The sequence below is a fragment of the Hyla sarda genome, chromosome 10, assembly GCF_029499605.1.
Source record: "Hyla sarda isolate aHylSar1 chromosome 10, aHylSar1.hap1, whole genome shotgun sequence".
Taxonomy (NCBI): Eukaryota; Metazoa; Chordata; class Amphibia; order Anura; family Hylidae; genus Hyla; species Hyla sarda.
In genome coordinates, this window is record NC_079198.1 from 50,587,488 (window position 1) to 50,709,383 (window position 121,896).

General features: G+C 46.1%; 1 protein-coding gene across 6 annotated transcripts; it reads right to left on the bottom strand.

Annotated features, from left to right (window-relative positions):
- Positions 1–61,097: 61,097 nt before the first annotated feature.
- Positions 61,098–98,877, bottom strand: ZNF524 (zinc finger protein 524). Of its 6 annotated transcripts, none has more exons than XM_056543260.1 (2): positions 98,760–98,877; positions 61,098–64,844 (listed from the first exon to the last, which is right to left on the bottom strand). In XM_056543260.1, the coding sequence occupies exon 2, from the start codon at positions 64,797–64,799 to the stop codon at positions 63,423–63,425; it is 1,377 nt and encodes a 458-aa protein (XP_056399235.1). In that variant the 5' UTR covers positions 64,800–64,844; positions 98,760–98,877; the 3' UTR covers positions 61,098–63,422. The 6 variants fall into 6 exon arrangements, with proteins under 6 accessions (XP_056399235.1, XP_056399241.1, XP_056399239.1 ...); XM_056543266.1 differs by having other exon boundaries at positions 98,839–98,859; XM_056543264.1 differs by lacking the exon at positions 98,760–98,877 and adding an exon at positions 98,648–98,743.
- Between the last annotated feature and the right edge of the window lie 23,019 nt (positions 98,878–121,896).

Sequence of the window (121,896 nt, forward strand, 5' to 3'; positions counted from 1 at the left end):
GAGATTCGATGCTCATAAGAAGGGGCTCCGTGCGGAAACGTATGGTACAGTCCAATCTTTCATTATTTACACAATTGATGTAGAGGGGTCTGGCGAGACTGGTCACCGGGATGTTGAACCTGTTGACGAGAGAGGCCAAAATAAAATTTCCTGCAGATCCAGAGTCCAAGAAGGCCACTGTAGAGAAGGAGAAGGCAGAGGCAGACATCCGCACAGGCACAGTAAGACGTGGAGAAGCAGAGTAGACATCAAGGACTGTCTCACCTTTGTGCGGAGTCAGCGTACGTCTTTCCAGGCGGGGAGGACGGATAGGACAATCTCTCAGGAAGTGTTCGGTACTAGCACAGTACAGGCAGAGGTTCTCCATACGGCGTCGTGTCCTCTCTTGAGGTGTCAGGCGAGACCGGTCGACCTGCATAGCCTCCACGGCGGGAGGCACAGGAACAGATTGCAGGGGACCAGAGGAGAGAGGAGCCGAGGAGAAGAAACGCCTCGTGCGAACAGAGTCCATATCTTGGCGGAGTTCCTGACGCCTTTCGGAAAAACGCATGTCAATGCGAGTGGCTAGGTGAATAAGTTCATGTAGATTAGCAGGAATTTCTCGTGCGGCCAGAACATCTTTAATGTTGCTGGATAGGCCTTTTTTGAAGGTCGCGCAGAGGGCCTCATTATTCCAGGACAATTCTGAAGCAAGAGTACGGAATTGTACGGCATACTCGCCAACGGAAGAATTACCCTGGACCAGGTTCAACAGGGCAGTCTCAGCAGAAGAGGCTCGGGCAGGTTCCTCAAAGACACTTCGGATTTCCGAGAAGAAGGAGTGTACAGAGGCAGTGACGGGGTCATTGCGGTCCCAGAGCGGTGTGGCCCATGACAGGGCTTTTCCGGACAAAAGGCTGACTACGAAAGCCACCTTAGACCTTTCAGTGGGAAACAGGTCCGACATCATCTCCAGATGCAGGGAACATTGGGAAAGAAAGCCACGGCAAAACTTAGAGTCCCCATCAAATTTATCCGGCAAGGATAAGCGTATCCCAGGAGCGGCCACTCGCTGCGGAGGAGGTGCAGGAGCTGGCGGAGGAGATGACTGCTGAAGCTGTGGTAGTAACTGTTGTAGCATAACGGTCAGTTGAGACAGCTGTTGGCCTTGTTGCGCTATCTGTTGTGACTGCTGGGCGACCACCGTGGTGAGGTCAGCGACAACTGGCAGAGGAACTTCAGCGGGATCCATGGCCGGATCTACTGTCACGATGCCGGCTGGCAGGTAGTGGATCCTCTGTGCCAGAGAGGGATTGGCGTGGACCGTGCTAGTGGACCGGTTCTAAGCCACTACTGGTTTTCACCAGAGCCCGCCGCAAAGCGGGATGGTCTTGCTGCGGCGGTAGTGACCAGGTCGTATCCACTAGCAACGGCTCACCTCTCTGGCTGCTGAAGATAGGCGCGGTACAAGGGAGTAGGCAAAAGCAAGGTCGGACGTAGCAGAAGGTCGGGGCAGGCAGCAAGGATCGTAGTCAGGGGCAACGGCAGAAGGTCTGGAAACACAGGCAAGGAACACACAAGGAACGCTTTCACTGGCACTAAGGCAACAAGATCCGGCAAGGGAGTGCAGGGGAAGTGAGGTGATATAGGGAAGTGCACAGGTGAACACACTGATTGGAACCACTGCGCCAATCAGCGGCGCAGTGGCCCTTTAAATCGCAGAGACCCGGCGCGCGCGCGCCCTAGGGAGCGGGGCCGCGCGCGCCGGGACAGAACAGACGGAGAGCGAGTCAGGTAGGGGAGCCGGGGTGCGCATCGCGAGCGGGCGCTACCCGCATCGCGAATCGCATCCCGGCTGGCAGTGGAATCGCAGCGCCCCGGGTCAGAGGACGTGACCGGAGCGCTGCCGCGGGGAGAGTGAAGCGAGCGCTCCGGGGAGGAGCGGGGACCCGGAGCGCTCGGCGTAACAGTTGCCATGGGATAAAGGTAAGTCAGTAATAAAGTCCATACCAATCTGAGACCAGGGTCGTTCAGGAACAGGCAGAGGATGGAGGAGACCAGCAGGCTTCTGGCGAGGGGTCTTGTCCCGGGCACAGACTGTACAAGCCCGCACGAAATCAACAACATCAGTTTCCAGGGTAGGCCACCAATAAAATAGAGAGATGAGTTGGATGGATTTTTTGATGCCAGCATGGCCTGCGAGGTGAGAGGAGTGTCCCCAATTGAGAATCCTGAGGCGCTGGCGTGGAGAGACGAAGGTCTTCCCTGAAGGAGTTTGTCTGATGGAAGCTGGAGAAGAGGAGATCAGACAGTCCGGAGGAATAATGTGTTGCGGGGAAGTTTCCACTTCAGTGGCATCCGATGAACGAGAGAGGGCATCAGCCCTAATGTTCTTGTCAGCAGAGCGAAAATGAATTTCAAAGTTAAAACGGGCAAAGAACAACGACCACCTAGCCTGGCGAGGGTTCAGCCGTTGGGCAGACTGAAGATAAGAGAGGTTCTTGTGGTCAGTGTATATAATAACTGGATATTTGGACCCCTCCAGCAGGTGCCTCCATTCCTCAAGCGCCAATTTTATGGCCAGTAGTTCTCGATCACTAATGGAGTAGTTTTTCTCCGCCGGAGAGAAGGTCCTAGAAAAAAAACCACAAGTAACAGCATGCCCGGAAGAATTTTTTTTGTAGGAGAACTGCTCCATCTCTCACGAGGAGGCGTCTACCTCCAATGAGAAGGGTTTGGATGGGTCAGGTCTGGAGAGTACGGGAGCAGAAGAAAAGGCAGTCTTGAGATGTTTGAATGTGTCCTCCGCTTGAGGAGGCCAGGACTTAGGGTTGGCGTTTTTCTTGGTTAGGGCCACGATAGGAGCCACAATAGTAGAGAAGTGTGGGATAAATTGTCTGTAATAATTGGCGAACCCCAAAAAACGTTGGATAGCACGGAGTCCGGAGGGGCGTGGCCAATCCAATACGGCATATAGTTTATCTGGGTCCATTTGTAGTCCCTGGCCAGAGACTAAGTATCCTAGGAAGGGAAGAGACTGACATTCAAAGAGACATTTTTCCATTTTGGCATATAATTGATTGTCCCAAAGTCTCTGAAGAACCATGCGGACATGTTGGCGGTGTTCTTCTAGGTTAGCAGAAAAAATTAGAATATCGTCTAGGTAAACCACAACACAGGTATATAGAAGATCACGAAGTGAGGTGATATAGGGAAGTGCACAGGTGAACACACTGATTGGAACCACTGCGCCAATCAGCGGCGCAGTGGCCCTTTAAATCGCAGAGACCCGGCGCGCGCGCGCCCTAGGGAGCGGGGCCGCGCGCGCCGGGACAGAACAGACGGAGAGCGAGTCAGGTAGGGGAGCCGGGGTGCGCATCGCGAGCGGGCGCTACCCGCATCGCGAATCGCATCCCGGCTGGCAGTGGAATCGCAGCGCCCCGGGTCAGAGGACGTGACCGGAGCGCTGCCGCGGGGAGAGTGAAGCGAGCGCTCCGGGGAGGAGCGGGGACCCGGAGCGCTCGGCGTAACAGTACCCCCCCCCTTGGGTCTCCCCCTCTTCTTAGAGCCTGAGAACCTGAGGAGCAGACTTTTGTCCAGGATGTTGTCCTCAGGTTCCCAGGATCTCTCTTCAGGACCACAACCCTCCCAGTCCACTAAAAAAAAATTTTTCCCTCTGACCTTTTTGGCAGCTAAAATTTCTTTGACCGAGAAGATGTCCGAGGAGCCGGAAACAGGAGTGGGAGGAACAGATTTGGGAGAAAAACGGTTGAGGATGAGTGGTTTGAGAAGAGAGACGTGAAAGGCATTAGGGATACGAAGAGAGGGAGGAAGAAGAAGTTTATAAGAGACAGGATTAATTTGACACAAAATTTTGAAAGGACCAAGATAGCGTGGTCCCAACTTGTAGCTAGGGACACGGAAGCGGACATATTTAGCGGAGAGCCATACCTTGTCTCCAGGGGAAAAAACGGGGGGAGCTCTTCTTTTCTTATCCGCGAACTTCTTCATGCGTGATGAAGCCTGTAAGAGAGAATTTTGGGTCTCTCTCCATATGATGGAAAGGTCACGAGAAATTTCATCCACAGCGGGCAGACCAGAGGGCAAGGGAGTAGGGAGGGGGGGAAGAGGGTGACGGCCGTACACCACGAAAAATGGGGATTTGGAGGAAGACTCAGAGACCCTGAAGTTATACGAGAATTCGGCCCATGGGAGGAGATCTGCCCAGTCATCCTGGCGGGAGGAAACAAAATGTCGCAAATAATCACCCAAGATCTGGTTAATCCTTTCTACTTGTCCATTGGACTGGGGATGATATGCAGAAGAAAAATTTAATTTAATCTTGAGTTGTTTACAGAGAGCCCTCCAGAATTTAGACACGAATTGGACGCCTCTATCCGAGACAATCTGCGTAGGCAACCCGTGAAGACGAAAAATGTGTACAAAAAATTGTTTAGCCAACTGAGGCGCAGAAGGAAGACCAGGAAGAGGGATGAAATGTGCCATTTTGGAGAATCGATCAACGACCACCCAAATAACAGTGTTGCCACGGGAAGGGGGTAAATCAGTAATAAAATCCATACCAATCAGAGACCAAGGCTGTTCGGGGACAGGCAGAGGATGAAGAAAACCAGCGGGCTTCTGGCGAGGAGTCTTATCCCGGGCACAGATAGTGCAGGCTCGCACAAAGTCCACAACATCCGTCTCCAGAGTCGGCCACCAATAGAAGCGGGAGATGAGTTGCACAGATTTCTTGATACCCGCATGACCTGGGAGATGGGAGGAGTGACCCCATTTGAGGATTCCGAGGCGTTGGCGAGGAGAAACAAAGGTCTTTCCTGGAGGAGTCTGCCTGATGGAGGCAGGAGAAGTGGAGATCAGGCAGTCAGGTGGAATGATGTGTTGCGGAGAGAGTTCAACTTCTGAGGCATCCGAGGAACGAGAGAGAGCATCGGCCCTAATGTTCTTATCGGCAGGACGAAAGTGAATCTCAAAATTAAATCGGGCAAAGAACAGAGACCACCGGGCCTGGCGAGGATTCAGCCGTTGGGCAGACTGGAGGTAGGAGAGGTTCTTGTGGTCGGTGTAGATAATAACAGGAGAACTTGATCCCTCCAGCAGATGCCTCCATTCCTCAAGTGCTAATTTAATGGCTAGAAGCTCTCGATCCCCGATGGAGTAGTTCCTCTCCGCTGGAGAGAAGGTCCTAGAGAAAAAACCACAAGTGACAGCATGCCCGGAAGAATTTTTTTGTAGAAGAACAGCTCCAGCTCCCACTGAGGAGGCATCAACCTCCAATAGGAAGGGTTTGGAAGGGTCAGGTCTGGAGAGGACGGGAGCCGAAGAAAAGGCAGACTTGAGTCGTTTAAAGGCGTCTTCTGCTTGAGGAGGCCAGGACTTGGGATCAGCATTTTTTTTGGTTAAAGCCACGATAGGAGCCACAATGGTAGAAAAATGTGGAATAAATTGCCTGTAATAATTGGCGAACCCCAAAAAGCGTTGGATAGCACGGAGTCCGGAGGGGCGTGGCCAATCTAAGACGGCAGAGAGTTTGTCTGGATCCATCTGTAGTCCCTGGCCAGAGACCAAATATCCTAGAAAAGGAAGAGATTGGCATTCAAACAGACATTTCTCAATTTTGGCATAGAGTTGGTTGTCACGAAGTCTCTGAAGAACCATACGGACATGCTGGCGGTGTTCTTCTAGATTGGCAGAAAAAATTAGGATATCGTCCAGATATACAACAACACAGGAGTATAACAGATCACGAAAAATTTCATTGACAAAGTCTTGGAGGACGGCAGGGGCGTTGCACAGTCCAAAGGGCATGACCAGATACTCAAAGTGTCCATCTCTGGTGTTAAATGCCGTTTTCCACTCGTCCCCCTCTCTGATGCAGATGAGGTTATAGGCGCCTCTTAAGTCCAATTTGGTGAAGATGTGGGCACCTTGGAGGCGATCAAAGAGTTCAGAGATGAGGGGTAAGGGGTAGCGGTTCTTAACCGTGATTTTATTAAGACCGCGGTAGTCAATGCAAGGACGTAGGGAGCCATCTTTTTTGGACACAAAGAAAAATCCGGCTCCGGCAGGAGAGGAGGATTTACGGATAAAGCCCTTTTTTAGATTCTCCTGGACGTATTCGGACATGGCAAGAGTCTCTGGGGCAGAGAGAGGATAAATTCTGCCCCGGGGTGGAGTAGTACCCGGGAGGAGGTCGATAGGGCAATCATAAGGCCTGTGAGGAGGTAGAGTCTCAGCTTGTTTTTTGCAGAAAACATCCGCGAAGTCCATATAGGCCTTAGGGAGACCGGTTACTGGAGGAACCACAGAGTTACGGCAAGGGTTACTGGGAACCGGTTTTAGACAGTTCTTGGAACAAGAGGACCCCCAACTCTTGATCTCCCCAGTGGACCAATCCAGGGTAGGGGAATGAAGTTGAAGCCAGGGAAGTCCAAGGAGAATTTCCGAGGTGCAATTGGGGAGGACCAAAAGTTCAATCCTCTCATGATGAGATTCGATGCTCATAAGAAGGGGCTCCGTGCGGAAACGTATGGTACAGTCCAATCTTTCATTATTTACACAATTGATGTAGAGGGGTCTGGCGAGACTGGTCACCGGGATGTTGAACCTGTTGACGAGAGAGGCCAAAATAAAATTTCCTGCAGATCCAGAGTCCAAGAAGGCCACTGTAGAGAAGGAGAAGGCAGAGGCAGACATCCGCACAGGCACAGTAAGACGTGGAGAAGCAGAGTAGACATCAAGGACTGTCTCACCTTTGTGCGGAGTCAGCGTACGTCTTTCCAGGCGGGGAGGACGGATAGGACAATCTCTCAGGAAGTGTTCGGTACTAGCACAGTACAGGCAGAGGTTCTCCATACGGCGTCGTGTCCTCTCTTGAGGTGTCAGGCGAGACCGGTCGACCTGCATAGCCTCCACGGCGGGAGGCACAGGAACAGATTGCAGGGGACCAGAGGAGAGAGGAGCCGAGGAGAAGAAACGCCTCGTGCGAACAGAGTCCATATCTTGGCGGAGTTCCTGACGCCTTTCGGAAAAACGCATGTCAATGCGAGTGGCTAGGTGAATAAGTTCATGTAGATTAGCAGGAATTTCTCGTGCGGCCAGAACATCTTTAATGTTGCTGGATAGGCCTTTTTTGAAGGTCGCGCAGAGGGCCTCATTATTCCAGGACAATTCTGAAGCAAGAGTACGGAATTGTACGGCATACTCGCCAACGGAAGAATTACCCTGGACCAGGTTCAACAGGGCAGTCTCAGCAGAAGAGGCTCGGGCAGGTTCCTCAAAGACACTTCGGATTTCCGAGAAGAAGGAGTGTACAGAGGCAGTGACGGGGTCATTGCGGTCCCAGAGCGGTGTGGCCCATGACAGGGCTTTTCCGGACAAAAGGCTGACTACGAAAGCCACCTTAGACCTTTCAGTGGGAAACAGGTCCGACATCATCTCCAGATGCAGGGAACATTGGGAAAGAAAGCCACGGCAAAACTTAGAGTCCCCATCAAATTTATCCGGCAAGGATAAGCGTATCCCAGGAGCGGCCACTCGCTGCGGAGGAGGTGCAGGAGCTGGCGGAGGAGATGACTGCTGAAGCTGTGGTAGTAACTGTTGTAGCATAACGGTCAGTTGAGACAGCTGTTGGCCTTGTTGCGCTATCTGTTGTGACTGCTGGGCGACCACCGTGGTGAGGTCAGCGACAACTGGCAGAGGAACTTCAGCGGGATCCATGGCCGGATCTACTGTCACGATGCCGGCTGGCAGGTAGTGGATCCTCTGTGCCAGAGAGGGATTGGCGTGGACCGTGCTAGTGGACCGGTTCTAAGCCACTACTGGTTTTCACCAGAGCCCGCCGCAAAGCGGGATGGTCTTGCTGCGGCGGTAGTGACCAGGTCGTATCCACTAGCAACGGCTCACCTCTCTGGCTGCTGAAGATAGGCGCGGTACAAGGGAGTAGGCAAAAGCAAGGTCGGACGTAGCAGAAGGTCGGGGCAGGCAGCAAGGATCGTAGTCAGGGGCAACGGCAGAAGGTCTGGAAACACAGGCAAGGAACACACAAGGAACGCTTTCACTGGCACTAAGGCAACAAGATCCGGCAAGGGAGTGCAGGGGAAGTGAGGTGATATAGGGAAGTGCACAGGTGAACACACTGATTGGAACCACTGCGCCAATCAGCGGCGCAGTGGCCCTTTAAATCGCAGAGACCCGGCGCGCGCGCGCCCTAGGGAGCGGGGCCGCGCGCGCCGGGACAGAACAGACAGAGAGCGAGTCAGGTAGGGGAGCCGGGGTGCGCATCGCGAGCGGGCGCTACCCGCATCGCGAATCGCATCCCGGCTGGCAGTGGAATCGCAGCGCCCCGGGTCAGAGGACGTGACCGGAGCGCTGCCGCGGGGAGAGTGAAGCGAGCGCTCCGGGGAGGAGCGGGGACCCGGAGCGCTCGGCGTAACAGTTGCCATGGGATAAAGGTAAGTCAGTAATAAAGTCCATACCAATCTGAGACCAGGGTCGTTCAGGAACAGGCAGAGGATGGAGGAGACCAGCAGGCTTCTGGCGAGGGGTCTTGTCCCGGGCACAGACTGTACAAGCCCGCACGAAATCAACAACATCAGTTTCCAGGGTAGGCCACCAATAAAATAGAGAGATGAGTTGGATGGATTTTTTGATGCCAGCATGGCCTGCGAGGTGAGAGGAGTGTCCCCAATTGAGAATCCTGAGGCGCTGGCGTGGAGAGACGAAGGTCTTCCCTGAAGGAGTTTGTCTGATGGAAGCTGGAGAAGAGGAGATCAGACAGTCCGGAGGAATAATGTGTTGCGGGGAAGTTTCCACTTCAGTGGCATCCGATGAACGAGAGAGGGCATCAGCCCTAATGTTCTTGTCAGCAGAGCGAAAATGAATTTCAAAGTTAAAACGGGCAAAGAACAACGACCACCTAGCCTGGCGAGGGTTCAGCCGTTGGGCAGACTGAAGATAAGAGAGGTTCTTGTGGTCAGTGTATATAATAACTGGATATTTGGACCCCTCCAGCAGGTGCCTCCATTCCTCAAGCGCCAATTTTATGGCCAGTAGTTCTCGATCACTAATGGAGTAGTTTTTCTCCGCCGGAGAGAAGGTCCTAGAAAAAAAACCACAAGTAACAGCATGCCCGGAAGAATTTTTTTTGTAGGAGAACTGCTCCATCTCTCACGAGGAGGCGTCTACCTCCAATGAGAAGGGTTTGGATGGGTCAGGTCTGGAGAGTACGGGAGCAGAAGAAAAGGCAGTCTTGAGATGTTTGAATGTGTCCTCCGCTTGAGGAGGCCAGGACTTAGGGTTGGCGTTTTTCTTGGTTAGGGCCACGATAGGAGCCACAATAGTAGAGAAGTGTGGGATAAATTGTCTGTAATAATTGGCGAACCCCAAAAAACGTTGGATAGCACGGAGTCCGGAGGGGCGTGGCCAATCCAATACGGCATATAGTTTATCTGGGTCCATTTGTAGTCCCTGGCCAGAGACTAAGTATCCTAGGAAGGGAAGAGACTGACATTCAAAGAGACATTTTTCCATTTTGGCATATAATTGATTGTCCCAAAGTCTCTGAAGAACCATGCGGACATGTTGGCGGTGTTCTTCTAGGTTAGCAGAAAAAATTAGAATATCGTCTAGGTAAACCACAACACAGGTATATAGAAGATCACGAAGTGAGGTGATATAGGGAAGTGCACAGGTGAACACACTGATTGGAACCACTGCGCCAATCAGCGGCGCAGTGGCCCTTTAAATCGCAGAGACCCGGCGCGCGCGCGCCCTAGGGAGCGGGGCCGCGCGCGCCGGGACAGAACAGACGGAGAGCGAGTCAGGTAGGGGAGCCGGGGTGCGCATCGCGAGCGGGCGCTACCCGCATCGCGAATCGCATCCCGGCTGGCAGTGGAATCGCAGCGCCCCGGGTCAGAGGACGTGACCGGAGCGCTGCCGCGGGGAGAGTGAAGCGAGCGCTCCGGGGAGGAGCGGGGACCCGGAGCGCTCGGCGTAACAGTACCCCCCCCCTTGGGTCTCCCCCTCTTCTTAGAGCCTGAGAACCTGAGGAGCAGACTTTTGTCCAGGATGTTGTCCTCAGGTTCCCAGGATCTCTCTTCAGGACCACAACCCTCCCAGTCCACTAAAAAAAAATTTTTCCCTCTGACCTTTTTGGCAGCTAAAATTTCTTTGACCGAGAAGATGTCCGAGGAGCCGGAAACAGGAGTGGGAGGAACAGATTTGGGAGAAAAACGGTTGAGGATGAGTGGTTTGAGAAGAGAGACGTGAAAGGCATTAGGGATACGAAGAGAGGGAGGAAGAAGAAGTTTATAAGAGACAGGATTAATTTGACACAAAATTTTGAAAGGACCAAGATAGCGTGGTCCCAACTTGTAGCTAGGGACACGGAAGCGGACATATTTAGCGGAGAGCCATACCTTGTCTCCAGGGGAAAAAACGGGGGGAGCTCTTCTTTTCTTATCCGCGAACTTCTTCATGCGTGATGAAGCCTGTAAGAGAGAATTTTGGGTCTCTCTCCATATGATGGAAAGGTCACGAGAAATTTCATCCACAGCGGGCAGACCAGAGGGCAAGGGAGTAGGGAGGGGGGGAAGAGGGTGACGGCCGTACACCACGAAAAATGGGGATTTGGAGGAAGACTCAGAGACCCTGAAGTTATACGAGAATTCGGCCCATGGGAGGAGATCTGCCCAGTCATCCTGGCGGGAGGAAACAAAATGTCGCAAATAATCACCCAAGATCTGGTTAATCCTTTCTACTTGTCCATTGGACTGGGGATGATATGCAGAAGAAAAATTTAATTTAATCTTGAGTTGTTTACAGAGAGCCCTCCAGAATTTAGACACGAATTGGACGCCTCTATCCGAGACAATCTGCGTAGGCAACCCGTGAAGACGAAAAATGTGTACAAAAAATTGTTTAGCCAACTGAGGCGCAGAAGGAAGACCAGGAAGAGGGATGAAATGTGCCATTTTGGAGAATCGATCAACGACCACCCAAATAACAGTGTTGCCACGGGAAGGGGGTAAATCAGTAATAAAATCCATACCAATCAGAGACCAAGGCTGTTCGGGGACAGGCAGAGGATGAAGAAAACCAGCGGGCTTCTGGCGAGGAGTCTTATCCCGGGCACAGATAGTGCAGGCTCGCACAAAGTCCACAACATCCGTCTCCAGAGTCGGCCACCAATAGAAGCGGGAGATGAGTTGCACAGATTTCTTGATACCCGCATGACCTGGGAGATGGGAGGAGTGACCCCATTTGAGGATTCCGAGGCGTTGGCGAGGAGAAACAAAGGTCTTTCCTGGAGGAGTCTGCCTGATGGAGGCAGGAGAAGTGGAGATCAGGCAGTCAGGTGGAATGATGTGTTGCGGAGAGAGTTCAACTTCTGAGGCATCCGAGGAACGAGAGAGAGCATCGGCCCTAATGTTCTTATCGGCAGGACGAAAGTGAATCTCAAAATTAAATCGGGCAAAGAACAGAGACCACCGGGCCTGGCGAGGATTCAGCCGTTGGGCAGACTGGAGGTAGGAGAGGTTCTTGTGGTCGGTGTAGATAATAACAGGAGAACTTGATCCCTCCAGCAGATGCCTCCATTCCTCAAGTGCTAATTTAATGGCTAGAAGCTCTCGATCCCCGATGGAGTAGTTCCTCTCCGCTGGAGAGAAGGTCCTAGAGAAAAAACCACAAGTGACAGCATGCCCGGAAGAATTTTTTTGTAGAAGAACAGCTCCAGCTCCCACTGAGGAGGCATCAACCTCCAATAGGAAGGGTTTGGAAGGGTCAGGTCTGGAGAGGACGGGAGCCGAAGAAAAGGCAGACTTGAGTCGTTTAAAGGCGTCTTCTGCTTGAGGAGGCCAGGACTTGGGATCAGCATTTTTTTTGGTTAAAGCCACGATAGGAGCCACAATGGTAGAAAAATGTGGAATAAATTGCCTGTAATAATTGGCGAACCCCAAAAAGCGTTGGATAGCACGGAGTCCGGAGGGGCGTGGCCAATCTAAGACGGCAGAGAGTTTGTCTGGATCCATCTGTAGTCCCTGGCCAGAGACCAAATATCCTAGAAAAGGAAGAGATTGGCATTCAAACAGACATTTCTCAATTTTGGCATAGAGTTGGTTGTCACGAAGTCTCTGAAGAACCATACGGACATGCTGGCGGTGTTCTTCTAGATTGGCAGAAAAAATTAGGATATCGTCCAGATATACAACAACACAGGAGTATAACAGATCACGAAAAATTTCATTGACAAAGTCTTGGAGGACGGCAGGGGCGTTGCACAGTCCAAAGGGCATGACCAGATACTCAAAGTGTCCATCTCTGGTGTTAAATGCCGTTTTCCACTCGTCCCCCTCTCTGATGCAGATGAGGTTATAGGCGCCTCTTAAGTCCAATTTGGTGAAGATGTGGGCACCTTGGAGGCGATCAAAGAGTTCAGAGATGAGGGGTAAGGGGTAGCGGTTCTTAACCGTGATTTTATTAAGACCGCGGTAGTCAATGCAAGGACGTAGGGAGCCATCTTTTTTGGACACAAAGAAAAATCCGGCTCCGGCAGGAGAGGAGGATTTACGGATAAAGCCCTTTTTTAGATTCTCCTGGACGTATTCGGACATGGCAAGAGTCTCTGGGGCAGAGAGAGGATAAATTCTGCCCCGGGGTGGAGTAGTACCCGGGAGGAGGTCGATAGGGCAATCATAAGGCCTGTGAGGAGGTAGAGTCTCAGCTTGTTTTTTGCAGAAAACATCCGCGAAGTCCATATAGGCCTTAGGGAGACCGGTTACTGGAGGAACCACAGAGTTACGGCAAGGGTTACTGGGAACCGGTTTTAGACAGTTCTTGGAACAAGAGGACCCCCAACTCTTGATCTCCCCAGTGGACCAATCCAGGGTAGGGGAATGAAGTTGAAGCCAGGGAAGTCCAAGGAGAATTTCCGAGGTGCAATTGGGGAGGACCAAAAGTTCAATCCTCTCATGATGAGATCCGATGCTCATAAGAAGGGGCTCCGTGCGGAAACGTATGGTACAGTCCAATCTTTCATTATTTACACAATTGATGTAGAGGGGTCTGGCGAGACTGGTCACCGGGATGTTGAACCTGTTGACGAGAGAGGCCAAAATAAAATTTCCTGCAGATCCAGAGTCCAAGAAGGCCACTGTAGAGAAGGAGAAGGCAGAGGCAGACATCCGCACAGGCACAGTAAGACGTGGAGAAGCAGAGTAGACATCAAGGACTGTCTCACCTTTGTGCGGAGTCAGCGTACGTCTTTCCAGGCGGGGAGGACGGATAGGACAATCTCTCAGGAAGTGTTCGGTACTAGCACAGTACAGGCAGAGGTTCTCCATACGGCGTCGTGTCCTCTCTTGAGGTGTCAGGCGAGACCGGTCGACCTGCATAGCCTCCACGGCGGGAGGCACAGGAACAGATTGCAGGGGACCAGAGGAGAGAGGAGCCGAGGAGAAGAAACGCCTCGTGCGAACAGAGTCCATATCTTGGCGGAGTTCCTGACGCCTTTCGGAAAAACGCATGTCAATGCGAGTGGCTAGGTGAATAAGTTCATGTAGATTAGCAGGAATTTCTCGTGCGGCCAGAACATCTTTAATGTTGCTGGATAGGCCTTTTTTGAAGGTCGCGCAGAGGGCCTCATTATTCCAGGACAATTCTGAAGCAAGAGTACGGAATTGTACGGCATACTCGCCAACGGAAGAATTACCCTGGACCAGGTTCAACAGGGCAGTCTCAGCAGAAGAGGCTCGGGCAGGTTCCTCAAAGACACTTCGGATTTCCGAGAAGAAGGAGTGTACAGAGGCAGTGACGGGGTCATTGCGGTCCCAGAGCGGTGTGGCCCATGACAGGGCTTTTCCGGACAAAAGGCTGACTACGAAAGCCACCTTAGACCTTTCAGTGGGAAACAGGTCCGACATCATCTCCAGATGCAGGGAACATTGGGAAAGAAAGCCACGGCAAAACTTAGAGTCCCCATCAAATTTATCCGGCAAGGATAAGCGTATCCCAGGAGCGGCCACTCGCTGCGGAGGAGGTGCAGGAGCTGGCGGAGGAGATGACTGCTGAAGCTGTGGTAGTAACTGTTGTAGCATAACGGTCAGTTGAGACAGCTGTTGGCCTTGTTGCGCTATCTGTTGTGACTGCTGGGCGACCACCGTGGTGAGGTCAGCGACAACTGGCAGAGGAACTTCAGCGGGATCCATGGCCGGATCTACTGTCACGATGCCGGCTGGCAGGTAGTGGATCCTCTGTGCCAGAGAGGGATTGGCGTGGACCGTGCTAGTGGACCGGTTCTAAGCCACTACTGGTTTTCACCAGAGCCCGCCGCAAAGCGGGATGGTCTTGCTGCGGCGGTAGTGACCAGGTCGTATCCACTAGCAACGGCTCACCTCTCTGGCTGCTGAAGATAGGCGCGGTACAAGGGAGTAGGCAAAAGCAAGGTCGGACGTAGCAGAAGGTCGGGGCAGGCAGCAAGGATCGTAGTCAGGGGCAACGGCAGAAGGTCTGGAAACACAGGCAAGGAACACACAAGGAACGCTTTCACTGGCACTAAGGCAACAAGATCCGGCAAGGGAGTGCAGGGGAAGTGAGGTGATATAGGGAAGTGCACAGGTGAACACACTGATTGGAACCACTGCGCCAATCAGCGGCGCAGTGGCCCTTTAAATCGCAGAGACCCGGCGCGCGCGCGCCCTAGGGAGCGGGGCCGCGCGCGCCGGGACAGAACAGACGGAGAGCGAGTCAGGTAGGGGAGCCGGGGTGCGCATCGCGAGCGGGCGCTACCCGCATCGCGAATCGCATCCCGGCTGGCAGTGGAATCGCAGCGCCCCGGGTCAGAGGACGTGACCGGAGCGCTGCCGCGGGGAGAGTGAAGCGAGCGCTCCGGGGAGGAGCGGGGACCCGGAGCGCTCGGCGTAACAGTTGCCATGGGATAAAGGTAAGTCAGTAATAAAGTCCATACCAATCTGAGACCAGGGTCGTTCAGGAACAGGCAGAGGATGGAGGAGACCAGCAGGCTTCTGGCGAGGGGTCTTGTCCCGGGCACAGACTGTACAAGCCCGCACGAAATCAACAACATCAGTTTCCAGGGTAGGCCACCAATAAAATAGAGAGATGAGTTGGATGGATTTTTTGATGCCAGCATGGCCTGCGAGGTGAGAGGAGTGTCCCCAATTGAGAATCCTGAGGCGCTGGCGTGGAGAGACGAAGGTCTTCCCTGAAGGAGTTTGTCTGATGGAAGCTGGAGAAGAGGAGATCAGACAGTCCGGAGGAATAATGTGTTGCGGGGAAGTTTCCACTTCAGTGGCATCCGATGAACGAGAGAGGGCATCAGCCCTAATGTTCTTGTCAGCAGAGCGAAAATGAATTTCAAAGTTAAAACGGGCAAAGAACAACGACCACCTAGCCTGGCGAGGGTTCAGCCGTTGGGCAGACTGAAGATAAGAGAGGTTCTTGTGGTCAGTGTATATAATAACTGGATATTTGGACCCCTCCAGCAGGTGCCTCCATTCCTCAAGCGCCAATTTTATGGCCAGTAGTTCTCGATCACTAATGGAGTAGTTTTTCTCCGCCGGAGAGAAGGTCCTAGAAAAAAAACCACAAGTAACAGCATGCCCGGAAGAATTTTTTTTGTAGGAGAACTGCTCCATCTCTCACGAGGAGGCGTCTACCTCCAATGAGAAGGGTTTGGATGGGTCAGGTCTGGAGAGTACGGGAGCAGAAGAAAAGGCAGTCTTGAGATGTTTGAATGTGTCCTCCGCTTGAGGAGGCCAGGACTTAGGGTTGGCGTTTTTCTTGGTTAGGGCCACGATAGGAGCCACAATAGTAGAGAAGTGTGGGATAAATTGTCTGTAATAATTGGCGAACCCCAAAAAACGTTGGATAGCACGGAGTCCGGAGGGGCGTGGCCAATCCAATACGGCATATAGTTTATCTGGGTCCATTTGTAGTCCCTGGCCAGAGACTAAGTATCCTAGGAAGGGAAGAGACTGACATTCAAAGAGACATTTTTCCATTTTGGCATATAATTGATTGTCCCAAAGTCTCTGAAGAACCATGCGGACATGTTGGCGGTGTTCTTCTAGGTTAGCAGAAAAAATTAGAATATCGTCTAGGTAAACCACAACACAGGTATATAGAAGATCACGAAAAATTTCATTTACTAAGTCCTGGAAGACGGCAGGGGCGTTGCAAAGGCCAAAGGGCATAACCAGATATTCAAAGTGTCCATCTCTGCTGTTAAATGCAGTCTTCCACTCGTCCCCCTCCCTGATGCGGATGAGATTATAAGCACCTCTTAAGTCCAGCTTGGTAAAGATGTGGGCGCCACATAGGCGGTCAAAGAGTTCCGAGATAAGAGGTAGGGGATAGCGTTTTTTTACGGTGATTTTATTAAGTCCGCGGTAATCAATGCAAGGGCGTAGGGAGACGTCTTTTTTGGAAACGAAAAAAAATCCAGCTCCGGCAGGAGAGGAAGACTTGCGGATAAACCCCTTTTTTAAATTCTCTTGGATGTACTCCGACATGGCTTGAGTTTCCGGAGCAGACAGAGGATAGATTCTGCCCCGGGGTGGAGTAGTACCAGGGAGGACAGTCATAAGGCCTGTGAGGAGGTAAAGTCTCTGCTTGTTTTTTTCAAAAAACATCAGCATAATCCAGATAGGCCTTGGGGAGACCAGATAACGAGGGAACCACAGAGTCTTGACTGACAGTACAGGGAGCAGGCTTAAGACAGTCCTTGTGGCAAGAAGTACCCCAGTTCTTGATTTCCCCGATGGTCCAATCAAGGGTTGGGGAATGGCGTTGAAGCCACGGTAATCCAAGAAGAATTTCTGAAGTGCAGTTAGAGAGGACCAAAAATTCAAATTTTCCGTGATGGGGTCCAATGCACATTAAGAGGGGTTCCGTGCGGTAACGCACAGTACAGTCCAATCTTTCATTATTAACAGAGTTGATGTAGAGGGGTCTGGCGAGACTGGTCACCGGGATGTTGAACCTGTTGATGAAAGAGGCCAAAATAAAATTTCCTGTAGATCCGGAATCCAAGAAGGCCATAGCTGAGAAGGAGAAGGTAGAAGAAGAAATCCGCACAGGCACAGTAAGACGTGGAGAAGCAGAGTTCACATCGAGAGCTGTCTCACCTTTGTGCGGAGTCAGCGTGCGTCTTTCCTGGCGTGGAGGTCGGATAGGACAATCCTTCAAGAAATGTTCGGTACTGGCACAGTACAGGCAAAGGTTCTCCATGCGGCGTCGTGTCCTCTCTTGAGGTGTCAAGCGAGACCGGTCAACTTGCATAGCCTCCACGGCGGAAGGCACAGGAACGGATTGCAGTGGACCAGAGGAGAGAGGAGCCGGGGAGAGAAACTGCCTCGTGCGAACAAAGTCCATATCCTGGCGGAGCTCCTGACGCCTTTCGGAAAAACGCATGTCAATGCGGGTAGCAAGATGAATCAGTTCATGCAGGTTAGCAGGGGTTTCTCGTGCGGCCAGCACATCTTTAATGTTACTGGATAGGCCTTTTTTAAAGGTTGCGCAGAGGGCCTCGTTATTCCAGGACAATTCGGAGGCGAGAGTACGGAATTGGATGGCGTTCTCGCCAACGGAAGAATTACCCTGGACCAGGTTCAGCAGGGCAGTCTCGGCAGAAGAGGCTCGGGCTGGTTCCTCGAAGACACTTCGAATCTCCGCGAAGAAAGAGTGTACTGAGGCAGTGACAGGATCATTGCGGCATCCATGACAGGGCTTTCCCAGACAGAAGGCTGACTACGAAAGCCACCTTTGACCTTTCAGTTGGAAACTGGTCCGACATCATCTCCAAATGCAGGGAACATTGCGAGAGAAAACCACGGCAAAATTTACAGTCCCCATCAAATTTATCCGGCAAAGATAATCGGAGGCTGGATGCGGCCACTCGCTGCGGAGGAGGTGCAGGAGCTGGCGGAGGAGATGATTGTTGAAGCTGTGGTAGTAGCTGCTGTAGCATCACGGTCAGTTGAGACAGCTGGTGGCCTTGTTGCGCTATCTGTTGTGACTGCTGGGCGACCACCGTGGTAAGATCGGCGACAACTGGCAGCGGGACCTCAGCGGGATCCATGGCCGGATCTACTGTCACGATTCGGCTTGGCTGGAGGTGGATCCTCTGTGCCAGAGAGGGATTGGCGTGGACCGTGTCGGTGGACCGGTTCTAAGTAGCTACTGGTATTCACCAGAACCCGCCGCAAAGCGGGATGGTCTTGCAGCGGCGGTAGCAACCAGGTCGTATCCACCGGCAACGGCTCAACCTCTCTGACTGCTGAGATAAGCGTGGTACAAGGGAGTAGACAAGAGCAAGGTTGGACGTAGCAGAAGGTCAGGGCAGGCAGCAAGGATCGTAGTCAGGGGCAACGGCAGGAGGTCTGAAACACAGGCTAGGAACACACAAGGAAACGCTTTCACTGGCACAATGGCAACAAGATCCGGCGAGGGAGTGCAGGGGAAGTGAGGTATAAGTAGGGAAGTGCACAGGTGAAGGTACTGATGAAAACCTGATGCGCCAATCAGTGGCGCACCGGCCCTTTAAATCGCAAAGACCTGACGCGCGCGCGCCCTAAGGAGCGGGACTGCGCGCGCCGGGACAGCACAGACGGGGAACAGGTCTGGTAAGGGAATCGAGATGCGCATCGCGAGCGGGCTCGTCCCGCATCGCGAATCGCATCCCGGCTGGGAACATTATCGCAGCGCACCCGGTTGGCAGGTCTGACCGGGGCGCTGTGAAGAGAACGCCGTGAGCGCTGTCACGCTGGAGGGAACTGGGAGCAGGCTGCATGTCGACCTAGTGCTGCTGTAATTACCCACTGGCCCCTGGTTTTTGCTTATTACGCACAGGTAGGTTAGCGTTAGGTCCAGTGCCATCTGAGAAACCTTGGCGTTGGTGTGCGGGCTTTGGTGTGTCCTTAATATAAGGATACACTGGCGAATGTCTCAATTTTAACATCAGTGTTGAGGGATTAGCCCTTGTCATTGTATACATCTACCACAGTAGTGCACCTAAATTTCTGTATTGTATTAATCTAATTGTTACACATCCACACCGTTTATCTGGTGTAGGATTCTATTGTGGCACTTGTAGTCCACTGCAGGCATCCTCCATTGTATGCATTTTTATGCTGGGGATCGCCCCTAGCAACGGACTACAAGGGCAGGATCTGCTCCCCCAGTATATATGCACAACTGCATTTGGGGTTGAGCACCTCCAGCCTTTTGAGACCACGTTTTTTGTTGTTGTTTGTAAATTTATACGTGGAGGTGTGTAAACTCCATATGTTAATGCGCCTTGAACATTTTCCAGGCAGCATTAGGGTTGCAACTGTGAGGCCATGCACCTATATCAGCCAACTTGGGTGGGGCTTGTAGCCTCTCTCCCCCTTCCATTGTATGTGTGCTTAGTCACGCTGGAGGGAACTGGAAGCAGGCTGCATGTCGACCTAGTGCTGCTGTAGTTGCCCACTGGCCCCTGGTTTTTGCTTATTAGGCACAGATAGGTTAGCGTTAGGTCCCGTGCCATCTGAGAAACCTTGGCGTTGGTGTGCGGGCTCTGGTGTGTCCTTAATATAAGGATACACTGGCGAATGTCTCAATTTTAACATCAGTGTTGAGGGATTAGCCTTTGTCATTGTATACATCTACCACAGTAGTGCACCTAAATTTCTGTATTGTATTATTCTAATTGTTACACATCCACACCGTTTATCTGGTGTAGGATTCTATTGTGGCACTTGTAGTCCACTGCAGGCATCCTCCATTGTATGCATTTTTATGCTGGGGATCGCCCCTAGCAACAGACTACAAGGGCAGGATCTGCTCCCCCAGTATATATGCACAACTGCATTTGGGGTTGAGCACCTCCAGCCTTTTGAGACCACGTTTTTTGTTGTTGTTTGTAAATTTATACGTGGAGGTGTGTAAACTCCATATGTTAATGCGACTTGAACATTTTCCAGGCAGCATTAGGGTTGCACCTATGAGGCCATGCACCTATATCAGCCAACTTGGGTGGGGCTTGTAGCCTCTCTCCCCCCCTTCCATTGTATGTGTGCTTAGTCACGCTGGAGGGAACTGGGAGCAGGCTGCATGTTGACCTAGTTCTACTGTAATTGCCCACTGGCCCCTGGTTTTTGCTTATTACGCACAGGTAGGTTAGCGTTAGGTCCCGTGCCATCTGAGAAACCTTGGCGTTGGTGTGCGGGCTCTGGTGTGTCCTTAATATAGGGATACACTGGCGAATGTCTCAATTTTAACATCAGTGTTGAGGGATTAGCCCTTGTCATTGTATACATCTACCACAGTAGTGCACCTAAATTTCTGTATTGTATTAATGTGTACTGCTGCCAACTCTGACAGAACAAAAGAAAACCTATATGAGCTGGTAGTAGGTGGTAAAAAGATGATTGCTTTGCTAGAGCCTAGAAGTACAGGGTGGGCCATTTATATGGATACACCTTAATAAAATGGTGATATTAAATTCCTGGTTGTGGCACATTAGTATATGTGAAGGGGAAACTTTTCAAGATAGGTGGTGACTAGAGATGAGCGAACTTACAGTAAATTCTATTTGTCACGAACTTCTCGGCTCGGCAGTTGATGACTTTTCCTGCATAAATTAGTTCAGCTTTCAGGTGCACCGGTGGGCTGGAAAAGGTGGATACAGTCCTAGGAGACTCTTTCCTTGGAATGTATCCACCTTTTCCAGCCCACCGGAGCACCTGAAGGCTGAACTAATTTACGCAGGATAAGACATCAACTGCCGAGCCGAGAAGTTCGTGACGAATCGAATTTACTGTAAGTTCGCTCATCTCTAGTGGTGACCATGGCGGCCATTTTGAAGTCGGCCATTTTGAATCAAATTTTCGTTTTTTCAATATATGAGAAAAACACAACATAAAGCGCTCCATAGTGCATTAAAAGAGTAGGTAAGCTGTACTGATAATTACTGGTAACGCTTGAGTTGTGCTTAGAGACCCAGGCACAAAACTGATAGAAAGTATTCCAAAATGCAGCCAGTCCCGCCACCGCAATGGTGGAGCAATAATAGCAGAAAACCTCCAAACTTCAAAAAGGACTTCAAATGGCGCAGAATGGATAGGAGCAATGTAGATAGAAATAAATTTATTCTGGAACAACGTGTTTTGATGCCAGAACAGGCGTCTTTTTCAAGTTCTCAACATATAGTAGTCAGATAAGGATATTTATACACATTTAAAACACAGGTAATTGACTTACAACACGTAGTTCCTCCATGCACATCAGACCGGAAGTAATCGTCAGGGTCATGTCATGCCAGAAGAAGTAAAAAGACATGGACCAGAATGTAACAGTGAGTATAAAAAATCTGCATAAATAATTATAACAATATACATAAATCACAGCTATAAGGTGCATAACAAAAAAGGGGAAGAGAATATTCTTGTTATGCAACATTCTCTATCGTTTCATTTAAACCATTAGGGTGGAGACATTTTCATTTAAAGATCCAATTGGATTCCTTGTTGATCAGTTTGCGGAATCGGTCCCTCTGATCAGCAGGAATCCCATCGATAATAGTGAGTTTAAGCAATGCCGGATCATTTTTATGCTTTTGTGCAAAGTGTCGGGATACACTATGTAATGGATATCCCTTCCTAATATTAAAATCGATGTGCATTCATACGGGACCACACCGTCTGAACGGTGCGGCCCACGTATTGAAATAGGCACAAACATTCCAACAAATAGACTGCATAACTAGTGTCACAATCAAAAGTGCCTTTGATCTGAAAGGTTTCATTCGTGACATTAGATTTGAATGAAGAAGATTTGTCTTGAAGAATTTCAATTTCGCATCTGTTCTTATTGCACCTATGTACTAGATAGTTTAGATAGTTGAGTCATATTGGTAGCTGCAGTTTTTTCTCTAAACTTACTCGGAGTTAAATAATTGTGCAGGGACCTAGGTTTCCTGAAGGTAATACGGGGGCAATCCGGGACTAAATCCATCAGGATAGGGTCATTTTTTATAATTTGCCAATGTTTCACAAGAATTGTTCTTATAGATTCAGAGGCACAATTATATGTGGTCAAAAAGTTGTATTTTATTTCGTTTTTTGACATATCATTTGAACTTTTATCTTTTATTTTTGTAAGTTGTTGTTGTTTTAAATTCTTAGTTTTGTTATATGCCTGCACTAAAATTTGCTTGGGATAGTTTTTTTCTAAAAATCTTTTTTGTAAAATCTGGGATTGTATTTTTAAATCTGAGTCATCCGTGCAGTTCTTACGGATTCTAAGATATTGGCCGAATGGCACATTACGAAGCCATTCGGGGTAATGGCAACTACAGTAGTCTAAAAAACTGTTAACATCAACAGTTTTTAAAAAAAGTTTGTTTTAAAATGACCAGAATCTGATTTAAAAATTTCAAAATCAAAGAACTGCACGGATGACTCAGAAAAATGGGGTGTAAAATTAAGACCAAGTATTGTCATTAAGAGCAGATACAAAATTGAGGGCCTGTGCATGTGAACCGGTCCAAAGAATAAAAATATCGTCTATATAACGCCTATAATAATAAATATAAATAAAATAGGGAAGATCCGGCTGTGCGATGTAGTGGGACTCGAAACGCCCCATGAACAAATTTGCATAACTTGGTGCGAATCGAGTCCCCTTTGATCTGACGGAAAACTAGAATGTTAAAATCAAAAGAATTGTGCTCCAGAATAAATAAAATTGCTTCAATAATAAAATCAATTTGCTCCTTGCTAAAGAATTCCTCCTGCTTTAAAAAATGTAGAACTGCTTGAATGCCCAAAGTGCTTTTGATGTTAGTGTAAAGTGCCGAAACTTACTATTATCGATGGGATTCCTGCTGATCAGAGGGACCGATTCCGCAAACTGATCAACAAGGAATCCTATTGGATTTTTTAAATTAAAATGTCTCCACCCTGATGGTTTAAATGAAACGATAGAGAATGTTGCATAACAAGAATATTCTCTTCCCCTTTTTTCTTATGCACCTTATATCTGTGATTTATGTACCGTATATACTCGAGTATAAGCCGAGTTTTTCAGCATGATTTTTCGTGCTGAAAACACCCCCCTCGGCTTATACTCGAGTGAACTCTCCACCCGCAGTGGTCTTAAACCTGCGGACCTCCAGAGGTTTCAAAACTACAACTCCCAGCAAGCCCGGGCAGCCATCGGCTGTCCGGGCTTGCTGGGAGTTGTAGTTTTGAAACCTCCGGAGGTCCGCAGGTTGAAGACCACTGCGGCCTTCGACATCATCCAGCCCCCTCTCACCCCCTTTAGTTCTGTACAGTACTCGCCTCCGCTCGGCGCTGGTCCGGTGCTGCAGGACTGTCCGGAGAGGAGGTCGTACGGTGGGATAGCGGTTCCGGGCTGCTATCTTCACTGGGGAGGCCTCTTCTAAGCGCTTCGGGCCCGGCCCCAGAATAGTCATGTTGCCTTGACAACGACGCAGAGGTACGTTCATTGCCAACGTACTTCTGCGTCATTGTCAAGGCAACGCCTCTATTCTGGCCCGAAGCGCTTAGAAGAGGCGCCCCCAGTGAAGATAGCAGCCCGGAACCACTATCCCACCGGACGACCTCCTCACCGGACAGCCCTGCAGCACCGGACCAGCGTCGAGCGGAGGCGAGTACTGTACAGAACTAAAGGGGGGTGAGAGGGGGCTGGATGATGTCGAAGGCCGCAGTGGTCTTCAACCTGCGGACCTCCGGAGGTTTCAAAACTACAACTCCCAGCAAGCCCGGACAGCCGATGGCTGCCCGGGCTTGCTGGGAGTTGTAGTTTTGAAACCACTGAGGGCGGATGATGACAAGAGGATGATGAAGGGGGGGGGGTGGGATGATGACAAGAGGATGATGAAGGGGGGGTGTGGGATGATGAAGGAGGGTGGGGATGATGACAAGGGGATGATGAAGGGGGTGTGTGGGATGATTACAAGGGGATGATGAAGGGGGGTGGGGATGATGAAGGGGGGATGTGTGGGATGATGACAATGGGATGATGACAGGTGATGATGATGAGGGTCTGGATGATGACAGGCAGTGATGATGATGAGGATGTTAATGACGGGTCTGGATGATGACAGGGGGGGATGATGTATTTCCCACCCTAGGCTTATACTCGAGTCAATAACTTTTCCTGGGATTTTGGGGTGAAATTAGGGGTCTCGGCTTATACTCGGGTCAGCTTATACTCGAGTATATACGGTATATTGTTATAATTATTTATGCAGATTTTTTATACTCACTGTTACATTACGGCCCATGTCTTTTTACTTTCTCTGGCATGCCATGACCCGGACGATTACTTCCAGTCTGACGTGCATGGAGGAACTACGTGTTGTAAGTCAATTACCTGTGTTTTAAATGTGTATAAATATCCTTATCTGACTACTATATGTCGTGAACTTGAAAAAGACGCCTGTTCTGGCATTGAAACGCGTTGTTCCAGAATAAATGTATTTCTATCCATTCTGTGCTGTTTGAAGTCCTTTTTGGAGTTTGGAGGTTTTCTGCTAGTTTTTTCAATAGGAAGAGGGTCATGTGACACATCAAACTTATTGGGAATTTCACAAGAAAAACAATGATGTGCTTGGTTTTAACACAACTTTATTCTTTCATTAATTATTTACAAGTTTCTCTTTGTTTACAGCCATTGACATGTCGTCGAGGTTAACACGTGAGGAGCGGATAGAAATTATGTTGATGTCTGGTGAACACATTAACCGGGTCATTGCAGCAGATTTCAATGCAAGACACCGTACGAGACCACCCATCTCCCATGCTACAGTTAGCAAATTGCTTGCTAAGTTTAGTGAAACTGGTTCAGTGTTGGATTTGCCAAAATGTGGATGCATGAAATCTGTCACTAATGAAGAAACATCAGTGGCTGTCCTAGCTTCATTCAGCAAGAGCCCACAGCGTAGCACTCGCTACATGTCACTGGAGAATGGCATTAGTCGAACATCCCTTCGGCGGATATAAGCTACTCACAAACGGCACCCTTACAAACTCCAGCCACTGCAGCATCCTCAATGAGGATGACCCAGATTGGCGCAATGAATTTGCAGAATGGGCAAAACAAAAATTGGAACAGGACCCTCAGTTTATGCAGAAGATTTTGTTCAGTGATGAGGCAAACTTTTATGTGAATGGTGAAGTTAACAAATAAAACCACCGCTATTGGTCTGACACTAACCCACATTGGATAGATCCCTCCAAGACTGTTGGAACACAAAAATGTATGGTATGGTGTGGTATATGTGGTACAAAGATAGTGGGGCCATTCTTCATCAATGGAAACCTCAAGGCCACAGGATATGCAAAATTGCTACATGATGATGTGTTTCCCTCAGGTCAGGTCCGAACATTCCTAGATGAACAGTTTCCTGGAAAGTGGATTGGTTGTCGTGGGCCAGTTGAATGGCCCCAAAGGTCTCCCGATCTGACCCCCTTAGACTTTTATCTTTGGGGTCATTTGAAGGCAATTGTCTATGCTGTGAAGATACGAGATGTGCAGCACCTGAAACTATGGATACTTGAAGTCTGTGCTAGTATTTCTCCTGCGGTGTTGCTATCAGTGTGTGAAGAGTGGGAGAAGAGGGTTGTATTGACAATCCAACACAATGGGCAGCACATTGAACACATTTTATAAGTGGTCAGAAACTTGTAAATAACTCATGAAAGAATAAAGTTATGTTAGAACCAAGCACAGCGTTGTTTTTCTTGTGAAATTCCCAATAAGTTTCCTATTGAAAAAACAAAAGTTGGATTAAAAATGGCCACCATGGTCACCACCCATCTTGAAAAGGTTCCCCCCTCACATATACTAATGTGCCACAAACAGGAAGTTAATATTACCAACCATTGACATTTTATTAAGGTGTATCCATATAAATGGCCTACCCTGTATAATATGTCTGGTGAAGCCGAACCCTGTCATGGTGTCTATACAGGCAGTTATTTGGGGTTATAAAACTGTTAATGTCTGTATTTCTTCTCCCTATGGTACCGTGAGTCACAAGGTTGCAATAGAGCCCTCCTTGGAGTATGATGTAGTATTGGAGATGGATTTTCAATTTTTTCAGCAGTTATGGGAAGACTGTCAGGTGACTAGAGCAGGTACACCTGATAGGCCCACAACACTTGACTTGCACCACACACTAGTTGAGAGTTACTCAACAGAGGCTGAGGATAGGGAGTGTCAGCAGTCAATAGATCAGGGGTATTCAACTACTTTAAGTAATAGTCCGCTTATCCAGCTCTTCCATTAGGTGAATGTCCACGCTGAATGCTGGATTTACACAAAGTCACTATACTGCCATGCAAAAAAGGAGTGCCCTCTCTTGTAGAAATTGATTATCCTAATAAGGCATGTGTAATAATAATGAGTGCTTTGGCATTTTCTAGTCTGGTCTGGCCAATGCTAATTGAGCATTCTGCATCCGTCTGCGTCATAGGAGATGGATTTTCATAGGGAAGTGCTGGGAGCAGAGTGTTCCCTCTTAATGCTCAGATATTTAGTTGTATTGTGTCTTAACCCCTTAACGACGCAGGGCGTATATTTACGTCCTGCGCCGGCTCCCGCGATATGAAGCGGGATCGCGCCTCGATCCTGCATCATATCGCGTCGGTCCCGGCGCTCATCAACGGCCGGGACCCGCGGCTAATACCACACATCGCCGATAGCGGCGATGTGCGGTATTAACCCTTTAGAAGCGGCGGTCAAAGCGGTGGTGAAAGTGACCCGGCTGCTCAGTTGGGCTGTTCGGGACCACCGCGGTGAAATTTCACCGCGGCGTCCCGAACAGCTGACCGGACACCAGGAGGGCCCTTATCTGCCTCCTCGGTGTCTGATCGACGAATGACTTCTCCGTGTCTGAGATCCAGGCAGGAGCAGTCAAGTGCCGATAACACTGATCACAGGCGTGTTAATACATGCCTGTGATCAGGATGAGAGATCAGTGTGTGCAGTGTTATAGGTCCCTATGGGACCTATAACACTGCAAAAAAATGTTAAAAAAAAGTGTTAATAAAGGTAATTTAACCCCTTCCCTAATAAAAGTTTGAATCACCCCCCTTTTCCCATAAAAAAAATAAAACAGTGTAAAAAAATAAATAAATAAACATATGTGGTATTGCCGCGTGCGTAAATGTAAACTATAAAAATATATCATTAATTAAACCGCACGGTCAATAGCGTACGTGCAAAAAAATTCCAAAGTCCCAAAAAGCGTATTTTGGTCACTTTTTATACCATAAAAAAATGAATAAAAAGTGATCAAAAAGTCCGATCAAAACAAAAATCATACCGATAAAAACTTCAGATCACGGCACAAAATATGAATCCTCATACCGCCCTGTACGTGGAAAAATAAAAAAGTTATAGGGGTCAGAAGATGACATTTTTAAACGTATAAATTTTCCTGCATGTAGTTATGATTTTTTCCAGAAGTGCGACAAAATCAAACCTATATAAGTAGGGTATCATTTTAACCGTATGGACCTACAGAATAATGATAAGGTGTAATCTTTACCGAAATATGCACTGCGTAGAAACGGAAGCCCCCAAAAGTTACAAAATGGCGTTTTTTTTCGATTTTGTTGCACAATGATTTTTTTTCCCGCTTCGCCGTGCATTTTTGGGTAAAATGACTAATGTCACTGCAAAGTAGAATTGGCGACGCAAAAAATAAGCCATAATATGGATTTTTAGGTGGAAAATTGAAAGGGTTATGATTTTTAAAAGGTAAGGAGGAAAAAACGAAAGTGCAAAAACGGAAAAACCCTGAGTCCTTAAGGGGTTAAAGGCATTACCAGTTTACACTTTTTTTCTACCCAATGTGCCCAGGCTGTAATTTAAAACTAAAACATCTCTGTTCACCTCCCCTGTAATCTGTGGTATCAATGCCCAGTCTCCTCTGGTCTGTACTTTCCTGAGCTGAAGATGGCAATGAAGTGCAACAAGGCAGAGAGTAGGCATCGATAAGAGAGGCTACGAGTGAGCAAGGATGGTAAGTAGAAGCTTTTTTTATATTCAATTATAAAGCCTGGGCACATTGGTTAAAAAAATATTTTCCTGTACGCCCGTGGGAATTCCGGTCACTGCCGCACACGGTGCGGTGATCAGAACGGGATGACTACTGATATCTATCAAACACCTAGGAGCAGGGGCGTAGCTAGAAATCACAGGGCCCGGATGCGAAAAATTGTCCTGGCCTGCCCGCTTCCCCAATCCCTGACTAACTCCTTACCCGGCCTTGACCGGACAAAGATAATGACTTACAGGCAGGGCCGAACTGGGGCCAAAAATAGGCCCAGGCATTTTAAAATAAGCAGCCCATTTTTATGGTGAGGTTCCGACGGCTTAGACCCCCACCAATCACCTTGGTTCAAATGGCTCTCCAGCTGTTATAAAGCTACAACTCCCATTGTGTCTGGAGATCCTCCGGCATTATGGAAGTTGTTGTTTTGCAACAGCTGGAGAGCTACAGAGTGAAATCTTCATTGTTGTCTTCTCTTTCTTATCTTGTCCGGACTTCCAGCTTCATCTTCTCTGCAGAGTCTGACAACCGGACATCACAGATTTCTCAGCTTGTCAGCAGATCCTCATTTTCTATATAAAGACATTAATCATTATAATCCTGCCAAATACTGTGTCCCCTGAATAGAATGCTGCCAGAAACTGTGCCCCCTGAATATAATACTGACAACCACTGTACCCCCTGAATACTACCACCCACTGTACCCTCTAAATATCTTATTACTACACAATGTACCCACTGAATATAATACTGCTACACACTGTAACCCCTGAGTAAAATACTGTCACAAACTGTACCCTCCAAATATACCACTGCCTCACACTGTTCCCATAATAATAACACTGTCACAGTTTTTCTTCTTAGTCCGGCTGAATCCCACCCCTACACTGTCCTCCTCCAGGCTTCTCTGCCCCCCCCCATGACCCCTAAGTCTTTACCCAAGTCATTACCTCATCCCCTTATACACCATCACCCAGCCCCCCCGTACCCTGTCCTCAGTCTCCTCATACACCACCACCTAGTCCAACCCCCCGTACCCCATCCTCAGTCTCCTTCTCATCACCTCATACACCGCCACCAAGTCCAACCCCCCCGTACCCCATCCTCAGTCAATCCCTCCTGCACCCCATACTCAGTCTCCTCACTGTTAGGTACCCCCCCCCCCAATACAAGGTCTCTTCATCCACCCCCCCCCCCCGGTTAATCAATGAATAACCCCCCCCCCCCCACGCACAACCCATCCTCAGTCTCCTCATCAGTAAATCAATCAGCCCCCCGCTCCCTGTCTCCTCATCAAGCACCCCTTCCTCAGACGCCTTATCAATTAATAACTAACACACACATACCCCATTCACCATCCATGATCTCCTCATGAATTTATCACCCCCAGGCCCCAGCACCCCCCTCCGGCAGCCCGTCCCGTGTCTCCTCACCTTCTTGGAGATCACTGCAGCAATGTGGGGCGGGCAGCTGCACCTGCCACTGCCTCACAGGGTCAGAGGGAGGGACATGTCAGGGGCTTGGAGCGGGCGGACGTATCATTCCCCTGACACTGCACTGATTTTTAAAAGGGCCGGCGCTCAGGTAATTAAAAATAAAATTAAGATTGCTGGCAGCGACGGGCTGCGCCCGAGTGGCGGACCTGTTGCTGCAGCTGCATTGTGTAGTGGCAGGGCCCCAGTCATGAATGCAACCCCTGCAACCTCTATAGCTACGCCACTTCCTAGGGGGGTCAGAGACAGCCCGATCACCATGAAGGATAGCAGAGAGGTGGCAGGGCTGCCACCTCCTCCTATCCTTTGCCATTGGTCGATCAGAACAGTCTGACCAATGGCATAAAGGGGGCTGGAGGATTAAAGTTGAGAGCCGGGATCCGGGGGTGGCGGGGGCTGCTTACCGGCAATCAGGGGCTGCGGCGGGGCAGCTGTGAACAGGAGCTGCATGCGGCTGTAATGGTTGAGGCTAGGCGGCGGTGGAGACGGCAGGCGGTAGTGAAGATCGTTTGTGAGTGATCTTCACTGTGGCCTTGTAAAAGTTATCAAAACTACAACTCCTAGCATGCCCAGAAAGCCTTTGGCTGTCTGGGCATACTAGGAGTTGTAGTTTTGCAACAGCTGGAGGTCCACAGTTTGGAGACCACTGTGCAGTGGTCTCCAAACTGTGGTACTCCAGATGTTGCAAAACTACTACTCTCAGCATGCCCAGACAGCAAAAAGCATGCTGGGAGTTGTAGTTCTGTAACATCTGGCCATTCAGATGTTGCAGAACTACAACTCCCAGCATGCCTGGACCGTCTGGGCATGCTAGTAGTTATAGTTTTGTAACACCTGGCGGTGCAGTGGTTTCCAAACTGTGTTCCTCCACATGCTACAAAACTACAATTCCCAGGATGCTCAGACAGTCAGGCATGCTGGGCACTGTAGTTCTGCAACATCTACGACTTCAGATGTTGCCAAACTACGACTCTTAGAATGCCTGGACAGTCTGGGCTTTCTGGGAGTTGTAGTATTGCAACATCTGGGGGACACAGTTTGGAGACCACTACACTGGGTTCCAAACCATGCCCCTTCCAGCTGTTGCATAACTACAAACCTCAGCTTGCCCTTCGGCTGTCAGTGCATGCTGGGAGCTGTAGTTTTACAACATCTGGAGGAACAGAGTAGGCCTTTCAGATGTTGCCGAACTACAACTCCCAGCATGCCTGGACAGTGTGGGAGCTTTAGTATTGCAACAGATGGAGGCACACTGGTGGGTAAACACTGAATTAGTATGTAACTTAACTCAGTGTTTCCCCATCATTGTGCCTCTAGCTGTGGCAAAACTACAACTCCCAGTAGCATGCACGGTCTGAGCTGCGGAAAATTTTCTGCTGCAGCTCAAACTCCCAGCAGGAAACTAGCTGTGAACCCGACCGTGTGCCTGTACTCTAAAAACACTACACTACACAAAATAAAAAAGTAAAACACTACATATACACCCCCCCCCAACAGAGCCTCCAGCTGTTGCAAAATAACTCCCAGTATTGCCGGACAGCCATTTACTGTCCAGGCATGCTGGGAGTTTTGCAAAAGCTGGAGGCACCCGGTTTGGGAAACACTGCTGTAGCATAATTTTGTAGCAGAGGTAAGTGTAGTGCTTGCATCCTGATCTGTCCAGATGCCAATCCCTAATTTAGGACTCAAATGCGCATGCATGGTGCTCTCTTAACTTGGAGCCCTGTCGTATTTCATGGCAACAGTTTAGGGCCACATATGGGGTTTTCCCTATTTGGGAGAGATTGCGTTGCAAATTTTGGGGGGATTTTTCTCCTTTTACCCCATATGAAAAGGAAAAGTTGGGGTCTACACCAGCATTTTAGAGTAAAAAGAATTTAAAAAAATTACACTAATATGCTGGTGTTGCCCCATATTTTCATTTTTACAAGAGTTAAAAGGAAAAGAAAAAAAGACCCCCAAAATTTGTAACTCAAATTCTCCTGAGTACGGAAATACCCCATATGTGGGCTTAAAATGCTCTGCGGGCACACAACATGGATCAGGAGTGATGATTGGTGATTTGAACAGGGGAGGCCGATTAAAGCGGTTCTGGCATAAATGGAAACTAAACCCCTCATGGATTGTAACAAGGGGTATAGTGAACCTTAACACTCCACAGGTATTTGACAAATTTTCGTTAAAGCTGGACGTGAAAATGAATTTTTATTTTTTTTTACTAATATGCTGGTGTTACCCCAAATCTTTCTTTGTTACAAGGGGTAATAGGAAAAAAGGCCCGCAAAATTTGTAACACCATTTCTTTGGAAAAACCCTACATGTGAATGTTAAAGGGGTATTCCAGGCCCCGGAACTGGCTCCGGAAAATTAAACAGATTTGTAAATTACTTCTGTTAAAAAATCTTAATCCTTCCAATAGTTATTAGCTTCTGAAGTTGAGTTGTTGTTTTCTGTCTAACTGCTCTCTGATGACTCACGTCCCGGCAGCTGTGCAGTTCCTATGGGGATATTCTCCCATCATGCACAGCTCCTGGGACGTGACATCATCATTGCGCAGTTAGACAGAAAGCTTCAGAAGCTAATAACTATTGCAAGGATTAAGATTTTTTAATAGAAGTAATTTACAAATCTGTTTAACTTTCCGGAGCCAGTTGATATATATATGGTTTTGCCTGGAATACCCCTTTAAGTGCGCTGCGGGCTCACTACAGGGCTCAGAAGGAAGAAGCAAAATTAGTTTTTTGGAAAGAGAATTTGGCTGGAATTGAAGGCCATGTGCGTTTACAAAGCCCCAATGGTGCTCCCGCTTGTGACCCCATTTTTGAAACTACACCCCTCACGTAATGAAATCAGGGGTACAGTGAGCATTTACACACCACAGGTGTCTGAGATTTTTTGAACAGTGGTTCATGAAAATGACAAATAAAATTTTTCTTTTGCACAGCCCACTATTCCAAAGATCTGTCAAACGCCATTGGGTGTAAATGCTCACTGCACCTCTTGTTACATTACGTGAGGGGTGTCGTTTCTGAAATAGGGTCACAAGTGGGGGGGTCCACTGTTCTGGTACCACTGGGGCTTTGTGAACGCACATGGACCCTGACTTCTATTCTCTATTCTACTCTCTCCAAAAGCCTAATGGCGCTCCTTCTTTTCTGAGCCCTGTAGTGCGTCCGCAGAGCACTTAACATCCACATACGGGGTATTTCCTTACTCAAGAGAAATAGGGTTACAAATTTTGGGGGCCATTTTCTCCATTACACCGTGTGAAAATGAAAAATTTGGGGTAACACCAGCATTTTAGTGAACAAAATCAAATTTTTTATTTTCATCACAGCCCGCCCACTATGGCAGGGGGCGTGACGTCACGGCCCACCCCCTCAATACAAGTCTATGGGAGGGGGCGTGGTGGTGACTTTGACTTGACCATGACGTAACGATGCTCCGGCCCCTGCATTGCCCGTCATTACACACAGAGCAAATTCGCTCTGTGCAGTAATGATAGCACAGTGCCGCAGCGGAGATCCCAGGGGTCCCCAGGGGGAGGGTAGTACCCCTTTAAGGCTCACTATACCCCTTGTTACGTTCCTTGAGGGGTATAGTTTTCCAAATAGTGTGCCATGTGTTTTTTTTTTTTTGCTGTTCTGGCACCAAGAGGGCTTCCTAAAGGATCCTGACTTCTATTCCAACCCCCCAAAAACTATTTCAGTAAAATTTGCTCTCCGAAAGTCCAATGTCGCTCCTTCCTTTCTGAGCCCCCTAGTGCATCCACAGAGCACTTCACATCCACATATGAAATATTTCCTTACTCGAGACAAACTAGGTTACACATTTAGGTGGCTTTTTCTCCTTTTACCCCTTGTAAAAATGAAAAAAATAAATAAAAATAAAATGGGTCTACAAGATCATGTTAGTGTAAAAAAATTAAGATCTTAACCGTCTATAAGCGTTCCCTGAGGTATGACGTGCGCTCAGCAGGTGACCGCGCATCATACCCGGTGGGTCCCGGTTGCTATAAGCAACCAGGACCCGTGGCTAATGCCGGACATCGCCGATCGGGGTGATGTCAGGCATTAACTCTTTAGACGTGGCGATCAAAGTGGATCGCCGCATCCAAATTGAAAGTATAAGCTTCCCGGCAGCTCAGTCGGTAAAATTGCGATGTCCCGATCAGCTAGGACGCAGCAGAAGGGTGCCTTACCTTACCGTCCGATCGGCGATTGATTGCTCCCAGCCTGAAATCCAGGCTTCAGCAATCAACCGCCGATAACAATGATCCCTGCCATTGAATGCAATGGCAGTGATCAGTGTATTGAATTAATGTACTGCATGTTATAGTCCCCTATGGGGGCTATAATATTGCAAAAAAAAAAGTAAAAAAAATTAAAAAAAAAGTTAAAAAAGATCATTTAACCCCTTCCCTAATAAAAGTTTGAATCACCCCCCTTTTCCAATGAAAAAAAAAAACCTGTGTAAATAAAAATAAACATATGTGGTATCGTCGCATGCGTAAATGTCCGAACTATAAAAATAAACAGTTAATTAAACCGCATGGTCAATGGTGACGCGCAAGAAAATTCCAAATTCCAAAATAGCGTATTTTTGGTGACTTTTTATACCATAACATTTTTTTTTAATAAAAAGCGATCAAAAAGTCAGATCAAAACAAAAATGATACCAATAAAATCTACAGATCACGGCGCAAAAAATTAGCCCTCATACTGCCCCGTACATGGAGACATAAAAAAGTTATTAGGTGTCAGAATAGGACAATTTTTAACATAAATTTTCCTTCATGTAGTTATGATTTTTTTCAGAAATAATAAAAAATCAAATCTATATAAGTAGGGTATCATTTTAACAGTATGGACCTACAGAATAAAGATACTGTATAATTTTTACTGAAAAATGTACTACGTAGAAACAGAAGCTCCCAAAAGTACAAAAAGTGCGTTATTTCTTCCATTTTGTCGCACAATGATTTTTTTCCCATTTTGTCGTATATTTTAGGGTAAAATGACTGAAGTCATTACAAAGTAGAATTGGTGGCGCAAAAAATAAGCCATCATATGGATTTTTAGGTGCAAAATTGAAAGTGTTATTTTTAGGTGATGAGGAAAAAAACGAAAATGCAAAAACTGAAAAACCCTCCGTCCTTAAAGGGGTTACATCACTTACACTGATAGCAACACCACAGGAGAAATGCTAGCACAGGCTTCCAGTATCCATAGTTTCAGGTGCTGCAGAATGGGTTAAAAAAAATGGAACAGGACCCTCAGTTTACGCAGAAGATTTTGTCCAGTGATGAGGCAAATTTTTATGTGAATGGTGAAGTTAACAAACAAAACCAACTCTGGTCTGACACTAACCCACATTGGATAGATCCCTCCAAGACTGTTGGAACACAAAAATGTATGGTATGGTGTGGTATATGTGGTACAAAGATAGTGAGGTCATCCTTCATCAATGCAAACCTCAAGGCCACTGGATATGCAAAATTGCTACATGATGATATGTTTCCCTCTTTATGCACTGAATCTGGCACGTTCCCTGAGTTTTTCCAGCAAGATGGTCCACCACCACATTATGGGTGTCAAGTCCGAGCATTCCTAGATGAACAGTTTCCTGGAAAGTGGATTGGTCATCGTGGGCCAGTTGAATTGCCCCCAAGGGCTCCCAAACTGACCCCCTTAGACTTATCTTTGGGGTCATCTGAAGGCAATTGTCTATGCTGTGAAGATACGAGATGTGCCGCACCTGAAACTATGGATACTGGAAGCCTGTGGTAGCATTTCTCCTGCGGTGTTGCTATCTGTGTGTGAAGAGTGGGAGAAGAGGGTTGCATTGACAATCCAACACAATGGGCAGCACATTGAACACATTTTATAAGTGGTCAGAAAATTGTAAATAACTCATGAAAGAATAAAAGTTATGTTAAAACCAAGCACTTCATTGTTTTTCTTGTGAAATTCCCAATAAATTTGATGTGTCACATGACCCTCTTCCTATTGAAAAAACTAAAGTTGAATTCAAAATGGCTGACTTCGAAATGGCCGCCATGGTCACCACCCATCTTGAAAAGTTTCCCCCCCCCTCACATATACTAATGTGCCACAAACAGGAAGTTAATATCACCAACCATTCCCATTTTATTAAGGTGTATCCATATAAATGGCCCACCCTGTAGTTCGGACATTTCCGCACATGGCGGTACCATATATGAATATTTTTCATTATTTTATTTTATAAAAATGGGAAAAGGGGGGTAAATTAAACTTTTAATAGGGAAGGGTTTATTTTACACCTTTTTTTTTTTTTTGGCCTCCATAGGGAGCTATACCATGCAATCTTCTACTTGCATATATTGATCAAAGCTAAGCCATAGCACAACACTGATCAGTGTTCTCGGTGCTCTGCTACCCTAGCCTGCATCTGAGGCTTGGAGCAGCTGATCACCGAACGGACGACGAGGAGGCAGGTGAGGACCCTCCCGTACTCCAGGCAGCTGATCGGGACCCGCAATTTCATTGCGGATGTCCCCATCAGCTCCATTGGGCTAACGGGCACCATTAACCCCGCACTTTAGATGCCGTGATCTAAAGGGTTAATGCCAGCCTTCATCTGAATCGGCGGTGCCCGGCATTAGCTATGGGTTCTGGCTGCTCGTAGCAACCGTGACCCACCAGGTTTAACCCGTTCGCTGCTTGTGAGAACAGTTTAAACCTCGTAAATGGGACCAGGGTATACAGGTATGCCCTTGGTCCTTCAGTACCAGGGCTCGAGGGAGTACCTATACACCCTTAGTCCTGGACAGGTTAAACATAATAAAGTGGAAGCCAGTCTACATAAACACAAAATGCAGTGGGAATGTAGCCTAAAGGGGAAATAATTGACTTAAGTTTTTTTCTTTTAATTTTGGGGTATTCATTCACTGCTTTATTTACCTTTTTTTTATATATAGTTTTATTTTTAACTGATTTATTCACTCACTTTCACATATATTAACCTGAGGCAGGAGTAATCTGGGATCTGTCTTATTCCAGCAACCCTCAGTAGGCAGATGACAGATTATGTATATGTAATGCACTATTAGCAGTGTTCTCTATACAGGCCATGTTCTCCCTCTTGCTCCTGTTCTGCAGGTCACTACTGTCCTGGAATCTGACAGTGACCAGCCAACTGCAGGAAGGAACCTTCCTGTACAGTGACCCCCCCGACCTACGATGGCCCCGACATATGATCAAATCGACATACGATGGCCTCTCAGAGGCCATCGCATGTCGATGTCAGCATTGACATACAATGCTTTTTTATGTCGGGGCCATCGCATTAAGTGCTATCCGGCAGCGCAAAATGCTTAAGCTGCTGCCGGATAGCAGCTTGATGTTCCCCATGTAGTGCGGTAAGTATTACTTACCCCTCCACGATGCTGCGGGGTGCCTTTCGGGTCCAGCGCTGGTCCTCCGGTGTCTTCTCGGCCCTCTCCGGTGACGTCAATACGCTGTTGCGCACACCGTCCCGTCATCCAATAGGAACGGCGTACGCAGCCGGGTAATGACGTCGCTACGCAGGCCCAGTAAGGCCTTGCGGAAGACAGCGGAGGACCGGAGAAGACCAGGAGAGCCCAGCGGAGGCCCGGGGTCACCATCGGGATCGGCGGGACGCGGTCCGGAGCGGCGGGGATAGGCGAGTACAGCTTCCTATACTTTACATTGCACGAATCCCTCAACATACGATGGATTAGACAAACGATGGCTCATTTGGAACGAATTACCATCGTATGTTGAGGGACCACTGTATATGGCAGTCAGCACTAAGCACAGGCTCACATCGGGCTCTGTGTTTAGTGATTTATGTGACAAGGAGCTGATCGTTTAAGCTCCCTGCACTTCAGGAGGGTCATGCTGACACAATGACAGCCCAATCTCTTTAATAGCAGATCGCTGTGCAAAAAAAACTATTTTAAAGTGCAGCTTACCTTCGCCATCCTATTTGCTGCAGCCTCCCAGGCACTTTACAGTGAGCGGGCTGAAGAGTGACCAGGGATTTGATGGGGAAAATCTCTTCCTCTTCTGATATCACTGTTCTGCAAACAACTAGTTAGGTATGTGCCTTCCTCTACCCTCCTCCTCTGTCAGAAACAGACTTCATGTCTGCTCAGCATCAGTGAACAGACTGACGCAGCAAGGGGTCTAGACTACAGGCCTCTGCAGTCCGGATTTGGACCGCAGTCCGCCAGTTGTGGACCCCTGCAATAAATATATGTCAGAGAGGGGTCTGCCAGTCTGCTGGGTTTGCTGAAGAACAGACAGCGAGTCAAGTCCAAGAGGATCCAGGGACTCAAGTGACAAGTGTGCCTCTGACAAACAGAATCTTCAGTAAAACCAGAAACGGATCAGGTACAGGAACATGGGTTCCATCTGCCAGTTAAAGATGAGCCCAAGGGGAGACTGAAATTGCACAGTCATCTGGAAGAGGTGATGTTGAACGGAAAAGAAGCTACAGTGATGGCTGTGGATAATGCAGAAGTACTGAAGAGAGTACACGTGGAGCTGGATGCTGCGTTTACTGTCATAGACAGAGTCCTGAGTGAAGGAGATGTGATGTCTGGACCAGAGATGGATCGTGATCAGGAAGGTCGAACCACTGGACCAGATGTTGTTGTTGCAGACCCAGGGGCTCTTGATGTTTCTGCAAGTGAGAGGAGAGACGGTGGTGAACTTAAAAGGAGGAGAAGAGTTGGAACAACTTGGCTTGAAAGAGCAGGAAGCAAAGCTTCATTTGCAGAAAAATGAGTTTGCGGCTCTGCAGGATGAACTGTCCTGCTCCCAGGATCTTGTGACCAGCAGGGAGAGAGAATTGGAGAGTCTGACCAAGCAGGTTTCATTCAAGGATGTAGAAGTGAATGTCCTGTGTGATATCTGCAGGACTGCCATCAGAAATTTTGGTGCCCCTTACACAGTTTGTAGTATCATTCACTAACTCTCACATGGCCTGCGCTACTTATATCGGCCTGCGAGGACTTTCTGGCAGAGGTGCACGCTATATGTGACGTCATCGCATGCACCGCGCACGTTGGCGTCCTGGAGTGGCGCTTGTGATGACGCCACTCACTGCGCCCACCTCCGCCAGCAAGTCCCCACAGGCAGATGTAAGTACCAGTTTTGTGACGGCGCAAGACTGGTTACCCTGTCATAAGTGCACCGGGTGCACTGGGCCCCCCCAGAGGTCAGTGAGTGACAGACAGAGTCACTCACGGACAAGCTTAAAAAAAAAAAAAAAAAAAAAAAAAAGGGACAGGGCTGAAGCTCCGGGCCCCTTACAAGTGTATATGTTGTACCCCCTGATGGCAGCCCTGCATATGTGGCTCTACAAAGTGATCACAATGAGTTTGCAGCTCTGCAGGATGAAATGTCCTACTCCCAGGATCTTGTGACCAGCAAGGAGAGAGAATTGGAGAGTCTTGCCAAGCAGGTCTCATTCAAGGATGAAGAAGTGAATGTCCTGTGTGAGGTATATCTGCCTCTACAAAGTGATCACAAGGCTAGGTTGGTAGCCATAGCAGGTATTGGAAGAAAATGTGGACAAATTTTGGCACTGGAACTCTGGATATTAAGAAAACCAGGAACACATCCACATTCCTTTCAGAGGCTTTATTGTGAATACATAAGCTACGCGTTTATGGTCCGAACCGGACCCTTCGTCAGGCTAGTCTTGTGCTTGGTTTCTGGTGAAAGTGTGAATGAAAGGAGGGTGCACCATTGAAGTGGTGCATATAAAATCTGCTGAAGAAGTAAGCCAAGTGCCTCAAAACCTGTTGGACAAAGTTGATCAAGTAAAAAGAAAGGCAGTTGTACACTGTATTTTGAAATTAAGTGCTCCTTCCCGGTGGTCTGAGCAGGGAGGGGGGTATGTGGCATTGAGGCAGGTTTGAGGGAAAGGAAAGTGTATTGGAGTGATGTGGACGAGGCACACAGCAAGAAGTTGCAAACGCTGTGTGTGAACAGTGAGTAGAAGGTTGCAGAAGGCATAAGTTTAACTGGCCAGGAAAAGCCCACCAGTCAGGGTTGTTTAGTTAGGGACTAGACGGTCTAGGGTTTTGTTTGTTCCTGTCTTATGTTTTTATTTATCCTGCAACCCATCTAATAAAGCTGATGAGGGGCCGGACTTGCATAAAGTACTGTTGTTTGCCTGCTGATTGAAGTAGAAATGTGTCCTGTGGCGGTGTCAAGGACGATCCCAGAGCTATCCCCAGAGAGAAATCCTTACAATGCTTATATACATGTTTCATTGAGCTGGTTTCTGGGTTGGGTTATTTCGGTCTCATGCTATAAATGTCTAGTAGAGGCACGTCCCACATCTGGGAACTGCACCTTTTTCAAAAGAAGGAAATTTTCATACCCCTCTGGCCCGGTTATGGCTGCCAAAGGTAAAAAGGAAGCCAAAAAACAACCAAAGGAACTGTGTTATGTTGTTTGGGTAACTCTGATTAAAATTAATTGGAGTTGCTGTCTTTGCATCCCGACGACTTCAGGCAGCTTTTACCAGGCCAGAGCCCTTTACCCATGCCCCTATTTCCTCTCATCCCTACAGATTTCTTTCCATCTTCTGCCCCATTTCCTCTCTCCGTAAAGCTGCAGTCACATTCTATCCTCCCTTCCCCTACAGAGCTCCTTGGTATCCCAAAGAAAGTGACAAGTAATGCATGCTATGTATTGTTATCAGGCTGATTTGTGTGCAAATAAGTGGTTTAATTTAAATTCTCGTCTTGCTGGTAAAGACTTTACTTCTACACTTAAAGGAGAACTCCAGCCAAATGTACTATTTGCAGAGAACATATCCTGTTTCTCTCAGCTTTTCCTCCATGCAGGAAGTACAGTATTTCTTAGCACACATGATGACTGTGGTCTACTTTCAGACATGTCCCTTTGCAATGTCACACTACCTTCTCCTCAGCTTTCAGAGAGTCAAGAGCACTTCAGTGTGTGATCGGCTGTGATTTGCTGAGACACACACACCTCCCACATCTATATTCACTGCTTCACTATTCATGTGGCCTGCTCAGCTCTCTAAAGGCAGCTTCACCCACAGCTCACACAGGAAACAAGTGCAGGGACTGTAGTTTTCTGCAGCTCTCAGCTTCCTGCACAAATGAGGAAGTAACTTGATTTTAAAAAGGCAGTTTATGGGGGCTACAGCTGTCAGAATGTGAAACAAATCAGCTGGGATGCATTGTGGAGTCATGGTGAGGATATATCTTATGTTTTTAGGTGTCCCACTTTTGGCCTGATATCTCCTTTAACCCTTTCACAAAATTTGCCGTAAAAGTACTCCATTGAGCCTTGGTACTTAATGGAATACTCCACCCCTAAACATCTTAGCTATCCAAAGGGTAGGGGATAAGATGTCTGATCACGGGGGGTCCATCTGTTGGGACCCCCCATGGCACCCCAGTCATCTGTTGCACTGAGCAAACTCTGCTCCATGCTGGATGATGGGCGACCACAGCCATCATGCCCCCTTCATTTATGTCTATGGGAGGAAGCATGATGGCTATGTCCTAGCCATCACACCCCTCCCATAGAAATGAATGGAGGAATGGCGCGGAGGGGGAGGGGACATCGGCCAGACCCCCTCCCACGATCAGACATCTTATTTCCCTTTCTAAGGGGCTGTTTACATTACGATTTGACAATACATTCAAGGTATATACCGGTATACTGAAGTATAAAGTGGTATACTGTCATCAGGTCAATTGAGTTTATTATACTGAAAATAATCAAACTAGTGACTACCATTGATCCAGTTCCCACAAAGCAGGCCACGTATTTCAAGTCCTGCAAAGCAACCACAGAGAAAGAACATGGGGGGAGATGTATCAAAACCTGTGCAGAAGAGAAGTTGGTCAGTTTACCATAGCAACCAATCAGATCGCTTGTCACATTTCTCAGAGGCATTTTTAAAAACAAAATAAACAATCTGATTGGTTTCCATGGGCAACTGCACCAATTTACCTCTTCACAAGTTTTGATATTTCCCCTATAGTCACTCAATGGACAAGCTGACAGTACACCAGGGTATACAGACAGCTCTTTTTGACAGGATGATGATCAATATCCTGAACATACTATCATATCATGATATGAGCAGCCCCTAAGGCAATTTTTTTTTACATGGCAACATTATGGTTGGTACTTTGCATTAGTATTTGTAAGCCAAAATCAGGAATTTAATCTACACTGAGGAAAAGCTTAATAGAGATTTGTACCTATTCCTTATTTAAGCTTTACAAATACTAACTGAAAATACAAAAGTGTAAAAGTGGCCTTAGGATATGTTTACATCTGTTACCACACATATACACAATTTCAATATGTTTCATATATTAAAACGTTCTGGTCACTAAATATACTGTTCTAAACTAAATCAGGCTATGTTCCCTAACTAATCCTAACACCCCTCCAGCCCTTTAAAAAAAAAAAAAAAAAAAAATCAGAGCTTTAACCCTTTAAGGACCAGGCCATTTTACACCTTAGGACCAGAGCGTTTTTTTGCACATCTGACCATTGTCACTTTAAACATTAATAACTCTGGAATGCTTTTAGTTATCAATCTGATTCCGAGATTGTTTTTTCGTGACATATTCTACTTTAACATAGTGGTAAAATTTTGTGGTAACTTGCATCCTTTCTTGGTGAAAAATCCCAAAATTTGATGAAAAATTTGAAAATTTTGCATTTTTCTAACTTTGAAGCTCTCTGCTTGTAAGGAAAATGGATATTCAAAATATTTTTTTATTTTATTCACATTTCCAATATGTCTACTTTATGTTTGCATCATAAAATTGACGTGTTTTTACTTTTGGAAGACACCAGAGGGCTTCAAAGTTCAGCAGCACTTTTCCAATTTTTCACAAAATTTTGAACCTCGCTTTTTTTCAGAGACCAGTTCAGGCTTGAAGTGGATTTGAAGGGTCTTCCCATTAGAAATACCCCACAAATGACCCCATTATAAAAACTACACCCCCCAAAGTATTCAAAATGACAATCAGTAAGTGTTTTAACCCTTTAGGTGTTTCACAGGAATAGCAGCAAAGTGAAGGAGAAAATTCACAATCTTTATTTTTTACACTCGCATGTTCTTGTAAACCCAATTTTTGAATTTTTACAAGGGGTAAAAGGAGAAAATGTATACTTATATTTGTAGCCCAATTTCTCTTGAGTAAGCACATACCTCATATGTCTATGTAAAGTGTTCGGCGGGTGCAGTAGAGGGCTCAGAAGCGAAGGAGCGACAAGGGGATTTTGGAGAGTACGTTTTTCAGAAATGGTTTTTGGGGGGCATGTTGCATTTAGGAAGCCCCTATGGTGCCAGAACAGCAAAAATAACCCACATGGCATACCATTTTGGAAACTAGACCCCTTGGGGAACGTAACAAGGAATAAAGTGAGCCTTAATACCCCACAGGTGTTTCACGACTTTTGCATATGTAAAAAAAATTTAAAAAAATGTCACTAAAATGTGTGTTTCCCCCCAAATTTCGCATTTTTGCAAGGGTTAATAGCAGAAAATACCCCCCAAAATTTGTAACCCCATCTCTTCTGAGTATGGAGGCACCCCATAAGTTGGCATGAAGTGCATTACGGGCGAACTACAATGCTCCGAAGAGAAGGAGTGATATTTGACTTTTTGAGAGCAAATTTTGCTCGGGGGGCATGTCGCATTTAGGAAGCCCCTATGGTGCCAGAAGAGCAAAAAAAAAACACATGGCATACCATTTTGGAAACTAGACCCCTTGAGGAACGTAACAAGGAATAAAGTGAGCCTTAATACCCCACACGGGTTTCACGACTTTTGCATATGTAAAAAAATATATATTTTTTTTTCACTAAAATGTGTGTTTCCCCCAAAATTTCACATTTTTGCAAGGGTTAATAGCAGAAAATACCCCCAAAATTTGTAACCCCATCTCTTCTGAGTATGGAGGTACCCCATAAGTGGACCTGAAGTGCACTACGGGTGAACTACAATGCTCAGAAGAGGAGGAGCACCATTGAGCTTTTGGAAAGAGAATTCGTTTGGAATGGTAGTCAGGGGCCATGTGCATTTACAAAGCCCCCCGTGGTGCCAGAACAGTTGACCCCCCCACATGTGACCCCATTTTGGAAACTACACCCCTCACAGAATTTAATAAGTGGTGCAGTGAGCATTTACACCCCACTGGCGTTTGACAGATCTTTGGGACAGTGGGCTGTGCAAATGGAAAATTACATTTTTCATTTTCACGGATCACTGTTCCAAAAATCTGTCAGACACCTGTGGGGCGTAAATGCTCACTGCGCCCCTTATTACATTACATGAGGGGTGTAGTTTCCAAAATGGGGTCACATATGGGGGGGTCAATTGTTCTGGTACCATGGGGGCTTTGTAAACACAAGTGGCCTTCAATTCCGGACAAATTTTCTCTTCAAAATCCCAATGGCCTCTCTTCTGAGCATTGTAGTGCACCCATAGAGCACTTTACATCCACATATGGGGTATGTTCTTACTCAGAAGAAATTAGGTTACAAATTTTGGGGGGCTTTTTTTTAATTTTCCCTTGTGAAAATGAAAAATTTAGGGTGACACCAGCATTTTAGTGAAAAACATTTTTTTTTTCATTTTCCCATCCAACTTTAATGAAAATTTGTCAAACACCTGTGGGGTGTTCAGGCTCACTATACCCCTTGTTACGTTCCGTGAGGGGTGTCATTTCCAAAATGGGGTCACATGTCTGTATTTATTGTTTTGCACTTATGTCAGAACCGCTGTAAAATCAGCCACCCCTGTGCAAATCACCAATTTAGGCCTCAAATGTACATGGTGCGCTCTCACTCCTGAGCCTTGTTGTGCGTCCGCAGAGCATTTTACGCCCACATATGGGGTATCTCCGTACTCAGGAGAAATTGCGTTACAAATTTTGGGGGTCTTTTTTTCCTTTTACCTCCCGTGAAAATAAAAAGTAAAGGACAACACCAGCATGTTAATGTAAAAAAAATTTTTTTTTTACACTAACAGGCTGGTGTAGACCCCAACTTTTCTTTTTCATAAGGGGTAAAAGGAAAAAAAGCCCCCAAAATTAGTAACGCAATTTCTCCCGAGTACGGAGATACCCCATATGTGGCACTAAACTGTTTCCTTGAAATACGACAGGGCTCTGAAGTGAGAGAGCGCATTTGAGGACTAAATTAGGGATTGCACAGGGGTGGACATAGGGGTATTCTACGCCAGTGATTCCCAAACAGGGTGCCTCCAGCTGTTGCTAAACTCCCAGCATGCCTGGACAGTCAGTGGCTGTCCGGAAATGCTGGGAGTTGTTGTTTTGCAACAGCTGGAGGCTGTTTTGGAAACACTGCCGTACAATACGTTTTTTTTTTTTTTTATTAGGGGGACAGTGTAAGGGGGTGTATATGTTGTGTTTTACTCTTTATTAGGTGTTAGTGTAGTGTTTTTAGGGTACATTCACACTGGCGGGTTGACAGTGAATTTACCGCTAGGAGTTTGCGCTGCGGTGAAAAATTTGCCACAGCCCAAACTTGAAGCAGAAAACTTACTGTAAACCCACCAGTGTGAATGTACCCTGTACGTTCACATGGGGGGGGCAAACCTCCAGCTGTTTCAAAACTACAACTCCCAGCATGTACTGACAGACCGTGCATGCTGGGAGTTGTACTTTTGAAACAGCTGGAGGCACACTGGTTGGAAAACCTTCAGTTAGGTTCTGTTACCTAACTCAGTATTTTCCAACCAGTGTGCCTCCAGCTGTTGCAAAACTTCAACTCCCAGCATGTACTTATTGCCGAAAGGCATGCTGGGAGATGTAGTTATGCAACAGCTGGAGGGATCGCAACTACAACTCCCAGCATGCCCAGAGAGCTGTTTAGGCTTGCTGGGAGTTGCAGTTTTGCAACATCTGTAGAGCTATAGTTTAGAGACCACTGCATAGTGGTCTCCAAACTGTGGACCTCCAGATGTTGCAAAACTACAACTCCCAGCATGCCCAGACAGCAAACTGCTGTCTGGGCATGCTGGGAGTTGTAGTTTTGCAAGATCTGGAGGTGCACAGTATAGAGATCACTTTGCAGTGGTCTCAAACTGTAGACCTCCAGCTGTTGCAAAACTGCAACTCCCAGCAAGCCTAAACAGCTCTCTGGGCATGCTGGGAGTTGTAGTTTTGCAACATCTGGAGGGTTACAGTTTAGAGACCACTATAGTGGTCTCAGACTGTAGCCCTCCAGATGTTGCTAAGTAACTCACCGGCTTCCGTTGGATCCAGGGAGCTGCGTCGCCGTCCTCTTCTTCCGCCGTTCGTCGCCTGCTGCCGCCGCTGATCGTCGCCGCTGCCGTCGCCGATGGGTAAGTGGATCTTCGGCGCCGGTCCCCGTCGTTTCCCCGTTCTGCCCCGCCTATTGTGGGAGGGCAGGACGGGGAAACCGAAAGTAAACCCCTCCGCCCCCGATCTGCTATTGGTGGTCGCGTCTAGACCACCAATAGCAGAGATAGGAGGGGTGGCAACCCTGCCACCTCACTCCTATCGCTACAGGGGGATCGTGGGTGTCTAGGACACCCGCGATCCCCCTTCTATTCCGGGTCACCATAGACCCGTATGACCCGGAATCGGCGCAAATCGCAAGTGTGAATTCACTTGCGATTTGCGCCGATCACCGACATGGGGGGGGTCTAATGACCCCCCTGGGCATTTGCGCGGGGTGCCTGCTGATAGATATCAGCAGTCACCCCGACACGATCCCCGCCCGGCGCGCGGCGGGGACCGAAATTCCCACGGGCGTACAGGTACGCCCTTGGTCCTTAAGTACCAGGGAGCAAAGGCGTACCTGTACGCCCTTGGTCCTTAAGGGGTTAAAAAGCTCTGTACCTTACCTTCTTTCTTGCTCCCAGCAGGAGAAAGTGGGTGTTTCCCAGCAGGCATGACATCACTGAAGCCTGCTGGGGGACCACTTCCGCCCTCATATGGTTTCAGTGCTGTGATAAATAGAAGACATCAGGCTCTGTGCATGTTTCAGTCAGTGCAGTATTCCGTGAGGCTCTCCTGCAGCTTTCAGTCTGTGCAGCTTTCTGTGAGAATCTGTGGAGCTTTCACTTTCTAGGCAGCTGTCAATCAAGCTCAGTGCAGAGAAACACTTGAGTTTGGACTCCTGCCAGGCCGGAAGGAGAGCAAACTCACTGTATTAATTGTGGTAGAGAACAGAAGAGTGCCACCTAGTGGCCGTTTTTTATATTACATTTTAAACATATTTATGTTGATAATTTTAAAAGCAAGTAAATAGGAAAGTGTCTGCTAATTATACAAGGAACACTATATTAAAAGGTTTTTTTTTTGGTGACAGGCACTCTAACATATCTGTTGAATGTATTGTGTAGCCCACTGAGTTTTGGCACTGAACAGAGTGGGCTGGACTATTTAAAACATACACCTTTTATACATACTGAAATGTCTATATATGGTTTTAATACGTATCTGATTTTAATTGGTAAAAAACATGTATAGGCTAAGGGATCCATTTGTTTATCTTTTAACCCCTTAAGGACTGAGCCCTTTTTCACCTTAAGGACTCGGCCATTTTTTGCAAATCTGACCACTGTCACTTTAAACATTAATAACTCTGGAATGCTTTTAGTTATCATTCTGATTCCGAGACACTTTTTTCGTGACATATTCTACTTTAACTTAGTGGTAAAAATTTTTGGTAACTTGCATCCTTTCTTGGTGAAAAATCCCAAAATTTTATGAAAAATTTGAACATTTAGCATTTTTCTAACTTTGAAGCTCTCTGCTTGTAAGGAAAATAGATATTCCAAATAATTTTTTTTTTATTCACATATACAATATGTCTACTTTATATTTGCATCATAAAATTTATGAGTTTTTACTTTTGGAAGACACCAGAGGGCTTCAAAGTTCCGCAGCAATTTTCCAATTTTTCACAAAATTTTGAAACTAGCTTTTTTTCAGGGACCAGTTCAGGTTTGAAGTGGATTTGAAGGGTCTTCATATTAGAAATACCCCATAAATGACCCCATTATAAAAACTGCACCCCCGAAAGTATTCAAAATGACATTCAGTACGCGTTTTAACCCTTTAGGTGTTTCACAGGAATAGCAGCAAAGTGAAGGAGAAAATTCACAATCTTCATTTTTTACACTCGCATGTTCTTGTAGACCCAATTTTTGATTTTTTGCAAGGGGTAAAAAGGAGAAAATTTTTACTAGTATTTGAAACCCAATTTCTCTCGAGTAAGCACATACCTCATATGTCTATGTAAAGTGGTCGGCGGGCACAGTAGAGGGCTCAGAAGGGAAGGAGCGTCAAATGGTTTTTGGGGGGCATGTCACCTTTAGGAAGCCCCTATGGTGCCAGAACAGCAAAAAAAAACACATGGCATACCATTTTGGAAACTAGATCCCTCGGGGAACGTAACAAGGGGTAATGTGAACCTTAATACCCCACAGGTGATTCACGACTTTTGCATATGTAAAAAAAAAATGTTTTACCTAAAATGCTTGGTTTCCCAAAAAATTTACATTTATACAAAGGGTAATAGCAGAAAATACCCCCCAAAATTTGAAGCCCAATTTCTCCTGATTCAGAAAACACCCCATATGGGGGTGAAAAGTGCTCTGTTGGCGCACTACAGGTTTCAGAAGAGAAGGAGTCACATTTGGCTTTTTTGAAGGAAATTTTGCTCTGGGGGCATGCCGCATTTAGGAAGCCCCTATGGTGCCAGGACCGCAAAAAAAAAAACCACATGGCATACCATTTTGGAAACTAGAGCCCTCGGGGAATGTAACAAGGGGTTAAGTGAACCTTAATACCCCACAGGCGTTTCACGACTATTGCATATGTAAAAAAAAAAAAAAAAAAAAAAAAATGTTACCTAAAATGCTTCTTTTCCCAAAAACTTTACATTTTTAAAAAGGGTAAAAGCAGAAAATACCCCCCAAAATTTGAAGCCCAATTTCTCCCGAGTACAGAGATACCCCATATGTGGCCCTTAACTGTTGCCTTGAAATACGACAGGGCTCCAAAGTGAGAGCGCCATGCGCATTTGAGGCCTAAATTAGGGATTGCATAGGGGTGGACATAGGGGTATTCTACGCCAGTGATTCCCAAACAGGGTGCCTCCAGCTGTTGTAAAACTCCCAGCATGCCTGGACAGTCAACGGCTGTCCGACAATACTGGGAGTTGTTGTTTTGCAACAGCTGGAGGCTCCGTTTTGGAAACCGTGGCGTACCAGACGTTTTTCATTTTTATTGGGGAGGGGAGGGGGGCTGTGTAGGGGTATATGTATATGTAGTGTTTTTTACTTTTTATTTTATTTTGTGTTAGTGTAGTGTAGTGTTATTAGGGTACAGTCGCACGGGCGGGGGTTCACAGTAGTTTCTCGCTGGCAGTTTGAGCTGTTGCAGAAAATTTGCTGCAGCTCAAACTTGCAGCCCGATACTTACTGTAAGCCTCCGCCCATGTGAGTGTACCCTGTACATTCACATTGGGGGGGGACAGCCAGCTGTTGCAAAACTACAACTCCCAGCATGCGCTGACAGACTGTACATGCTGAGAGTTTTAGTTTTGCAACAGCTGTAGGCACACTGGTTATGTATCACGGAGTTTGTGACCTTACTCAGTGTTTCAAAACCAGTGTGCCTCCAGCTGTTGCAAAACTACAACTCCCAGCATGTACGGTGCATGGTGTAAGGTGACTGCTGGGAGTTGTAGTTTGCAACAGCTGGAGGCACATGGGTCGTGAAACACTGAGTTAGGTAAAAAAAAAAAAACTAAGTTTCACAACCAGTGTGCCTTCAGCTGTTGCAAAACTACAACTCAGCAGTCACCGACAGCCAACGGGCATGCTGGGAGTTGTAATTATGCAACCAGCAGATGCACCACTACAACTCCCAGCATGCACTTTAGCTGTTTGTGCAAGCTGGGAGTTTTAGTTATACAACAGCTGAAGGTACACTTTTCCATAGAAAAAATGTGCCTCCAGCTGTTGCAAAACCATAAGTCCCAGCATGCCCATAAGGGAATGCTGGGAGTTGTGGTGGTCTTCCTCCTGCTGTTGCATAACTACAGCTCCCAGCATGCCCTTTTTGCATGCTGGGAGCTGTTGCTAAGCAACAGCAGGAGGCTGTAACTCACCTCCTGCTGCTGCTTCATCGCAGGAAAGTCCCTCGCCGCCGTCACTCCTGGGGCCCCGATCCCAACATGGACGCCGGGGATCGGGGTCCCCAGCACCCGGGGTCGTCTTCCCACACCCGCCCTCCGGAAGAGGGGCAGAGCGGGAGTGACACCCGCAGCAGGCGCCCTGATTGGTCGGCCGGTAATCTGGCCGACGAATCAGGGCGGTCGTGAGGTGGCACCAGTGCCACCTCACCCCTGCAGGCTCTGGCTGTTCGGGGCCGTCAGAGACGGCCCCGAACAGCCAGTAATTCCGGGTCACTGGAGACCCGATTGACCCGGAATCGCCGCAGATCGCTGGACTGAATTGTCCAGCGATCTGCGACGATCGCCGACATGGGGGGGCATAATGACCCCCCTGGGCGATATGCCGGGATGCCTGCTGAACGATTTCAGCAGGCATCCAGCTCCGGTCCCCAACCGGCTAGCGGAGGGAACCGGAATTCCCACGGGCGTATGGATACGCCCTGCGTCCTTAAGGACTCGGAATGCAGGGCGTATCCATACACCCTGCGTCCTTAAGAGGTTAAATGGGTATTCCAGGCAAAACCTTTTTTTTATATATATCAACTGGCTCCGGAAAGTTAAACAGATTTGTAAATTATTTCTATTAAAAAATCTTAATCTTTCCAATAGTTATTAGCTTCTGAAGTTTTCTGTCTAACTGCTCAACGATGATGTCATGTCCCGGGAGCTGTGCATGATGGGAGACTATCCCCATAGGAAATGCACAGCTCCTGGGATGTGAGTCATCAGAGAGCAGTTAGACAGAAAATAACAACTCAGATTTTTTAATAGAAGTGATTTACAAATCTGTAGAAATATATATATTAGGGCTCAGGGTTTGAGACAACTGGACAGATAGTAATTCAATTTATTAATAATATGCAATGTGACAATAGAGTATAAAATAAATGCAAATAGTAGCGACTGCGTCTCACAGGGCCCTTGTGTAGGCGCAGCACCAACTATTAAAAGCTATAATATATGTATATCATAATGTGTAAAATATTAAAAATTATTATAAAAATGATATATATTATAAAAAAATGTATAATAATTTTTAATATTTTACACATTATGATATACATATATTATAGCTTTTAATAGTTGGTGCTACGCCAACACAAGGGCCCTGTGAGACACAGTCGCTACTATTTGCATTTATTTTATACTCTATTGTCACATTGCATATTATTAATAAATTGAATTACTATCTGTCCAGTTGTCTCAAACCCTGAGCCCTAATATATATATTTCTACAGACAAACTACTTTTTGACACCTCGGGTATAGATTTTTTATTTTTCAACTCTGACCTGTTTATGCATTAATAACTCTGGGATGCTATACTTATGAATTTGATTCAGAGATAATTTTTTCGTCACATTCTACTTTATGTTAGTGGTAAATTTTCGTCCATACTTGCATAATTTCTTGGTGAAAAATGCAAAAATTTCATGAAAAATTAGAAAATTTAGCATTTTTCTAACTTTAAAACTCTCTGTAAGGAAAATGGGCATGCCATATTGATTTACACATACAATGGGGGAGATTTATCAAAACCTGTTCAGAGGAAAAGCTGCCGAGTTGCCCATCAGATCGTTTATTTCATTTTTCAGAGGCCTTTTCAAAGGGTAGGTTTTGATAAATCTCCCACAATATGTCTACTTTATGTTGGCATCATAAAGTTGACATGTTTTAACTTTTTGAAGTAATTAGAGGGCTTCAGATTTTAGCAGCAATTTTCCAATTTTTCACCAAAATTTCAAAATCTGAATTTTTCTGGGACCAGTTCACTTTTCAAGTGAATTTGAGAGTCCTTATGTTAGACATAACCCATAATGGATCCCATTATGAAAACTGCAGCCCTCCACATATTCAAAATGACATTCAGAAAGTTTTTTTTGTTTTACCTTTTAGGTGTTTCACAAAAACAGCAGCAAAGTAGAGGAGAAAATTCAAAATCTTAATTTTTTCTACTAATATGTTTTTGTAGCCCCATTTTTTTCATTTTAACAAGAGGTAAAGGACCCTTTGTGAAAATGAAAAATTTGGGGTAACACAAGCATTTTAGTTAAATAAAAATGTCAGAACCTATAGGATTAAAAAGGTTCTGACAGGTTCTTTGCTTTTGTTGCCTGGTTACACCTAGCTGTCTAGCTAGTCAGCTGAACGCTTGATGAGATCACCTGTGAGTTGCCCATTTAACCTGGCAGTTAGCTCCCAGTCAGCGCCTGTGAAAGTCTTTTTGCTCCAGTAGCTAGTGTGTATTCCCCATTTCTCTTGTATAACGCGGCATCTTTGACTTTCATCTCGACTTCTCTCTGGTATTAGAGACTTGGTACTTTGACTTCTCCTGGCTTTGATGTGGTTAGTTTGACTCTGGACTATTGTATCAGTGTGAAGTAGTATTTTGTTTGTCTGTTATCCCACTGTTCCCGGGCCTAGTCAGTGTCATTGTAGATTATCTTGACTATTACGCCCCTCACGTATACAGAAAGGGACTGTCCGTGGTCACGGACCTGTCGTTTAGGGCAGGTACGTAAGTAGGCAGGGATAGGGGAGTGGGCAAAATTAGTGTGCACTCCTTCCCTGCCCATACGTGACAAAAAAAAAAGTTTTTCATTTTCATGTCCAACTTTAATGCAAAATTCTTCAAATACCTGTGGGGCGTTGAGGCTTACAGCACCCCTTATTACGTTCCTTGTTTTTTTTTTGAGCATTTGTCAGAATGGCTACACTATCAATCACCCTTGTGCAAATTATCACTTTAGGCCTCAAATGTACATGGTGCACTCTCACCCCCGAGAAGGAACATTGTGCCGTAAATGTACGGTGCTCTGCCCTAAGATGCGCTTAGCAGCACCATACATTTACAGCGCATGTCCTTAAAGGAGAACTATGGGATTGAAAATGTTATCCCCTATCCTAAGGATAGGGGATAAGCTTCAGATCGCGGGGGGTCCGACCACTGTGGCCCCCCACGATCTCCCGTACAGGGCCGCGGCTCTCTGCATAGAGCGCGCGCGTCGACCACCGCACGAGGCGGCGGCTGACATGCGCCCGCAATTTACTGCTATGGGAGAGCCGAAGCGCTGCCTTCGGCAATTTCCGGCTCTCCCATAGCAGTGTATGGAGGGGGCGTGTCGGCCGCTGCTTCGTGCGGTGGTCAACACGCCCTCTCTAACCAGAGAGCCGGGGCCCCGTACAGGAGATCGCGGGGGGCCCCAGCGGTCGGCCCCCCCTCGAGCTCCCGTACGGGGCCCCGGCTCTCTGGTTAGAGAGGGCGTGTTGACCACTGCACGAAACTTATCCCCTATCCTTAGGATACGGGATAAATTTTTCAATCCCGTAGTTCTCCTTTAAGGGGTTAAATGTCTCAAGTTTGAGATTAATGTAAACCTACCCTAACACTACAATCTCAGAGAGCTGACTTTTCGAAACAAGCTCTTTTTTAAATGACCACAAAGATTCCAACACCTGGGTTACAAACACTTATATTGAGGTTATAGTCATATATACAATACTTAAACAGAAAGTGCAATCTTAAACAATATAGCAAATAAATCAATGGAATGCAATTAGTATTAAAACTGTAAAGGGGCATTATATGAAGAAAAAAAAAAAAAAAAAGAGAAAGGTAATATTTAACCCCTTAACGACCAAGGACGTATATTTACGTTCTTGGCCTGCTCCCGCAATATAACGCAGGGTCACTCGGTGACCCAGCGTCATATCGGGCTGGTCCCGGTATGTATCTGAAGCCGGGACCTGGGGCTAAAAGCGCGCGGCAGCGATCGCGGTGCGCGCGCTATTAACCCTTTACACGTGTACAAGTTTAACGCCGCGTCTAAAACGAAAGTAAGAGCTGTCCGGCTGCTCTGCGGGGCTGATCGGGACCACCGCAGTGAAAATGCGGTGTCCCGATCAGCTGGGACACTAGCGGAGGTCCTCTTACTCCTTCCTCCAGTGTGTCCCTTCGGCGATTGATTGCTCCAAGCCTGAGATGCAGGCTTGAGCAATCGACCGCCGATAACACTGATCAATGCAAAGCTATGGCTTTGCAGTGAACAGGGTATACGATCAGTGTGTGCAATGTTATAGCCCCCTATGGGAGCTATAACACTGCAAAAAAGAGTGTAAAAAAAATTAGTTAATAAAATGTAATTTAACCCTTTCCCTAATAAAAGTTTGAATCACCCCCTTTTCCCATAAAAAAAACAAAACATGTAAATAAAAATATAAACATATGTGGTATCGCCACGTGCGTAAATGTCTGAACTATAAAAATATATAATTAATTAAACCGCACGGTCAATGGCGTACTTGGTTGGATGATAGCTGTGACTGGGCGGTCAACATACAGGGTTATAGTCTATTCAGGAAGGATCGGACAAAACGGAAAGGGGGAGGAGTCAGCCTTTATGTAAAGTCCAATTTGAAGGCCGCACTGCTGGAGGATATTTGGGAGGGAAACGATAATGTGGAGTCATTATGGGTAGAAATATATGGAGATAAAAACAAAAGAAATTCTGATAGGGGTTTGCTATAAGCCACCAAACATAATGGAAGAGCCAGAAGATCAATTATTGAGGCAAATAAACAAGGCAGCAAATCAAAATGATGTGATAATAACGGGGAACTTTAACTATCCTGATATAAACTGGGAGACAGACCTGTGAATCTCATAAAGGAAACAGGTTTCTGACTATAACTAAAGACAATTAACTGTCCCAAATGGTGCAGGGCCCTACCAGAGGGGATGCCCTACTAGACTTAATATTAACCAACGTACCTGACAGAGTACTTAATGTGCAAGTAGATGGATACCTAGGAAATAGTGATCATAATATAGTACATTATAACTTGTTCTTCAATAAGGGAATCTCTCAAGGGGCCACAAAAACAATGAACTTTAGGAAGGCAAAAGTTTGATCAACTCAGAGAAGCCCTTAACAATATAAAATGGGATAATGTCCTCAAAAAGAACAATGCTGACACTAAATTGGAGACTTTTATAAATATCTTAAATTTTTACTGTAAGATGTATATACCTTATGGGAATAAAAGGGTCAGAAATAAAAGAAAACCCAATATGGATGAATAAAAATGTTAAGGGGGCAATAAATGACAAAAATAAAGCATTTAAATTACTAAAACAGGACAGCAGTGAAGAAGCATTAAAAAGCTATAGAGAAAAATGTAAAATATGTAAAAAACAGATAAAAGCCGCAAAAATAGCGACAGAGAGACTTATTGCCAAAGAGAGAAAAAATAACCCAAAAATGTTCTTTAACCCCTTAACGACGCAGGACGTATATTTACGTCCTGCGCCGGCTCCCGCGATATGCCGCGATCCCTCATCATATCGCGTGGGTCCCGGCGCTAATCAACGGCCGGGACCCGCGGCTAATACCACACATCGCCGATCGCGGCGATGTGCGGTATTAACCCTTTAGAAGCGGCGGTCAAAGCTGACCGCCGCTTCTAAAGTGAAACTGAAAGTATCCCGGCTGCTCAGTCGGGCTGTTCGGGACCGCCGCGGTGAAATCGCGGCGTCCCGAACAGCTGATCGGACACCGGGAGGGCTCTTACCTGCCTCCTCGGTGTCCGATCGACGAATGACTGCTCCGTGCCCGAGATCCAGGCAGGAGCAGTCAAGCGCTGATAATGCTGATCACAGGCGTGTTAATACACACCTGTGATCAGGATGAGAGATCAGTGTGTGCAGTGTTATAGGTCCCTATGGGACCTATAACACTGCAAAAAAAAAAAAGTAAAAAAAAAGTGTTAATAAAAGGTCATTTAACCCCTTCCCTAATAAAAGTTTGAATCACCCCCCTTTTCCCATAAAAAAAATAAAACCGTGTAAAAAAAAAAAAAAACAAACATATGTGGTATCGCCGCGTGCGTAAATGTCCGAAATATAAAAATATATCATTAATTAAGCCGTACGGTCAATGGCGTACGCGCAAAAAAATTCCAAAGTCCAAAGTCCAAAAAAGCGTATTTTGGTAACTTTTTATAACATTAAAAAATGAATAAAAAGTGATCAAAAAGTCATATCAAACCAAAAATCATACCAATAAAAACTTCAGATCACGGCGCAAAAAATGAGTCCTCATACCGCCCCGTACGTGGAAAAATAAAGTTATAGGGGTCAGAAGATGACATTTTTAAACGTAAAAATTTTCCTGCATGTAGTTATGATTTTTTCCAGAAGTGCGACAAAATCAAACCTATATAAGTAGGGTATCATTTTAACCGTATGGACCTACAGAATAATGATAAGGTGTCATTTTTACCGAAATATGCACTGCGTAGAAACGGAAGCCCCCAAAAGTTACAAAATGGCGTTTTTTTTTCGATTTTGTCGCACAATGATTTTTTTTTCCGTTTCGCCGTGCATTTTTGGGTAAAATGACTAATGTCACTGCAAAGTAGAATTGGCGACGCAAAAAATAAGCCATAATATGGATTTTTAGGTGGAAAATTGAAAGGGTTATGATTTTTAAAAGGTAAGGAGGAAAAAACGAAAGTGCAAAAACGGAAAAACCCTGAGTCCTTAAGGGGTTAAAGGGGTACTCCGGTGAAAACCTTTTTTCTTTTAAATCAACTGGTGGCAGAAAGTTAAACATATTTGTAAATTACTTCTATTAAAAAATCTTAATCCTTCCTGTACTTATTAGCTGCTGAATACTACAGAGGAAATTCTTTTCTTTTTGGAATGCTCTCTTATGACATGACGAGCACAGTTCTCTCTGCTGACGTTATTATAATAATAACACTTTATTTATTGTTGTCCTTAGTGGGATTTGAACCCAAGTCCCCAGCACATGCATCTGCTATGCATGGTTGCTAAAATGGACAGAGATGCCAGCAGAGAGCACTGTGCTTGTGATGTCATCAGTGTTCCAAAAAGAAAGGAATTTTCTCTGTAGCATTCAGCAGCTAATGAGTACTAGAAGGGTTAAGATTTTTTAATAGAAGTAATTTACAAATGTTTAACTTTCTGCCACCAGTTGATTTAAAAGAAAAAAGGTTTTCACCGGAGTACCCCTTTAACTATATAAATAACAAAAAAGGTCAAAAATGAAAGTGTTTGCCCTTTAAAAAAATGATGAGGGAGAAATTATAAACAGGGATCAGGAAAAAGCAAAGATATTAAACAAATTCTTCTCCACTGTATTCACCGAGGAAAATGAAATGCCAGGTGAAAAACAGTGTGATAAGGTAAACTCCCCAGTACAGGTCACCTGTCTCAGGAAGAAGTACAGCGCCACGTACAAAAAATCTAAATAGACAAATCATCAGGTCTAGATGGCATTCACCCCCGTGTTCTAAAGGAATTAAGTAATGTAATAGACAGACCCCTATTTTTAATATTCAGGGACTCTATAGTGACAGGGACTGTTCCCCAGGACTGGCGCATGGCAAATGTGGTGCCAATATTTAAGAAGGGGTCAAAAGGTGACCCTGGGAATTATAGACCTGTTAGTTTAACCTCGGTTGTATGTAAATTTTTTTGAGGGTTTCTTAAGAGATTCTGTTTTGGGAATATCTTGATAAAAATAAATGTATGACCCCGTATCAGCATGGATTTATGAGGGATCGATCCTGTGAAACTAACCTGATCAGCTTTTATGAGGAGGTGAGCTCCAGACTGGACCAGGGGCAAATGTTGGATATCATATATCTGGATTTTTCCAAAGCATTTGATACGTTTCCGCATAAAAGGTTGGTGCATAAATTGAGAAGGTTTGGGCTGGGGGAGAACGTGTGCAAGTGGGTAAGTAACTGTCTCAATGATAGGAAACAGAGGGTGGTTATTAATGGTACTTCTGATTGGGTGACTACTAGTGGGGTACCAAAGTGGTCCGTCTTGGGTACTGTCCTATTTAATATATTCATTAATGACCTTGCAGAGGGGTTGAATAGTAAAGTAGCAATCTTTGCAGAGGACACTAAACTCTGTAAAGCGGTAAACACTATAGAGGACAGTGCACTGTTACAAATGGATCTGGATAGGTTGGAGGTTAGGGCTGGGAAGTGGCAGATGAGGTTCAACACTGATAAATGTAAGGTATTGCACATGGGGAAGAAAAATCCGGGCTGGGATTATGTATTAAATGGGAGAACACTTGGGACGACTGACATGGAAAAGGACTTAGGAGTCTTAGTTAACAGTAAATTTAGCTGTAGTGACCAGTGTCGGGAAGCTGCTGCCAAGGCTAATAAAATCATGGGGTGCATCAATAGGGGCATAGATGCCCATGACAAGGAAATAATTCTACCGCTGTACAAATCACTAGTCAGACCACACATAGAATACTGTGTACAGTACTGGGCACCAGTGTACAAGAAAGATATAGTGGAGCTGGAGAGGGTTCAAAGACTGGCAACCAGAGTAATACGGGGAATGGGACGACTACAGTACCCAGAAAGATCATCAGAATTAGGGTTATTTAGTTTAGAATAAAGAAGGCTTAGGGCAGACCTAATAACTATGTATAAATATATCAGGGGACAGTACAGAGATCTCTCCCATGATCTATTTATACCCAGGACTGTATCAATAACAAGGGGGCATCCTCTACGTCTAGAGGAAAGAAGGTTTCTACACCAGCACAGACGGGGGTTCTTTACTGTAAGAGCAGTGAGACTGTGGAATTCTCTCCCGGAGGAGGTGGTCATGGTGAACTCTGTAATAGAGTTCAAAAAGGGTCTGGATGTATTTTTGGAGAGTAATAACATTACTGGTTATGTATACTAGATTTATAGGGACAGAAGGTTGATCCAAGGATTTATTCTGACTGCCATATTTGGAGTCGGGAAGGAATTTTTACCTCTAGTATGAGGGTTTTTTGCCTTTTTCTGGCTCAACTCAACTCAATAGGGACTTATTAGGGTTATAGGTTGAACTTTATGGTCTTTTATTCAACCTTATGACCCATGTTACTATGTACGCGCAAAAAAATTCCAAAGTCCAAAATAACATATTTTTGGTCACTTTTTATATCATGAAAAAAATGAATAAAAAGCGATCAAAAAGTCCGATCAATGCAATACAAAATGGAACCGCTAAAAACTTCAGATCACGGTGCAAAAAAGATGAGACCTCATACCGCCCCATAAGCAGTAAAATAAAAATAAAAAAGTTATAGGGGTCAGAAGATGACAATTTTAAAACGTATACATTTTTCATCATTTAGTTATGATTTTTTACAGAAGTACGACAAAATCAAACCTATATAAGTAGGGTATCATTTTAACCGTATGGACCTACAGAAGATAAGGTGTCATTTTTACCGAAAAATGTACTGCGTAGAAACGGAAGCCCCCAAAAGTTACAAAAAAATTTTTTCTTCAATTTTGTCGCACAATGATTTTTTTTCCCGTTTCGCTGTAGATTTTTGGGTAAAATGACTGATGTCACTGCAAAGTAGGATTGGTGGTGCAAAAAATAAGCCATCATATGGATTTTTAGGTGCAAAATTGAAAGGGTTATGATTTTTAAAAGGTGAGGAGGAAAAAACGAAAGTGGAAACACCCGTGGTCCTTAAGGGGTTAAAAAGACCATAGTATGGCAACACAGAGCTCATAAAAACCTTATCAGCCATCTCAAAGTGCCTTCTTGGATTTGGGGCATTTTTAAAATATTTATCTTCCATTTGGGCAGAAAATAAATCTTGGCTGGAAGATGTGCTAGGAGACTGTTCATAAGCATGACCATAGTCTGTTCAGCTCCAGGTTTATTATATATGATTGTTCATTTAATGTGCCACCTCAGGCTGCTGTCACACACACCATACTTTCTGAAACACTGAATGATGTTTTTTTGTGCCAAAGCTAAATTTCTTATTTCTTTTAAATCCACAGCCATGACTTGTAAAGAAAAAAAAAGTACCCAAAATGCATTTTAACTATTGTTACCTCTTCTGGGCCCCCATTTACTCTCTGATAAGCACCTTGTTCTTAGTTTGGCTGCAGCAGTCATGTGACTCTATATACAAATCAGAAGCCTTGGTGGCTACACTGTCCTACTGGCATCACTGTTTAACCATGATGCCAGACTGGGGTGAAGATCTGAGGTGAAAAGGGTTCAGAGGGCAAGTACTTTAAAGTTTTTTTTAATGGGATTGGAGAGTGTTATTTTAATGCATTTGGGGAGGTTTATTTTTTTAAATGTATTGTTTTTTTCAGTTTTATTAACTAAGAAAATAAGTAGTATAGTTTATTTTTATAGGAGGGTATGTGTGTCTAAGGCTCTACTTGGATCAGATATAACATTTTTACAAGAAAAGTTACACTTTAGCCTAAAATTATCTAAAAAGTTACCAAGGAGTGTAAAGTGCTGGGTGGAATTTTGACCATACTGCCTTTTTTCCCCCAACCCAGGGGCAGAAGAGGCCTAGAAGCTCCATCAAGTAGACTATTGCTCTACTGTGCCACTACAATGCAATGTTCTTTGGAATCAATGGCCCAATTGTGAAATTCAAGGCTGCTAGGTCCATATGCTGTGTTTAAATGTTTTCTGGTAAAAATGCAGCAGAAATTGTGTTACTTTGACAATTTTCTGTATAACTGGAGTAAAACAGTGCCATTTGTGGTGATTTCTCAAAAATCACTGGAAAAATTGATCAAAATGCAGAAAAACCACATTATGTGAACAGTTTTAGAGAGGGTCTGATTGAAACTATTATTATCAGCTCTGGCTAATTGATGGCCCCAATTAAGGGACACCCTCACAATGCATCAATATAGTATATGAAAAGGTTATTGGAGCAGTGTGAAATCCAACCTAAACCCCTTAAGGACTTAAAGGGGTACTCCGCCCCTAGACATCTTATCCCCTATCCAAAGGATAGGGGATAAGATGTCAGATTGCTGCGGTCCCGCTGCTGGGGACCCACGGGATCCCCGCTGCAGCACTGCGCTATCATTACAGCACAGAGCGAGTTCGCCCTGCACGTAATGACGGGCAATACAGGGTCCGGAGCATCGTTACGTCACGGCTCCGCCCCTCGTGACATCACGGCCCGCCCCTTTCAATACATGTCTATGGGAGGGGGCGTGGCGGTCATCACACACCCTGCCATAGACTTGCATTAAGGGGTTGGGCTTTCACGCTGCTCCTTCCCCTGTATCGCCCGTCATTACGCACAGAGCGAACTCGCTCTGTGCTGTAATGATAGCGGGGTGCCGCAGCCGGGATCCCAGGGCTCCCCAGCAGCGGGACCACGGCGATCTGACATCTTATCCCCTATCCTTTGGATATGGGATAAGATGTCTAGGGGCGGAGTACCCCTTTAAGGACTCAGACAATTTTATTTTTGCGTTTTTGGTTTTTTCCTCCTCGCCGTCAAAAAATCATAACTCATATTTTCATCCACAGACTAGTATGAGGGCTTGTTTTTTTGCGCGACCAGTTGTCCGTTGTAATGCCACCACTCACTTTACCATAAAATGTATGGCGAAACCAAAAAAATACTATTAATAGTTTGGATATTTACGCACGCGGCGATACCAAATATGCATATAAAATATATATATATATATTTTTTTTTTTACATTTTGGGGGTGAAATAGGGAAAATGGGACAATTTACGTTTTTATTGGGGAGGGGTTTTTCAAATTTTTTTTTATTTTTACACTTTAATAGTCCCCATTCGATTGCTAATACTGTTCAGTGCTATGCGTAGGACATAGCACTGATCAGTATTATCGGTCATCTTCTGCTCTGGTCTGCTCTATCGCAGACCAGAGCAGAAGACCCGTGGAAGGCAGCAAAGGCAGGTGAGGAGACCTCCGGCTGCCGTGCTGGATGATCGGATCGCCACGGCAGCGCTGCGGGCGATCCGATCGTCCATCTTAGTGTCCGCAATGCTGCAGATGCCGTTATCTGTATTGATCACAGCATCTGAGGGGTTAATGGCAGACATCCGCGCGATCGCGGATGTCAGCCATTACCGGCGGGTCCCTGGCTGCTATCAGCAGCCAGGACCTGACGCGCATGACCCGAGCATCGATGAGATGCTTGCGGTTATGTATAGGACGTAAATGCATGTCCTGGTGCATTATGTATCAGCTCACCAGGACGTACATTTACGTCCGGCATCGTTAAGGGGTTAAAGAGTACCTGTTATTAAGAAGAAAAAATGTTTTTTTCCTCCCCAACGATTGCCCCTCTAATAATAACCACCCTCCTTATTACATTTAATTCTCTTATAACCTGTTTCCCCCTTGTTTTCGGCTCACTTTGTGTGAGCTCCGGCAGGCGGAGTTACCAGGCAGGCGCAACGTAATTTAAAGCCTTGCCGGGTGAACATCTGCCCTTACTCTTTTATGCTGCACTGGCACTAAGGAGTGCAGCATAGATGAGGCAGCCCTGCAGTGATTGGTTGCACACAGCGTACACTATGCCATGCATGATTGGCAGGGCAGAGCGCGAACGCTGTGTATCCCCGATGTCCCATCCACACTTCCTTACTTTGGACTCGTGCCCGGCCAGGAGGAGTCCAAAGTCTGGTCTCATGCACAGACTAAATGCAGCCGGCACTAGGAAGGAGACCAATAGTGGCCACATATTCAAAGCAAAAAATAAAAATATAAAGGATATTGCAAATATTTTTCTTATCAATAAAGAAAGAACATTCAAAATTAAACTTTAATGACAGTGCCGGTTTAAGTAAAACATTATCTGTCCAATTAAATGTAGAGTTTTTGGAATTATAGTCATATGAGCATTATATGGGCTCGTTTTTTTTTTAAAAGTACTTATTGTGTCATCTTCATCCATATCAAGGTCCACACATACAGCAGAGCCCTGTGGGCTTCTTTTTTAGACTGAATATGTGAAGATATTTTCCATGCTGCTACTTATCATACAGCAACTAATGGGGCATCCATTGGGGAAGTATAGAGGGCTTATGCATTTCTTTCAAAAACATGTGAATAAGTCCCTAGGTTAGGTTGACACTTACCACATTTGCAGTTTTCCATATAGGCAGTTATAAGAACATTCTCTATAATTTAATCTTTATGTAAGGGACTGCTGGGACCATGCCAAAAGTTGCCATTTAGTTTTGTACTGTGATAAGGAACACATCCATACAGCTGTATTTTGGATACATTTTCGAGTTAGATATTTTTTGCCATTTCCCTCTAAAAGGAAGCTTAAGGCACTACAAGAAATACACAAAGTGACTGGCCAATACTATGCCATATATGCTTTTATGCCTTAAATAATCACTATTTAGATCTTTGCAACAAGAAGTTATTAATTTTCTAAAATTATCTACTACAGATGACCATTATCAATCCTCCCCTGGGTTGATACTTAATAGGGTGAACATATGTCAAAGATTAAAATATTCTCTAGAGGAGCAAACACACACTGGTGATCTGTATAAAATCAATAATTTTTGTTACTATTCTGTTAAAGAAGATGTTGGATCAAAATTTTGTCTACTTATGAAAATCACGTTCATGTCTGTTTTCTCATATATACATTGTTTCTTTTTTTTTTTTTTTTTAAACGTGCTCTAAAGACGTGACAGTGAAAAGTGCCAAGTTCTGGAAAGACGACTGAAAACATTATATATTAGTAATTTTTTTCTTCAGTATGACACTGCTGATGACGTGCAAGCTCACTAGCATCTCGGAATCTGCGTTCACAAATTTGGCATTGACAAGGTTTTCCCCCAAAATGAGTGTACTTGTGACGTGTAAGATGTGAAGTTCTTTTAAATGCTTTACCACAGACCTTGCAGACATGAGGCTTTTGTTGAGAATGAGCAATACTGTGCCTCTGGAGATAGGACAGATACTCAAATATTCTGAAGCACACAGGACACTTATATACTTTTCGTGGAGTTAAAGATTTTGAGACCCCAGCAACAGTACTGTCTGACACCGATGTACTAGTTGAGTTACTTGAACTACTTATAGATAGAGGATCCTCTACAACAACAGTGTATGGCAATCCTTGACTGTCAATAAGCAAAAATCTTCTCTGTGTAGAGCTTTCAGTTTTGTCTTTTTCTTTAAAATGTACGACCCTGCCTTTTATCTCATCAGAAGTTAAACTTCTAAGTTTATCTTTCTGCATGCCATTTGCGGTCTTACTTGTAGCATTACTGGTATTATCACTGTAATTTTGCGAACTCTGTACAGTAGTCATTTGTCTATGTGGCACTTGATGCTTATCAAACATTTTCTGACATATTCTCCCCACACTATGCATTGAGGTTATGTCATCACGAATCTTTATTCTTTTACATGGGTAAGTAGTATCAATAGTATGCGGAACATTATTTAATAAGACCCTCTTACTGGAATAATGAAATGGAATTCCACGATGAAGACTGGTGTCTTCACAGCAAATATCTTGAATACCTTGAAAAAGCGATTCTTTTTTCAGATTATTCATCCTAGCAATTTTAGTTTTGCTACAAAGGTTGGAAGCATCATTTTTTACTGCACTGTAGCCAATTCTTCCATCTTTTCTAAAGAGTACAGAACTTGTTTCTGGGCTGTGTCGAATAAAAGTATGACTATCATCACTAACCAATACAGGGAGACTATGATTTTCTACTGCAGCAGGCAACCTTGTCACACTTTTGGCCTCTGTACCAGAAGTTGTATGTGCTGAACTCTTTCTGTAATCCTTAGAATTGGACATTAAGTCAGTCCATTTATCTACAGAGGGTCTATAAATTGCTTTCCTTTGTCGGACACAAACTTTTATCATTTCACCTTGTTCCATGGGTTTGAATCCATTTGCACAGTTGGCAGTTATACTTTTATGTTCTATGTTAACAGATTCTTCATTCATTGCAGCATAAGTAGGCTTCTTAAGTCTTTCTGTTGATATAAACTTGCCACAATTCAGCTGGAGCATTTTTGGTGCAAATATGCCTTTTTGATTATTCACAACTTTCATACTAGCTGCTGCCATTTTCCAAAATCCAGAATCCATTTAGTGTTGTAGATAATCTGTTTTCAGATACAAATTAGAAGGAACCTAAAGAAAAACATGATACTTTTAGTAATTAAAGTTTCATCTTGCAAATGCTTAAACATTCAGCCATGCATGCCTTTTTATCTACTACATTTAAAGGGGTTATCCAGGAAAAGAAAAACAGAGCAGCTTTCTTTCAAAAACTGCTCCCAGTCTGTCTCCAGGTTGGGTGTGGTTCTGCAGCTCAGTTCCATTGAAGTGAATTAAGTAAATGTCTAAAACCACACCCAACCTGAGGACAGACAGGGAGCGGTTTTGGAAATAAATCAGCTGCGTTTTTTTAAATTCCTGGATAACCCCTTTAACCCCTTAAGGACGCTGGGTTTTTCAGTTTTTGCATTTTCATTTTTTCCTCCTTACCTTTTAAAAATCGTAACCCTTAAAATTTTCCACCTAAAAATCCATATTATGGCTTATTTTTTGCGTCACCAATTCTACTTTGCAGTGACAGTCATTTTATCCAAAAATCCACAGCAAAACGGGAAAAAAAAAAAAAAACATTTTGCGACAAAATCGGAGGAAAAACGCCATGTTGTAACTTTAGGGGGCTTCCATTTCTACGTAGTGCATATTTTGGTAAAAATGACACATTCTGTAGGTCCATACGGTTAAAATGATACCCTACTTATATAGGTTTCATTTTGTCGTACTTGTGGAAAAAATCATAACTACATGCAGGAAAATGTATACGTTTAAAAATGTCATTTTCTAAACCCTATAACTTTTTTTTTTCCCCACGTACAGGGCGTGGACATTTTTTGTGCCGTGATCTGAAGTTTTTATCGGTACCATTTTTGTTTTGGTCGGACTTTTTGATCACTTTTTATTCATTTTTTTATGGTATAAAAAGTGACCAAAAAATACACTTTTTGGGACTTTGGAATTTTTTTTTTACGTGAACACCATTGACCATTAACGATATATTTTTATAGTTCGGACATTTACGCACGCGGCGATACCACATATGTTTATTTACACTGTTATTTTTTTTAATTGGAAAAGGGGGGGGGGGTGATTCAAACTTTTATTAGGGAAGGGACCTATAACACTGCACACACTGATCTTTTACACAGATCACTGGCGTGTATTAACACACCTGTGATCAGTGTTATTGGCGCTTGACTGCTCCTGCCTGGATCTCTGGAGGAGGCAGGTAAGGTCCCTCCCGGTGTCCTGTAAGCTGTTCGGGACGCCGAGATTTCCCCGACTGAGCAGCCACACCGCACTGCCCCGGCCAGAGACCGCCGCTGCCCCTTTGCCTCCCCCATCTCCGGTCTTATAAATTACCTGTTCCCAGGGTCCACGCTATTTCTGGCTCCAGCGGCGTCCTCCTGAGTTGTGCACAGCGTAACGCAGGACACAGAAGTAGAGTGGACCCAGGGAACAGGTAATTATAAAACCGGGGATGGAGGAGGCAATGGGGCAGCGGCGGCGGTCTCTGGCCGGGTTGGTGCGGGGGCGGTGCGGTGGGGCGGTTCCGGGGCATTATCGGCAAGGTAATTGCTGATACTGTTAACGTCCAAAATCGTGATTATCGGCCAAACCGATAATCGGTCGATCCCTACTCTGGGTCATCATTCTGGGAACATAACCTGTTATGATTTTACATCCCCCTGTACCCCATTTTAGTAATTTACCCCATGTAACACTCCTTGAGGGGGGGGGGGGGGGGTCCCGCTGTTCTAGCTTTATAGGCAGCTATGTAGAAGCTCAAGGTCCCCGACTGTGCTCCTGGTCTTCCGTGACCGTGTGCACCCGCAGAGCTGTTTAAGCCCAGATTTGAGATATGTCCTTACTCCAAAGAAATGTACTTACAAATTTATGGTGACATTTTCTCCTGTTACCACTTGTGAAAATGAAAAGTTTGGGGCAACCCCAGCATTTTAGTGTAAAAATAAAAATTAGCAAATGTGACTCCTCTTCTGAGCAATGTAGTGCACTAGACGTCCACATATGGGGTAGTTGCATACTCAAAAGAGATGGGGTTACACATTTTGGGGGGCATTTTCTCCTATTACCGCTTGTAAAAATGTAAAATTTGGGGGAAAATCAGCATTTTAGTTAAAAAAAAAAAAAAATAATAATTTACACATCCAAATTTAAACGAAAAGTCGTCAAACACCTGTGGGGTGTTAAGGCTCACTGTACCCCTAGTTACGTTCCTTGAGGGGTTTAGTTTCCAAAATGGTATGTGTATATATGGTATTTCCGAGAAATTGGGTTACAAATTTTAGGAAGATTTCTCTTTTACCCCTCAAAAACTGGGTCTACAAGAGCATTCGAGTGTAAAAAATGAAGATTTTGAATTTTTTCCTTCAATTTGCTGCTATTCCTGGGTCATTTTGAATACCTTGAGGAGTGTAGTTTTTATAATGGGGCATTTCTAATATGAAGGCCCTTTAAATCCACTTCAAAACTGAACTGGTCTCTGAAAAATTTTGATTTTGAAAAAAAACTTTGAAGCCCTCTGATGTCTTCCAAAAGTAAAAACATGTCAACTTTATGATGCCAACATAAAGTAGACATATTGTATATGTGAATATATAATTTAATTGGAATTTCAATTTTCCTTATAAGCAGAGAGCTTTAAAAGTAAAAAAAAAAATGCAACATTTAAAATTTTTATCAAATTTTGGAATTTTTGCACCAAGAAATGATCAATAATAAATAAATAATAAATACAATTTTATTACTGACATATAGTAGAATATGTCACGAAAAAACAATCTCGGAATCAGAATGAAAAGCAAAAGCATCCCAGAGTTATTAATGCTTAAAGTAACAGTGGTCAGATGTGCAAAAAATGGCAGAGTCCTTAAGGTGAAAATGGGCTGGGTCCTTGAGGGGGTTAATCTACTGCCCCATGTTGTACCTCTGAATATAATACTGCCCCACGCTGCGCCCCTGAATATCACTGCCATACACTGTGCTCCTGGTATACTACTGCCTCACGCTATGCCCCTGAATATATTACTGCTGCATGCTGTGCCTCTGGTATATTACTGCCGCATGCTATATCCCTGGTATATTACTGCCACACACTATGGGGGAGATTTATCAAAACCTGACCTGAGCAATCAGATGGCTTCTTTCATTTGTGAAAAGGCCTCTGAAAAATTAAAGTAGTAATTTGGTTGCTATAGGCAACTCAGCAACTTTTCCTCTGGACAGATTTTGATAAATCTCCCCCTATGTCCCCAAATATAGTTTTGACAAACACTGTACCATAAAACAATGATTGATGCCACCGTGCCCCCCCTACTGAATGATGCCACCATGCCCCCCCAATTATTCATGCCACCGTGCCCCCCCATTATTCATGCCACTGTGTCCCCAATTATTTATGCCACCACATAAACTAACTGTGTTACTGTGACTCTTCAGCTGCTGCAAACTACAACTCCCATCAGCACAGACAGTCATGATGGGAGTTGTAGTTCTGTAAAAACTGGAGAGAGCCACAGGTGGGGGGAACAAATATTTACCTCAGAGTTTGTCGCCCAGTCCAAGGTCCTGCGCTGCTCCGCTGATCTGGCCTCTTCTAAATCAGGCCTGGCCAGAGCAGATGATGCAGGCAGCGGCTATTCATTTGTATCGGTGTCTTAGAGACAAAGATACAAATGAATGAGGGGAGATCTGGTGGGTGGCTACACTGTACAGGTAGCGGGAGGGCTTACCTCTGCCTCCCTAAGGACCATGCACAGGAAAGAGAGAAAAAGGGGATACGCGCTCCTAGTGTAATATGTCAAGGTTAAAAAACAATACTATGATAAGCGATTTTACACTCACCATATAGGGTTGTGCTGAGAGCACAACATCTCAGTACACTTCTGATTTTATGAAGCTCTGATCTGCAGCCACAGCTTGTCCGGAATCAGGGGCACTGGCCCGGTTGAAAATGCTTGGAAAAGTAAAATTCAAGTTCTCAGGCACTGATCAGATGTAGTAGATAAGTCAGGACTCAAAGTTATTGTCCAAGAGAATAATTTATTAGCACAAATGTAACACGTTTCCAGTCCAGAATGGACCCTTCGTCAGACAGGTGCATACAGGAGGATAACAGAGCACACATTAAATACCCTCATGGTGTCCTTGCAAAGGGCACGTCCATTAGGGAATTCTCAAAAAAGAAGTGTAAAAATTTGTGTTACATAACACATTTAAAATTACAAAACTTTAAAAGCATCAGCTTACTTTAATACACTGGATAGTTTGAATGTTGTGAGGATAAAGTGGGTGTGATATTGGCTATTGTTTGTCATAACCACTGTTACTTTAAAGCCTTACTGTTATTTGGAGTAAGCTGCGCTAGTGCCGTAGCTAGCACAGTGGAAAAGCAGGTGAGGCTGTTAGTAGAGTGATATGCAGTAGTCACAGAGTTAAAGGTGGGGGGGGTTATGCACAGGAAGCTGATTTGTATTTTACATGTCAGCGCCCTATTAAATGCACTGATACAGTGGTGTATGTAAGGAGCGCATCAGTGCAGGCTGGGGGATCGCTGGATTCTTACTGAAGCATGAATATATGTAGAAGGCAGGTGAGACTGTTCGTAGGGATGTGAATCGCCAAGAATTTGGCGATTCGATATATCCCGATACAGTCTAGGTGACGATACATCACGATATATCCCGATTCTGTCTAAAAAAACAATATCTTTTTACACTTTTATTAAAACTTTTTTTTTATTTTTATTTTTTTTATACACTTCATTAGACTTTTAGGAGGAATCATTAGATTCATCAGACAGATGAATAGAGTTCTACTGAACTCCATTGCTCTGCGCTCCATTGATAGAGCCTGGTCCAGCCAGGCTCTATCAATGACAGAGCCACGGAGAGCAGGGAAGCAGAGGTAAGCCCTCCGGCTACCTCTATAGTGGATCGCCCCCTCGCGATCGTGCTGCGGGGGGGGGGGGGGGGGGGGCTATCCACTCCACAAATGTGGAATTTGTATCTCCTGTTCTGGGTGTCAGGAGATACAAATTCCACATCCCTAAAAAGGATAGATTCAAAAATATTTAGAATCAATTCAGTATCGCGAAGTGAAAAATCGCGATAATCGTGCAAATCGATTTTTTCTTACATCCCTAGCTGTTAGTGCAGTGATATGCAGCGGTCACGGGGTTTGAGGTGGGCGGGGTTTCTTCACAGTAAGATGATTTGTGTTTTACATGTCAGTGCCCTATTAGATGTGCTGAAACAGTGGCGTATGTGAGAAGTGCATCAGTGCGGGCTGGAGGATCGCTGGATTCTTACTGAAGCTTGAATATATGAACTGGATGCGCATCAGTGCTCCAGCTGAAAGCAAGATCGCACGGTGTATATGCGCGTCAGCGCCGGCTAGGAGATCGCCGACACAGACCAAAACCGCTGAGACATTGGGGGAGATTTATCAAAGGATTTAGACTGGTTTTTCTTGTCTAAATTTGTCGCACAGAAAGTCGCAGTCTAAATCTGTGCGACTTTTCTGCTACTTTTGCTCTAGAGGATTTTTAGAACATGATGCATGCAAGTCTATTTTAGACTGAAATGCATTGAAAAATGCATTGGTGCTGAATTTATCAAGTGCGACTTTTCAGCGACAAGTCGCATAGGCTGAAAGTACGCCGAAATGTCAGACCATGTTGGAGCAGGTTTAAATATAGACTAAAGCATAGATCATGCAGTCTGTGCACAGAATTTATCAAGAGCTATGCACCATTTGATAAATTCGGTGCACAATAGACCAGACTAACCCTCTGTAGTTTGGTCTATATTGATGCGGGACATAGACAACTTTGATAAATCTCCCCCACTGTATCAATCGTGGGTGGGAAGGGTTGCAGTACACACACTATGCTGGCAAGGGGGGAGAGATTAACTTGACACATATGTTAATATTACAGGCTAGGAATGTCCCGATGCCATTTTTTTAAGAACGAGTATGAGTACCGATACTTTAATTCTAGTACTCGCCGATACCAAGTACGAGTACTTATATTTTAAAGGGAATCTGACACCAGGGTGACCCGGTTTCTGGCGCTGCTTACCGTATGATATATGGGTCCTTGTGTACAATAGAGGCGGCTGCTGTAGTATGAGCCAAGATTTCTCTCTTCTCCATTGGACAGAACAGGGAATTTGCATTGGCGGCGAGACTGATGTCTCCGGAGCGATTGCGCTGACATTCACATGGTGAACAGCGTTAGAAACCGGGTCACCTGCACTATCTGCCTATAAATTCAAGTAGATAGCAGCCCCCCACTTTATATAGACAGCAGCCCCCCCCCCCCCTTATATAGACAGCACTCACCTGCGGCTGTCCTCGGGTGTTGTTGCTCCGCTGTCCCGTTCTGCCGATGGCATCATGGCGTCCTATGGAGGAGCATGTGACATACACGTTACTCTGCTTCCTCCGTAGCTTTAGGCTGGGCGCAGGGGAGGGGAGTGACGTGTATGTCACATGCTCCTCCATAGGACGCAATGATTGCGATCAGGAGAACGGGACAGCGGAGAACGGGACAGTGCCGCACAGCACCAGGTATCGGGAATGGTATCAGGGACATTAAACGAGTCCACGATACCATGCAAATGCCGAGTATCGGCCCCGATACCGATACTAGTATTGGTATCGGGACATCCCTAGTACAGGCTGGTCATAATCCGGGCATAGAGAGAGCAGCTTATTGGCAGGTTTAAGGCGCAGTACGTAAGATATTAAGACAAGGTAAACAGGGTTATATTAAATGACAGGGTGAACAGAGATAGTATTTAAATTACCAGACTGTGTCAGTATACATATAAATTTTTTAATGGAGGTATACGTTTCGATAGGGGTTACCGTGAAGGGCTTTTTTATCCCCTGATGGGCATGGAAACAGTGCTTAGAGAGACTATGGAGTAGAAAACCCGTTTTAATGTTGAAGCGGTGTTTATTAACCCCTTAAGGACACATGACGTTCTCATACGTCTCCATTTCCGAGTCCTTAAGGACACATGACGTATGAGAACGTCATGTGTTTTACCGGCCCCCCGCAACCATCTGGAGCGGAGCCGGTCCCCGATGCCTGCTGAAATCGTTCAGCAGGCATCGGGGCATATCGCCCAGGGGGGTCATTATGACCCCCCATGTCGGCGATGGCCGCAGATCGCTGGACAATTCAGTCCAGCGATCTGCGGCGGATTCCGGGTCAATCGGGTCTCCAGTGACCCGGAATTATTGGCTGATCGGGGCCGTCAGAGACGGCCCCGAACAGCCAGAGCCAGCAGGGGTGAGGTGGCACTGGTGCCACCTCACGATCGCCCTGATTCGTCGGCCGGATTACCGGCCGACCAATCAGGGCGCCTGCTGCGGGTGTCACTCCCGCAACCGGCTCCGCCCCTCTTCCGGAGGACGAGAGCGGGTGCGGGACGTGCACCCCGGGTGCTGGGGACCCCGATCCCCGGCGCCCCTGTTGGGATCGGGGCCCCAGAAGCAGCGGCGGCGGCGGAGACGACGAGGGACTGACCTGGTGCAGCGAGGATCGTTGGAGGTGAGTGACAGCCTCCTGCTGTTGCTTAGCAACAGCTCCCAGCATGCAAAGAGGGCATGCTGGGAGCTGTAGTTATGCAACAGCAGGAGGCAGACCACCACAACTCCCAGCATGCCCTTATGGGCATGCTGGGACTTGTAGTTTTGCAACAGCTGGAGGCACATTCTTTCTATGGAAAAGTGTACCTTCAGCTGTTGTGTAACAACAACTCCCAGCTTGCACAATCAGCTAAAGTGCATGCTGGGAGTTGTAGTGGTGCATCTGGTCCTCATAACTACAACTCCCAGTTGGCTGTCAGTGACTGCTGAGAGTTGTAGTTTTGCAACAGCTGAAGGCACACTGAGTTAAGTAGCAAACCAGTGTGTCTCCAGCTGTTGCATAACTACAATCCCCAGCATCCCCAGCCAAAGTAGTATGCCTCCAGCTGTTGCATAACTACAACACCCAGCATGCCCTTCCGCTGTCCGTACATGCTGGGGGTTGTAGCTTTTGCAACAGCTGAAGGCACACTGGTTGCAAAACACTGAGTTTGTTACCAAACTCTGTGTTTCACAACCAGTGTGCCTCCAGCTGTTGCAAAACTACAACTCCCAGCATGCACTGATAGACCGTACATGCTGGGAGTTGTAGTTTTGCAACAGCTGGATGTCCCCCCCCCCCCCATTGTGAACGTACAGGGTACACTCACATGGGCGGAGGATTACAGTAAGTATCCGGCTGCAAGTTTGAGGTGCGGCAAAATTTCTGCCACAGCTCAAACTGCCAGCGAGATACTACTGTGAACCCCCCGCCCGTGTGACTGTACCCTAAAAACATTACACTACACTAACACACAATAAAATAAAAAAGTAAAAAAACACTACATATACACATACCCCTACACAGCCCCCCTCCCCTCCCCAATAAAAATGAAAAACGTCTGGTACGCCACTGTTTCCAAAACGGAGCCTCCAGCGGTTGCAAAACTACAACTCCCAGCATGCACTGATAGACCGTACATGCTGGGAGTTGTAGTTTTGCAACAGCTGGATGTCCCCCCCCCCCATTGTGAACGTACAGGGTACACTCACATGGGCGGAGGATTACAGTAAGTATCCGGCTGCAAGTTTGAGCTGCGTCAAATTTTCTGCCGTAGCTCAAACTGCCAGCGAGAAACTACTGTGAACCCCCGCCCGTGCGACTGTACCCTAAAAACACTACACTACCACAAAATAAAATAAAAAGTAAAAAACACTACATATACACATACCCCTATACAACCCCCCTCCCCAATAAAAACGTCTGGTACGCCACTGTTTCCAAAACGGAGCCTCCAGCTGTTGCAAAACAACTACTCCCAGTATTGCCAGATAGCCGTTGACTGTCCAGGCATGCTGGGAGTTTTACAACAGCTGGAGGCACCCTGTTAGGGGTATTCTACGCCAGTGATTCCCAATGTCCACCCCTATGCAAGTCCCTAATTTAGGCCTCAAATGCGCATGGCGCTCTCACTTTGGAGCCCTGTCGTATTTCAAGGCAACAGTTTAGGGCATCGCCGTACTCGGGAGAAATTGGGCTTCAAATTTTGGGGGGTATTTTCTGCTATTACCCTTTTAAAAAATGTAAATTTTTTGGGAAAACAAGCATTTTAGGTAAAAAAAAAATATATATTTTTTTTACAAATGCAAAAGTCGTGAAACACCTGTAGGGTATTAAGGTTCAAATTTCCCCTTGTTACGTTCCCCGAGGGGTCTAGTTTCCAAAATGGCATGCCATGTGTTTTTTTTTGCTGTCCTGGCACCATAGGGGCTTCCTAAATGCGGCATGCCCCCAGAGCAAAATTTGCTTTCAAAAAGCCAAATGTGACTCCTTCTCTTCTGAGACATGTAGTGCGCCAGCAGAGCACTTTTCACCCCCATGCGAGGTGTTTTCTGTATCGGGAGAAATTGGGCTTCAAATTTTGGGGGGTATTTTCTGCTATTACCCTTTTTAAAAATGTTAAATTTTTGGGAAACCAAGCATTTTAGGTAAAAAAAATATATATTTTTTTTACATATGCAAAAGTCGTGAATCACCTGTAGGGTATTAAGGTTCACTTTACCCCTTGTTACGTTCCCTGAGGGGTCTAGTTTCCAAAATGGTATGCCATGTGTTTTTTTTTGCTGTCCTGGCACCATAGGGGCTTCTTAAATGCGGCATGCCCCCCAAAAACCATTTGTCGCTCCTTCCCTTCTGAGCCCTCTACTGCGCCCGCCGAACAATTAACATAGACATATGAGGTATGTGCTTACTCGAGAGAAATTGGGTTTCAAATACAAGTAAAAATTTTCTCCTTTTTATCCCTTGCAAAAATTCAAAAATTGGGTCTACAAGAACATGCGAGTGTAAAAAATGAAGATTTTGAATTTTCTCCTTCACTTTGCTGCTATTCCTGTGAAACACCTAAAGGGTTAATACACTTACTGAATGTTTTTTTGAATACTTTAGGGGGTGTAGTTTTTATAATGGGGTCTTTTATGGGGTATTTCTAATATGAAGACCCTTCAAATCCACTTCAAAACTGAACTGGTCCCTGAAAAATAGTGAGTTTGAAAATTTTGTGAAAAATTTCAAAATTGCTACTGAACTTTGAAGCCCTATGGTGTCTTCCAAAAGTAAAAACTCATAAATTTTATGATGCAAACAAAAAGTAGACATATTGTATATGTGAACCCCAAAAAAATATATTTTGAATATCCATTTTCCTTACAAGCAGAGAGCTTCAAAGTTAGAAAAATGCTAAATTTTCATTTTTTTCATCAAATTTTGGGATTTTTCACCAAGAAAGGATGCAAGTTACCATAAAATTTTACCACTAAGTTAAAGTAGAATATGTTACGAAAAAAAAATCTCGGAATCAGAATGATAACTAAAATCATTCCAGAGTTATTAATGTTTAAAGTGACAGTGGTCAGAATTGCAAAAAACGCTCCGGTCCTTAAGGTATAAAATGGCCTGGTCCTTAAGGGGTTAATCCTACTTCTTAGTTTCTGTGTTGTTCGCCCTATACACTGAAGGCCGCAACAACATTGTATTAGATAATTCACAAAATCTGTTTCACATGTAAGATGACTTTTTATAATCAAAAACTTCGCCTGTGGTTGCTGACCGGAAGATTTGACAGCCATGTGTGATCTTGCTGGTCACTTCTTCATGTTTCGTCTATTGTTGTTTCAATTGACTAGAAACGAGAAGATTCTTTAATGACGGAGCTCTCCTGTAGGTGATCGCTGGGTTCTTGGGAATTATTCTCTTGAGGAACTTATCACTTTCTAGGAGGTGCCAGTTGTTCAGTTCATCTTATGCCATCCGAAAAATACTAAAGGTGGTGATGAAGTTGCATTGAAACTGTTCCTTTTTGTCCCTCTTTGCTTCTCTCTGTTCCACAGATGGCTCCAGGCAATCCTTCTGATATAGATTTTTAGTTCTTTCAAATGCGTCTGACAATAATCGACTCGGATATTTCTTTGCTAGGAACAGTTTCATGAGAATCCTTGCCTGTTCTCTGAAATCCATGTTTCCTGTACAATTCTTGCATACTCTTTTATATTATGAGTAAGGAATATTCTCTAGCCATTTCTTGTAGAAGGTAGACGTCAAAATTATGTTCATTGTGTTATGATCAAGTCGAGGTATTCTATAGAATCTTTACTCGTATGCATAGTGAAAGACAGGCCCCAATCATTGTTATTCAGACTTCTCAGAAGTTCTTCTGTGGTCCCTTCCATATTTAAAAAAAAAAAAAAAAAAAAAAAAAAAAAAAAAGAGGTCGTCGATATATCGACAATAATATACCATATATACTCAAGTATAAGCCGACCCGAATATAAGCCGAGGCCCCTAATTTCACCCCAAAAACCCAGGAAAAGTTATTGACTCGAGTATAAGCCTAGGGTGGGAAATACATCATCCTCCCCGTCATCATCCAGACCCCGGTCATTAGAACCCTCATCATCATCATCACCCTGTCATCATCCCCCCCTTCATCATCCCCTTGTGATCATCCCCCCCCCTTCATCATCCCCTTATCATCCCACACCCCCCCCCTTCATCATCCCCTTGTCATCATCACCACCACGTCATCAGCCCCCCCCTTCATCATCACCGCTTGTCAATGTCTGTTACAGTGGTCTTGAACCTGCGGACCTCCAGATGTTTCAAAACTACAACTCCCAGCAAGCCCGGGCAGCCATCGGCTGTCCGGGCTTGCTTTGAGTTGTAGTTTTGAAACCTCTGGAGGTCCGCAGGTTGAAGACCACTGCGGCCTTCGACATCATCCAGACCCCCCTTTAGTTTCGTACTCCCCTCCGCTCAGCGGGACGTTAGGGTGCAATGGTCCGGTGGGATTGTCGTTCCGGGCTGTCCATCTTCACCGGGGGGCCTCTTCTCTGCGCTTCGGGCCCGGAATAGAGGCGTTGCCTTGACGACGACGCAGAGGGACGTTGCTAATGAACGTCCCTGTGCGTCGTCGTCAAGGCAACGTGACTATTCCGGGGCCGGGCCCGAAGCGCGGAGAAGGGGCCCCCCGGTGAAGATGGACAGCCCGGAACGACTATCCCACCGGACAGTCCTGCAGCACCGGACCAGCGCACCCTAACGTCCCACCGAGCGGAGGCAAGTACAAAACTAAAGGCTGCCCGGGCTTGCTGGGAGTTGTAGTTTTGAAACATCTGGAGGTCCGCAGGTTCAAGACCACTGAGGGCGGAGAGTTCGAGTATAAGCCGAGGGGGGTGTTTTCAGCACGAAAAATCGTGCTGAAAAACTCGGCTTATACTCGAGTATATACGGTAACATATTCCATCAGCAGGGCATTCTCCCATAATGTATTGGGCTTCAAATGCACCCATAAACAGGTTTGCATATGCGGGGTCTACCTTGGCCCCCATGGCGGTACATCACCCCGTTATACATGAAAAAATTATTCTTCAAAATTAAACTGAGTCCCTCAATCAAAAAATTCCTTTGTGGGTCCTGTAGTTCATCGTCTTGTTGGAGAAGACTTTTGGCTGCGTTTAAACCAAGTTGATGGCTAATATTGGTATACAGGGACAACACATCACAGGTAATCATAATGTAGGATTGGTCCCAGGGTAAACTGGACAGGTGGGTAATGAGTTGAGATGAGTCACATAAAAAAAACTGCGGAGGGTGATGACATTTCTGAAGATACAAATCAATAAAGTGTGCTAGGTTACTGGTAGGTCTGCCGGGGGGGGGGGGGGGGGGGGTGAGAGATTTATGTATCTTGGGTAGAAAACAAAAATATGGATGGTTAGGATTGGGAACTGTGAGAAGTTGATATTCAGTTTTATTCAAGATGTTATTTTGGTGTGCTTTTATAAAAATTACTGATAGTTGCTTGACCATATCAGTAAAGGGTTCATTGGAAATATGTAAATAACATTCTTTATCTGATAATATTCTGAGTGATTCTTCATGATAATATTGGTAGTCCATAATCACCAAGACACTATATCATGAAAGGTGCTGATAAAGGGTCCACAAGACTGTATGGGGTAGAAGGTGGACGGGGCCTTCACCGGTTGATGTTGAACTGAGTGATTCGGTGAAATTACATCTGTAGTGTCTCTTCTGGTGTCGGGTACTTCCTGTAGTTGTTTGATATTAAAATGTCTTTTAAGGGGCCATGGCTGTCATTGATAAAGCCTGGTCCAGCCATTGCTCATTGCATCAAGGGAGCACAGAGCACACAGATCAATGGAGTTCAGTAGAACTGCATTGATTTAATGATTCCTCCTAAAAGTCCCCCTAAGAGACTAATAAAACAAAAAGGCAAACGAGTTTAATAAAAGTTTAAGCCCTTAAGGACCAAGCGCTTTTGGACCTTAAGGACCAGAGCATTTTTGCAAATCTGGCCACTGTCACTTTAAGCATTAATAAACCTGGGATGCTTTTACTTAGGAATTTGATTCAGAGATAGTTTTTTTTGTGACATGTTCTTCTTTATGTTAGTGGTAAATTTTCATTGATACTTGCATCATTTCTTGGTGAAAATTTCCAAGATTTCATGTAAAATTTGAAAATTTTGCATTTTTCTAACTTTGAAACTTTCTGCTTGTAAGGAAAATGGACATAAATACATTATGTATTGATACACATACACTATGGGGGATATTTATCAAAGTTGTCTATGTCCCGCATCAATATAGACCAAACTACAGAGTGTTTGGCTGGTCTATTGTGCGCCTAATTTATCAAATGGCGCACAGCTCTTGATAAATTCTGTGCACAGACTTCATGATCTATGCTTTAGTCTATATTTAAACCTGCTCCAACATGGTCTGACATTTCGGCGAACTTTCAGCCAATCTGACTTGTCGCTGAAAAGTCGCTTTTGATAATGCATTTCAGTCTAAAATAGACTTGCATGCATCATGTTCTAAAAATCCTCTAGAGCAAAAGTCGCAGAAAATTCGCACATATTTAGACTGCGACTTTCTGTGCGACAAATTTAGACAAGAAAAACCAGTCTAAATCCTTTGATAAATCTCCCCCATGTCTACTTTATGTTGACATCATAAAGTGGACTGTGCCTGTACCTGTGTGTGAAGGTTTTCTCACAATTCTGTGATTTTCACTCCAATATTTATTTTTAACAGCATACAAAATGACTGTGGTCTCAGATTTTTCCCAGGTTGCAATGCGGCCAAGACCTGACTCACTAGTCAGCTGATGTCAGGGAGCCTGTCTGCTTCAATGGGTGGAGGGATCGCTTGGTGGGAGAGAGAATAATCTGCAACTAATGCAACAGCTGTAGGCACCATGATTGAAAAGCACAGGTCTTTTGAATGGATGCAGCACATTTATGTTTCAATGGGTGGAGTGGCTGACGTGTGGGAGGGAGGAAAAATGGAATGGTGGGATTTGCAGTCACAAAAAGAAAAGTCAAAACAAGAAATACCAGTTCACAAAAAGCTAACCACACAGTATTATAGTAATCTGGCAACATAGCCATTTAGCCCCAAGACTAGCGCAAAGCCTTCCTAAGCATGTCCATTACTATCTGCCAGGTACATACTAAAATCACCTTATAGTGGATAACCGCTTTAATTACCGTATTTAATCGGTGTAGAACACGCATTTTTTAGGCTAAAATTTTTAGCCTAAAGTCTATCTGCGTGTTATATGCCGATAAGCCGCTGCAGTTCAATTATTTAAAGCGGGCGCTTTAAATCAATGAACTGCAGCGGCTTTTGCAGGTCCAGAGACCTGCCGTCACTGCCGGCTTCTCTGCCCCTGCCTAGCCTGGGGTCCAGAGACTGCTGGCACCGCTGCCCCATTGCCTCCCCCATCTGACCCCGCAGAAGCCCCCAGGAAAGGCAGGGGAAGAGAGGCCGTCGCTGCCCTCTTCTCTCCCCCTGCCTTTCCTGGGGTCTAGAGCCCTGCTGCCACCGCTTCTCTCCCCCTGGCTATCGGCGCCACTGCCGCATTGCCAGCGCTGCTGTCCCATTGCCTCCCCCCATCCCCGGTTTTATAATTACCTGTTGCCGGGGTCGGGTCCGCGCTGCTTCTGGCTCTGGTGTGGCGTCCCTGCGTCGTCGCTGCGCAATGACGAGTGACGTCACATTGAAGACGTCACTCGTCATTGTGCCTCGCAGCGCATAGCAACGACGCAGGAGACGCCACAACGTAACCAAAAGCAGCACGGACCCGACCCCGGCAACAGGTAATTATAAAACTGGGGATGGGGGAGGCAATGGGGCAGCGGCGCCAATAGCCAGGGGGAGAGAAGCGGCAGCAGCAGGGCTCTAGACCCCAGGAAAGGCAGGGGAAGAGAAGCGAGCAGCGACGGCCTCTCTCCCCCTGCCTTTCCTGGGGGCTTCTGCGGGGTCAAAAACAGTGTATCGGGGTATACACAAGCACACACACGCACCCTCATTTTACCAAGGATATTTGGGTAAAAAAAAAAATTTTTACCCAAATATCCTTGGTAAAACGAGGGGGCATGTTATAGGCCGATGCGTGGTATACCCCGATAAATACGGTATTTCTGAAAAAAAATAAATAAATAAAGCATAGGGTTCCCCCCTGTTTTTATTTTCAACCAAATACCAACCAGGTAGCAACAGCCTGACGTTACCAGGGTGGGTTAGGACTAGGGATCGACCGATTATCGGTATGGCCGATATTATCGGCTGATAATCACGATTTTGGGCATTATCGCTAATCGGCAATTATCTTGCCGATAAGCCGATAATGCCCCGCCCCCGCACCGCGACCGCCACCCCCTCGACCCGCCGCACCGCGTCGCACCCCCCACCGTGATGCTAGGCGGTATACCGGTATGGATTTTTTCCCATACCGCTATACCGGTCGGGCCCCTCCCCCACCCTCCGAGTCAATAAAAAAAATTAAACTTACCCGTAATGGGGGTGGTCCAGGCCATCCTTCCTTCATGTAGTGTCCGGGGGCGTTGCGGGTGGAGGGTGGTCCGGTCCGGGCTGTCCTTCTCCCACGGTCTTCTTCTCCACTCCGGGCAGGCTCCGGCCTAGTACACTGCATAGACGCCGCTACGCCGTGACGTCAGGTGCGTCGCTGCGCACGGGCGTCATTGCGCAGCGACGTCTATGCAGCGTACTAGGCCGGAGCCTGCCCAGAGTGGAGAAGAGGCCCGCCGGAGAAGAAGGACAGCCTGGACCGGACCACCCTCCACCCGGAACGCCCCCGGACACTACAGGAACGACGGATGGATGGCCCGGAGCACCCTGGCAGGTAGGGGAGAGAAGCGGGTGGTGGCGGCGGCGGCGGCCTATGGCCCCGCAAAAGCCACTGCAGATCATTGATTTAAAGCTCCCGCTTTAAATCAACGATCTGCAGCGGTGTCGCAGGGGGTTAAATAGCCGATAACTTATACCGGAATATCGGTATAAGTTATCGGCTATCGGCCCTAACCTGCACCGATTATCGGTATCGGCCCTAAAAAAACGATATCGGTCGATCTCTAGTTAGGACCATTGTTAATGGCCCACCCCAGCCTAAATAATGCCAGCCTGTTACCACCTAGGCCCAGGAGCGCCATTTTTGAGGCACCCTTGTGGCGGTGGGTACCGGGGGTTAGCTCTAGCTGCTTTTGTGGCTAATGCTAAGCCGCGACCTAGTAATTGACTCCGTCTATATGACTCCTTCCACTACTAAGCGTTGTTAACCATTTTATTAAAGGGGTTTCCGGGCAAAAACATCTTATCCCCTATCGAAAAGATAGGGGATAAGATGTCTGATCGCGGTGGGCCTGCCGCTGGAAAGCCCCCCCCCCCCCCCCGCAATCTCCCTGCAGCAGCCCGCATAGCGTAGCTGCATATGATGTTTCGGAAATGTCCGGGCTTCCGAGAAGGGGACGTGACATCACGCCACGCACCCTCCATTCATGTCTATGGGAGGGGGCATGTCGGCTGTTACGCCATTTTACTACTAACATAACATAACATAGAATATGTCACACACAAAAAAAAAAAATCTTGGAATCAGAATGAAAAGTAAAAGCATGCCAGAGTTATTAATGCTTAAAGTGACAGTGGTCAGGGTCCTTAAAGGTGAAATTGGGCTGGGTCCTTAAGGGGTTAAGGACACAGCCTTTTTTGCAAATCTGACCACTGGTCACTTTACGCATTAATAACTCTGGGATGCTTTTACTTTTCATTCTTATTCAGAGATTTTTTCGTGACATACTCTACTTTAGGTTAGCGGAAATTTTTTGTTGATACGTGTATCATTTCCTTTTTATGAAAAATGTTTATTTTGTTTTACTTTGAAACTCTCCGCTTATAAGAAAAATAGACATACCAAATAAATTATATATTGATTCACCTATACAATATGTCTACTTTATGTTTGCATCATAAAGTTGACATGTTTTTACTTTTGGAAGACATCAGAGGGCCTCAAAGTTCAGCAGTAGTTTTCAAATTTTTCACAAAATTTTCTAAATTGACATTTTTCAGGGACCAGTTCAGTTTGGAAGTGGATTTGAGGGGCCTTAATATTAGAAATACCGCATAAATTACCCCATTATAAAAACTGCACCATCAAAGTATTCGAAATGACATTCAGCAAGCGTGTTAACGCTTTAGTTGTTTCACAGGAATAGCAGCAAAGTGAAGGAGAAAATTCAAAAATCTTCATTTTTTTTTTTTTACACCCGCATGTTCTTGTAGACCCAGTTTTTGAATTTTTACAAAGAGGTAAAAGGAGAGAAATCACCCTAAAATTTGTAACCCAATCTCTCGAGTAAGGAAATACCTCATATGTGTATGTCAAGTGCTCTGTGGGTGCACTAGAGGGCTCAGAAGGGAAGGAGCGACAATTGGATTTTGGAGAGTGAGTTTTTCTGAAATCGATTTTGGGGGGCATGTCACATTTAGGAAGCCCCTACAGTGGGGATCAAAAGTTTGGGCACCCCAGGTAAAAATTTGTATTAATGTGCATAAAAAAGCCAAGGAAAGATGGAAAAATCTCCAAAAGGCATCAAATTACAGATTGTACATTCTAATAATATGTCAACAAAAGTTAGATTTTATTTCCATCACTTACACTTTCAAAATAACAGAAAACAAAAAAAAATGGCATCTGCAAAAGTTTGGGCACCCTGCAAAGCCGAGACCTGCCAGTGTCATGGATTGCTCTCAATCATCATCTAGGAAGACCAGGTGATGTCAATCTCAAAAGGTTTTATCCGCTTAAAGGGGTACTCCGGTGAAAACCTTTTTTCTTTTAAATCAACTGGTGGCAGAAAGTTAAACATAAATAGCATGCTGCTGTGGCAAATGCAAAGTATACAAAACACAAATTGCAGCGGCACATTTTATAAACATTTTTCTTAAAAGGCTCTCAGCACACTTTTTGATACAAAAAATTTCCCCCATCCGCCACGTGGAGGCGGCCATTTTCGGATGGTCCCTAACATACATTATGAGTCTAATACTCACAACTCTCACCTCTGCTGTGCATATAGCCTCTTGACTGGGCGACATGCTAGATCAACCATCAATTTGAACATTTAAACTCCCTCCTGGGAAAAGGGGAGGGGTGCATGGCTGGAGAGGGTGCCATTCCCTCAAAGTAGCATACAACAAAAAACACAAATAGCCAGTCAAGAGGCTATATGCACAGCAGAGGTGAGAGCTGCGAGTATTAGACTCATAATGTATGTTAGGGACCATCCGAAAATGGCCACCTCCACGTGGCGGATGGGGGACATTTTTCGATCAAAAAGTGCGCTGACAGTCTTAAAAAAATATTTAAAAAAAAAATGTTTGATAAAATGTGCCGCTGCAATTTTTTGTGTTTGTATACTTTGCATTTCCCACAGCAGCATGCACTCATATCATGTAGTTGTGCTGGCTATTTGTGTTTTTTGTTGTATGCTACTTTGAGGGAATGGCACCCTCTCCAGCCATGCACCCCTCCCCTTTTTTCCAGGAGGGAGTTTAAATGTTCAAATTGATGGTTTATCTCGCATGTCACCCAGTCAAGAGGCTATATGCACAGCAGAGGTGAGAGTTGTGAGTACTAGACTCAATGTATGTTAGGGACCATCCGAAAATGGCCGCCTCCACGTTGCGGATGGGGGACATTTTTTGATCAAAAAGTGCGCTGAGAGCCTTTTAAAAAAATTTAAAAAAATTTTTGATAAAATGTGCCGCTGCGATTTTTGTGTTTGTAGAAAGTTAAACATGTTTGTAAATTACTTCTATTAAAAAATCTTAATCCTTCCTGTACTTATTAGCTGCTGAACAGTACAGAGGAAATTATTTTCTTTTTGGAATGCTCTGATGACATCACGAGCACAGTTCTCTCTGCTGACTTATTATAATAATAACGCTTTATTTATTGCTGTCCTTAGTGGGATTTGAACCCAAATCCCCAGGACTGCAAGGCAGCAGTGCTAACCACTGAGCCCCCATGCTGCCCTTAGCATACATCTGCTATGCATGGTTGCTAAAATGGAAGCTAAAATGGAAAGAGATATCAGCTGAGAGCACTGTGCTCGTGATGTCATCGGTGTTCCAAAAAGAAAGGAATTTCCTCTGTAGCATTCAGCAGCTAATAAGTACTGGAAGGAGTAAGATTTTTTAATACAAGTAATTTACAAATATGTTTACCGTATATACTCGAGTATAAGCCGACCCGAGTATAAGCCGAGACCCCTAATTTCAACCCAAAATCCCAGGAAAAGTTATTGACTCGAGTATAAGCCTAGGGTGGGAAATACCTCATCCCCCCCTGTCATCATCCAGACCCGTCATTAACATCCTCATCATCCCCTTGTCATCATCCCACACATCCCCCCTTCATCATCCCCTTGTCATCATCCCACACATCCCCTTATCATCCCACACATCCCCCCTTCATCATCCCCTTGTCATCATCCCACACATCCCCTTGTCATCATCCCACACATCCCCCCTTCATCATCCCCTTGTCATCATCCCACACATCCCCTTATCCCACACATCCCCCCTTCATCATCCCCTTGTCATCATCCCACACATCCCCTTATCATCCCACACATCCCCCCTTCATCATCCCCTTGTCATCATCCCACACATCCCACACATCCCCCCTTCATCATCCCCTTGTAATCATCCCACACCCCCCCCCCTTCATCATCCCCACCCCCCTTCATCATCCCCACACCCCCCCCCCCTTCATCATCCTCTTCTCATCATTCGCCCTCAGTGGTCTTCAACCTGCGGACCTCCAGAGGTTTCAAAACTACAACTCCCAGCAAGCCCGGGCAGCCATCGGCTGTCCGGGCTTGCTGGGAGTTGTAGTTTTGAAACCTCCGGAGGTCCGCAGGTTGAAGACCACTGCGGCCTTCAACATGCGGACCTCCAGAGGTTTCAAAACTACAACTCCCAGCAAGCCCGGGCAGCCATCGGCTGTCCGGGCTTCCTGGGAGTTGTAGTTTTGAAACCTCCGGAGGTCCGCAGGTTGAAGACCACTGCGGCCTTCAACATCATCCAGCCCCCTCTCACCCCCTTTAGTTCTGAGTACTCACCTCCGCTCGGCGCTGGTCCGGTCCTGCAGGGCTGTCCGGTAAGGAGGTGGTCCGGGCTGCTATCTTCACCGGGGGCGCCTCTTCTCCGCGCTTCCGGCCCGGAATAGAGCCGTTGCCTTAACAACGACGCATCTGCGTCGTTGTCAAGGCAACGTGACTATTCTGAGGCCGGGCCCGAAGCGCTTAGAAGAGGCCTCCCCGGTGAAGATAGCAGCCCGGACCACCTCCTCACCGGACAGCCCTGCAGGACCGGACCAGCGCCGAGCGGAGGTGAGTACTCAGAACTAAAGGGGGTGAGAGGGGGCTGGATGATGTTGAAGGCCGCAGTGGTCTTCAACCTGCGGACCTCCGGAGGTTTCAAAACTACAACTCCCAGCAAGCCCGGACAGCCGATGGCTGCCCTGGCTTGCTGGGAGTTGTAGTTTTGAAACCTCTGGAAGTCCGCAGGTTGAAGACCACTGCGGGTGGGGGAGTTCACTCGAGTATAAGCCGAGGGGGGTGTTTTCAGCACGAAAAATCGTGCTGAAAAACTCGGCTTATACTCGAGTATATACGGTAACTTTCTGCCACCAGTTGATTTAAAAGAAAAAAGGTTTTCACCAGAGTACCCCTTTAAGGACCAAGCCCATTTTCACCTTCTAAAATCCATAGCTCATTCATATTTCCATCTACAGACCCATATGAGGGCTTGTTTTTACGTGACCACTTGTACTTTTTAATGAAACCTCAAATTTTACAATAAAATGTATGGCGAACCCCCCCCCCCCCCCCCAAAAAAAAAAAAAAATTTGTGGCGAAAATTTTAATGAAAACAAAAATTTTGCACATTTTGGAGGGTTTCGTTTTCATACTGTACAATTTACGGTAAAAATGACGTGTTCTTTATTTGTCCCACGTGCCCAGAATGGCCCGTTGGAGGGAACGGTAATGAAATTGGGCGAAGGGAACTGCTTCCATGGCAGCCACCATACGGCCCAGGACTTCCATGCAGAAGCGAATCAGGACCAGGACGGGGCGTCGCAGGCGACGGACCCCCACCTGCAGAGGGAAGACGGACCCGGGCTACTGCGGTGTCGAAAAGGAGCCCCAGAAAAATTAGGGACTGGGAGGGGAGCAGATGTGACTTCTCCCAGTTGATGACCCAGCCGAAAGAGGACAGAGTGTGAAGTGTGATCTGCAGACTCTCCAAATTCTCGGACCGAGAGGGAGCCTTGATTAAGAGGTCGTCCAGGTAGGGGAGGATTGACATCCCCCGGCTGCGAAGGATGGCAATGACCACCGCCATGACCTTGGTAAAGACCCTGGGAGCCATGGCTAGACCAAATGGGAGCGCCACAAACTGAAAATGACCCTCCGGCACTGCGAAACGAAGGAAACGCTGATGCGCTGGGAAGATCGGAATGTGGAGCTAGGCGTCTCGGATATCCGCTGAAGAAAGAAACTCGCCCTGGTCCATGGAGACCACCACAGACCGGAGGGACTCCATCCGAAAAGGAAGGAGGTGCAGATGGCGATTGAGCAACTTGAGGTCCAGAATGGGACAGACCGAGCCCTCTTTTTTGGGAACGATGAAGAGGTTCGAATAGAACCCTGATCCGCGTTCCCCCGGTGGAACCGGCACTATCACTCCCTGGGAGAGGAGAGAACGCAGAGCAGTCTGAAAAGCCGCCACCAAGGAAGGGGACTGAGGAGGGCGGGATTGAAAGAAACGGTGTCTTGGGAGAGAAGAGAATTCTATGCAATAGCCTCCTGAAATAACATCTCTCACCCAGACATAAATCTAGGGGTCTCCAGCGGTTGTGAGCCAATAGAAATAAAAAGGAGTGCCCCCCCAGTAATGACAAATATAACCACCTAGCACCATACTCCCCTGAAGATGTCTTCTACCTGAAGATATCTTCAACCAGATTTATGGATGCCTGCATCACGTCATGCTGCTACAGACCAGGACAAGCAGGGAAAATAGGGGGACCTGGACCCAATGGTACCTACCCCAGGTGCTGGCCATTGGCGGGAAGGAGTTAACGGTGCATTTGTGAATTATGACCCGTGCCCCTTAGCCGCATATGGGGGAACAGGTAGTACCATGCTCCTGAACACCCACCTAAAAACAGTGAAAAAATAAAAAGAAACTAAAACAGTCCCCAACTATAAAAGAAAAAAAAAAATAGAAGACCAGGTCTGGAGAACTCCAGACCTGTGTCTTGCCTCCTAGGACACTAAGCTTAAACTGATGAGCTCAGGGCCAGTAGGCGGGGTATAGCCTGCCGGGAGGAGACGACTCTTTTTGTTTGCCTAGTGTCAGCGCCTCCTAGCGGCAAGAGCATATACCCACGGTCTGTGTCCCCCAATGGTTTCCGACCGAGAAATACTGAGTTAGGTAACAGAACCTAACTCAGTATTTTCCAACCAGTGTGCTTCCAGCTGTTGCAAAACTACAACACCCAGCATGTACTGATTGCTGAAGGGCATACTGGGAGATGTAGTTATGCAACAGCTGGAGGTACGCAACAACTCCCAGCATGCCGAGACAGCTGTTCCCAGTGATCTCAAAACTGTGGCCCCCCCAGATGTTGCAAAACTAAAAGTCCCAGCATGCCCAGACAGCAAACAGCTGTGTGGACATGCTAGGAGTTGTAGTTTTGCAAGATCTGGAGGGCTACAGTTTAGAGACCACTGTATAGTGGTCTCAAACTGTAGCCCTCCAGATGTTGCTAGGCAACGCACCGGCTTCCGTAGGATCCAGGGAGCCAGCCGCACGTCATCGCCGCCCGCCGATCACCACCGTCGATCGTCGCCGATGGGTAAGTGGACTTCGGCGCCAGTCCCCGTCGGTTTCCCCGTTCTGCCCCGCCTATTGTGGGGGCAGAACGGGGAAACCGAATGTTAACCCCCCCACCCCGATCTGCTATTGGTCTAGACTACCAATAGCAGGGATGGCACCCCTGCCACCTCACTCCTATCCCTTCAGGGGGATCGTGGGTGTCTTTGACAACCCCGATCCCCCTTATTTTCCAGGTCATCATAGACCCGTATGACGCGGAATCGCGCAAATCGCCGGTATGAATTCAGCGAAGATCGTCCACATGGGGGAGGGGGCATTTGCGCGGGGTGCCTGCTGATCGATATCAGCAGTCAGCCTGGTCCGGAATTCGGGGACCGGAATTGCCCATGACGTAACTGTACGTCATGAGTCCTTAAGACCCAGGGTGTCGTGACGTAGCGGTACATCATGGGTCCTGTAGGGGTTAAATCGGCTCCCGTACTTTGCAGCCAAGCCTCTCCGGAATGAATAAATCTGAAAATTTTGTGATGGATGAAATCACTATATCGCAATCCACAATTATCGCGATTCGATGCGGATTGCAATATATATCATGCAGCCCTAGTGTAAGCAAACGATAAGGAATGGACGCTCAGGAATACGGACATGAGAACTTACATTATGGAGGTTCAAACACGCCATCTCTGATGTTGTAAGATTTCTAATCTAAATAGGGTATTGAGCCAAAGTTTGCGCATTTTAACACAATGTGCAGTTAATAAATAAACGTCAACAGCATCAGCAAAGAAAAAAAATATATAATATATTTTTTTAAACGCACGGGACGGCAAAGATAACTATAACGTTGAAATGAAAAGGCGCAATAAGAGCTGGGAGCGCCAAAGGTAGACAAAAAAAAAAGCTCTAAAGCATATGATAAATGTCAGACATACCATATATACTCGAGTATAAGCCGACCCGAATATAAGCCAAGGCCCCTAATTTCACCCCAAATACCCAGGAAAAAGTTATTGACTCGACTAAAAGCCTAGGGTGGGAAATACATCATCCCCCCTGTCATCATCCAGACCCCCGTCCTCATTACCCTGTCATCATCCCCCCCTTCATCATTACCCTGTCATCATCCCCCCCCCTTCATCACTACCCTGTCATCATCCCACACCAGCCCCTTCATCATCACCGCTTGTCAATGTCTGATTTAACAGTGGTCTTCAACCTGCGGACCACCAGATGTTTCAAAACTACAACTCCCAGCATGCCCGGACAGCCGATGGCTGTCCGGGCATGCTGGGAGTTGTAGTTTTGAAACATCTGGAGGTTGAAGACCACTGCCCAGGCCTTCGTCATCATCCAGCCCCCCATCCCCCCCCCTTTAGTTTTGTACTCACCTCCGCTCGGCGGGACGTTCTGGTGAGCTGGTCCGGGCCATCTGTACTGCAGGACCGTCCGGTGGGGAGGGATAGTAGTTTCAGGCTGTCCATCTTCACCAGCCTGTCCATCTTCACGGGTCTCTTCTCCGCGCCCCCGGAATAATGACGTTGCCTTGACGACAACGCACAGGGACGCAACGTCCTTGTGCGTCGTCCAGGCAACGTCATTATTCCGGGGCGCGGAGAAGAGGCCCCCCCGGTGAAGATGGACAGCCCGGAACGACTATCCCTCCCCACCCGACGGTCCTACAGCACAGATGCCCGGACCAGCTTACCCGAACGTCCTGCCGAGCGGAGGCGAGTACAAACCTAAAGGGGGATGGGGGGGGGGGGGGGGGCTGGATGATGACGAAGGCCCGGGCAGTGGTCTTCAACCTGCGGACCTCCAAATGTTTCAAAACCAACTCCCAGCATGCCCGGACAGCCGTTTTGAAACATCGGGAGGTCCGCAGGTTGAAGACCACTGAGGGCAGAGAGTTCACTCGAGAATAAGCCGAGGGGAGCGTTTTCAGCACGAAAAATCGTGCTGAAAAACTCGGCTTATACTCGAGTATACACGGTAGTTTGTATATTCTTCTCCAACTTAGTTGATTTAACAACCTTAATAAGGCAGTATACCCATTCCAAAAGGAAAAGGGGTTTTCCAGACAATTCCACTTAGGGGAAATCCATTTCCTCATAGACTTCTTTCTCCATCACATATGGTGCCGAACCCTCATTTGATGATAACACTGTGGGTGGACCTTCATGTCCTATGGATAAACTACGTGAAGGCTGTTGTAAAGGCCAGGACTAAAACATGCTACATGCCATACATGCTCTAATTTCTTCTCTAACAATGTCCTGCATACATAAAAGAATTCACACCCTCTTTTCAGATATGAATCACAATGCAATCCTCCTCTCTTTAGCCGATTAGCCGCCACTTACCTCTGGCAGACTCAACATATAAATTTCTCTACAGATTGCGTGCGGCACGCAATACGCCTCTCTCCACTGGCATCCGCACAAGAGCAAGCACCTGAGGAAGGAAAATGTCGTCCGTCTCCAACAACAGGAGCCTGCACAGAGCCCTGCTTGTCCTGCCCAAACTTCCTGGATTTGGTCTCGTCATAGAGACACACAGGCAATAGCTGCAAGGACAGCATTTTTTTTTTTTTTTTTACGCAAAAATATAAAAGATAATTAACTAATGTTACAAATATACACATATAGTGGTCTTATCTACATTATATAAAAAGTTTTTGCAAATGACAGGTACACTTTAAGAAAATAAATGGACTTAACCTCTTAAAGGAAATCTGTCATCAGTATCACCTGCACTAACCTGTCATACAGGCATGTAGTGCAGGAGATACTAATCAAAATTATATTTACGGCGTCCGGAACGGCCACGCCGTTCCGCCGTTATTGCTAGTTTTCAGGGTATGCAAATTAGGTCCTTGGGGCATGGGCGGAGCTTGGACCCAAGCTCTGGGCACTCTGACGTTATCTTTGGCCGGGCAGGCGCTCTGCCCTGCTCATCCATATGCATAACCCCCTCCCTGCATGTTCGGCCGTTCTACTGAACAGCGCATGCGCCGCTCAGTAGCAAGGCTACACGATCAGGGAGGGGGTTATACATATGGATGCGCACCTGCCCGGCTAAAGATAACGTCAGAGTGCTCGGAGCTCGAGTCCAAGCTAAGCCCATGCCCCAAGGACCTAATTTGCCTTCCTCCGAAAACGAGCAATAATGGCATGGCGGTTCCAGGCGCGGTAAGTATAATTTTGATCAATATCACCCGCACTACAAGCCTGTATGACAGGTTAGTGTGGGTGATACTTATGACAGATTTGCTTTAACCCCTTAAGGACTCAGCCCATTTTGGCCTTAAGGACTCAGACAATTTAATTTTTACGTTTTCATTTTTTCCTCCTCGCCTTCTAAAAATCATAACTCTTTTATATTTTTATCCACAGACTAGTATGAGGGCTTGTTTTTTGCGTGACCAGTTGTCCTTTGTAATGACATAACTCATTATATCATAAAATGTATGGCGCAACCAAAAAACACTATTTTTGTGGGGAAATTAAAACGAAAAACGCAATTTTGCTAATTTTGGAAGGTTTCGTTTTCACGCCGTACAATTTATGGTAAAAATGACGTGTGTTCTTTATTCTGAGGGTCAATACGATTAAAATGATACCCATTATTATATACTTTTATATTATTGTTGCGCTTAAAAAAAATCACAAACTTTTTAACCAAATTAGTACGTTTATAATCCCTTTATTTTGATGACCTATAACTTTTTTATTTTTCCGTATAAGCGGCGGTATGGGGGCTCATTTTTTGCGCCATGATCTGTACTTTTTTTTGATACCACATTTGCATATAAAAAACGTAATACATTTTTTATAATTTTTTTTTCAATAAAATGTATTAAAAAAGTAGGAATTTTGGACTTTTAAAATTTTTTTTCGTTCACGCCGTTCACCGTACGGGATCATTAACATTTTATTTTAATAGTTCATACATTTACGCACGCGGCGATACCAAATATGTCTATAAAAAATGTTTTTTACGCTTTTTGGGGGTAAAATAGGAAAAAACGGACGTTTTACTTTTTTATTGGGGGAGGGGATTTTTCACTTTTTTTTTACTTTTACTTTTAAATTTTTTTACATTTTTTTTTTTACACTTGAATAGTCCCCATAGGGGACTATTCATAGCAATACCATGATTGCTAATACTGATCTGTTCTATGTATAGGACATAGAACAGATCAGTATTATCGGTCATCTCCTGCTCTGGTCTTCTCGATCACAGACCAGAGCAGGAGACGCCGGGAGCCGCACGGAGGAAGGTGAGGGGACCTCCGTGCGGCGTTATGAATGATCGGATCCCCGCAGCAGCGCTGCGGGCGATCCGATCGTTCATTTTAATCGCGAACTCCCGCAGATGCCGGGATCTGTATTGATCCCGGCACCTGAGGGGTTAATGGCGGACGCCCGCGAGATCGCGGGCGTCGGCCATTGCCGGCGGGTCCCTGGCTGCGATCAGCAGCTGGGATCAGCCGCGCATGACACGGGCATCGCTCCGATGCCCGCGGTTATGCTTGGACGTAAATGTACGTCCTGGTGCGTTAAGTACCACCTCACCAGGACGTACATTTACGTCCTGCGTCCTTAAGGGGTTAAAGGACTTTTTCTCTTTTGCATTTTCATTTTTTCCTCCTCTCCTTCTAAAAATCATAACTGTTTTCGTTTTTCACCTACAGACCCATATATGGGCTTGTTTTATGTGCTACCTATTTTACTTTGTAAGTACATCAGTCATTTCACCACAAAATCTACGACAAAACCCCCCAAAAATTGTGGGACAAAATTAAACAAAAAAATAAATAAAACATGCAATTTCATAATTTTTTGGCAGCTTTCTACACAGTGCACCTCAACAAAAATGATCTTTATTCTGTGGGTCCATACGATTAATCCCTTATGGACGCTAGGGGTGTGAATCGCCAATAATTTGGCGATTCGAATCGCGATACCAGGGTGGCGATTCGATATATCGCGATATTCCCTATTAAAAGCTTGGGAAAACTTATTCTAGCTGAGAAAGAACAAGATCCCGCGAGAGTTGTCCTGTGAGTGCGTACATTCTCCTTCCTGTTTGTTCTGAGTCTGTAGTCTCGCGGTAGCAGCCTGCGAGTGGGAAAGCTGATAACAGGTACACTGCCAACTAGTGGTCAGGAGTTTAAGTGTTATAAAAAAAATAAGACAGACAAATAGGACTGTGACTCAGTGAGTGAAATACAGTAAATGTTAATTATAATAATTTATAAAAAAAAAAAAATCGATTCTCAGAATTTTAAAATCGATTCAGTATCGTGGAACAAAAAAATTGCGATAATCGCGCGAATCGATTTTTTTCTTACAACCCTAATGGACGCAGGTCATTTTCCCCTTAAGGACGCAGCCCTTTTTCGCAATTCTGACCACCATCACTTTAAGCATTAAAGGACATCTGCAGCGTGATTAACACTTATCCCCTATCCACAGGATAGGGGATAAGTGTTTGATCGCGCTGGGACCCCCTGTGATCTCCTGTACGGGGCCGCGGCACGCCTCCCCATAGAACTGTATGGGGACAGGAAGGAGATGGGGTGTCACCGTCGACCTCTACGCGCCTTAGCACTCACCATGAGCGCTAATGGCAGCGCCCCGTTAGGGAGATCGCGGGGGGGTCCCAGCGGTCAGACCCCCCACAATAAAGCACTTATCCCCTATCCTGTGGATAGGGGATAAGTGTCATACCGCTGCAGTTGTCCTTTAATAACTCTAAGATGCTTTTACCGATTATTCTGAGATAGTTTTTTCGTGATATATTCTACTTTATGTTAGTGGTAAATTTTCGGCGTTACTTGCATCATTTCTTGGTGAAAAATCCCCTAATTTCCGGAAAATTTAGAAAATTTTGCATTTTTCTAACTTTGAAGCTCTGTACTTGTAAGGAAAATGGATATTCCAAGTACATTTTATATTGATTCACAAATACCATATGTCTACTTTATGTTGGCATCATAAAATAGACATATTTTTACTTTTTGAAAAATATTAGAGGGCTTCAAAGTATAGCAGCAATTTTCAAAATTTTCATGAAAATTGCTAAATCTTTAGAGACAGATATTACAGAACTACAACTCCAGGCATGCCTGGGCAGTCTAGGCATTCTGAGAGTTGTAGTTTGGCAACATCTGGAGGGCCACCGTTTGGGCACCACTGTAATAGTGGTCTCTAAACTGTGACCCTCCAGATGTTGCAAAACTCCAACTCTCAGCATGCCCAGACAGCCAAAGGCTGGGAGTTGCAGTTTGGCAACCACTAGAAGGGCAGAAGTAAAGATCGCTTTACTACATGCACCAAAATTAGTATGTTTAAAATTGTCATCTTCTGACCCCTATAACTTTCATTCTCTCAGCTGATCGTGACATTGTGGTTTTACCGCAGTGGTCCCAATCAGCTCAGCTGAGCTGCTGGGACTGCAGTGTCTAAGGGGTTAATACCAGCATCAAGCCTGCATCATAGAATGGGGAGCGGGTGCAGGACGTACATGTATGCCGTGTCCTTAAGGTTTTTTTTTCCCCATTTATACCATTCCCCATGCGATTTTATTAACATTATGTTTTAATAGTTTGGACATTTTTGCACGCAATACCAAATGTGTTGATTACCCACTTGAACACCAGGCCATTTTTCATTTTTGCAGTTTAGTTTCCCCCCCCCCCCCCCCTTCCAAAAAATCATAACCCTTTTCATTTTCCACCTACAGACCCATATATGGGCTTGTTTTTTTGCACCACAAATTGTACTTTGTAATGACATGATATGCGCTTCAGTTTTTACACAATGCACTTTTTGGTAGCAATCTTTATTCTGTAGGTCCATACGATTACAATACTACCCAATTTATATAGGTTTAAGTTTACTACTTTAAAATATATATACCGTATATTAGGGATCGACAGATATCGTTTTTTTAGGGCCGATACCGATAATCGGTGGAGGTTAGGGCCGATAGCCGATAACTTATACCGATATTACGGTATAAGTTATCGGCTATTTATCCCCCCTCGACACCGCTGCAGGTCATTGATTTAAAGCGGGCGCTTTAAATCAATGCACTGCAGTGGCTTTTGCGGTGCCATAGGCCGCCGCCGCCCGCTTCTCTCCCCCTACCTGTCAGGGTGGCCCGGGCCATCCATCCTTCCTTCCTGTAGTGTCCGGCGGCATTCCGGGTGGAGGGTGCACCGGTCCGGGCTGTCCTTCTTCTCCGGCGGTCATCTTCTCCACTCCGGGCAGGCTTCGGCCTAGTACGCTGCATAGACGCCGCTGCGCAGTGACGCCCGTGCGCAGCGACGCCCCTGACGTCGCGGTGTCTATGCAGCGTACTAGGCCGGAGCCTGCCCGGAGTGGAGAAGAGGACCCCCGGAGAAGGACAGCCCGACCGGTGCACCCTCCACCCGGAATGGCGCCGGACACTACAGGAAGGAAGGATGGATGGCCCGGACCACCCACATTACGGGTAAGTTATTTTTTTTTATTGACTCGGAGGGTGGGGGAGGGCCCGACCGGTATAGCAGTATGGGCAAAAATCCATACCGGTATACCGCCCAGCACTACGGTGGGGGTGCGACGCGGTGGGTCGGGGGGGGGGGGCGTTCGCGGTGCGGTGGGGGCATTATCGGCAAGGTAATTGCCGATACCGATAATGCCCAAAATCGTGATTATCGGCCATACCGATAATCGGTCGATCCCTACCGTATATACTAGAGCATTAGCAGTCCCTAATATAAGCCGAGGCCCCTAATTTCACCCCAAAAACCTAGGAAAAGTTATTGACTCTACTATAAGCCTAGGGCGAGAAATACATAATTCCTCCATGTCATCATCCCCCCCGTCATCATCCAGACCCCCGTCATCATCACCGCCTGTCAATCACTTAGTCATAATCCAGACCCCCCCCCCCCCCCTTTTGTTTTCTACTTACCTCCCCAGTTGTTGCTTTCTCGGTGGGAAGGACGGGTGAGCTGGTCCAGGCCGTCCATCTTCAGCCATCTATGCGGCAGGGACTGTCCGGTGGGAGGGCCAGTCGTTCCGGGCTATCCATCTTCACCGAGAGGCCCTCTTCTCCACTCCGGGCCGGCCACGGATTCGTAATGTTGCGTTGACTACGACGATGCGCAGGGACACCCCTGCACGGTGGCGTCAATGCAGCTTCACTAGTTCGGGGCCGGCCCGGAACTGAGAAGAGGGCCTCCCGGTGAAGATAGATAGCCCGGAATGACTAACCCTCCCCACTGGACGGTCTTTACAGCATAGATGGCTGAAGATGGATGGCCTGGTCCATCCCCTCACAGCTTAGCCAGAAGCGTTTTTTGTTCACTCAAGTATAAGCTGAGGGGGGCGTTTTCAGCACGAAAAATTGTGCTGGAAAACTTGGCTTATACGCGAGTATATACGGTAACAACATGCACCAAAATTAGTATGCCTAAAATTGTTCTCTTCTGACTCCTATAACATTTTTATTTTTCCACATACGGTGACGTATGAGGGATAATATTTTTTGTGCCGTGGTCTGTAGTTTTTATTGGTACCATATTTATTTTGATGGAAATTTGATAATTTTTTGTTCATTTATATGGTATATAAGAGTGACCAAAATACGTAATTTGGCCTTTTTTGGCCAAATTCAACTGTGAAATTTAATTAACGTTAAATTTTAATAGTTCTGACATTTACACACCGCAATACCACATATTTATGTACATTATTATTATTATTTTTTTAATTATACTTTTATTATAGGAGGGACTTATTCACATTAATTAACTTTTTGTTTAGTCCCCATAGGGGGATATAACACGCAATCTTGCGATTGCATACACTGGTTCAATGCTGTGCTTTGGCTTATTGGCACTCGCCTGGTCTAGTCCGCAGAGCAGGGGTCAAGTCCTGGGAGAAAAAGTGTGGAAACTCACCCAGGATTTCCTTTCAAGGACTAGTCCAGCAGGACTCTTTGTAATGGGAACAGGGTTCCTGCTTTGGAAAAGTGCAGGAACTTTGTTCCCATGCATTCCTGCAGGACTCCAGCCCTGCTGCAGAGGCTGCGATCAAACAGCGAGGAGGCAGGTAAGGTCCCTCCCGCCGTCCACTCAGCTTATCAGGACATCCGCTGTGAAATTGTGGAGTCCCAATCAGCTCCCTGAGATAACTGGCAATGTTAAATCCTGCATTTAGACACTGTAATCAACTTTGATCGCAGCATCTAAAGTGTTAATGCCAGGCATGATGTCCGGCATTAACTGTGGGCCATGGCTGCTGATAGCAACCGGGACCTTCTGGGTATGAAGCGTGCTCAGCTTATAAGCGTGCTTCAAAGTGCAGGCGTGGGACAAGGGAGTACTTGTATGCCCTTGGTCCCTAAGAGGTTAAAATCTTTATTAAAGGAGGGGCCTTTATTTTTAATCATGTTTCTTATTTTATACACTTTCTAAGTCCTCATAGGGAACTAAAAAGCAACCAACCATTCTATTGCCTATTTGTACAGTCTGCCTGAGACAAGCTGTATTAGTATATCGACGATCAGTTGCACAGACAAAAGCAGAAGGCTTCCAGACATAATTTTAACTGATCAGGATCGGCATAATGTATTAATGAGGTCCCAAGTTCTCACCGGCACCTGCAATTTTAGATGCTGTGAATGGCCAAAATCTAAATGGTTAAATGCCAGACATGGGTGTAATCGCTGATATCCAGCATTAGTGGTGAATCCCAGCTGCTGATAGCAGCCAATACTCTGCCTATGAAACAAGTTGAGCTCCTGAACTAGTTTCAAATGCCTTAGCTGTACATTATGTTGAATCTGCACCTTTTTTTTTTTTTTGCAGAATTTGCTGCAGAAGTTATCACTAAAAGCAAAGTCCCACTCACTTATGGGCTTTTAGTTCCAGATACGGACGTTGGAAGATTGAACTCGCTCAATCTTCCACTGGAATTCAGATCCTCAATTCTAACATGGAAATTCTGCTGTATGAACACATAGTTACATACATATGGTCGAAAAAAGATATATGTCCATCAAGTTCAACACAGCAATGTAAAACCCACTGAAGTAAATGGAAGTGTAATGCAAGGTAGAATTTGTGCAAAATTCCCTGCAGACATTCTGCCTTAATTTTCCATAGTGTGAACAAGCCCTTAAAAAAATAAAAATAAAAAATAAAATGATATGAAAAAGCCAAAAAGGGGGAAAAAATTTATCTGAGTCTTATTGAGTTGCATGTGGCTTAGTTATTCCATCTGCAGCCAGCATTGCATTGGTTCTCCACATAAGTAGCTGACGCATTTCATACATCCTGTAGCGTCATCTGTGTGAAGGTTTCCCTTTGATAGACGACCACCATGTCCCTCCCCACTGCTTCACTGTAACACCTGACAAATGTCCCCGGTAGCTCACGTTTACCCAGGGCCTAGGATGCCTGTTCCGCCGCTACCTACAGTCACAGCAGCTTCTCTGCCTCACAACCGTCCGGGGTCTGTGCACGGAGCGGCGGCACACACAGCTCGGAGCGGCGGCCTCACACTCAGCTTCCCCGCTGAGACACGTTACCTTTCTGTAGCGCACAAAACATGGAGGGAGCTCCGAACGCCTGCCAGCGCCTCCAAACGTTCAGCCGACCGAAGCATACCTCGCTTGGTGCCGCTCAGCCATCTTTAGCCTCTATCCCACCCTTCCCCCCCATTGAACCTCATTCCAGCGGCCCTAACATCCCTTTAATTTGAGGGCCTTAAAGGGAATGCCATAACTTTTCACGTCCACTGACTCCTCCTTAAGTTTATACTTAAAGATACAGAACGCAATCCTGTATTGGCCAATTAGGTATTTTATTTCTTATAAAAAAAAAAAATAATAATAATAATAAAAAATTCTCAACCAGCGTACCTCCAGCTGTTACAAAACTACAACTCCCAGTATGCTCGTAGTCTGTCTGGGCATGCTGGAAGTTGTAGTTTCGCAAAAGCTAGAGGCACACTTGATGGAAACACTGCAGTTAGGTTTGCCTAACAATCATGGAAAATAAAATCTTGTTTCAATATAGGAATTCCCCCCCCCAGGTTTCTCAGATTTCCTGTCATCAGGTCAGCTGCAGTGACTAGATCCTTCCCCCCCCCCCAAGGTTTCTCAGATTTCATCAGGTCTGCTGCAGTGACTAGATCCTTTTTTTTTTAACCAGAAATATTCATATACCTTTCATGACACCATTTAAAAAAAAAAAAAAAAATTAACTCCTTAAGGACGGACCAATTTTTTTACCTTAATGACCAGGCTCTTTTTTTTTTGACCTGTGTCTCTTTAAATGGTAATTATCGCTTTTTCTGAGCGGAGCGTTTCTGAGCTTGTTATTTTATGACACATTGTACTTTATATAAGTGATGAATTTTTGTTGACACATGCAGCATTGTTTGTGAAAAACTGGAAAATTTCGGTTCTGTTTTATTTTTTAATTATTTTTTTTTATGGTGTTCACTGTGCGGTAAAAGTGATGTTATATTTATTCTGTGGGTCATGGCGATACCCATAGCTTTTTATGTTCTTTTTCCTTTTCTGAGCAAGATTCTTTTTTTTCCCTTTTTTGTGTTATCGTTTTCCGACAGCCATAACTTTTTCCTTTTTCGTCCAATGAGTGAGGGCTTAGTTTTTGCGGAACAAGCTGTACTTTTTAATGGTATAATTTTTGCGATACATTACTGTGGTACGGGATTATTTACATTATAGCTTTATAGTACGCATCATTACGGATGTGGTAATACCTAATATGTATATGATTTGTGTTTTTTTATGATAATACAGGGATTTTACTGGGAAAGGGTCATTTTTTTTTTTTATACTTTTATTGAAGAACCTTTTATTATAATATTTTATAATAGTTATACTATGCTGCAATACATTTGTACTGCAGCACAGTATGACCTGATGAGCTGCACACACTGCAGCCTCTGGGCTGGATCTCACAGGATTTAGTAGCAGGCATACAGGAGGTCATCATCTGACCTCCTGCTGCCAAAGCAACCAAGGCCGACCCGCGATCCAATCGCGGCGCCGCCGTTGGTGAACAGGGGGAGCACCCTCGCCCTGTCAACACCATAGATGCCATAATCAGGATTGATCACGGCAACTATGGGGTTAATGCAACTATGGCCCCGGCAGCTGCGGCGGGACCCCAGCTGTGATTGACAGCCGGGCCCCACCGCCGATCTCCTGAGCTGCGCGCAGCAGGGCAGGAGATCGTCAGGACTTATTCGTACATCCCAGTGTGTAAATATGTCGGGAGCTGGGACATATGAATACGTCCCATAGCGAGGAGGGGTTAAGATCAAGTACTGGTACCGATACTATTTTTCAAGTACTCACCATTACCAATTAACAAGATATTTTTTTTCTCGTGAGTTTTTTTCTTTTTTTTAACCACTTAAAGGAGTAGTCCAGTGGTGACTCAGTGGTTTACAACTTATCCCCTATCTTAAGGATAGGGTATAAGTTGCAGATCGCGGGGGGTCCGACCCCTGGGGCCCCCCGCGATCTCCTGTACGGAGCCCCGACAGCCCGCGGGAAGGGGGCGTGTCGACCTCCGCACAAAGCGGCGGCCGACACGCCCCCTCAATACAACTCTATGGCAGAGCCGAAGCGCTGCTTCGGCAATCTTCGGCTCTGCCATTGAGATGTATTGAGGGGGCGTGTCGGCCGCCGCCTCCTGCGGGGGTCGACACCCGCTATCTCGGCGGAGAGCCGGGGCCCCGTACAGAGAAATCGCGGGGGGCCCCAGCGGTCGGACCCCCCGCGATCTCAAACTTATCCCCTATCCTTAGGATAGGGGATAAGTTTTTCACCACTGGACTACCCCTTTAAGGACCAAGGACGTATTGGTACGTCCTGACTCCTTTCTCTTTCTATAAAACGGGGCCATGATGTGGCCCCGCTTCATAGCGGGTCGGGCCCGGCCTCTAACAACGGGCGAGACCCATGGCTAATTGCGGTGCCGCGCACTATTAACCCTTTAGATGCAGCATTCAACTTTGAACGTCTAAAGTGAAAGTAAATCACTGCCGGTTAGCTCAGGGGGCTGTTCAGGATGTCCACAGCGAAATTGCGGCGTCCCGAACAGCTGTGGGACACGAGGAGGGTCTTCTACCTTGCCTCCTGGTGTCCGATCGCCGAATGACTGCTCAGTGCCTGAGATCCAGGCATGAGCAATGAAGCGGCAGAATCAGTGATCAATGGTTTCCTATGAGAAACCATTAAACAATGTAAAATATCAGTGTGTGCAGTGTTATAGGTCCCTATGGGAGCTATAACACTGCAAAAAAAAAGTGAATAAAGATCATTTAACCCCTTCCCTAATAAAAGTTTGAATCACCCCCCTTTTCCCATTTAAAAAAAAAAAACTGTGTAAATAAAAATAAACATATGTGGTATCACCACATGTGGAAATGTCCGAATTATAAAAATATATCATTAATTAAACCGCACAGTCAATGGCATACGCGCAAAAAAATTCCAAAGTCCAAAATAGTGCATTTTTGGTAACTTTTTATATCATGAAAAAATGAATAAAAAATGATCAACCAGTCCAATCAATACAAAAATGGTACCACTAAAAACTTCAGATCACGGCTCAAAAAATTAGCCCTCATACCTTCCCATACACGGAAAAATAAAAAAGTTATAGGGGTCAGAAGATGACAATTTTAAAAGTATACATTTTCCTGCATGTACCGTATTTATCGGCGTATAACACGCACTTTTTAGGCTAAAATTTTTAGCCTAAAGTCTGTGTGCGTGTTATACGCCGATACACCCCCAGGAAAGGCAGGGGGAGAGAGGCCATAGCTGCCCGCTTCTCTCCCCCTGCCTTTCCTGGGGTCTAGAGCGCTGCTGTCGGCCCTTTTCACCCCCTGGTTATCGGCGCCGCTGCCCGTTCTGTCCCCCTAACTATCGGTGCCGGCGCCGATAGCCAGGGGGAGAGAAGCGGCGTCGACAGCCAGGGGGAGAGAAGGGGCAGCGGCACCCATTGCCGGCGCCGCTGCCCCGTTGCCTCCCCCCATCCCCGGTGGCATAATTACCTGAGTCCGGTCCGCGCTGCTCCAGGCCTCCGTCGTGCGTCCCCGGCGTCATTGCTATGCGCTGAACGGCGCGGCGCATGACGTCAGAGCGCCGCGCCGTGCATAGCAACGACGCTGGGGACGCACGACGGAGGCCTGGAGCAGCACGGACCGGACTCAGGTAATTATACCACCGGGGATGGGGGGAGGCAACGGGGCAGCGGCGCCGGCAATGGGTGCCGCTGCCCCTTCTCTCCCCCTGGCTGTCGGCGCCGCTTCTCTCCCCCTGGCTATCGGCGCCGGCACCGATAGTTAGGGGGACAGAACGGGCAGCGGCGCCGATAACCAGGGGGTGAAAAGGGCCGACAGCAGCGCTCTAGACCCCAGGAAAGGCAGGGGGAGAGAAGCGGGCAGCGACGGCCTCTCTCCCCCTGCCTTTCCTGGGGGTATATCGGGGTATACACGCGCACACACGCACCCTTATTTTATCATGGATATTTGGATAAAAAACTTTTTTTACCCAAATATCCTTGGTAAAATGAGGGTGCGTGTTATAGGCCGGTGCGTGGTATACCCCGATAAATACGGTAGTTATGATTTTTTCCAGAAGTACGACAAAATCAAACCTACATAATTAGGGTATCAATTTAATCGTATGGACCTACAGAATAAAAAGAATGTCTCATTTTTACCGAAAAATTTATTGCGTAAAAACAGTAGCCCCCAAAAGTTACAAAATGGCGTATTTTTTCAATTTTGTCTCAATGATTTTTTTTGCCATTTCGCTGTAGATTTTTGGTTGAAATGACTGATGTCATTACAAAGTAGAATTGGTGGCGCAAAAAATAAGCCATCATATGGATTTTTAGGTGCAAAATTGAAAGAATTATGATTTCTTAAGGTAAGGAGGAAAAAATTAAAGTGCAAAAACAGAAAAACCCCTGGTCCTTAAGGGGTTAAAGTTCATTTTTTTTCTCTCCTTGTTTTATTATATTTTTTTTCTGGGGGGGGGGGGGGGGTTTAAGTTTTTATTAGGGGAAGGACTTTTTATATGAAAAAAAAGAACTCATCTTTTAATTCTATTTTTATTTTATTTAAACCTTTTGACTCCCCACAGGGCACTATGTACTGTCTGTCACACAACTTTCCAAATCAGTCTCCTGATTTATAGTCCCTCCAGAAGACTGGGAAAGCTGGGTGACAGGTATATGTTTTTTTAGTATGTGGGGGTGGGACAGGGAGATTACCTGCCTATCCATAGAATAGGGCATAACATGCTGATCAGTGGGAGTCAGACAGTTAGGACTCCCCTTCTTGCATCCATCCTCCTCTCCTCCTGCCTCACTCTGCCTGTGCCAGGGCAGTGCACACTGGCCATGGGATCTGAGACAAGTGGATTAAGGAGTGGGTGGCTTGGACTGTCGTTCAAATTTTTTAATCCACACAGAGATTGCCAGTACCAGCTGGTAGTGGATTAGGTATCGGGTACTCGTCCAAATGTCCAGTATTGCCCCCAATATTTTCAAAACAGAAAAATGAAATGTGGCCCTAGTCTGCTTCTTGAGTCAACCATAGGCCTCAATATTTAAAAGGGTATTCCAGGCCAAAACTTTTTTTTTATATATCAACTGGCTCCGGAAAGTTAAACAGATTTGTAAATTACTTCTATTAAAAAATCATAATCCTTCCAATAGTTATTAGCTTCTGAAGTTGAGTTGTTGTTTTCTGTCTAACTGCTCTCTGATGACTCACGTCCCGGGAGCTGTGCAGTTCCTATGGGTATGTTCTCCCATCATGCACAGCTCCCGGGACGTGACATCATCATTGAGCAGTTAGACAGAAAACTTCAGAAGCTAATAACTATTGGAAGGATTAAGATTTTTTAATAGAAATAATTTACAAATCTGTTTAACTTTCCGGAGCCAGTTGATATATATATATATATATATATATATATATATATATATATATATATATATATAAAAGGTTTTGCCTGGAATTCCCCTTTAACCCCTTAAGGACCAAGGACGTACCGATACGAGGCATCCCGAACAGCATACAGGACAGCGGGAGGGCCCCTACCTGCCTCCTCGCTGTCCGATCGCCGAATGACTGCTCAGTGCCTGAGATCCAGGCATGAGCAGTCCTGCGGCAGAATCGTCGATCACTGGTTTCCTATGAGAAACCAGTGATCAATGATGAAGATCAGTGTGTGCAGTGTTATAGGTCCCTATGGGAGCTATAACACTGCAAAAAAAGTGAATAAAGATCATTTAACTTCTCCCCTATTATAAGTTTGAATCACCCCCCTTTTCCAATAAAAAAAAAAAAAACCAGTGTAAATAAAAATAAACATATATGGTATCACCGCGTGAGGAAATGTCCGAATTATAAAAATATATCATTAATTAAACCGCTCGGTCAATGGCGTGCACGCAAAAAAATTCCAAAGTCCAAAATAGTGCAATTTTGGTCACTTTTTATATCATTTAAAAATGATCAATAAGTCCTATAAATGCAAAAATGGTACCGTTCAAAACTTCAGATCACGGCGCAAAAAATGAGCCCTCATACCGCCCCATACACGGAAAAATAAAAAAGTTATAGGGGTCAGAAGATGACAATTTTAAACGTATTAATTTTCCTGCATGTAGTTATGATTTTTTCCAGAAGTCCGACAAAATCAAACCTATATCAGTAGGGTATCATTTTAATCGTATGGACCTACAGAATAATGATAAATGATTTTTACCGAAAAATGTACTACGTAGAAACGGAAGCCCTCAAAATGGCGTTTTTTTTTCAATTTTGTCGCACAATGACGCACAACGTCATTACAAAGTAGAATTGGTGGCGCAAAAAATAAGCCATCATATGGATTTTTAGGTGCAAAATTGAAAGAGTTATGATTTTTTAAAGGCAAGGAGCAAAAAACGAAAATGCAAAAACGGAAAAAACCAGGTCCTTAAAGGGTTAAGGAGCACCTAGTGTATTTTGAGGCCACCTTTTGATTTGAGTATTTTTTTCCAGGAACATTTCACAGGCAGAGTCTTTGGGGGGCAAAAAAATTTGAGAAGTCACCCAAAAGTTAATTTTTAAAACTACTTACTACACCTCTCAAGGAATGTAATAAAGGTTCAGCGAGCAGTTATACCCCAAAGGTGTTTGACACAGTTTTGGAACATGACAAATTGCAGAAGGGGAGGAGCGCCACTTGGCTTTTGGAGAAAGAATTTAGCTGGAATAGTTTTGGGGGCCATGTCACATTTACAAAGCTTCCATGGCCAGTGGAAACTCCCCACATATGACTTCATTTTGGAAAATACGCTCCTCAAGAAATTGAATAAAGGGTGTAGTGGACATTTACACCCACTGGGGTTTGACACAATATTGGAACAGTAGGTTGTATAAATTTAAAAAATAGATTTTTTAACTAAAGTGCTGGTGTAACCTCATATTTTTCATTTTCACAAGGGGTAAAAGGAGAAAAGGCAGAAAATGTGTAACCCAATTACACAACAGGGCTCAGAAGGAAAAGGAGTGACATTGGGCTTTTAGAGAGAGGATTTGGCTGCCAAAACAGCAGAAACCTCCCACATGTGACATTATTTTGAAAACTACACCCCTCAAGGAACTTAACAAGAGGTGCAGTAAGCATTTATACCCCACAGGTTTTGACAGATCTTTGGAACAGTGGGCTGCAGAAAATGAAAAATTAAATTGTTTAACACTAAAATGCTGGTGTAACCCAAATTTTCAATTTTCACAAGAAGTAAAAGAAGAAAAAGCCCCCAAAAATGTAATGCAATTTCTCCTGACTATGAACAAATCCTGTATGTGACCCATAATTGATGCTTTGAAATACATTGGTTCTTAGGTTATGTTTACACAACAGAATTCTGCATGGAATTCCGCATGAAAATTATGCTTGAATTTATAGCCAATACACTTCAATGAGATTCTGCTGTCCCATTCACACAGCACAATTTCCGCTACAGGAATTCCATTGAAGTGAATGAGCCGAATTTACTGAAGAATTTTAATGGAAAATTCCATGCAGAAATCCTGCCGTGTGAACAAAGCCTCAAAGTTTGTGCGGATTCTCCATGCATTCTGCATGCATTCTGCGCAAATTCTGCACAAATTCTTCAGAAATCGAGCCCCATTGATTTCAATGGGATTCCGCAGCCAAAGTTCAGAAAAATATAAGACCAGACTTATATTTTTCTGGACGTGGAAACTGGGATTTCTGCATTAATGCCAATAAAGTTAATATATTTATATATTTAGACGTAATTCTGCAAGAAAAAGTCACATGGAATTTTGCACGGATTTTGCGCTGTGAGACACCCAAAATTAACCCTATTATAGAAAGTACATCCCCTGAGGAATGTGTACAGGGGGTGGCGATGTGAACATTTTTACCCCACAGGTGTTTCATAAATTTATTTTTAAAGAATGGATGTAGTGCAGTGTGTGAAAAATTTTAATTGCAATTTTCCTATTGATATGCCATCCTCTGTACTCATTATGGTTGTCCCAGAAAATGCCAAAAATGTGCCCACCCCAAACATGTGCCCACCCCAAACCCTATGCTCTGCTTTATGATTCTGGGAACACCAAACATATGATCCTAAATTGTTGCCTGCAAATAAGACGAGGCTCATGAGCTCAGTTAGCATTTGAAGCCAAAGTTTGTTACTTACATATGTGTAGCTGGCAAAGTGAACAGACTTTTTATTCTAGAATTCCCAGAAAAAAGGTTATCCTATCAATATCTTTAAAAAAAAAAATGTGTTCCACCTTGTTCTACATTTGGAGGAGATCAAAAAAAGAAACATCCAAATGTCACCCCATTACAGAAAGTACACTAGGGATGAAATTAACATTTGTACCCCATGGGTGTTTCATAAATTTATTTTCCAGGAATGTATGAACTGCAGTTGGTGAAATATGAAAATTGCCATTTCCTCACAAATATGTCCTTTATGTACCCTAGTATTTTAAACCCAAAGCATGCTAATGTAAAATATGTGTCCCCCACTAATTTGGCTCTGCTTTAACATCCTAATACATTTTAGGTGTGGCCCTAAACAGTTTCCTGAAAATATGACAAGGCAAAGTTCATTTACCCCACTCTGCCCACCGATCGAAGTCTGGGCATAGCAGGGAACACGTGCAGCGAGGGGGGAAGCATAGCCGACTTGCCAGACCAGCGGCAGCATGGAGGAGCGGCGGCATGGAGCAGCGGTGTCATCAGAGCAGCAGCTGGAAAGTGCGGCGGTGGAGGAGGCTGCAGTGAAGATCGCCAGTAAGTGATCATCACTGTGGCCTTCTAAAAGTTGCAAAACTACAACTTCCAGCATGGCCAGACAGCCAAAGGATGCTGGGCGTGTAGTTCTGCAATATCTGGCCCTTTATATGTTGCAGAACTACAACTCCCAGCATGCCTGGACAGCTCAAATTCCAAGCAGAAAACTCACTGTGAACCCCCACCCGTGTGAATGTACCCTAAAAACACTACGCTGCACTAACACAAAATAAAAAGTAAAACACTACATACACACCCTTACACATCCCCCACCCCCACAATAAAAATGAGAAAACATCTCACACGGCACTGTTTCCAAAACAGAGCCTCCAGCTGTTGCAAAACAACAACTCCCAGTATTTCCGGACAGCCATTGACTGTCCTGGCAGACTGGGAGTCTTGCAACAGCTGGAGGCACCGTTTGGGAAACACTGCTGTAGGGTTTTGGTGGAGACAAGCGCCGTCCTTGTATCTGGGTCCGCCACCTATTATAAATTCCTCATTCAGGCCTCAAATGCGCATGGCGCACTCTGTCGTATTTCAAGGCAACAGTTTAGGGGATTTTTCTCCTTTTACCCCTTATGAAAAGGTAAAATTGGAGGCTACACCAGCATGTGGTGTTGCCCCATACTTTTCATTTTCACTAGAGGTAAAAGGAGAAAAAGGCCCCCAAAATTTCTAATGCAATTTCTTCCGAGTACGGAAATACCCCATATGTGAACGTAAAATGCTCTGCGGGCATACTACATGGCTCAGGAGTGAGAGAGCGCCATGTACATTTGAGGCCTAAATTGGTGATTTGCACAGAGGTGGCTGATCGTTACAGAGGTTCTGACATAAACTTAAAAAAAAAAAACTACACCCCTCACGGAATGTAACAAGGGGTATAGTGAGCCTTAACACCCTACAGGCCTTTGACAAATTTTCGTTAAAGTTGGACATGAAAAAAAAAAAAAAAAAATTTACCTGAAATGCTGGTGTTACCCCAAATTTTTCTGAGTATGGAAATACCCCATATGTGGATGTAAAGTGCTCTGTAGGCGAACTACAATGCACAGGAAAGAAGGAGCACCATTGGGCTTTTGAAGAGAGAATTAGGTTGGAATTGAAGGATATGTGCGTTTACAAAGCCCCGATGGTGCCAGAACAGTGGACTCCCCCCCCCCCACATGTGACCCCATTTTGGAAACTACACCCCTCACGGAATATGATAAGGGGTACAGTGAGAATTTACGCCCCACAGGTGTCTGACAGATTTTTTTGAACAGTCGTCCGTAAAAATGAAAACATTTATTTTTCATTTGCACAGCCCACTGTTCCAAAGATCTGTCAAACGCCAGTGGGGTGTAAATGCTCACCGCACCGCTTATTAAATTCTATGAGGGGTGTAGTTTCCAAAAAGGGGTCCACTGTTCTGGCACCATAAGGGCTTTGTAAACGCACATGGCCCTGACTTCCATTCCAACCAAATTCTCTCTCCAAAAGGCCAATGGTACTCCTTCTCTTCTGAGCATTGTAGTTCGCCCACAGAGCACTTTACATCCACATATGAGGTATTTCCATATTCAGAAGAAATGGGGTTACAAATTTTTGGGGGCTTTTTCTCCTATTACTCTTTGTGAAAATGAAAATTTTTGGGGTAACAACAGCATTTTATTGAAAAAAACAATATTTTTTTATTTTTACATCCCAATTTAACGAAAGTTCGTCAATCACCTGTGGGGTGTTAAGGCTCACTGTACCCCTTATTACATTCCTTGAGGGGTGTAGTTTCCAAAATAGTATGCCATGTGTTTTTTTTTTTTTTTTACTGTTCTGGCATCATAGGGGCTTCCTAAATGCGACATGCCCCCCAAAAACCATTTCAGCAAAATTCGCTCTCCAAAAGCCCAATGTCGCTCCTTCCCTTCTGAGCCCTCTAGTGCACCCACAGAGCACTTTGCATCCACATATGAGGTATTTCCTTACTCGAGGGAAAATTAATTATAAGTTTTGGGGGGCCTTTTTACCTTTTACCCCTTGTAAAAATGAAAAAAATGGGGCTACAATAACATTTTAGTGAAAAAAATGGAGATGTTGATTTTTCTCCTCCATTTTGCTGCTATTCCTGTGAAACACCTAAACGGTTAACAAACTTTTTGAATGTCATTTTGAATACTTTGAGGGGTGCAGTTTTCATAATGGGGTCCATTATAGGGGATTTCAAACATAAAGACCCTAAAATTCACTTCTAAACTTAAATGGTCCCTAAAAAATTCAGATTTGAAATTTTCAGGAAAAATTGGAAAATTGCTGCTATACTTTGAAGCCCTCTGATGTCTTTAACCTCTTCAGGACGCAGGGCGTATGGGTGGGAATTCCAGTCCCCGCTGCTAGCTGGTCGGGGTCCGGATCGGGATGCCTGCTGAAATCATTCAGCAGGCATCCCGGCATATCGCCCAGGGGGGTCCTGGGACCTCCCCATGTCGGTCAATTCAGACCAGCGATTTTCGTCGATTCCGGTTCCTGCCGCTCGCCGGCACCGGCGGTCTGCGGCGCTTCTGGGTCACGTGGGTCACATGTGACCCCAGGACCCGAAAAAGGATGATGATAGGTGGTGTAACAGACACCACCAATCATCATCCGTACAGTACTGGGGGCGACACTGTTGCCATCCCCCGGTAAAGCAGTGATTGGGCGGTCGTAGTGACCACAAACCTCCTCTGCTCCTGACCCTGTGCCCCATGCTAGTATGAGTCCCCCTGGTGCTCATACTAGTCAAGCCCCCCAGCCAAGTTCACTGGTGCACTGTATCGGAGATACTGGACTCAGCCAGTGGACCATGAGCCCATGATTCCTGAGTTTGTTGGTGTCTCAGGAATCAAGATTGACATTGTCGGGTTCACTGAAATGGACTATTTCAGTTTTTGATCTGATGGTTGAGCAGACGAACCTGTACTCCCAACAGTTTGTCGCCGCAAACCCAGGCTCATTCTTGGCTAGGCCCAGTGGCTGGTTCCCAGTCAATGCAGCCGAAATGAGGACATTTTGGGGCATCGTGCTGCATATGGGCCTGGTCAAGAAACCCAGTGTCCGGCAATATTGGAGTGGGGACGTCCTTTACCAGACCCTGCTCTACAATATGGCCATGACACATCCCAGGTTTGAGGCCATTCGGAAATTTTTGCATTATGCTGATATTATGGCATGCCCCCCCCCCCCCCCCCCCGAACTGATCCCGCGTATGACCGCCTGTATAAAATCAGGCCTGTCATCAATCACTTCGGGGCCAAATTTTGGGAGGCCTATATCCCTGGAAGGAAGGTCGCTATTGATGAGTCTCTCATCAGCTTTAAGGGGAGACTCAGCTACCGGCAATACATCCCTACCAATCGAGCGCGGTATAGCGTGAAGATGTATAAACTTTGCGAGAGTACCTCAGGGTACACTTGCAAGTTTGTGGTGTATGAGGGACGAGATTCCCGTATTGAATCCCCAGAATGTCCCCCCACTCTGGGTGTTAGCGGGAAAATCGTTTGCACCCATCACATGGATAACTTTTATACTAGTATCCCTCTCTTCACATCCCTCGCAGCCAGATCCACGCTCACTTGAGGGACAGTCCGGAAGAATCAAAGAGGCCTTCCTTCCTATCCCCTGCAGACTCCTATCCCCCGGGTTGAGTCCCGTGCCTTTTCCCATGAAAACCTGTTGCTGGTCAGGTATAAGACACGAGGGATGTCCTTATGCTCACCACAATTCATGGGAATGGCAGCACTCCTGTCCCTGTGCGAGGTACCATGGGACCAGTCCTCAAGCCCAATTGTATTCTGCACTACAATCGGTATATGGGGGGAGTTGATGTTTCTGATCAAGTCCTCAAGCCATATAATGCCATGCGGAAAACAAAGGTATGGTACAAAAAAGTTGCGGTCTACATGGTACAGGTTGCCATGTACAACTCTTTTGTACTGTCCCAGTACGCTGGCAACACAGGGACATACCTGCAGTTTCAAGAGGAAGTTCTAAAGGCCCTCATCTTTGGTGACCACCAAAGAGCGGGTCAGAGCACCTCTGGAACTGTGGACCCCTGGCCAACACTTTCCAGGTGAGGTCCCCCACACTAGAAAGAAGGGACGATCCCAGGAAAAATGCAGAGTGTGTCGCAAGAGGGGGATTCGTAAGGACACCACCACTCAGTGCGACACTTGCCCGATCATCCGGGCCTCTGTATTAAGGATTGCTTCAGGGAGTATCACACTTCCATGGAGTACTACATTTTTATCCTTTCACCTGATTTTCATTCCCCAGAATTCGACTCCAAAGTACCAGTCCAGAGTACATTGTCTTCCAAATTTTGAAACCAAACCCCCCCCCAAAAAAATCCCAAAACCTCTTTCCCAATACCCCTGTTATCTCCCCCCCCCCCAACACAGACACAGAGTCAATAGCATTGGGGGTTTGCAGTTGCCTCAAATGCGCAGCGCTCTCTCCCCACCTTAGCGGGGTGCGCATTTGAGGTAACAGGTTAGGGACGGCCACACACATCACATTCCCAGAATGATCATTCAGAGCATAGGGTTTGGGGCGGGCATAATTTTTACTTTCGGCTATACTCAGGGTTAGAGATGAGCTAACTTATAAAAAATTCGATTCGGCCGATTCGCTGAATTTTCCAAAAAAGTTTGTTTCGATCCAAATTTTTTGGTTGCGAATCTATATTAAAAAAGGCTATTTCTAGCCTACATACAGCCTCAATAGTGGTATAGAACACTTTGCTGTGTTCTAAAACGCATATGGAGTGTGCTGGGGTAGTGAAATAATACTGTTATTCAGAATAACATGCAGATCACCGGCATCGCTTCTAGAATCACTGCCGCACAGCAGAACAAAGACAGAGCCTGGTGGTGGCATCAGTGTCAGGAGAACATATAGTGGCTGAATGGCACAGCGTGGAGGTGTTGGTAGCATGAGGACACCATATAGTGGCTGAATGACACAGCTTGGATGAGGCTGAAGCATGAGGACACCATATAGTGGCTGAATGACACAGAATGTAGGTGTTGGCAGCATGAGGACACCATATAGTGGATGAATGACACAGCGTGGAGGTGTTGGCAGCATGAGGAGACCATATAGTGGATGAATGGCATAGCCCGGAGTTGCCAGCAGCATGAGTAGGCACTAGGCCTTCACAATCCCTAAGATTAAAAGATGAATTTAGAAATTTAAACCGAAGATTTTGGATAGCGGGTGCTACCTATGATAAAATTTGAATTTCCCAGACCCAGGCCCAGCAGCGCCATCAGTAAACCATATATTGCCTGAATGACACAGCCTGGAGTTGGCTGATGCATGAGGAGACCATTGAAATGTCAGATTTTTTTATTTGAAATTTAAATAAAACTTTGAGTGTCCCGGACCCCAGCGTGTGAGTACAAAGGACCAAATCTCACAAGCCCCCACAGCGGCATCAGTAAGCCATATATTGCCTGAATGACACAGCCTGGAGTTGGCTGATGACCGGTCATTGTTTCCAAGACTTTTCGCCAAGGCAAACCATGTGAAGAACAGCATGACACCGCCTTGCCCTGCACACATGGTATGCTGAAGGGCCACTGAGACTTGTCCGGGCAGTGGAGGCTTAAGACACAGTGGAGGATGTGGAGGCGGAGTCACACACTTTCACAGGACCAACGGTCTGACAGAGTGTAGCAGGAAGCAGCATGAGTACACACCAGGGTTTCACAATCCCTAAGAAAAAAACAACCATTTTTGAAATATTTGAAGAAGATTTTAGATAGCGGGTGCTACCTATGAGAAAATTTGAAATTCCTAGACCCAGGCCCAGCAGCGCCAGCAGTAAACCATATATTGCCTGAATGAGACAGCCTGGAGTTGGCTGATGCACGAGTACACACCAGGGCTTCACAATCCCCCCAAAAAACACAACAATTTTAGAATTTTTTTTAAAAGATTTTGGATAGCGGGTGCTACCTATGAGAAAATTTTAAATTCCCAGACCCAGGCCCAGCAGCGGCATCAGTAAACCATATACCGTATATACTCGAGTATAAGCCGAGTTTTTCAGCACGATTTTTCGTGCTGAAAACACCCCCCTCGGCTTATACTCGAGTGAACTCCCCCACCCGCAGTGGTCTTCAACCTGCGGACCTCCAGAGGTTTCAAAACTACAACTCCCAGCAAGCCCGGGCAGCCATCGGCTGTCCGGGCTTGCTGGGAGTTGTAGTTTTGAAACCTCCGGAGGTCCGCAGGTTGAAGACCACTGCGGCCTTCAACATCATCCAGCCCCCTCTCACCCCCTTTAGTTCTGAGTACTCACCTCCGCTCGGCGCTGGTCCGGTCCTGCAGGGCTGTCCGGTGAGGAGGTGGTCCGGTGAGGAGGTGGTCCGGGCTGCTATCTTCACCGGGGAGGCCTCTTCTAAGCGCTTCGGGCCCGGCCTCAGAATAGTCACGTTGCCTTGACAACGACGCAGATACGTCGTTGTCTAGGCAACGGCTCTATTCCGGGCCGGAAGCGCGGAGAAGAGGCGCCCCCGGTGAAGATAGCAGCCCGGACCACCTCCTCACCGGACCACCTCCTCACCGGACAGCCCTGCAGGACCGGACCAGCGCCGAGCGGAGGTGAGTACTCAGAACTAAAGGGGGTGAGAGGGGGCTGGATGATGTTGAAGGCCGCAGTGGTCTTCAACCTGCGGACCTCCGGAGGTTTCAAAACTACAACTCCCAGCAAGCCCGGACAGCCGATGGCTGCCCGGGCTTGCTGGGAGTTGTAGTTTTGAAACCTCTGGAGGTCCGCAGGTTGAAGGCCGCAGTGGTCTTCAACCTGCGGACCTCCGGAGGTTTCAAAACTACAACTCCCAGCAAGCCCGGACAGCCGATGGCTGCCCGGGCTTGCTGGGAGTTGTAGTTTTGAAACCTCTGGAGGTCCGCAGGTTGAAGACCACTGAGGGCGAATGATGAGAAGAGGATGATGAAGGGGGGGGGGTGTGGGGATGATGAAGGGGGGTGGGGATGATGAAGGGGGGGGGTGTGGGATGATTACAAGGGGATGATGAAGGGGGGATGTGTGGGATGATAAGGGGATGTGTGGGATGATGACAAGGGGATGATGAAGGGGATGATGAAGGGGGGATGTGTGGGATGATAAGGGGATGTGTGGGATGATGACAAGGGGATGATGAAGGGGGGATGTGTGGGATGATAAGGGGATGTGTGGGATGATGACAAGGGGATGATGAAGGGGGGATGTGTGGGATGATAAGGGGATGTGTGGGATGATGACAAGGGGATGATGAAGGGGGGATGTGTGGGATGATGACAAGGGGATGATGAGGATGTTAATGACGGGTCTGGATGATGACAGGGGGGGATGAGGTATTTCCCACCCTAGGCTTATACTCGAGTCAATAACTTTTCCTGGGATTTTGGGTTGAAATTAGGGGTCTCGGCTTATACTCGGGTCGGCTTATACTCGAGTATATACGGTATTGCCTGAATGACACAGCCTGGAGTTGGCTGATGCATGAGGAGGCCAATGAAATGTCTGATTTTTCAATTTGAAATTTAAATCAAACTTTGAGTGTCCCGGTCTCCAGCGTGTGGGTACGAAGGACCAAATAAAACAAGCCCCCACAGGGCTCATGTGGCCGTGAGATGTAGGCGCAACGTCCCCATAGCCCTGACCGGCCATTTTTTTTTTGTACCCTTGTTTAAGAACAAGCGCATATCCAAGAGTCCAGAAGACTCTATAATGCAGGATGGTGGACCACAAAGAGACATTGTTCTCTAAAGATGTTTTCTGAAATAAAGAAGCAGAGTTCATCCATCTCCGTTTTATTTTTGACAATTTTAATTAAAAAAAATCACACACAACAAGAGTTCAATGGTGTAATGGTTATTATTCTGGAAAATTCAAGTTTATTACTGAGAAAATTATCATAAAATTTGAAAAAAGCAGTACCCAGGAGGGTTTAATAACCCCATACATTGCACAATAAATGTTGAAATTTTAATTAAGCATGTATGTATCTATTTCACAAATCGTAAAATTAAAGGCCTAAGCCCAGAAGCATTATGAAGGCAAGTAGCTCCTGAAAGACACAGGAGCAGTAAGGAGTAGGCATCAGCAGTACCCAAGAGGCTTTCATAACCCCTTACATTGCATAATCAATCGAGAGATCGAGCAATAACATGTGTGTGATGCCCTCAGATGTCCGGGGCTGCACGCGCGCTACACTGAACGGACCAGCGTGTGTCTATCCTTCACCGACAAGTGCGGGTAACCCGCTCAACCCCGTTCGTGATAGGGATTGGGGATTGCAATTATTTGCCATGAAAGAAGAATTCCAACTAAGTGCCGGCCATAAGCTCGGGTTCATTAAGTCCCTGGCCTTTGGACACACCGCTTGTCTCTACTACCGATTGGATGGTTTAGTGAGGTGCTCGGATCGGCCCCGGCGGGGTAGGTGACGGCCCTGGCAGAGCGCCGAGAATTTAAAGATCATTGTTGAAATTAGCATTAAGTATGTATTAGCTACTGCTAAACTTCCAAAAATTAAAGGCCCAAGGCCAGAAGCATCAGTGAGGCAAGAAGTTCCTGAAAGACACAGGACTGTTACGCCGAGCGCTCTGGGTCCCTGCTCCTCCCCGGAGCGCTCACGGCGTTCACCTCCATGCAGAGCCCCGGTCAGGCCCACTGACCGGGAGCGCTGCATTAGTGTCACCGGCAGGGATGCGACCCGCGTAGTGGGACGCGCCCGCGGCTCGCATCCCAATCTCCTCACCTGCCCCGTCCTCCGTCTGCTTAGTCCCGGCGTGCGCAGCCCCGCTCCCTAGGGCGCGCGCGCGCCGGCTCTCTGAGAATTAAAGGGCCAGTGCGCCATTGATTGGCGCCTGGCCCAATCAGTACCTGCACCTGTGTCCTCCTTATAAAAACCCACTTCCCCTTCCTGGTATCGCCGGATCTTGTTGCCTAGTGCCAGTGAAAGCGTTTTGTGTATGTTCCAAGCCAGTGTTCCAGACCCTCTGCTGTTGCCCCTGACTACGATCCTTGCTGCCTGCCCTGACCTTCTGCTACGTCCGACCTTGCTCTTGCCTTGTCCCTTGTACCGCGCCTGTCTCAGCCATCAGCCATCGCTATCGGGTGGAACAACCTGGGGGTTACCTGCCGCTGCAAGTCCATCCTGCTTTGCGGCGGGCTCTGGTGAAAACCAGTAACCCCTTAGACTCCGTTCCCCTGGTACGGCCCACGTCATCACCCCACTGATACAGAGGATCCACCACCAGTGTCCTCACTGCATTCCTATCCGGATCCTGACAGTAGATCCGGCCATGGATCCCGCTGTGGTTCCGCTGCCTGTTGTCACTGACCTTACCACGGTGGTCGCCCAGCAATCCCAACAGATCGCGCAACAAGGACAGCAGCTGACCCAACTGACCGTCATGCTGCAACAACTTCTGCCACAGCTTCAGCAATCATCTCCTCCGCCAGCTCCTGCACCTCCTCCGCAGCGAGTGGCCGCTCCTAGCCTCCGCCTGTCTCTACCGGACAAGTTTGATGGGGACTCTAAACAGTGCCGTGGTTTCCTGTCTCAATGTTCCCTACACTTGGAGATGATGTCGGACCAATTCCCCTGCTGGAGCGGGGTTCTTCTTTGTCTCTAAAAAAGACGGTTCCTTACGGCCATGCATTGACTACCGCGGTTTAAATAAAATCACCATCAAAAACCGCTATCCCCTGCCTTTGATCTCTGAACTCCTTGACCGTCTTCGTGGTGCCAATATTTTCACTAAATTGGACTTAAGAGGCGCATATAATCTTATTCGCATCAGGAAAGGGGATGAGTGGAAGACCGCATTCGAATATCTAGTTATGCCCTTTGGGCTCTGCAACGCCCCTGCAGTCTTCCAGGACTTCGTTAATGAAATATTTCGGGACTTGTTATATACCTGTGTTGTGGTTTACCTGGACGACATCTTGATTTTCTCCTCTAGCCTGGAGGAACACCGTCGTCATGTCCGCCTAGTGCTCCAGAGACTCAGCGAAAATCACCTGTATGCCAAAATGGAAAAATGTCTCTTTGAATGCAATTCTCTTCCGTTCCTAGGTTACCTAGTCTCTGGCCAAGGGCTTTAAATGGACCCAGACAAACTGTCAGCGGTTTTAGATTGGCCACGCCCTTCTGGACTCCGTGCTATCCAACGCTTTCTGGGATTTGCCAACTACTACCGACAGTTTATTCCCCATTTCTCCACCATTGTGGCCCCTATTGTGGCCCTGACCAGGAAGAATGCCAACCCTAAGTCATGGCCTCCTCAAGCAGATGAGGCCTTCAATCGTCTCAAAACTGCCTTCGCTTCTGCTCCAGTGCTGTCCAGACCTGATCCATCGAAACTTTTCTTGCTGGAAGTGGACGCCTCCTCAGTCGGAGCAGGAGCCGTACTTCTCTAAAAAAAACTCTACCGGATGTAACATTACTTGTGGTTTCTTTTCTAAAACTTTCTCTCCGGCAGAAAAAAATTACTCCATTGGAGATCGTGAACTTCTAGCCATCAAGTTAGCACTCGAAGAATGGAGGCATCTATTGGAGGGTTCCAAACACCCCATTGTCATTTACACTGACCACAAGAATCTCTCGTACCTCCAGTCTGCCCAGCGTCTGAATCCTCGCCAGGCTAGATGGTCGTTGTTTTTTGCCCGCTTTAACTTCGAGATTCACTTTCGTCCTGCAGACAAAAATGTCAGGGCTGACGCCCTTTCATGTTCCTCTGATGCCACCGAATCTGAAGTCCCTCTGCAGCATATCGTACCTCCTGAGTGCCTGGTCTCCTCTGCTCCAGCTTCACTTGGAAAAACTCCTTCTGGAAAGACCTTTGTCCCTCCACGCCAGCGCCTCAAGATCCTCAAATGGGGACATTCCTCTCACCTTGCTGGCCATGCTGGCATCAAGAAGTCCATCCAGCTTATTTCTCGTTTGTATTGGTGGCCTACGCTGGCGGGTGACGTCACTGATTTCATTCGGGCCTGTACGGTTTGCGCCTGGGATAAAACCCCTCGCCAGAAGCCCGCTGGACTCCTCCTTCCTTTACTCGTTCCCGAGCAGCCATGGTCCCAAATTGGCATGGATTTTATTACGGATCTGCCTGTATCCCATAGCAACACCGTCATCTGGGTGGTCGTTGATCGTTTCTCCAAAATGGCACACTTCATTCCGCTTCCAGGTCTTCCTTCTGCGCCACAATTGGCGAAGCAATTTTTTCTGCATGTTTTTCACCTTCACGGGCTACCCACGCATATCATCTCGGATAGAGGCATTCAATTTGTGTCGAAATTTTGGAGAGCTCTCTGTAACCAATTAAAAATCAAATTACATTTCTTGTCCTCCTGTCACCCCCAATCCAGTAGAGAGAGTAAACCAGATTCTTGGTGACTATTTGCGGCATTTTGTCTCCTCCCGCCAAGACGATTGGGTCGACCTTCTACCCTGGGCTGAATTCTCGTACAATTTCAAAAATTCGGAATCCTCTGCTAAATCCCCGTTCTTTTTGGTGTACGGCCGTCACCCTCTGCCCCCCCCCTCCCCATTCCCACTTCTTCTGGACTGCATGCTGTAGATGAAGTTACCCGGGACTTCTCTGTTATCTGGAAGGAGACTCAAAAGTCGCTCCTACTGGCCTCGTCTCGTATGAAGAGACATGCTGATAAGAAGAGAAGAACTCCTTCTGTCTTCGCTCCTGGGGACAATGTGTGGCTCTCTGCCAAGTATATCCGCTTTCGCGTTCCCAGCTACAAGCTGGGCCCACATTACCTTGGACCATTTAAAATCAAGAGTCAAATCAATCCTGTCTCCTACAAACTTATTCTCCCTCCTTCTCTTCGTATTCCTAACTCCTTTCATGTTTCACTATTCAAACCTCTCATTCTTAACCGCTTTTCCGTCAAGGTCACCGCTCCTGCTCCTGTCTCCTCTGATGTCTTCACTGTAAAGGAAATCCTCGCCTCCAAAGTAGTCAGAGGTAAAAAAAAATTCTCGTAGATTGGGAGAATTGTGGCCCCCGAAGAGAGGTCTTGGGAACCCGAGGATAATATCCTCGACAAGGAGCTCATCCACAAGTTCCTAGGCTCCAAAAAGAGGTGGAGACCAAAGGGGGAATACTGTTACGCCGAGCGCTCCGGGTCCCTGCTCCTCCACGGAGCGCTCATGGCGTTCACCTCCATGCAGCGCCCTGGTCAGACCCGCTGACCGGGAGCGCTGCATTGGTGTCACCGGCGGGGATGCGACCCGCGTCCTCACCTGCCCCGTCCTCCGTCTGCTCAGTCCCGGCGCCGGCTCTCTGAGATTTAAAGGGCCAGTGCGCCATTGATTGGCGCCTGGCCCAATCAGTACCTGCACCAGTGTTCTCCTTATAAAAACCCACTTCCCCTACCTGGTATAACCGGATCTTGTTGCCTAGTGCCAGTGAAAGCGTTTTGTGTATGTTCCAAGCCAGTGTTCCAGACCCTCTGCTGTTTCCCCTGACTACGATCCTTGCTGCCTGCCCTGACCTTCTGCTACGTCCGACCTTGCTCTTGCCTTGTCCCTTGTACCGCGCCTGTCTCAGCCGTCAGCTGGGGTTGAGTCGCTAGCGGGTGGAACGACCTGGGAGTTACCTGCCGCTGCAAGTCCATCCCGCTTTGCGGCGGGCTCTGGTGAAAACCAGTAACCCCTTAGACTCCCTTCCCCTGGTACGGCCCACGTCATCACCCCACTGACACATAGGATCCACCACCAGTGTCCTCGCTGCATTCCTATCCGGATCCTGACAAGGATGAGTCAGGAGCAAGCATTCGCAGTACCAAAGAGGGATTCATAACCCCTTCACTAAAGATTAATGTTGAAATTTGCATTAAGCATGTATTTAGCTACTGCTAAACATCCAAAAATTAAAGGGCCAAGGCCCGAAGCATCTGTGAGGCAAGTAGTTCCTGAAAGACACAGGATGAGCCAGGAGCAGGCATTCGCAGTACCCAAGAGGGTTTCATAACCCCTTACATATAAAGATCAATGCTGAAATTTGCATTAAGCATGTATTTAGCTACTGCTAAACATCCAAAAATTAATGGGCCAAGGCCCGAAGCATCTGTGAGGCAAGTAGTTCCTGAAAGACACAGGATGAGCCAGGAGCAGGCATTTGCAGTACCCAAGAGGGTTTCATAACCCCTTACATTTAAAGATCAATGTTGAAATTTGCATTAAGTATGTATTTAGCTACTGCTAAACATCCAAAAATTAAAGGGCCAAGGCCCGAAGCATCTTAGAGGCAAGTAGTTCCTGAAAGACACAGGATGAGCAAGGTGCAGGCATTCGCAGTACCCAAGAGGGTTTCATAACCCCTTACATATAAAGATCAATGTTGAAATTTGCATTAAGCATGTATTTAGCTACTGCTAAACATCCAAAAATTAAAGGCCCAAGGCCAGAAGCGTCAGTGAGGCAAGTAGTTCCTGAAAGACACAGGATGAGTTAGGAGCAGGCATTCGCAGTACCAAAGAGGGTTTCATAACCCTAATTGATAACCAAAGAGGGTTTCATAACCATAATTGGGAAGTGTTGGTATAGCAGCATGGACAATCTACTCTGAGGCATCTGGCATTGGTGGCTGGAAATTCTGGCTGATCCATCTCTGATTCATCTTGAGAAACATCAATCTCTCCACATTTTTAGTGGACAGACCAGTTCGCCTTGGGGTGACTATGGCCCTGGCCACACTAAACACCCGCTCTGATGGCACACTACTGGCCGGACAGGACAGCTTTTCCAGGGCAAACTCTGCTAGTTGCGGCCATAAATCAAGTTTGGCTGCCCAGAAGTCCAGAGGATCTTCAATGTTTGTTGGCATGGCCATGTCAAGGTATGCCACCACCTGCTGGTTCAGGTCCTGCTCCATGTCTACCTGCTGCTGATGAGTTGCTTCACTATGCGGGTGAAGAAAGCTACTCATCAGCGACTGTAGACTCAGGCTGCTGCTGATTGAGCTGGTACTACTCCTGCCACCCCTCCCCAGTAGCCATGGCAGTGGAAGGTGAGTGCAGAGGGCCCCCCGAGTCAGACATGCGAGTGGATGGACCATGTCGCCGATAGGCATTGGCCAACTGACTACGTAAGATCTCTCTGTAGTAGGTCAGTTTGTCCTCCCTCTCAGTGGGTGTAAAAAAGGCCCCCATTCTGGGACAGTAGCGAGGGTCCAATAAGGTGGAGGTCCAGAAGTCATCCCGCTGACGAATTTTGAATATTCGGGGGTCACTACGCAAGCAACTGAGCATGCATCTTGCCATTTGTGCCAGTGACTCGGA

Bases quoted from the DNA above. Each gene is read 5' to 3' on its own strand.
- ZNF524 (XM_056543260.1), bottom strand. From the start codon at position 64,799: ATGGATTCTGGATTTTGGAAAATGGCAGCAGCTAGTATGAAAGTTGTG.